Source organism: Solea senegalensis, linkage group LG16, assembly GCF_019176455.1.
Source record: "Solea senegalensis isolate Sse05_10M linkage group LG16, IFAPA_SoseM_1, whole genome shotgun sequence".
In the NCBI taxonomy this organism is placed as follows: domain Eukaryota; kingdom Metazoa; phylum Chordata; class Actinopteri; order Pleuronectiformes; family Soleidae; genus Solea; species Solea senegalensis.
This window is the reverse complement of record NC_058036.1, coordinates 18063715-18199635: the sequence shown is the minus strand read 5'-3', so window position 1 is coordinate 18199635 and position 135921 is coordinate 18063715. Positions and strand designations below refer to the sequence as shown.

The following is a 135921-nucleotide window of genomic DNA, read 5'->3' as shown; positions in this document are numbered from 1 at the left end:
TAAATGCAATGACGACTGTTGAAGCTGTCCAACTTTATTTATAAAGCACTTTAAAACAACCACAGTAAACCAAAGTGACAACAAAAGGCATAATAGCTCACAAGAGCATCTAAAATGACTAAAATAAATTAAAAGACATAAAAAAGAGAAAAAACAGAATAAAATCAGACTTAAGTGAAAATAACGTCAACAACTTAAATTGTGTCAAGAGCCAATGAAAAGAGGCGAGTTTAAAGAAGAGCTTTAAAAAAAGAGGCAGGAAAAAAAAGGTAGGGCGGGGGAAAGGCCATTAAGGGATTTCAAAACAAATGTCTGAGTATGAGTCCCCCAAGGTTTCACTATTAACCTTTGCAACTCCCGCTCAGGCTCCTCCCATTTCTCCTGAAACTGCCGTCTGCGAACAATGAATGATCAGAATTGACATCTCGGGACAGATAAGTGGCAGACAGATGCAAATCAGCCGGGCAACATTTCTATTTGCACCATGAGATTTGAGATAATGAGATTTAGCAGGGAGCGGTATTTTTTTTTTATTTTTATTATGTGCACGGAATGAAGAATTTGTTTCAATCATAATTGAGGTCATTTTCGGTCATTATGGGCTGATGAATGGTGCTTAAGATAAAATGGTGACTTTATTATTTATCACCTGTTTCTGAATACACTGTAAAAGTAGGGATTTACTGGGCGTGTGTGTGTGTGTGTTTGAAATACCGCGGCTCTTACGTAACTTAATTCCTTGACCACATAAGCCCTCTCTCCAATTGTGATAAATAAACCCTAGGAGAATGCAGTTTCTCTTTGGTTTACAAATGGTTTTATTGGTTGTATTAAATTATAACCGTGACCAAAATAAAGTGTTTGTTGGAATGAATTTAAAACTCCCCATATTTTTTCGATCACTTAATTTGAGTTGTCGTAAAAAACGGAACTTTTATGAATCATTTAAGAAACCCTATTTAACCCTGTTACACCAAGCGTATCACTGACGACGCGTTGCACTTTGTATTAACGCGACGTTTTGTGCTATCAGAAAAAATCCCAATGTTCTCTGAACGCTCAGAAGTTGCACTTCAACACCAACGTGTGGTTATTACGGTGATTTCACTCGCGCTGTTCCAGGAAGCCGGAGAATCATGGTCTTTGTTGCCAGAGAGGAAAGAGTGGGAACAACACCTGTACATAGTTTCCATTCTTTGGCCTATTTTTTGCACATTGAGAGACAAAGAAACATTGAGAGACTCATTCATACTGTTCAAATTTCAAAAATGTACAATTTAACACGCAAAATCTGTGGTTCATGTACAACTGCAGTGTTTTTCTAAATAAACCTTTTGTTTTTCTTCATTTTAAATTGTTAAAGCATTACGTCAGCACGCAGTAAATTGTAAATAAATGCCAGATATTGGAAGTTATTCTGGAAAAAAATGACATTTTCTGGTCCTTTTTATGGTTAAAGTAATTGAGGGTTAGGTGTTAAAGGGTTAAACGCTGCCCTTTTGTTTTGTGGTGGCTCCAGTTGAGATAAGGTTCAGTAAGGCAGTCTGAAGAAATGCCGTCGAGAAGGAGTGACCTTTGGTTGCTATGCTAAGAATGCTGGGCTTTCCAAAAACCTCTGTACGGACATTTACCGGAGCTGGAGCTGACGCCTGTTAAATCACCGACTCCTTAAGCCCTTTATTGCTCTAACTGCAAGTCTGTCAGCACTGGTGAACTGAAACCACTGCAGCTCAACACAGACTCACCTCTCTTCTGTGTTTACCTCTGCAGCCATTTTACGGAAGTGAGCAGAGGTAGTAATAAGACACCTGTGCTGCCAAGCTCTGCAGGTCTCCTCCCAGGAAGGGAGGAACCTGGAGGGAGGCGTCCTCAGACTGGGTCGACCAGTGAGACATTTTTTGTCCCGACCTGGGGAGTTTGTGTTTTTTTCTCACAGTGGTTTCCCTGAGACATGTAAAAACAGTCCTATCCACACCAGAGGAGCAGTGCAGTCATGGAGACCACGTAGAAGAAGGATTTCATGGATTGCTGCTCTGCTTGTTCGGGACATTTGGAAATGCTTTTGTGAGACGCGAGTGAACTCTGTTCTCCTGCTCTCCCAGAGGGAGATTACAGGATGACATGCTTCCAGTCACTGAGCAGCTTGACCTCACTCGCGGCGTCATGGGAGTTGCGCTCACACTGGGGAGAGTGCACTGTACTACTGTCAACATGCAGTGTGTCGTAGTCTTTATGTGACACGAGAATCAAGAATTTACACTGCACCCACCTAAAGGAGGAAAGAGGAGCTTGGGAGCTTTGTCCATACAAAGGTCTTTTGTTCTCGGTCGACCCTACAGGTGGAATAGGAGCAGCTTGGACAACTGGAAGTGGGGAGATGAACCTTTTGTGACGTTTTTAACGGACACTTGGCTGGAGCAACTATCTGTTTTAGTTCTGCCTGACACTTGGAGCAAAATGGATAGTGAAAGTAATAATGTTGGGGAGCTGGGGAAGCAGCCTGCTAGTTCCTTACTCAACGTCTTTGGCAGTTTCTTCACCCGAGACAGACCTGCCACTTCAGCTGTGCTGACGTCTTTCAGAGAACTGTCAGAGAAACCTCCTCCTGAGGGCGACCCAGCCACTAATGGTGACAACACGCTAAAGGAGAAGCAGGATTTGCCTCAGGAGGATGTAGCGATTTCTTGTGACAAGGACAAGGACCCGGATCTGGTCCAGGTCACCAGGGTGGAAACGTATAGTGACACGGAAAATGAAGACGGAGAGACTTGTCATAGTGGCGCCACCCTGAGACAGATGCTCGCCAAGTCCAGGAAGCCCACCCGACCCAAAGAAGACAATGAAGGGAACCACGATGAAGGAGAAGCGCTGCGAAATAAAAATAAACTGCCTGTGTTCAGAACACACAAAATTCAGGAGCCATCCCCCATAGAGGCCATTCTCTACTCGGACAGGATTGTTAACAAAGCTAGCTCTAAAGGTCCAGGTACCAAACAAGGAGACGAGAGCACCACCACAACTTCTGAGGAGCCAGAAGACAGTAGAAAGAATGATGATGACGATGACTATGCTGGCATAGATTGCTCTCAGCCCGTTCCCTCCATCCTATCTGGAAGTCTTTCTGTGGAGCATGAAGGTCAGAGTGGTGCCACAGCTTCTCCATCGAGACAGACGGAGGATGTGCGTTGTACACTTCAGGAAAGGGGTGAGAAACCTCACTCCAGTCCTTCAAAGTCTCCTGAAGTGTCACATCAAGCATCCTTGAGTCCAGTGGAGAAATCAGATACTGCTGTGACTAAGAAACCCACGTCACCATTATCTGTATATAAAGACCCCCTGGGTGGCTATCGGCACAGTCCTTCAAAGCAAATAACGAATCTTAAGACACCTGAAAAAAACACACCACAGTCCTCTACCTCCTCTTCTTCCTCATCCCCCTCCAAGGACGCGACCCTCTCCTCACCCCCTTCCTTCCAGATGCCTGCTCTTTTCAGTGGGTTAAGGGTGCTGAAGAAGGGAGCGGTGGGTGAGGAAAGGGAGACGATGTCTGAGATCAAGCAGAGCGAGAAGGACGCTGACCTGGCCTTGCTCAACTTGAAGAAGACGGTAAACAAAGCCAAGGTGTTTCCTGATCAGAGGACGGTCTCTCCAACCAAAAAACATGCTGAGCCTAAACCTGCTTCAAATACAAGAAGCACTGTAATGGGGCAACTCAGTCACCTGCTTAAAACAGAGAGCCACAGTGAGGCCAAAAAGTCAGAGGGTGTGCAGGACGCTTCTCCTAAACCAGGCAAGAAAGATTCTGAGAAAGGTGAGGAGGATACGGGAGAGAAAACTCCTGGCCCAGAGACTCCTACATCCACACCTGACAAGAAGAAAACCTCAGACTTGGCTTATGAAACCTTCAGGAACATCTTTGGCCCTAAGACTGCCACAAAGGAGGAAGTAGATCTAGAGGCGGTGAAAAAGAAAATAAAGAACGACAAGGAAAATCTGAGGTCAATTTTCGAGCGAGCCTCCAAGTCTCCTGGCAACGAAGTCAAAAGTCCCACAGAGGAGAATGTATGTAAAGGCACTCCTTCTTTTGGAAACACAATTGAATTGTATTCATTTAACGAGTGGAGAAAATGACTGCATTTTGACAAAACTCCCAAATATTTGTGTCATATTGTCGCATATTGTGTTTTTCTGCCCACAGACCGAACTCACGTCTCCTACTGACAGTGAAGACCGCACTCCGGGGAGGCTGCAGGCCGTGTGGCCCCCGCCCAGATCTAAAGATGAGGAGGAGAAGGTGGGGCTCAAGTACACCGAGGCGGGTAAGTAGCTTCTGACAGTAGAGTTTAGACAACAGAACATCTAAGACCAGGAATGCTGACAAAGGATCATCACCATCCAGCCCACATAGTGACACACGTCCCACCGGTGGACGCCCTTGTCCTTTTGAGCATCGATATGATATTCTACAGTATGTAGTGACAGATGATGCATAGCTACATTATCCTTTTAGGATAACAAACACAGAGAATCTGCGTTTGTTCACTAAATGGAATCGAGTGCATTCTGGGCAGCGTGCCATATCTGGTCCATCTTGTACTCAAAAGGTGTAATGACACCAAAACACTAAAAGGTCAGGAGCACACATGCAGCAGTTGATTGAGTGATTGAGTTGCAGAGGATGAAAGCTTTCCACTCAGGTTCTGGGTGCATCTGTACTTTACGTCTTTGTTTCTGTTTCTGTGGCAACTGTCACATTGACTCCGATATTCTTCGTCACTTTTCACTCCAAAATAAAAGAATAGTTAGTCCAGATGAGCAAAAATGCGGATTATTGTGCGAGCGAAATTACCGTAATGACCACACATTTCAACGCCTCAACTTTCAGAAAACGTTGGACGGTTTCCCGCAGCGCAAACCGTCGCGTGAGTGCACTTGCGCGAACATGTCGTCTGTAAAACTGAAACAATTAATCGATTACTAAATGAATCGTCAACGATTTTGTTTTGTTTTTCATGATTAAAACAAGATTTCTGATCGTTTCAGCTTCTTAAATGTGAATATTTTCTGGTTTCTAGACATTCTAGACAACAAAGACATTCGAGAACATCATCATTTCCAGGTGTATTTCCAGCGACATCACTTAAGAAAACACTCGACAGTATCCTGGTGTCTTTTCGCCATCACTACTAATAACGTTGTTTTGATTTTATCAGCACCAACAGACAAACCTTTTTGTTTTTTTCTCCAGGCGGCAGCACAATTCAAACTGGTTGGTTTAGTGATAAATATAGAGACCCACCCTTCAATAGAATTTACCTGCTGAGGTCACGCGTTGTCGGGACGGCCCTTAAGCTTTTTTAGAATATTTAACATGTTAATATTTCATGTAGCGGGTTCACAACAAGAGGACATACCTGAAGCTCCTCTCTCTCTCTCTCGGTCTTTAATTGAGTTGCGATTATTGAGCTATGTTCACGCCACACATTTGTTTTCTCATGCATACGCTTCCTTGTTTCCTTGTTTCCTCGTTCCTCCACCTTTCAGAACACCAGGCCGCCCTCTTTCAGCTGAAGAGAGAGTGCAAGGAAGAGCTGGAGAAGATGCATGTGAGTAAATCACGTGTTCCAAGCACGGAGTGAAAAAACATGTCATGTCCTCTCTGGGGGGGGCCGGACTAGTTGAAGGGGGAAAAAAGGGTTCAATATCAATACAATATCAAAGTGAAGTCTGTGGACTCTAGTCTCATGTTGTTCTTTTATTTCTGGGGCACTCTTGAATATTTAGTCTCTCATTGCAGTTAACACAACTAAACACAAGATGGCGCCAAGTAAGCATGAAGTGTTCAGTTGCAGCAGCTGAGTGGATATTTTGGCACTGCATATTCTGCCTCTCCTATCTGTAAAACAAATAATCCTTGACTACTTTTGACTAATTCATCATAATTCATGTTAATGTTTCAAAATAAGACCATTGTGACACATTTTATTGCAGCAGCGTCATTGATTCTCCCGTCAGATTTACCATTAAAGAGGTCCGAACAGTCAAATGCTGTTATAATAAAAATGAATATAAAGGCTGTTCAAGCAGAAACAGCTGATGTTGTTGCCAGGCTAAAAGTGTTAGCGACTATTATGGGAATAATAAATTGAATATTGATTCAGGAATAGGAGTTAAGTTTTGTTATATATGTACACATGTGAGTTGAAATTTAAAAAATGAATTAGACTTATCAAACAGAAAAAATAGTGTAAACCATTAAAAACACATTTTAAGTGGTTTATGCAGCTCTCAAAAAAGTTGTGTAACTTGTGCCACTGATTCGTTTCTTCTCTGACCTCAGACTCTGTTTTTTTTTGTTTTTTTTTTACCGCCTGTTTTTATAAAGCCTTTAATTCAACGTTAAACTCTAAAGGACAAATGCTGAGTCAACCCGCAGGGGTAGGAACGTGCCTAATGCCGTTTCTAAACTGACATGTGTTAACACGGAACATGTGTATTGGGAAGGGATTTTTCTTTGTTTTAGTCAGGAGTTGTTTTTCCAAACTGCAGTTGGTAGATGTTCACTGTTAGAGTCAGATGTTACTCAATGAATAATCAGTGGACTGGTCCATAAAATGGTAAAAAATGTCAATCAGCGCTTTCCCAAACTTTGGAATTATGTAATCAGATGCCCACAAGCTGAAGATTTGTAGTTAACTGACAATATTTGCACTTATGGAGCTGATGGAGTTGTAGTTTTTTTTGAACATTGTGAAAATGACTTCTTTTTTTTTTTTTACCCTCTCTTGCTCCTCGCAGTCCGAATTTGAGCTTAAGGTCTTTCAGCTGCGCGGCGAGCACGCCGTCTCAGTGACACGCATGGAGGGAGTCATCGCCAACATGAAAAGAGACAAGTCGTACGGTCCAGGTCAGGAGCGGCACATCGAGGTCCGTGACGTCGCTGTGTCCACCGACGAGGACCTGGCGCCTAAGACCTGGCGCACCGTGAGCATCCAGACGGACAGGGAGACATTTATCAAAAGCCCCGAGGGCCACGTTCAAAGCCCCAACCAGAACATGCCTAAGAAACTCAACTTGGATTCTATCGGCCTAAATCCACCACCACCACCACCTCCTCCTCCACCACTCCCGCCAGGCCTTTCAGGACCACCACCACCGCCTCCTCCCTCCCTCCACCACCATCCTCCTCCTCCCTGGATGCGGCCCTCCTCCACCCACCTCCGCCTCCCCCTCCTGGCCTACCTGGTGCTGGTCCACCCCCTCCTCCCCCTCCTCCAGGCTGTGGCCCTCCACCTCCTCCCCCCATGGGGGGGTTCGGCTTCGCGAAGGCGGTGGAGAAGGTCCCACGGAAGCCTGCCATCGAGCCAGCCCTTCCCATGAAACCTCTGTACTGGAGCAGGATACAGATCCAGGACAAGAAGTACGTATGGCAGCTCGATTCCGTTGTCCTACCTTAATGGAAATGTTTTGTCTAATGTGATGTGAGGGCCCCGCTCGACAAAATAGATCTTGTAAATCTCCCAACTTCATCATTTTAATGCAGAAATGTGACATGTTACACCTTAAATCTGAGACGTTCTTCCCCCAGTGAACTTTGACCTGCCGAACATGTGGTTATTTGACATGTTCTACACGCTCAGTTTAGCTCAGTACGATACTGGCGTGTGATTGTGAAGGGCCCCCCGGGGGCCAAGACAGACGTATCAAACAGTCAGCGACGCAAAAGTGAAACCGCTGTTATCTCTAATGAAGTCGTAAAAAGGATCACCAAACCTGGTTTAATGGGGGGTCTTGGTCTAAATAGGTACAGTCGCTGCACTACGCTGCCACATCTGAAGGCTCTGCTGAGACACTCTGTAATTGCAAGTGGATTATCCAGCCCATTTGCAGTGGCTGTGGTTGTTGCCTCGTGGGTGCCAGGCTTCCAGCTTTATGGCCTTGTATTTCCATGGCTGGGTTACAGGGGGGAAGCTACGCTGCTGTGGTTCTTACTCGCTCTCACTGGTCCCCGGCCAGTACTGGGGGCCCAGAGTGACTGCGCTACAACAGTTTTCATGTCAGCTATAAATTGATCTGTAAAGGGCCAAGTTAAAGGGGAATGAAACGGGTCAGATGTTTAACTGTAGCAGGATTAGCGCGCAGGACAGACTTTTTTTTTTTGGGGGGTTAAAAAGTGGAACGTGAAGAGGGGATTTAAATTCAATTACAGTCATAATCTAGTCAATTATGAACGTTGTCTTGCACGGAAAGATTTCTTGGGGTTTGGATGCAGCTTTCTTTTCCAAGCGTAGGTTTCCTGCGCCGTCGGGTCCACAGTCTGATGGCTGCGTGCGCGCTGGGCTTATTTTTGTCTCAACTTCTCACAGCGAAGTGCAGGAATCGCGAGGAGGATTTCAGGACGGTATCATTATGTCTTCAGTGCAAAATCTCTTGGCTGCCCCCGGATAAATACTCTCACCACTTTCGACAGGAGGCCAGCTGCGCGCCGAAACACTTGGACTTGCTTGACCCCCGAGTCACTGGCAGTACAGTTGATTGTTCTGATATTCAAGCCTTGATGATCCTGCCAGCGCCTTTGTTCATGCGTTGGGTCCAGATTCTCTCTCTCACACTGTAAATGGGCCTTGACTTGTGGGAGATTGACTAGAGTAATATCATTAAATTATGGCCTGCATCGACAACTGCTGTGTGTGTGTGTGTGTGTGTGTGTGAAATGATAGTAGTTGGACATCTGCAGTTTATTGTCATCATACCACAGTCTGCTGTCTTTAGAATAGGTTTTTCTTGTTATTAGGCCGTTTACTGTGTCTGTGGATTAACAGACTTAGGGGAAGCAGAGACAGATGTGTTGAGCTTCAGGTTGGTAACAACACAGTGCTCCCCTCCTGAATATCCTCTTGACTTTAGACACCTCTTGTTCTTATTTCTGCCTTGTTGTTTGTTTCCCCTCTTGTTACTCGGCAACTTGGGAAACACGACGTCGCCGCCCCGCGTTCCCGTTTCCTTTTGCTGGAAATGTGTTCCTTTTTATTACAGAAACGAGCTCCTCGTCTGAATCTTTTGTTATTTTTATCGCCTCGCTCATAAACAGTGCTTCTTTTTTTTATTTAAAGCTGAGATTACGCGGCCATTTCTGCCAAGGGTTTGTCGGACAGTGAAATGGAAAATGGCAAACAGTGGGAAGGTTGCATAAACATCAAATAATATTCCACAAATAGAACACACATTGTGTTTAGCTCTGTGTAGCCTTGATGTCTTTACCCTGCCACATGAACCCCGTCTTTGTTTTTTTTATCTATGATTTAATCCTTTAGAGTGTTGAGCTATAATGAAATACAACACTGACTGAAAATCTCTGCTTCCTTTTACAGCAAAAACACACTGTGGGGGTCTCTGGAGGAGCCGAACATCGTCAACGCCAACGAGTTTGAGGATCTGTTCGCAAAGGCCGCGCAGCAGTCGAAGAAGAAACCCTTGTCGGACACCTATGAGAAGAAAACCAAAACTAAGAAGGTAGGTGCAGTCACTCCACTCTCTCCCTCTCAGTAAGACGTTTTTATTCATTGATCTGTGCCACAGGGGGGGGCCACATGGTCAGTGTAGTGGTTAGTGTGGGTTTTCTCCAGCTTCCTCCCACAGTCCAAAAACATGCAATATGGGGGATTAGGTAAATTGGACACTCTAAATTGACCGTAGGTGTGAGAGTGAATGGTTGTTTGTCTCTATGTGTGGCCCTGTGATGGACATTTGCAGCGTTACAGCAGCCACAAATCACATCAAGGTTGAAAATACAAGAAAATAGAAATAAGGTGAGGACATCAGAGTATTAAATATGTGCAAGAAAAACAAGATGAATGACTCTAGCTCTGCTGAAGATGAGATAATGAAAAAGAGAGAGGGGAGTGTTTGCCATTGCTGACTTGCATCTAAGCCATCCTTATTAGTAGTGAACGCACACACAAGCCGGGCACAGGATATACGAAATACACCGGGATTCAATTCAGGAATTCCCAGTGGAGATGATGTATCCGCCTCTCTGTCGAAACGAGTCGCTGTGATGACGGAATGTTATTGATCATGGCAGCAGGTTTGACATGGAGGTGAAATGGAAAGGAGAAAAAGTTCTTTATTTACCCTCGATAAACAGAATTTTAATTTTAATGCTCCCCTCCCTCGGCTTTGAGCCTGGTTCTGTCCTGTTAAGATTTCTTCCTGTTAAAAGGGAGGTAGAAGTACTTTTGTTAAGGAAAGTGCTTTTACAAATAATTACCAAACGTGCGCTCTCTGCTAGATTGATTCACAGCGCTCTCTTCCCCCCACTGAAGGCTCACTTGTTGACGTCTGGTCAAATGTTGCAACTCTGCACCTCCTCCTGCAGCCAGGGTCTGCGTCAGCATCCTGGCCGCCTCGTGGTCTTTCGCTGGGGGCGTCCAAGCAGTTAAAAAGTGGCCACTGTCCCCAGTCTGTCCCCACTAAATCCATACACAGACCCTATTCTGATCAATTTGCTCAGGCTCCACTCTGCTCCACAGGGCCACAGACTGTGTGTGTGTGTGTGTGTGTGTGTGTGTGTCCTTGATCTCCACCCGTACGTCCCTCCATTCGGTCTGGTCACTCTGTCACTGTCCCAACATTTGTGTCAGACAGCCAGACAGAGATCCTGCCCAAGTGTCTCCTGTCTGGGTCTTACACACACACACACACACGCACACACACACTAATGGAAACGTTGTTGAAACAAATGCATATCGTTCAAATGTGAAAGAAAGAGCTGCACGGTGCCCCGCCTGAAGTTTATATCTGAGATTAGTCAGAAGAGGGGAAGTGATTACGCGGAGGCTCAGCCGCTTCCAACTCGCTTAGAATTCCGACCCCGTGAGAAGGTCGTCAAAATAAAAGAGACGTGTTTACGTTGTCATTTTTTATCTCTTAAAGTTTATAGAAATCAGCTGAATCATCAGCTGATGATGGTTCAGCTGGATTAAAGGTTGGGGAAGAAGGAAGGGGGAGTGACGAGTAACAGATTTTTTTTAAATAAGCACAAGTCGAACGTGACGGTGAACGTGGAGAGGATGCGTCACTCAGACACTCGGGTTCATTTTTATAAGTTGTGAAATGTTGGTGTGACCCTAAACTTCAGGATAAAAGATGTTTGTTCCTCGTAGTTGGATGTCTGTTCATCCATTATGACTTCTGCTATGTTCTCCTTCTCCTTCTCATTTTTATTCCAGTCCATTAAACTTCTTTCATTCTCCTTAATTTATGGGTAGACTCATCACATCATTTAAATCTAGCACAGACCACAAATAAATACAAATTAACAGTATTAAAAGTTACAAATAGGGGCATTGCTTTAATTAATTTAATAATACTGCTATTGACTTTTCTCACTCTTGAAAGTCTTATGAAATTAGATTACAAAAATTAGATTATTCAAGGTTTTCGGGATGGTAAGCGGTCCGTCATTTGAGATCAGCTCTCGCACTTTCTGTCGCGTTTTAATAACGACCTTGTTTGTCGAATGGTGTTGGTGTCATTCCCGCAAGCGAGACAAATCGGTTCCCCCTGAAAAATGTGTGCAGACGTCGACCCGTGATCACACAAGATGCCCCGCCCCCTTCCTTCCTTCCTTCCTGTATCATCACACACACACACATCTGAACAGAATTCACTAACAGTGCATTTTTGCATGGATCAATGCGAGTGAGTGTGTTTCATTAGCTGTGTTTGTGTCTTGTTTCTGTGTGTGTGTGTGTGTGTGTGTGTGTGTGTGTGTGTGTGTTGACAGCCCATCCTCACGACTCATTATGCACTTGCTCTGAAAGTGTTGCCAGATCATACTAACACCACAGCCTCCGGGGGGCGGTGAGAGGAGATGAGTGGGGAGGTGGGGCGGGGGCAGTCGATGGAATGTGTGTGTACATTATGCATATGAGCCACTTCCCCCGACGACTCCTCACGCCAAAAAAGTTCCAACACGAGGGATGCAGCTGATGCGTACTTGAGTGAGTTAATCTTTATCATGTGTGCCATAGGGAGGAAAGAAAAAAAAAAAAAATCAAAGCCCTTGTTTACTCTGGAGCCCTTCTCTCTGCTGATTAGCATATCAAAGCGGAGGAGAGGACATGGAAGAGAGCGCTCCTGCCCCAGCAGACCAGAACTGAAAGGACCAGACAGGAGCAGGGGTATAATTGCAGGCATGTGGCTCCACTCCACTGGCTAGAGGAGGCAATGGATTCAGAGCATCTATAGTATTGTTGGGAGGAGGGAGGGAGGTAGGGAGGGAGGGGCGCTGGGGATGAAGAAGTCAATCAAGCCCAAATGTGCAGTTGAGGTCGCGTATGTATCTATCAGCAAACACACAAACACCCGCGTCATCTTAAACAAACACCAACTTTAAGCTGTTTACGGGAATGACTTACGAGCGAACGGCGCTGCGTTTATTGAAGACATATTTGGACGTGGACGTGTGGGGGCGTGCTTGCGAACGTTGCCGGGGCTGACGAGACTGGGGTTGACGAGTGTCTCGGAGGGTGGTTATTGATGGGAAGCCCTGATCCAGTTGTTATTGTAACATTTTTCGGCTCGACTTCAGACTGATAGTCAGACACAGGCTGTGGCTGTTTAAACTATCCACTCGGCCCTGATCAGCCTGCCCACGTCTTCTAACATCAGCCACCTGCTTCAGCTCAAAACGCTGACTCCCCCATGGCCCGCCTCCATCATTCTGTTTATTTTCTTAGGCTGCTCGCTTTCTCTCTCTCTCCTCTCCTCCTTCTCTTTCGTTTGACCTCTTATTCGAGTGTCCACAGCAGTATCCGATGATGTCCAGATCTCATTTTGTCCACAGGAGAGAGCCGCTAGCTTCAGACGATAATCTTACCGTCTCAGCGCCGGCGTCGTGCCACAGGCTCCAAATTGTTTGCGCCGCTGAACCCGAGCGTTCCAGCCTCAGTTGTCCTTTCACATTAACTTAACTGTTTAGGCTAATTGGTGAGTTCTGCAGCCACAGCGAGCGGGAAGGGTTCCTGGGCTGCTTTTAGTGTGACCCATCCAAAGTGGTTAATTAGAGGTGTTGGGGAAAGCCTGGTCCTCAGCCACCTCACGTCCTCAGAGTGGGAGATCCCGAGCGATCCAAGTAATAGAGCTGGAAGCAGCATGGCACCCACTAACGCCCTGTAATGCAATACCCACTTCTAAGACTTCTGCTCTCCGGCTTCCACTGGTCAGCCCAGTAGCCGGCAACGCCGTAATACCTAATGAAGAAGCCTGACACATTAACTTTTAGAGCAGGGTCTTACCTTGCCAAAACTCTCCCTGGCTTTGCGGCTAATTCAGTCATAAGTAATTGTGACCATGTGTAGGCAGAAATAAAAATCCCGTGAATTTATAGTTTGTTATAAAATCCCTGCTCTTCGAGACTGTCCTTTTATGGCGCCACTTTTGCCTTTGTACTTTCAGTGGTTTGCTCCCACGTTGATAAAACGTGAGTGTGTGAGTCCATGTTTCTCCATCCTGTGCGTCGAAATGAAAAGTCATGGCGAAGTTTGTTGATCAGTCTGGTCAACGTGGGTCGCGGTTGACATTTCACAGGTTACCGAGCCTCACGTTGCGTCAATTAACTTTTTTTAAGAATGCTAAATTAAAGTATTAAGAGTGATGGCATAAGAAATGGCCGACTTCCTGTTGAGTTTGTTGACTTCGTCTTGGTTTATAACATCTTCCCACCAAGTTTCAGGAAATTCCGTGCAACTCCATGTCCTGTTTCGTGGCGAATGGTCGAAAATCGTCAAAAGTTGCCGTGGCAACGCCGTTTTGAATCCACAAAACCTTTCGACAAATTTTCGCCTTTGATGTGTCTCGTACAAATTAGCGCGGTTTTTAATGTTGGTGCAACAAACGCGCTCGGGAGAGTTCGCGCATTTACGTAGGGTACAAATCGCCAAAATGGAAACCAACTTGATGTTGAGTTGAGGCCGTGGTTATAGTTGACTTTTTTGTTCAAGTTTTGGGAAATTCAGTGGAACCCAATTTTTTTTGGGGGGGGGGCACAGCGCTATTGAGCCCTTGAGCAATGCACAGGTCCGGGAACTATGTCAATATTGCATTTTTGCCAGACCTGACCTCCATGCCAAGTTTTTTTATCCACGTCAACCCCCTCAAAAATGGACAATTCACAATTCCTCGCACAAATTTGTGCCAGGAGCCATTAACTGTCTAAAAACTGTGTGTTTTCTGTTCTGCAGATAATCAAGCTGCTGGATGGGAAGCGTTCGCAAAACGTCGGCATCCTCATATCGAGCCTGCATCTGGAGATGAAGGACATCCAGCAAGGTGAGAACGGTTCTCTACGATCTCTGCGCGCGCACGAACGCCATGATGTCATGGCGTTCGGCCTTAAGAAGGCGCTCAGAAGGGGCTATTTAGATTTCTCAGCAATAAACTGAATTTACAGTCCCACTTAACAATAAATTGATGATGACTTCTGATGAAATGCAGACAGAGTTATTTTTAGAGGAGAGATAGTGTGGAAGCCCACAATAATTTCCTACGAGCTGACAGCTACAAATCTGCAGCCAGAGACACTTTTTTCTTTTCTTTTCTTTTCTTTTCTCTCTCTCTCTGTATTTGTGTGTCAAGTGGAAAGTGGATGATTTTTCCAGTTACCTCAGTGGGAAAGAAAAAATGCCTTTTAATTTGTCAAAATGTGAGTGGGATTAAAGCAAACTTTCACTATTCTCTGTCCGGCTGCTTGAAATCCCTCCGGCTGCTGCTTAGAATCAAATTGCCGTCTCTTCTATATGAAAAAAACCCCAGTATGGATTGGTTGCACGCGTGGTAGATGTGTGGAAAATGTGTGTGTATCTGTGTAAAGATATAATATGTGTGTTGGGGACAGCATGGATGGGCCAGGAACTGCTCCTGTCCTGGGACTGTGGCGGAGAGAGCGCATGCCTGCCGCCTGTTAGTCTGAGCATGCGGCCAGCAGATCTGTTTATTGTAGCCAGTGACGGTTTCCACAAGCCTAATGGGACTGACACCCCACTAATGATCTAAGCATGAACAAAACCACCTTCTGCAGCTTGCAGACACTGCCCTACCACATAAAACCACCCTCGAAATACAAGCCAAACAGTGCTCAGCACCAGGAAAGCCATTCTGTCTGTTTAAACCCCGTCTTTGTGTTACGTCCTTTTGCCATAATGGAAGGTGAATGTGAAACTTAGATTTGACGACGAAGGACAGCACCTTAATAAGCACTTCTAAGGGTCCTCGTCCCCCCCACCTCTCCTCTTTGCCTCCCCCTTTGTTGCCAAATTAAAAGGACATGGGACATGTAATGTAATTAGAGCTACAAGGGAGGGAGGGGAGAGAGACGGGGAGTAGAGAAGGCAACGCTGTGGTTACGGGCGCGACGGGGTCAACTGCACACGCCACACTGACTGGGGGACCTCAAGGGCCACCATGGTTCAAGGGCAACGAGAGGTTCTCCTCACCCCACACACACACACGGCCCTTCCACACCAAAGCCGATGAGTGAAAAGTGGAAGGAGAGGGTGTGAGGCGGTTGGCAGTCTGGCTTTGATCTGCCGGTGTGGAGAGATATCCGGCTCCCCTCGGATCAGAGTGCTCCTGTGCACAGCGGAGCAGGCCCCCCTTTGGTGTGTGATTGACGGCTGCATGGCTGAGGGACTGAATAATCCACTCTAATAAGATGTAGGAAGTGGACCTCCAGCGTTCCCTCACATCCAGACACTGGGAGACCGTTTGACAGCGTCCCTGCAAACGGGAACAGCTGGGGACCAGAATGCATAGGGTTACCTTGTTAGCCGAAGCGGCGAGACATAAGTGACCGGGGTCGCGTTAAAGCCGTTATTGTGCGATACGTGATGCCAAGAGCGGCACCCTGGAAGTTTGAAACATAATGATGATGATGAGGAATCCTTACTCATTTTGACAAGACACGCACGCCGATGTAAGGAAGAGCAATAACCCGTTCTTTACCTCCCAGATTAATAGTGTCATTCATTAGCAATAAATCTGCCCCCCGTCCTCAGGTGATTTATGACTCAGCAGCAGTCGCAGTGATTAATGTCACTGAGGCTGTAATTGTTACTGTTACACAACATTTCACCTTTTAAGCCTGTGATTTTTACTGTGGTTATGTTCCACTGTCACATTGAAGTATTTACAGGCGCATGTTACCATTATATGGTATTCATTTAAAAAAAAAAAAGTTAGATACCCAGGTTTGAAGTTTATTAGGCACGTCTTGTTACCGTGCAATCGAATACTGCAGCTCTGCAGTAAATCTGATCGTCATGCAGGTTATTATTGTTCTGCATGGGTTGAAACAGGCCACCGTCAGCTGATCCAGGAGCTGTGGAGCCGTCTCTCCTAAGCTGTAAACCAGTGACACCTCTCAGACACACAACAGGAGTCACTTTCTCTTTCTGAGTCTTCCTGTGCGTTCTGCCTTCCAGCCAAACAAACAGCCTGTACAGAGAGCCTGTGTTGCCTCCATGATTCTCTCTTTCTCCTGTCCCTTTTTAAATAATAATCACAATTGGCTGTGGTGGTCGGGAGAATATTAGTGCCACATGTAAAAAAAATTAAGATTTTTGAAATTCATAATTCTGAGATTAAAGTCAGAATTCTGAGAAAAAAATCTAAATGATGACTTTTTTATGTAAATAGAAAAAAGTCATAATTCTGAGGGGAAAAAAATCTGAATTCTGAGATTAAAGTCAGAATTTTTACTTTTTTCTCAATATTCTTAGAAAGAATCAAAGTTATGATTTTTTTATGTAAATATAGAAAAAAGTCATGAGATTAAAGTCAGAATTCTGAGATTAAAGTCAGAATTTTTACTTTTTTCTCAATATTCTGAGAAAGAATCAAAGTTATGATCTTTTTATGTAAATATAGAAAAAAGTCATGAGATTAAAGTCAGAATTCTGAGATTAAAGTCAGAATTTTTACTTTTTTCTCAATATTCTGAGAAAGAATCAAAGTTATGATTTTTTTATGTAAATATAGAAAAAGGTCATGAGATTAAAGTCAGAATTCTGAGATTAAAGTCAAATTTTTACTTTTTCTCAATATTCTGAGAAAGAATCAAAGTTATGATTTTTATGTAAATATAGAAAAAGTCATGAGATTAAAGTCAGAATTCTGAGATTAAAGTCAGAATTTTTACTTTTTTCTCAATATTCTGAGAAAGAATCAAAGTTATGATCTTTTTATGTAAATATAGAAAAAAGTCATGAGATTAAAGTCAGAATTCTGAGATTAAAGTCAGAATTTTTACTTTTTTCTCAATATTCTGAGAAAGAATCAAAGTTATGATTTTTTTAATGTAAATATAGAAAAAAGTCATGAGATTAAAAGTCAGAATTGCATGTAAAAAAAAGAATTCTAGAAGAAAGTCATACACCACATTTGGTGTATCTTTCATCTCCACGTTGCCAGAATATTAAGTCGTCGTGGTCGGTGTCGGGGCGTTGCAGTGTAAATGTGAGAAGGGACACATGAAGTAGCACTCTGGTTTTAGACACACATGGCTCTTGTTTTCCTGTTGGACCATTATTCATGTCTAATATCTCTTGCATTCATTTACCTGGAATTGAATGTTCTGTCAACAAAACTACAGGCCATGGTGATTATGAAGTTTACATCCCCAGTCAGGAAAACAGCTTTTATCCTTCAGGCTCTGGCAGCACTTAAGACGGCATGCTCTGGCTGAAATCATGTCCATTATTTAATGAGACTGACTTAGTGTTTATAATGAATATTCTAATTGTTCCAGCTGTTCTTACTGTGGACAACTCTGTGGTGGATTTGGAGACCATTGCAGCTTTGTATGAAAATGTAAGTACTGTATGGTGTGCAAGTTGTTTTACATTTAGCACAAATAAATGACCTGACCTTTGATTATGGACTGTGTGTCGTCGTCTCTCTCTTGACAGAGAGCCACCAGTGACGAGATGGAGAGGATAATGAAACATTATGAGACGGCGAAAGAAGATGAAGTCAAACTGTTGGACAAACCTGAACAGTAAGATAAAAAAAAGTCTCAACATTTTGTGTGTGTGTAGAATATCAGTCAAGAAATGAAGGTATTGCATCAATATTTAAGTATTAATTATAGTTTATGCTGTTAAAACTGGGCAGTAAGAAATATTGATCCACTGAAATGTTGTAATATTTTATAGTGTGACACCGTTTCAAACCTTTTAACCCTTTAACACCGAGCGTATCGCGGACGACACTTTAAATTGCACATTGAAGCCGACGTGTGGTGTATTACGGTAATCTCACTCGCGCTGGCAAATTACAAATGTTATTCTACTGTTCAAATTTCAAATTTAGCGCTCAGGTGTTTGTGTACAACTAAAGTGGGTTTTTTTTCTAAATAAAATTCAAATTGTTAATACACTATTTCAACATGCAGGAAATTGTAAAGAACTGCCAGATATTGGAAGTTATTCTGGAAAAAACAGTCAAAAACACATTTTTTCACCCTTATGTGGTTAAAATAAGTCTTTTGAGGGTTAGTTTTTAAAGCACTGTGTTGATATGGAAATATTCTTATCAGTGTTATTGTGTTGTATTTAGGCCTCTGACCACGAACAGCTGGATGGTTTATGCATTTAACATGGTTATATATACTAACACTGCTATTTTTACTTAAAATAGAAAAAAATGTACTATAGCCTCTCCCTCTCTGTTTATCTTCTTAATATAGTTCTTCTCCTTCTGTGCACATGAATTCTTTAATGAACACTGCTTCAGCAGTTCACCAGTTCCCGTCAGGGTCAAGTAGTTCGGGGCCGGTTAACGAGGCCCGGGCCCAGCAGTGGTGCCGCTCAGCCTGCCCTTCCCATTTCCATGTTTGACCAGGCTGTCACTGAGGTTGCCTGAGTCATCCCTACTCAGTGTCTGCCTCCATCGGCGGGCTCTAATCACACAGGATGTTACCTCTCCCCCTCCGACACGGCGCTGTTTACATAAGTCATCCTGCATCAGGACGGAGCCACCTTTGATCAGTCTCCGCTGCTTTTCCCCTCCACCCGACCCCGTGGACCTTTCGAACCCGGCCGAGCGGCACCGCTCATGAGGATCAGCTGCCTCCGCCTGTGTCTGTGGCTCAGCCTGCCAAGGCCCCCGAAATAGTTCTTTCCTGTTGGACGTTTTGTTTAATTCTGTCCTAACACATCACACACCCCCCCTCTCGTCCTCCTCCACTTCTGTTTTCCAGGTTCCTCTATGAGCTCTCCCAGGTTCCGGACTTTGCGGACCGTGCCCGCTGCATCATTTTCCAGTCGGTGTTCCTCGACACCATCTCCTCCGTCCGTCGTAAGGTGGATCTCATCTCCAATCTGTGCAAAGTAAGTGACGCCGACGTTCCACAAACGCCACGAGTCCCAGAATACGAACCCTGAACTGTTGCTGTGTGTCGTGTTCAGGAGCTGCTGCAGTGCAACAGTCTGAAGGATGTCATTGGTCTCGTTCTGGCGTTTGGGAACTATATGAATGGCGGGAACAGGACAAGAGGTCAGGCGGACGGCTTTGGACTGGAGATCCTCCCCAAACTAAAGGACGTCAAGAGCAGGGTAACGCGTCTTATATTTCACATCTGTGATAATTGCATCACTTTCTCTTCTTCCACTGAACCTCTCGACTTCTTCCACAGGACAATCGCATGAATTTGATAGATTACGTGGTTTTATACTACCTGCGCAACTTTGACGAGGTGAGACACAGTCGTGTCAAAACGTTTAGAAAGTTGTCAAAAAAACCCTCTCCTGACATTTGTTGTGTGTGTGTGTGTGTGTGTGTGTGTGTGTGGTTTCAGCACGCCGGTACAGACAAGAGTGTGTTCCCTCTACCGGAGCCTCAGGACTTCTTCCAGGCTGCTCAGGTGAAGTTTGAAGACCTCACCAAGGACATCAGGAAGCTGAAGAAAGAGCTAACTGGTGAGACATAAATACACCATCCTATCAGTACTTTAACGTGACTGAATTCCCTGTTGCATTTTTATGTCAGGATCAATTTAGTTTAAGTGCAAATCATTACAGTTTACATGTTTTTCAGACGTGATTTATATTCCTGTTTCCCCGAACGGAGCAGGCCGCGGGTTCTTTAAGCGAGACCTCGATTGGTTTGAGGCAGCTTTTCCGAGTTTCCAGACGTTGTATCACCCATGTCATCATAACACCGCAACCACCGCTGTTTCCAGCTGAAGCTGCGTCTCCGCTGCCTTGCTCGGAAAGCAAATTCCACCTCGCTGAGCCAAACGTCAGCGCGACAACGCCGGCTGATAAATGCACTTTTTTTTGTTGTGTGTGTGTGTGTGTGTGTGTGTCACGGGCGCCAAAGCCACTGAGTGACCCAACGAAGCCAGCCAGTCAGTCTTAGCCAGGGCCGCGTGGAGGTTAAAGGCGACGGCCCCCAGTGCCCCTGGTGTCTGTGGTTATTTAAATCAACCAATAATACGGCATATGAAAGCAATTAGATATGCTCCACAGCTCTCGCCGACATTTTTTAGATCGCTGTTAAAGCCCTCTCCTCTCTGACCCGGGGGAAAAATACAAAGAGTCTACAAAAGTACCCAGACCTACCTCAAGCTGTCACTCATTTATTAGGAAAAATGGAAGACCCGAAAACAATAAATGCAACATAAGGGCCCGTATATTTGATCTCCGCTGCAGCGCAGTCTGGCACAGTAGTCCTCGGGGGTATAAGCATCACAGGGCGAGCACTGGATTCTGGATCTTTGTGAGCTCCACCTATGACTCCCACCATTTTTATCCTCTCCAGCCGCCGGGAATAAATATTTAGGCCTGGCTATTATAAACCACCCTAAAGAAAGCAACTGTTCTTAATTATAACGCTAACACAGATCACCTCCATCTTCATTGTGTCTGACAACGGGAGAGGCCGACAATGAATTTCACCGAGGCGAGGAGAACTGTGTGCTCCTTTACCTGATCCAGAGGGGTTAAGGGTCAGACTTGGTGTTAGCAGTCAGAAATGAATCTCCCTTCTCGGACATAATTTATGTGGATTAGGGATGAGTATGAATATTTGATTCTTTCTTTTCTTTTTGTTTCATTATATAAAAAAAAAATAGGTTTTTGCAGAAGTGATGACATTTAAGAGGTATCTTGAATGCATCTTGTGTTGTGGACCATGCTCCTCACTGCTCCACACAACATGCTATGAACCCTGCATTACTTTCACTAGCTCTCATGCGCTGGAATGTCCCTCTGATAAAATGACATGTGATGTAGAAACATCATTTAAAGTCTACCATGTGGGTTTCGCTGGGGAACTAACGCATTGTTCCTCCCTCATAAAGACTGTGTTGAAGTTAGTTAGAAGTTGTATCAGAAATAGTCATCGTGGAATCAATTTCTGGACGTTTTTGGCCTGTATGTGCGGCACCGGAGCAGGATGTGGTGTGTTGTGGAGGGATAGTTCAATATTTAACAGATCATCTTAAGTTATTTATGCTTGAAATGTCCATGGATGCCTCTCAAGACTCAAATCGTGTGCCTTACAGTGACGTTTTTAGACGATATGACGCGTGTTTTCCCGCATGTTTGTGTGTATGTGCGGCGTCTAACCCCGGCTGCTCACTTGCCCTCTCCTTCACTGGCTTGTGCAGAAACATGATCCTCTTTTGATGGGGTTTCCTGTTTGGGGAGAGGGTGATGACCTCTCTCTGAGAGGGATGAGCGGGAGGCCACGGCGACCTAAACCTACTGTAGAAGTCTCCGATAGCTCCCATGAAGACAAACGATATTCCTGCTCTGTCTCAAATCAATCACGGCGCAGCTCTGGAACCCCCGGCACCCCAACTGCACATTGCATCCATCTTTAAAAGAGTGTAGAGCGCATGCTGCCGGTCATACTTGAAAGTCGCGTTCACGGATCAACACTTAACGACCGATGTGTATCTACATAAAGATCCTTTTTAACGGCTGCGTAATTGGACCCGACAGAGAGACGGGGACGCTACCGAGTGATATAGGATCAAATAAAAAGAAACAGTCAGAGCTCATTTGCCGCTCAGGGGAGTTTAGTGTTTCACAGAAGACCTGGCCCGGGTAAGGCATTCATCGCTGTGGCAAATCAGACAGTGTCTTGATTTTAAATGGCCTTTAATGTCAGGTTCAGGCAGGGCCTTTAGCCTGAGGTGCGTTTTATGGCGGGGGGGCCGCGCTCTAAGGGCCATGTGTGAAGTCGCTGACGCCGGAGTGCCTTCACCGTTCAACACATCTAGTAAAGGCTTTGCTACATTCTACAGCTGAGCAAAAATAAAATCATCCTCTGGAGTGATTGTGATGCTCGCTGCGTTGAATTTTAATCAAGGGGTTTTGGATTGTGATTTATGAGGAGAGAGGATCTTACCTTTCTCTTCTAAGCCGGTCTCTTGGCTGACCTCACAGTCATACTTCAGACTTCATCCCAATAGAAAGGAGAGCTGGACGTCTGACAGTCTGCTGGGAATCTGAATAATTAGAGATAAGTGAGAGGATTGGCTTTCCAGGTACTCGGAACCCGGACATGCCGCGGCCGGACCGCTTTTCTGGTTTAACCTCGGATGTCAAATATTTTCCACAAAACTTGATCAGGGAGGTTCGCCTCATATTCTATATTTATTTATTATATTTGTGCAATAAAGTCACTTGTTTGTCGGGAACATTCATCACGCCGATATTGTGGTTTTCCACAGGCATGTCCTCTTGAACACAGCTGTGTGTTGTGTTTGGTGTGTGTGTGTGTGTGTGTGTGTGTTTGCTTCATCAAAGTCGCCCGACGTCTCGCAAACCGCACTGGGGCGAGTCCCGGATCACGAGTCTGGCTCTCTTGTTTGTTTGTCTTCCCGTTTACTCCGCCGCCACAATCCCCCCCGTGTTACGCAAAAGGCTGTTTCCCAGTCAGCCGCGACGTGACGTAGACTTTTTCCTCTGGTTTCAATCGGTTCTGGTCCACCATGATTTAACAGGTGATGCACAACTCTATCTATATTTGAATAATAACCATTGCGATGACATCTCGACCCTCGGGTGCCCCGCTCCCAAAGATGCTGAGTCCACTTGCTCGTGATCTCATCCGTCTTTCCCCCCGTAGTAACACTGGAAGGCCATTAAAGATCGGAGCTCTGTCTCCCGTCATTACCCTGTCTGTCTGTGGTGGGAAACTCGTCCCCTGTGGCTACATGACTGGACAGAGTGTCTGACGGCAGGAACTGTGCCACAAGCAGCTGAGAGTCCAGACTTCGTAGTAGCTGCTGCTGCTGCTGCTGTAAAAACAACAGTCAACGCTTATGTTTCCAGGCATATCTCTGCCTCACTGGAGGAGCTACACTATAAGGAGCTGTAATAGTTGCTAAGTAGTGACACGACGCTATCGTTATTGCGTCCAAAATGACTTTAACTGTATGACGAGCTGAAAAAAAAGCAAATTTAGTTAGATATTCTTGTCCGAATCCAATTTTTATTATCAAATATTATGCTATTTATGTACCTTAAAATGTGTTTAAATATTATTTCAATTCATAATTCCATACGACACAAATGTGTGTTATTTAAGTCACTCTTTTATGTAAGAGTTATATGTTTGTTTGTTTTTTGTTTATTTAACCAGGAAAATCCCATTGAGATTAAGAACCTCTTCTTCAAAACACTCGACAGTTACACAATTAAAACACAACAAAAAACAAAATAAATAAAATGAATCCAATACTTTTATTTTGAATTACAGTCTTTATGGCTTTTGAAAGTTGCTCAACTCAGTGGATGAAAGCGGCTGTTTAGAGATCCACAAATCAGTCGTGACCGATTGATTCACATGTGCAGAAAATCTAATAATATCTCGCATTACATTGGATTAAAATAATCCAATGTTAGACAGGTTCGGTGCTCCAAAAGGAAGACACCAAGTAAAGAGATATTAATATTAATAATCGATGTATGTTACCCAAAAAATGCAGGTAAAAAAATATGTTAGGATACTTTAGAGTTAATCTCAGCTTTATTGTTTTTCATTTCTGGCAAAGAAAAAAGGAAAACTACCAAGGTTTTTTGTGTCTGACCTGATGCAAGAGAACTTTCTGACTAAATGAATCATCCCTCCAACACGATGTTTCAAATCAGAGCTTTTCTCTTTCTTTTTCTTTTCTTTTTTTTCCTTCCAGCTGCTGTGTTTTTGTGGGCTTTCTCCTCGCGGCCTTTGCTGTCTGGACCACATTTGGAAGAGAGCCGCCTCCAAATTGTAGTCTCGCTCTTTTAAACCAATGTTTTAATGGGTCCTTGTGAGTTGGGGGTGGTGGGGGTTCTGGTGAAGAAACACAGTTTGTCCCAATTGTCATATTTTGTATTTATTCTCTCGCTGTCTTTCGGTTCAGACGGGCCTCGCGTTCCCCGTCTGATTGAACTAAGACGTTCAGTAAATGAAAGATGTCATAGAAGCGGTTTCCCCGCGCCGCAGGTGCAGCAGCACCACATGTCTGACGCGTGAGAGCCAAAACCCGGATCAGAAAGAGGCGACGCAGTGAAGCGAGACGGCGGGCCAGACCTGTAAATGCTCTTGTTGTGTTGCAGAACAATTTAGCTATGCAGTCATAAGCAAATAAAGACATTTATTGCAGCCATTAATGACTTACAGGTTGGAAGAATGCGCCAAAGTTTGTTTTTTGTTTTCAAACGGCACGTATAGTAACTCGCGCCGGTGTGCGGTTGAGAGGAAATGGGGAACGTGCTCCGTCGCTCGTGTGATTTGCTCGTTTTTGACCTCGCGCAAACCTGGACAGACCATAATAATGCAGGGCGACATATGTAACTCTTTTTAATCTCAACTCAGATTTTCAAATACTTGAGGTGAACATTTAGATTTATAGTTATGCACGTTTTTAAACGAGACTTATTTGCACGATACTTTACTTTTTCGGTTAAGGAAAAAGATCCAACTGTTCCACTTTTTGCTCATTTTTCCCTCCCACATTTCTTCTGATCGTGTCCGTTTTCCTTTCCCTCTTCTGTTCTTTCCTGTAGTTTGTGAGAAGGACGTGCAGAAGGTGTGCGCTAACTCGTCAGAAGAGCACCGTCAGCCCTTCCAGGAGAAGATGGAGGGATTTGTCTCCTCTGGTAAGTGAAGCTTCTTTTCTTTTCAGTGGTGCACGGTGTAAACTATGCAGCATCACCCAAAGAAAAAGAAAAATCCAACTTTCCCACGACAGATACTGCAGAGATCTACAAATGTGTAACTCTGAGCTACTCGTTCACTCATCACAAAACATTTTCTACTTCTCCTTCCAACGTCGACTCACAGAGTGGAGACGCAGACTCACTGCAAAGATTGCGATGATGGATGCTGGCCCTCGATTCTGCTTGAAAGCTGAGCCGTACTTATGTAAAGCTGTGCAGAAAATTACAAGTGACTTCAAAGACGTAGAAAAAAAAAAAGTCCTGTTTTCACCCAAAACCCCACTGTATATTATGTGTTCACCAAGTCAGCTTAATGGCACAGGCTCTGTCTCTTGGAATCTCTCTGAATACAGCGTCGGGACAGGAGCCGACAGGCCCCGTAGAAGGGATCACGTTGCTCCCCAACATGGTTCTCATGTAGTCTCGGCTGCCATAAAGCTGGCAGGACATCTCTGGCTGTGGCCTTGTAAAGCCTGGCCAACCTCAGTGGATCAGGCCTGAGGACCACCGGGACGGGAGCACGGCCTCCCCGACACACTCTGTTCTCCTCACTGCTTGTCCCATTTTTGACTTGGCAAACAAGTCAAGTCCTAAATTTCTTTTCCCCCGCCCCACATATTATTAGGGTTTGAGCACAAGGTGCTATATAGGATTTATTCTCTTATTAATAGTAATTCATTAATCGCATTTTTGAACATACGCCAAAACTCACAGATTTTTGCGACCGCATCGATCCCGGTGTGACAAAGCGTTGAAAATTGGAAATGGGAGGGGCAAATAACTGCTCCACCCCCAAAAACTGGTTGTCCTGAGCATGCACGAAACTTGGCACACGCGTTTATTAGGTCGGGGCGGTCAAAAAAATCTAGCGAAAACCAACAGGAAAGCCGCCATTTTGGATTGAGCGTTCACTAATTATAGTTGTAGTCGCTGCCACTTTACTTCTTCTTAGTCCTTAAATAAACAATAATGCAAAGTTGTCTTTTTCCACGCTTTTTTTCATATTGCAAAAAGTGTATGGCAACAAACACACACACACACACACACACACACATAATTCCAAGATTACGCTAAGGCAAGGACATAATAATCCAATCCAATCCAACGTTATTTGTAATGCACTTTAAAACAACCACAGTGGCGTACAGAGGAATAAATAAATAAATAAAAGGCATAATAGCTCACAAGAGGTGATCAAAATGCATCTAAAACAACTCAAATGCATTAAAAGACATAAAAAATGTGGATAAAAACCATAATAAAGACGGATCAAATAAAATAAGGACGACCAAAAACAGACTTCAATGGAAATAACAACTTACATAGTGTCAAAAGAGAAGAGAAGAAGAGATTTAAAAACAGGCAGGGAAGATTAGGGTATGCCTGTCTGATGTGCATAATAACACTAACACTAATCTAGTCTTTTTCTGCAGTGACACACTGATGCTGTTACTAGGCAGAATCCACCTCCTGTCTCCGATGCGTTCCATTTCTAGCGCAGAAAAAGCCAGATCGTTGGAAGCAGCAGTTGCGTTTCCTCGCTGGGATCATGAGCCTTTGTGTCGCTGCGCATCCGCCTTGGATCTTCACCTTGTTCTCCAGCATTTCCTTTAACTCTGGTATCCAGTATCTGAGCGCTTATAAACCCCCAGGGTTCCCACTGGGCTGAGATATGGCATCGGTTTGCTGCAGCCCATCTTGGAACATAAACCGTCCAGTGGAATACTTGTAAACCTTTCTTTCATAAACAGAATTCCTCGAGCTGTTTGCCTCGCTTTGGGAGGAGCGGCAGTGTAATCATCATTCATGATGACTCCATGACTTCAAAAGGCAAAAACATGGCAGCGGCCGACGCTCTTAAACCCTGACTCATCGGCGAGCGCGGTGGATTTCTCGCTCAGGTGGAGGCTGAGGACGGCCGGCCCGCGCGGGATACATGTGTTTGGCACATGATTTTAAGTAATCTTAAGGATCTTAAGTAATTACAGATGATAATGGCATCGTTAGGTGCGGACAACGCATGTCTTTTCCCTTCCTTCACTGGGTTTATTGTCCGTTATCTATTGTCGTAAAACCTGAGCCCACATTATTTAAATAAAAATAAACAAAGTGCAGGTGAACTCGGCCGCCCCCCGTGCTCTGCCTCTTTAACTCCGATCTAACAGGGGAACACCTCGGAGATCCAGTGAACCCTGCTCTTGTTGAGCCCCCCCTACGTTTTCTTTGCATGTGATATTGTACACGTGTTTTCTTCAGCATAAATAATATCATGCGTTATCGTTGGGGCTCCACTGCATTTTGGTCTCGTGTAAAAGAAAAGAAAAGGAAGGGGATGGAGAAAAAAACTGTGGCAGTTCCAACATCTAATCAAGCACCTTTGCTGTTTCCCTTGTTAGTGGGAGCTCTTTGAAACCTCTGGGGATATTATCACGGGGCATAATTTGTACATTGAATACACGCCACGACTAATTGAAAACAAATCCCTTGCTTTTAGTCTCAGCAATGTTCCTCAGGTCTCGTTCCACGTCACATCCTTTTCTTTGTGTTGTTGTTGTTGTTCAGTGACTCACGAGCCAATAACCCCTGAAAATCCCAGGGAGCTGTGAGTTTCCTTTTTCTTTGGTGGAAATCCTCCGCGTCCCTTGCGTTATCTGCCCGCGCGGTAAAGCGGCGGTTTTGTAAGAAGTGTGTCTGAGGTGAGTTTTAAAGCCCTAATTTATTGTCGCTCTCAGCATGCGCGTCTCGTAACTTTCTAGTTAGCGACTACTGGTTTCATGTTTACGCGAGAGAGCGAAGGGAGAAGGAGAAACTTCACACATCCTCCCTCTCCTTCTCTCAGCCTTTCGGCTCCAGTGCCACCTCTGCACGGTCGCACCGGAGGGGTACCTCAGGCGCCAGCCTGACCCCCACTGAGTCTAACACCATTGGTCACGGCCCCCTCCTCACTTTATCCCAGACATGCCCTCCCTGTCATTAGGTTTACCTCAAATGTGGAAGGGGAAAAAAAAAAACCATGTACATGTTCAAGAAGTAAAAGGAGTGGTCGGTTGGAGGCTCATGCTCACCTTCTCCCAGAAGACCCCCAAACCTGCCTTTGAACCATTTTTTTGGAGACTTCCCCCTCTTAAATCTTCAAGTAGGAAAGGTCCCCCATCATTGTAAAAAGGATGAATCTGGAAAAATGCAATAAATCTGAGATCACAGGCACTCTCTGGCCCGAGATAAATTCTTGCACCTCGGCCTGGCCCGCCGCACACATCTGCCTTGCATTTAGACACTTTTACATGGCAGGAGTCCACAGAAGCCTCCAGTTCCCAAGCCTCACTCTCTCCCGCTCTCCCTCTCCGCTCAACCCCCTGTGCCCCTGTTTCAGCTCTTGCTCGGGAACATGCACACACACACACACACGTATGTCGGCAAAACTGACCCCCGCCCCCAGAGCTCGGGCGTCACAGGCTCTCGTTTCCTGCGTCAACACACAGAAGCACGTCAACGTTTACAATGTGCTTAAGTGTCACTTTGATAACACGCTCAGTGCGCCGGTGACATCTCAACCCCCTTCTTCTTCGTCCTATTTGACCCCTCTTAGAATGAACACAGCGCCCCCCTCTGGACTCCAGGGGTGACCTGGGATCAATTATCAGTCGATTATCGATATGCACCTGTCTGAATCTTCCGTTTTCTCTCATTTTACAGCTCAGAAGGATCAATCGGCCGAAGAGGACCGACTCAATTCAGCACAGAAAAGGTAGGGAAACCACGACTTAGACACTGAGATTATGAATGATAATCCCATAGAATTTTTAGTAAGAAACGATGGTTTTAAATGGAAGAAATGGAATTTATTTTAATAGCTCCACTCAATTGACGTCATGCATCTGTGTCATCGTCGAGACCTTTAGTGATTTGTCAAACGTCAACAGAAGAGAAACTGCAGTGAATACAAACACACGCGTGTGTATATGTAACTTGCAACAGCTGAACAACACGCCCGCCGCTCCATGTTCTGCGCAGAAGACTCCACGGAGTTCTCCGAGAGGCATCTGATTTACGGGCGTGAGACAACGCTGGCAGCAAAAAAACCCCCAAAAAAGAATCATATCTGGAACGTTTCATATTGGAAAAAGATGGCGGAGCAGACAAAACCAAGGGGAAATCGCCTGGTTTGCCTGGTTTGTTTGGATGGCGCGACCGTGCCACTTCCAGATTAAATCCTGCGAGCGTATCTGAAGAGGAGGAAACTGAGACACGCAGATCACGGGGAGAAGTGGATACCGCAAACGAGTGTGGACGTGGATTTGCTTTGGACGGCACGATAACTCAGGGAACGTTCTGTTTCATGTTGCCAAGAAGGTCACTGAGGGGCGACTGCATCCCTCACTCTCTGTCCTTCAGCCTCTCCTTATAGTGGTGTGTCTGTCTGGTGTGTGTGTGTGAACCCTAATTTGCATGAGTGACACCACTGTAATGAAGGCGTTGAACTTGGAGGGGGGGGAATATTGATCAAAAGGCACCCCCGCAGTTGACGGCACCCTTTAGCCTTTTTGATGAAGCTTTACTTTAATTTCATCTGAAGATGTCCGACTGGTGCTAGGTGGAGCAGGAGGGGAGTGTGTGTGTGTGTGTGGGGGGGGGGGATTCTGTCTCAGGTTCCCACAGAGCCGCCTCGTAAAAGTGACACGCCGTTGATGAATATGGGCGTCAGTAGGCTCACCGGGCCCTGGGTGGGCTCGCACATCTGCGCTGGATGAGGGGGATCCTCACATAATACACACACAACAACAACAGCAGCAGCAGTGATATGAGTCAGGATATGGACACAAAAATGATGTCAGGGTAGGGTATAGATAAGCATTTACTTGTTATTTTATTCTATATTTAAAGGGCTGAGGAAACCAATTTTTATGTTTTTGGATGTTAAATTCATAAACTCACCGCTGAGTTTAAATTGAATATTATCAGAAAAGCTCTCCATTACTTCTGTCTGTGGAGTGACTGATGAATACGTTCAGTTGCTTTGCCAAGTGTTAAAAGTTAGAATTAGGTGGGAGGTCACATTGCGTTTGAGCAAAAACAAAGAAAAGAAAAGAAAAAGTTGAAAAATGCTGAGTTATGAAGTTTTTTGTGCCGCTTTTTAACTATTTTAAGTTTTACTGAAGAAACGTTTCATTTAAGGCATTAAAAATCCATTGACGTGCCAGCGCACCACTGAAATAAAAAGGTTTCATCGCCAACTTAAATAAAGTTCAGTTGAAATGCATTCATTTGCAAAATAATGTGTGCAAAATACAAAAGCAAGCTAAATTAACATGTGGCAAACAATGAGGAGCACCAGCTTAAACAGGTCAGCGTTAGTTAGCCAATGCCTGATGAGCCCTGCGGCGTTCCCAACATGCAGTCTTGATTTGTCTGTTTCATGTTCGGGTTCCACTGAGGTTTTTCTGGTTCCGCCTCATTAAGTTCTCGTCTCCCTCATCACGCTCAATTTCACATGGCCGGCCGCCTCCTCCGCCGTCACCATGCCGTCACGCTCTCACAGTCGCTCGGTGGCGTATGTGGCGTTAATATGACGACGACTTATGGCACAAAAATGGACTCCGTGCCTCTTTGAACTCTTCCGACAACGCGCAGTTTACGCCTGTGATCTGTTTTTTTTTTTTCTTTCACTGGGGGAAACAAAGGAATGCGGAGTTGCCTGTCCAAATATTTCCCTGATTCTCATGGCCGCTCATGGTTTTGTAATGCGTCTTTCTTTATAGCTGTCAGTGAGGAATGCTGGCTGCGGGTGCCGCAGTAAACCCTCTCACGGCAGTGGCATCATAGCACGGATTACAGAAGTGTGTGTGTGTGTGTGTACACACGCGTGCATGCATGCTTTGATTTTTTTTTTTTTGTTTATTTCTTATGTTTAGCAGGCATGTGTGAGCGTGTTTGCATCTGTTTTGAGTGAAGCTCTTGCTGCATGTGCACAGGAGGCTAGAAGGAGAAGCTTGATTTGTGCACGCTTTGACGTGGTGACCCCAGGGTCAGAAGAGGAGCTGATGGAGAAGCTTGTACATCAAACCAGACCTGGCTGCAACACAGCTACCTGTGACATTTCCGCCCCGGTTGCTCAGTGTAAACGTCCGAGAAGCTGCTGGGTACCGGAGGATCCGGGAAAAAATGATGTTTCTCAGAACGTGTCTTCGATTAGCGTCGCAAAAAGAGCCACCTAGCATCTGGAGGTCAGAGCCCGATCGGTGTGTCAATTGGACAGCGAGCATCCCTTGAATCATAGCCTTTAATCAAGCCTTTGACAGGCAACGGCTAGAAAATGTCTTTCATGTTCAGGGGCGGGAACCTGAAGCGGCAGGGCTACTAGACTTGCGCCCGCGAGTTCAGGTTTGGTTACAATTGGGCCTGCAACAGCGCTGAAGGAAAAGAGCAATAACAGAATTTATTTTACACAAATGTCATATCTAAGTCGGTGTGCTCATGGAGCTCAAAAAACCGGGTCCTTCTCCAGTCCCAACAAGTATAGCTGTGCAAGTGTGTGTGTGTGTGTGAGAGTGTTGCTGTGTCTGAGGGAACAGCAGTCTGGTCTCGTCTTCCCCTGCAGGCAGCGGAGGTCAATAACATAATGGAGCCACTGCTACTGGCTCTCCCCCGTGGCCCAGCAGGGTGCACGTTCTCCTTCTGCCACCTCTGTCTGACTCTCCATCCGTAATGTTTCAGTGTGCGTTTTTCTTCAAGGATTGTCCAGTGAATATTCAGAAACACACACACACACACACACACACACACAATACAAGCCTTGTATGCAAAAACACAACATAGCACCTGACGAAGAAGTTCACTGCAGTCTCTGTGAGGGAGATAAAAAGCCTTCGCGCTCCACTCAAACCTATGCGTCGCATGAGAGCTAGTAAACCGCAACGCAGGGCTCACGTTGTGTCGAGCAAATGCATTTTTGAGTTTGTTCACATTCGATATGATGAGATGAAGCGTTTCCGTGTGGTGAAAACGACTCGTTCGTCCTTCCTCTACAGCTTCCAGGACATGGTGAGCTACTTTGGCGTGAAGCCGAAACCCGGGGACAAAGACGTGGCCCCCGCTTTCATTTTCATGCTCTGGTACGAGTTCTGCAACGACTTCAAGAACGCGTGGGTGCGGCAGAGCAAGAACGTCTCCAAGGAGAGGTGAGTGAGGTTCTCCGTCACCGTGGTTTATCTGAAACCTGGTTTGAGTGCGTGAAAATGGCTCATAATCATACTCTTTTTTTTTTTCTTTTTTTTTTTTTTAACGCCTCTGACGACCAAGTGAAATGAGCACTTCCTGTGTGACGGTGACGCTCAAATGCTGGGTTGTAATCAAAGAGGAGATCTCTGACCTGTGGTCTTGTGCGTGTGAGCGATGCGTTCTGTCGTTGTCATTTACTGATTCTGAGAGCTTACGCCGTGGATCCATGTGCTCTCTCTTAATTGTTTACTAGGTAATCACGTCCCACGACAGTGCTTACGTTCAGTTAACTTTATTTTAAATGCTCTTTGCGCACCCATAAAAGCCAATTGTTGTTTTTTTTTAAAGGTGGCCCTCATTATCTCATCAGCCCACTGTCATTCTCTCACTTACGGCGCTTTCACTCGACCGCAATCTCCTGAGAGCATGTGTGTGTGTGTGTGTGTGTGTCTCTTCAGGGCTGCATGACAGCGCGCCCCGGGGAGACACTTAAACGTCTCGCTCTTATAAACAACCTCACAAGGACGTGGCGATGAGAGGCTGTTGACTTTATGTTGTTTTCACAAGTTACTCAAGTGCTATTTTCCAGTGTGTATTTGTGGTTTTTAAAGAGCCTTTCAAATATCACGGCCCTGTGGATTCTTTTCTCCCCCATCCCCCACCCTTGTAGATTGAAGGAAGCTCAAGAAAACATCAAGAAGATCACAGCAGAGAAAAGAATTGAAACCAAGAAGATTAATGCCAACAGTCTGGTAAGAACAAGTCTCAAGTATACAGCAGAATGAGGTTTTTTTCTCGTGTCCACATTAAAATTGCTCCGTTGAATCTTTGTGCGAAACAGAAAGAGAGGCTGCGGCAGAAAGAAGCCGGCGTTCCCTCCAGCTGAGATGAGAAGGGACAAAGCAGCAGAAGAAGAAATGAAGCGTGGTGGAGATGTGGAGGAGGAGGAGCGCGCAGGCCTCATCCCGCCGGCGTTCTGCCACCTGCCTCGTCGACTGGACCGGCGCCTTTGCTCCGTATAAACTCACGATAAAACATTCTACTCCCGCTGTCGTATTTCTGTGCTACTTACAGCACTGGTCCCCGTCGCCCGCCCGCCCCCACCACCACCACCACCCCTCCTCCGGTCTCTCTGCTAAAAGAAAACTCCTGCACAGAGGATGCATGGCTGACAGAGCCAAAGTGATGAGAGTCTCAGAGGCTAAAGGTTGACCTCATTCATCCAGTGAGGCGTGCCCTCTGAGAGCCCGGCCTGTGAAAGGTCTCAGTGGGTCAGTGGAATTCACAACAGTGCCAGCTGACACGTGATTCTTTCTGGATTGGAGAATCCAGATTTTTTTTTTTGTTAGAACATAATCTGAGGGAGGGGAAATCTCTCCATCTTTCTCCCGCTGCAGTGGACGTAGCCGCTCGTCCACCGTGGCTCATTACGCCTATTGTAAATATGTCATGTTATAGAAGTGGCGGGGACTGTGCAGCTTTCAGAAGTGTGATAAATGATCCGCGAGTGGGCTGCAAGTGCAGATAAAGACGTGTTGTGTTTGAACGCGAGTGAGACTTGTGTGTGTGTCTGTTGCACTAGACCAAAAGAGAGTAGAACAATCGGGTTTCTTATGATTAGAAGAGATTAGATTTTTGCCCAATAACTAATATCGTACGTACTTAACACTAAATACCTTTAATCCCTCATCGAGTGCTGTATGTCAGATTGTGCCCGGCACAAGTTTAAGCACTTTCCTGCTTGTAGTAGCTGCCACACACTCCCATGTTATGCTAACGGCGTGTCTTGCACTTTTTTTTGCACCTCTTTTCCTATGCAAAGTTATGGTTTCCTCGTTAAAAAAAGAAAAATTCACAAATTGTATTGTTTAATGATAAAAATCCATCCTTTTTTTTTTTTTTTCAATATTTAAACGTCAGACGTCACCTGTGCGATTAGAGAAAGACTATATTTATGTAAGCGAAGATTTATTTTATGCCAGACAGAAAAAGGAAAAAGAGTTGTAATTGGACTGAGTTGCCGCTCGATGGACGATATATTTTCACGTGCGGGATTTTTGGAAAGACGATAATTGTATTTTGGAAAGAAAACATTGACGCGTGTCGCCCGGAGCCATGCGAGTTGCTATACCTCAGACAAACTTCCACTAGCGTGATATCCTTGAATTCCTTCCTCTTTATTTTTTACCCTCCAAAGTCTTTCACGTGTGCCATTTATTTTGTATAAAAGAGATATTGAGATCGTAACCTTATCCAGCTATGTTTGACTTAAGAGAGTTTGAAGAACAAATATGTGTGAGCTGATACTGAACAAGGACTCACTGTTTTTTTATGTTGGCTCCCACGGCCTTCAGTAGCTCTTGTGTGGACGCTCTCTACATTTTATGGAATTGTTTTAAATTTCAAGAATAAACTCATGGATGCGGAAGACTTTGGTTCTTTGAAATGCTGCGTGTGTTCAACGGATCACTCACAACTCTTCCATCGGGCCTAAATGTGCCATTTATGTCAAGTAATTCAATGATTCACCCGTTCAGGCCGTTTGATAAACACTGACTTAGAATGAGTCACTCATTCACACTTCATGTTTAGACCATAAGTCACTTCCTTTCGTACATTTAAAAAAAAATAATGTTTTGCACATAAAGTAAGTTTTTTTTTTAATGATTGGAACCTGTTTATTGAACTTATTGGTCAGGTTTGGGCAGAAAAATGACTCCTCTTTTGTCACATAACCAGTTATGAAAATGATATGCACACTATCCCAGCATCCATTTATTTTATGTTTCCATGGATCATTTCATCAAATGAATGAATGAACAAACAAACCGGGTTACATCAGAGTTGATTTTTACATTCCACAACTATTTAATCTCAATATTGTATAAACCACTGTACATAGTCCAGAAAGAAGAAGCCTAGTGTCTACATTTGAGTAGGCAGGATGAAAGATCTTCACTGGTGGACTCTTAAAGCAATAGCGGAATAAAAATCACATTTTTCCATTTACAAATAATCGCCACTCGTCCATCAAATTCCACACAGTGGAAACAACCAGTTAAACAAAGAAATATAAACGCATCATTAAGAAAAAAAAACAAAAAAAAAACGGTACAGGGATGTGTTCCTGTCCAAACGAGTGTTTAGAGCAGTGACTTGTTAAATAAACCGGGGCCTGTGTGTGTATAAGAAGTCTCACTGGGGGAGAGGAAGCCGTGCGTAAAACCTGCCCATTCCAAGTCCGCGTTCCCGTGCAGTGATGCAGTGATGCAGTGATATTTTCAAACTTGGCAACGAGAAAAAAAAAAAAAAAGTTCATCACGAGTTGCATGTCCATGTGTTATTCACGCGCTGTGCAAGAAGACGATCACAGTCGATGTAAGCAGCCTAAAAAGTCATCCTACTTCCCCAAGGTGGAGACCCTAAGATAAGACACGTGTTGTCTTGGCGCGCGCAACACAACACGACACAGCTGTGTGTGTGTGTGTGTGTGTGTGTGTGTTTTAGTCCAGGTCTATGGATATACAGCGGCACTGTTTGACGCGCTGGATGCGCTTCTTCTTGGTGGGCGGCTGCTGGTCCGGACAGCTCAAAGTGAAAGTCATGGTGGTGAAACGCTTGGGCTTGCAAAACGAGCAGGACTGGAAGGCGCCCTCCTCCCTGCGGATGTGCCTGGGGATGTAGAAGGAGTTGCACTGTCCGTAGCAGAAGCGGTTGATGATGGTGCGGCTGACGCAGCCTTCCTCGTGGATGGTCTGCTTGAGCGGCTGCGTCTTGCACCAGTCCCGTTTCAAATACTGCCGCTCCGTGACATGCAAAGCTTCCTGGCTGGACTCCAGCACCTCGTCGGCCGGCGAGGACGACCCCTGCCTCTGCCGGGACCCGGAGCCCGCCTGTGGAGGCTGCGGTTGCTGCTCCGATTCGTTTGGGTTGCTTTTGTCAGGATGAGGAATGGCGCCTTGTGAACCCCGGTTTCTTTTTGAGTCCACGGGAGAGGAAAGCAGCCCCATGATGAGAACCATTCCGCAGAAGATACGCGCCGAGTTGGCCATCCTTGGGGAGAAGAAGAAAAGAATTCATCATCTACGCCGTTTCAACTCTGGACGGGTTACGCACAGCTGTCAAAGCTTTTACGCTGCGTAAAAACGCACGGATAGAGTTCACTTTCCCCCCACTTTTTTTTTTTTTTTTGGAAACGCATGAAAAAAATCACATGACTTGTGTCCAAATACCTTAGTGAAAAAGATAAATGCATGATTTCAATCATGCTTAAACATTTTAGAACCAAAGCGTTACCCATTACGCAAAGAATGGTGCCATTCTTGCACGTGAGTGGGTTTTTTTGAGAATAAATAAAGTGAATTTACTCACGCGTTCGAATGCAACAAGCACCGTGATGTGATCCTGTCAGTCCTCGGAGGCACCTTCCTTAGGTGATGGGCACCTACTGCCGTCGACTGTACACTGGCGGGACTGTGGATGGGTGGGAGACTAACCGCTCCATAGACAGGGGCCGGGTGGGGGGGTTGGTTGGAGGGGTGTAATACAAATTGCTTCAGCGCCGGACTGTCTCCCTTTTAAATGTCTGCCAGCTGAGATGTGCACAACAGTTCCCCTCGACATTATTGGCTCGACGCGATGTAGAGAAAATCAAAACTATCCGCCCCCTCAACACTTCCCTGAACCCACTTCAAGAAAACACACAACCGAGGAACAGAGAGGGCAGGCAGGCAGGGAATAAGAGGAGGAGGAGGGGGGAGAGAGGGCCTGACGTTTGTGCGCACATGGAAAAAGTAAAACAGCTTTTTTTATCACAAGTCTGATGATGATGATGATGATAAAAAATCGAAAAAATGGAAATGTAATCTTGGATACAATGACATGACAGCGCACACCTGCGAATCCTCAGCGCGGACAGCATTTTAAAAGTCAGAGTCAACTCATTATAGACAAGTGCGAGTGCCAGAGACGAGGCTGAGCCAACGCGCGTCAAGTCAATGAGTCACGAGTGATTTCTCTCCCCGGAAAGCTGCGTTTTCGTCTTATTGTTTAAATGATACATGCACATGCACCTTTTTTTTTTTTATCAGCCCTTTTTTTAAACGTAATAAAGACAAACATTGACTCTTAGATGAAGTGGATTGCTTGCTAAATTGTAACCTGTAAGACCTGCTGATAAGTAAGCGTGCATCAATGATTTACAAATCAGTTTAATCCATCTATCAAGAGTCACCTTTTGGGTTGCCAAATAGTGTTAAAAGATGTGAAAAGTCCCTGCAGATGATGCTTAAATTAAAGTGTTGGCAAAGTTAAATATGGTCCAGATACACTGCAGATGTTTATTGTTCCTCAAGTGGCTTCTTATAGACCAAATAGCAATGATCTCTTCTATTATATCTTTAGAATAATACAGTAGAATGAAGCTAAAGGGGATTTTCACAACCTGGCAACTCAAAACAATGACATTTAAAACATTATGAGTTAATAATCATATGTAAAGCTGTCAGTAATGCTCCATAAAACCATTATAAAATGATGTTTCAGGAACAAAAAAAGATAAAAAACCTTTCAAGCCATAAACTAACCAGAATCTGTAATAAACCAATGACTGAACATAGAGTTAAATCTCAAACAGTGATATTAAGGAGCTGTAACGACAGAAAAGACTCTAATTTGACATTAATTCTCCACGCAGTCTAATCCTGTTTCATATTTTCACTGGTAACTGTGTTCATGTTCCACCGAGGCTGAAAAATCGGCTTAAAGTAAATAAATTAAACTGATTATATTTAAAACAAGTCAGTGGCCAGATGATTCAGCCTCAGTTTAAAAAGAAAAACAATTCCCAAACACTTACAAGTGTCAGAAGTAATTGCAGGACTCCCCCTTGTGGCTCCAAAGAGTACCAGCACACACAGTTACATGTAGTCCGATTTTATTGATCTGAAGCAGTTTCACAAGGCAAAATCTTACAGTTTGATGGTTGTGAAATCAATGGACTGCAATAGAGACAGATGATTTCATCAATACTGCTTGGGTTTTTTTTTTTTCCTTTCAAGAAATCCAACAAAAAGGTGCAATTTTTTTTCTTCTCCGCTCACGAGAAAAACTGTAAGACAATAAACGTCCGACATAAAGACAACCTCAGACTTCGGTAAACATCTAACTAAGGATAAGATATAAAATGCATAAATAAAAAGCATACGTCTCGATCAAAGTGTTTCCAGTCATACCCTCAGTCACATCACGTCATTTGGCCTGTAAATGAATCGCTATTTGAAACTACGGAGCATAATAATCTTGTTGGCTGGTGTGAAGAAGACAAACTTAATTTTTTTTTTTAAGTAAAAACAAATAAGGCATATTAACATCTCCCAATAAAGGCCCCTTAACACAACACAAACAGCACCTACTGTAGCTAAAAAAATAAATTAAAACCCTGAAAATCTGGACAATAGAAGCTGGAATGTTTATTGTCAATCAGTTTGACCAGAGACCTGCATAGTGAGGAACCAAAAAAAAGTAAAAAAATAAAAAGTTCTATAAATCTACAGGCTTGGTAGCAGACATCAGGCGTGCCTGGTTCAGAGGGTATCTGGGTGAACCTCGATAATGGTTCATTTCTTTTTCTGCCACCTGCTGCACTGGAGGCTTCTTAGCTTCTGTCGACTCTGGGACAGAAGAGTCCACTTTGGTCTTTGGTTGGACTTTGTTGGTCACGTCGCCTAAAGCGCAGGACGTGGGCTTGCGGGCCAAGGTGCTCTGCTTCTTTGGTGGCACGGGAGGCGGTTTCCTTTTGTGACGCATGCTGTTGGCCCGCACCAGGGGTGGCTCTTCCTCGCCGAAAGGACGCAGCTGTGGATGTGGGGAGAGGCCGCTCTCCAGGCTCACCGCCTTCACGACCTGACTGATCTGTTTGGTGGTGGAAACCCTCCCGGGTCTCTTGCCGTCTCCCACAAGAGAGTTGATCCTGCGGACCGTCTGACGCACGGGCGTGCGCTGGAACTTGAGCGGTGAGCGGATGTGTTTGATCTTGGAGCCTCTGGGAGAGTGAAGGGTGAGTTTGTTGAAGTGTTGAATGTGGTCGGCCACTCGCCGCTTCTCGGCCTCGAGGCTGTGCGGCGACAGCGGCGGCAGGGGTGGGGCTTTGGTGCCGATCTCCGGGGAGAACTCGTCTTTGTCATGTACCGTGCCGACTGTGGTACCGTCTCTGGGCGGCGTACCGAGCTCATGTCTGAAGTCGAGTTCCAGCTTGAACGGAGTGGACTGCAGCCCAGAGGCGACGTCCTGTCTGAAGTGCGCAGGGCTCTGGATGTCCAGGGCGTCAATCAACCTGCTGCAGTTGATCTGCTCCATCTCATTTTCATCATCTCCCACCATGGAGCTATGAGGACTACGGAGAGGAGCTGCACCTGGAGAACCTTTATCGGCCGCTTTTAACACTGGACTAGAATACACACTGGATTCAAGCAGGACGCTATCAATATGCAACGGAGACAAAGCAGCGATCTCAAACTGACCAAAGGTAATGTTCTGTTCATGAGCCAGAAAGCTCTGCTTAGTCTGACAACTGAAGGCCTCGGTGTCTACGGACAGAACTGTGGCCACAGGCGTCCCTGGCGGAAGGACTGTGGTGCCACCTGGTGCTTTTGCTACAGCGGGGCTGCAGAAGTCCTGTACGGCAGCCTGGAGGTCACGTCCCGACTCTGTGAAGACCTTCTTGATCTTCAGCAGGGCGGGACCCTGGTTTCGGGGCTCAGTGATGGAGCTTTCGCTGTCGAGGCTCTCGGAGCTGGAAGCACAGCACAGCTTCTTGGGGAGGCTGGTTAAAGCCGGGGACTTTGAGGCGACGATGGCGGGCTCGGACACGCAGGTGTTCTTAAGGCACATGCTCATGGGTGTATCTGTGAACGACGCGGTGCAGAAAGCTTTGGCTCCTACGGGAGTCTCCCCGCTCCAGGAAATCTGGTGGACACTTGAGTCGCACTGGGGAGTCAGGAGGTTGTCCTCAGACTTACTGATGTACTTGGCGTCTATGAAAAGAAGATAAATATGAATTATTATATGAAGTTTTAAAAGTAAAACCTCTACCATGTACTTATAGGGACGTGTTTAACGGATACTCACTCTTGCATTCCGTTTTCCTCGGAGCAGCTGAAGGACTGAAGTCTGTCTCTTTGGTGAAATGAAAACCGGTGGTGCTCTCCTGCTTGGCAAGACGCCAGCCAATGGACCCAGAACCCTTTATCACCAGCATGGAATGAGAAATGAAAGAAACTTAAAAAGGAGGATTAGGCTTTAAAATTGTGTTAAAAAAGGATCCCACAGATGTCAAACGACCCAAAGTTACCCACGTTAATTACATGCATATTGGGGTTAGTTCTTCAGAGGGTGATGAAAATCACTCAGAAGAAACAAGATACTGGATTTGTTTTTGTTTTTTTATTAAGCCAAGAATATACACTTCAAAGCAAAAAAATAAATGGCATGCACCTTTACCAGTTCACCCCAATGAACCTAAAACCGGTCACAGTGTTTGTTTTTGTAAGTACTTAAGTAATTAACATTCAGTCACGCGAGTGCTCAAAATGTGTATGGGAAATATCCCCTGAATTAGTACCATACAAGTATGAACACAACTTTCTAGTATTAATCTAACAATTAAATTGTTGTAAAAACCATGCATACATTAGATTTAAGGTAAATTAAGTGCATAAGACAATACCAAAGTGCTCCTGTGCACCAGTTAACCCAAACATCCCACCCCATGTGCAAACATCGGATTTTTAATGAAAAATGATTGCCGAAAATACCCCGAATATTCACGTTAATATGGAGTCTGTCAGACGACCACACTTACAGCATCTTTGCTGCTCTTCCCCAGGCTAAAGCGCAAGCGCAGAGACTTGCGTGGAGCTTCTTTTTTGCCGACTTTGGGAGAAAAGCAGCCGGTTCTTCCAGATTCCACTCTGAAAAGGACGTGCATTCAAATATCAGTCACAAAAAGTCAAGCGGGACCATTTGTTTTGTTGGAGTTAATTACAAGTCCCAGTTTGACAAAAAGCGCGTACCTGTTGACAGCATGTCTGCTACTAAGTCGTCGGCTCTTCCTCCTCACAGAGGTCGCTGAATGTCTTCTTGACCTCCCCGCAGAGGACGGGGCATTTTGTGAAGATTCCAAGACCCCGGAGGCACTGGAAACTATAAGAACACAAGAAGGACGAAGAACCATGTAAACTCAACCACGAAGCAGACCGCTAAATAAACGGGTTAGTGATCGCTTTCATCAATACCTGAATCAGGAGTGGACGCTCCGTGGAACAGCATATTAGGAAGTAAATCCATGCCCAGGTTCTTTTTGACAGATCTGCGTTTCTTGTTTGAGAATCCAAACGAGTGACCCGACTCCAAAGGAAGCTTGCGCTTGGATGTGGGCGTTCCAATCACAGGAGTTGCAGAAGAAAAGACTTGACGAGAAAACAAACGAAAATCACAAAATGAATGAATTCACAATCTTCAAATTATGTTGGATTTATACACTTGAACAGATTCCAGAGATGATTCTGAGCCAAAAGCGCCGAGAGAAACGAGCAGGTTCATGCAGATGTCAGAGGCGGGCCAAGACAAGCCTATAGAATGCGGGCGTGATTTCACATGAATTAAATAACACTTAACTCGCCATTTGTGCAGCGCCAGTGTTCTGCTTTCTAGAGGATTCATTGTGTTTGATTATGTTTGAATGGCAAGAAGCGTATTGCAAGTGTAGTTCAATCATCATGCCACATGACAAGCGGCATCGGACCACGGTACATACCAAAACTGTCTGACTGGGTGACATTTGTGGGTGTTCTATTAGTTTTTATCTTATTCAGAGCACAACTGACCATATCTGAAATGTGAGACAAACCAGAATTTACCATTATTATTTAATGTGAAGCTCTTTCAAAACTTAAATAATGTTAAAATTCTACCATACAGAGCTCCAAACATCCATATAGAGCTGTTTTGAATGGATTGAGGCTTAAGCTCAGAGGAAAGATGTTGAAATTCATTCTCTAATAACGGTCTAGACTTACCTCCGAAGCTGCGTCTGCTTTTCCTTTTCATCCCTGAGTTTAAGTCCAGCTCCCTGAGTTCGTTGTGAGTGGGTGACAGAATATCCGCTTCACAGCCCATCATAGCTGGAACCTTTGTCACGAGGAACTGCGGTAACACACCTGACACAAAAAATACAACAAACACCTGAGTACTTCAACGCAAAAGTGTAGACGGACACTAAAAAGAAGAAGAACAGGCGAGATTCTTCACATCTTACCAAAGTTTGGGGCATTCTCTATGAAGCACTGAACTACAGCTGCCTGGAGCTTTAGGCGTTTTTCGGTGTTGGCGTTCATCTTCTCTGTGCCATCTCCAGAGTGAAGGAGGTTGGGGGCTAATATTAAAGACAAGTTATTGCTGTCCATCTTATTCTCTTCACTCCTGTGGTTGATCAAGATAAAACAAGTAAAGATTGATGAGAAAATAGTAGGCAGATGGCATGTGAGTAAGCTAATTTAAATAAATGGGTTTATGTTACCTCTTAGACACGTTATAGAGGAAGTCAAAAAAGTGATGCAGGACACCGAGATTTCTATCAGGCAGTACACAGGACATCAGCATGGTGGCAGAGGTCCTGTCCTCTTCGGTGGGGAGTTGCTGGGCCTTGAGGAAAGCCTCCTGCAGCTCTGTGGGGAGCACAGGGTCTGGCAGCTCCCTGAAGAACTGCTTGACCAGGCCGGCTACATCACATGGAAGGGCAGTGGACAGACACTCCTCACCCGCATCCAGTCTGGCCTGGACAGACAGAACACACGGCTCAGTTGTGTTAAAAACGGTTCCACAGGGTCATGGTCTGACAATGACAGCAAGGTCAACTTCAGCCATCACTCACCCTGAGTGCTTTCAGGCGAATGACGGAGCCCGATTTTCTGAACAGCCCCTCTGTGTCAACATGTGCCAGCAGCACCATACACGCATCAACCAGAAAGCTAGAAAGACAAAGAAGAATTTATGTCAGAATAATAATCAACCTCCCAACTGAAGTATAAGTAATCTGGCATTGAAACTAACCTTGGCACACTTCCACTTTCCATATTATAGTAAGGTAAGCTCTCCAGAGATACTCCGAATACCTTTGTCTGGGGAAGAAATCAAACAACGAAAATAGGATCAGTTACGCTCAATCATAATTAGATTTGCATTGATAACAATTCTGCAACACAAATTCATAGTTTTTTGTGGTTTGTGGGAATTCAGTTTGAAAAACACCAAGCATTTTCTGTGGCAGGACCGGAATTTCACTGTTTAAGTTTCCTCTGTGACGGCTGGCTGCCAAACATTCCTATGCTTAGGAGAAGAATGAAGAAAAGCTTCAACGGCCACTTTATGTTCCTTCTTGACCTCCACAATTCACCCAGTCATTTTCACCAAAGCAAAATAACCCCATTTGGATTTTGAATTAGTTTTCTAATAACAGACCAAAGTTGGTGGCAGTTTTTTTTTTGTTCCTAACTTGCTAATCCAGCAAATGCATATGTTTGACGTTGCTTTGAAATGCCACAGACTGCTGCAACAAACCTTGTGACTCTTGTGAACCAATTACAGGTAGAGTACACATGAAGAAAGAAGGCTTTCAGTAGTTCGTTTCCATATTAACTGCCAGATGTTTGAACCGCGCTGCTGCCTGAATAACAAGTTTCCATTGCAGAAATGTGACACAAGAGATTTAGGAGGAAAACATCCACCAGCTATCGAAAGTGTTGGACTTCGCTTTCTATTGTTGATAAAGAAGTTTATGGTGCGAATAGTAACGAGCGCAGCCAAACAAAGCGACGGCACTGACTGACATGGGTGCGAACAGCATGTGAACAAATGGGCCTCATCAGTGGGGACAAGCTTTCACTTGTATGCTAATTTAATTCAACAGACTGAACAACACTGTCAAAGGCTGGCTCTATTGTTGATCCGTGCTCTGCCATCAAATGACACATTTTCAGAGTCACAACTAATCATATTCTGCTAAATACACGTTATGTTGATGCTCTTAAACTCACCGAGTTGTTGTTGCTGGCTGTCGACTTGCAGCTGGCTGCTTTGTTTTTGTTCCAGTTCTTTGTCTTGATACCGTAGGCTGCGCGAAGATGCTGCACGGCCACTAAACGCATCACATTTTTCTCCATGACTTTCATGATTCACTCCCGTCTCGTTCTTTCAAAACTCCCCTCTGTCGGAACTAGACTACGCCAACATCCGCATGTGGCTCCGTCGTGACACGAGCCTCTCGATTTGTATTACTATTTTTTTTTAAACCTTCGACGCTTAAGTCATCCTTCCATGAAGCTGCTCACAATGCGTTCGATCAAAGTCTACCAGCTAAAACCTCAACAGAGTAAAGTAAAGTAACTCACACGTCGCTTGTTAACGACCTGCGCAGCGTTACATTACAGCTAACTTCTTCTGCAATGCAGTTAGCTAGCTATTAGCGAGACAGTTTAAAGAGTCACGTTAGCCCAATAACGAATAACAAAAACTATATCGGGATTTTTCTTCGCGTCACCGCACGACTTTGAATAGTTGTTTATGTCTTCGTAGACGTGGAAATGCGCGCAATAAATCGCATTTACTATCTCAGCTAGCTAACTGCATTGTGCTGTGTGTACCTCTCTCGTCATATCGGTTAGTTTGCCTGGCAGCTTCCGCACAGCATTCAAACAGCGGCGCTCCCTGCGCTCGGCGCTCTGATTGGCTGGAAGTGAATAACATTCCCGAGGGCGTGTGTTTTATGAACCAGCGCTGCCCCACAAGGCGGGGGTGGTTTCTACCGGAGCAGATGAATGGTGAGGTGGACGCTTTTTGTCAACCGGATTTTTCTGTAATGGGAATGATTCGCACCTTTAAATTAGTAAACCCAGACAAACAATTAAGTGATTTTATTGCGTGTATGAATGCTTACCAGGGCCGCCCCTATGCATGTTGGTGCCCTAAATGAGATTAGTATTATAATTATATATAATTTGGTGCCGCCCTCCCGTCTCCTCCGTCCACTGTCATCCAACACACAAAGCTAGTTTTCTATGAAAATGTGAACTATGTATAAGAATGTCAGACATTCCTGCTGACGACAATAGGACTAACACATTAATGAGCAAGTAATAAAACAATATATGGTTGTCAACAGTGAAGTTTAGAAGTATGGAAACTGCAAGCAAAATTAATAGTAATAAATAATTGTAAATGGCAATAATAATAATAATAGATATAGAAAATACTCAAATAAACAAAACACTCTCTGTTTCTTTGTATTATTAGGTATGTTCATTTGTTAAGCGAAGTAAGGCACCCATGGCTGGATTTTTATTCATATTTATAATTTCTTTGTGGTCGTGACTGCCTATATGGCCTTAGCCTAGAGGTTGTTGTTATTCAAATCACACACAAACAGTACAGGTGATACTCTCACATGGGCTTATCTTTATTACAATAAAACTTACACATATATGTACAGGAGACAAACAACGTACAAATGCATGGACAAAAGGAGGTTGGTTGTGTGTTTAGAAGCATTTCCTGTGGACAATGGAGGGGCCCGCCTCGTCGTACTCCTGCTTGCTGATCCACATCTGCTGGAAGGTGGACAAGGAAGCCAGGATGGAGCCACCGATCCAGACAGAGTACTTCCTCTCAGGTGGAGCAATGATCTAGACAGGTAATAAACCGCCATGTCAATTTATATATTTTTTTATTCACTTATTGAATTAACCTCATTACATTTGGTGTTGTTTCCTCACCTTGATCTTCATTGTGCTTGGGGCCAGGGCTGTAATCTCCTTCTGCATACGGTCAGCAATACCAGGGTACATGGTGGTGCCACCAGACAGCACGTTGTTGGCGTACAGGTCCTTGCGGATGTCAATGTCACACTTCATGATGCTGTTGTAGGCGGTCTCATGGATACCAGCGGACTCCATACCTGGTAGTGGTGAGGCCAAATACAGATTAGCGTTGTCACAGACGAAAAAATGCTGCATGTCTGAGAGCAGTAAAAACTTTTGTTTGGTTTACGATGACTCACCGATGAAGGAAGGCTGGAAGAGGGTCTCTGGGCAACGGAAACGCTCATTACCAATGGTGATGACCTGACCGTCGGGCAGCTCATAGCTCTTTTCCAGGGAGGAAGAGGAGGCAGCAGTGGCCATCTCATTCTCAAAGTCAAGAGCCACGTAGCACAGCTTCTCCTTGATGTCACGCACGATCTCACGCTCAGCTAAGGAGCAGAACATTCACATATTGAGAAAAAGAACACCTCTCATATACATAGTAAAATAAATAATTCTGATAGTATAGACCTACCAGTTGTGACAAAAGAGTAGCCACGCTCAGTCAGGATCTTCATCAGGTAGTCGGTCAGGTCACGACCGGCCAGATCCAGACGCATGATGGCGTGTGGCAGAGCATAACCCTCATAGATGGGGACGTTGTGGGTCACACCATCACCAGAGTCCAGCACAATACCTTTAGTAAGCGGGAATTAAATCTGTCAGTCAGATGCGTGTCGGGTTTTAACACAAACTTAATTGTTTTATTTTATTTGAGCATAACTGGACATGGATAAACGTGTACACGAGAAAAAGCTGCAGTTTACTGACCTGTGGTACGACCAGAGGCATACAGGGACAGCACAGCCTGGATGGCCACATACATGGCAGGAACGTTGAAGGTCTCAAACATGATCTGCAAGAAAGTGCAAGCAGAATGTCTAATGTTTGTCTTAACATGAGAACAAACGTGCGAAAACAGAGCAAATCGTAGAGTGATTTTTATTATACCTGAGTCATCTTCTCCCTGTTGGCTTTGGGGTTGAGGGGGGCCTCAGTGAGCAGGGTGGGATGCTCCTCAGGGGCCACACGCAGCTCATTGTAAAAGGTGTGGTGCCAGATCTGACAAAAGCAACAGCTGCCGTCACTGATAGTCTCAACAACAACTAGGCTGTTAAATGAAGTGTAGGAACTAAAAATAGAGCAGCCTTTGTGATGGTAGCTGTGAATACTCGAGAATGTGGTAGTTCAGCTGCCACGAAAGTTGTAAATTAATCTCACACACACACCTTCTCCATGTCATCCCAGTTGGTGATGATGCCATGCTCGATGGGGTATTTCAGAGTCAGGATACCCCTCTTGCTCTGGGCCTCATCACCTACATAGCTGTCCTTCTGACCCATACCCACCATCACACCCTGAAGGAGGAAGCACAAAAGCGACATAAGACAAACTTCATTTTAAGAGTCTTAACCAATAATAAGATTCTAAGGGCTCTGAAGGGGGACACGTTTAAGCGTACCTGGTGGCGGGGCCTTCCAACAATGGAAGGGAAGACAGCACGGGGAGCGTCATCCCCGGCGAATCCAGCCTTGACCAAGCCAGAGCCATTGTCGCACACGAGGGCGGTAGTCTCATCGTCGTCACACATGATTAGGCTTTACTGGGGTGGTCTAAAATGTGAGGGGCAGGTAGTTGGAAACACAAGGCCAGAGGGTTTAGGAAAGGTGTCAGGGACAGCAGCAGCTGTGTAAACCGTCGTAGAACACATAGCAGGGAAAGCCTGTGATAAATTAGCAGTCACAGTTTGTCACTACATGATGTGATGATGTGACTATGCCTGCTGTAGCTGGAAAAAAGTGAGTGACATAATCAACCCATCGCTCACGATTAGAAGAAGTATTTGCCATAATCCACTGTGCCTGTGAAGGCCTGCCAGCATCATCTCTCAAGATTATCACTCGCAAACGCTAACACGGCCCACCACAGCGGGCGTTATCTTTACAGAATTAATTAGACATGCATTTGGATGCTATTTTGGTCCTAACCCTGTTGAACCACTACTGATAGCATATCTCCACAGGCAGATTTTTTCTTCCCCAGGACAGCTCATAGCTGCTGAAGTAGCACCAAAAAGGGGAATAACAGAGAGAGAGAGAGAGATCTGTGATCTATTTTCAGCACTGCAACTTCACTGCGCTTAAAAGGGTGAAACAACTGACACATGGATCTTCTGCTATTTCAGGTCTGAGAGAGGCTGTCAGTGAGCCAGGGCAGCATCCGTCTGTCGGTGCACGGTGACGCGGTTGTTTTACTACGCGGCTCATGTGCCTCAGCTGTCCATTAACCTCATTCATCGGAGCAGCTTCTCTCCTGCTTCTAAGCACTGTTGATGATATATTTCAGACATGTGTGGCTCTGTCTATGCATTTGCACAGGAACGTCACATATCATGGACTATATTTTATATCATTTAATTACTACAGTTTTAACCTCAAAGTCACCAAGAGAAGCAAACCAGCATTAACAGTAACTCCTGTTCTAACTGCGCTCAACTGAGGATACATCGTCCATTCATTCATTCATTCATTCATTCATTCATCATAGAGGAACAAACGGACTCCATGAAACCGATCACACAAACGACAAAAGACGAAGACAGTGAAACAAGCCGTGAGATGTACTCACCAAGGTGCACTGGTAGACGGATGCTTCCACTGGGACAAAGCCTGAGAGTGAGGAGAGCCCCCTTAAATAAGACCCAGACTGGGTCTGGGGACCAGGGGCGGGGCCAAGGGTCCATACAAGTCCAAATAAGTGCTGCCAGCAAAAATCAACAGGCAAAAGTATTCTGTGTTTTGCATACATGGATGGGAGACCTCTTCACAAGGAAGTCACTTGACTAACTAAGGGGAAAATAAATCAGAAAATAATGTGATTATTTCAAGGTGTTGACAAATAGAGAGGGGTCTTATCATACAGGTATCTTTCTTCATTCTGATTTTTTAATCTTGTAACACAAAATTAACTTTCATACTGTTACACATCAGCAAGTTTAAGGATTAAAGTCCATTATTTTGTGAAGTGTGTGTAACATTGTGCCTTGAAACATGTACTGCAGTTGCCTTTTTCTTTAGAATCGTTACAGTCAGGATGTAGTGGCACTACTATGAAATAATTGTGTGTCTGTTATGACTGTGCAGGGACACATGCAGTATGTCATACCTCTTTAAGCGCTTTTACTACACTCATAAGCACCTACAAGGCCCACAGTGAAGACCCACAGTCAGGACAGCATCACTTGTGTCTTGTTAAGGAGATGAAAACATATTTTATGTCTGTGAACTATGCTGCTGGTATGCGAGCGGAGCCTCTTAACCGCGTGGGACAGCTGATGGTGATGCCAGCGGGGGTCTGTGTGTGTGATCTGGCCGTCTGAGTGGTCTCGTCGCTGTCAGTGCGTCGTTCCTGATTGGCCCAGCTGTCTCCTTGTAGGGCTATGGTGAGCAGCGGAGTCATTAATGTGCAGCCACTGGGCTGCACGAGCTGTGAGTTTGCAGAGAGGAACTCCATATTTGTGCCACCCACTTAAGTGTATAGTTTGCTAGATGTACACTGTACCTTATGAGGTTATGCTCTTCTCTGTGCAGAGATGATACAAGTGTTTGACATTGTATTTGCTCATGCAACATAATGCCCAATGAAAGCATCATGTTTGAGCTCATCTCAGGGAATACTGACTGTCTTTTTACAATGATAAAATGAATGTGTCGATTCCGGCCCCCAGGTAAGGAGGAATGACTCAGCTGTAGACTAGCAACACATGAAATGTGAGGTTATATCATAGCTGAAGTTATGTGGGAACATACTCCTCTTCTTCAGACCACCACCAGATACCGGCACCTCCTATTTATAGCTATATTTCCTTCCTATCTCCACTGATAGAAGCTGAATGCAGCAAAAGTAGCTATCACAGTTATGTGCTTTACAGATAAGACATTAATAGACTGGCTTCATGCTGTTAAAAAAAGGATGTGCGACTCACAAGCAGGCTTTTCTACTGAGCAACGATGAGGGACTATGGCATCATCGTATGTAAAGGCACCATTGAAAGGGTCTTGTGTATTTCTGGATAGGTTTTGTCACGTCTGACACAATAACCCTCATTGCATCGTCAGGATTTAGGTTTGAAGACTATGATTTTATAGAAAGTCTAATCGCCGTGTCTCTTTTAGTACATCGAGGAACATGACTGCACTGAGGGGAATGGGGACGACACTAAGGGCTGCAGATAAAAAAACAACAACAACATTTTATTCTTACAGTATCTGTCTACTCAGATAGCAGCAGCAATGATGGTATGCATTCTGAGGTCCCAGACTTAATAGAGAACATTATTAAATTGTTGCAGCTGTATTTGTTGTGTGGAAATTGTTGGTTCTAAACCCATACTTGTTATAAAACAATCTGATTCTGCATGGTCTAATGCCTTAAATTACCAACATACACTTTTGAAGCACTCTATAAGTACCTTCAAGTATAGTTAAGTAACGCAAAGGCCAAGTGAACTTCCTGACATGATATTAATAAAGACTTAGTAATGGCTTTCTTCCTCAGACACAGCTCCACTCTGTTTGCACAACCTGTTCAGCTCAATGGAGCCTTTGTAGGACGTTGTATTTTTCCAAGATTAGTTTTTTCCGCTTTCATTAGAGGGAAGCAAGTGTGACTAACCCTCAGTTGCTCTTTTAAGTTATTTTCTACAGAGGTCATGAAAATGTATCCGTGTAGCCCTTACTGGTCATTTAGTACACGCTACTTACTACGCATTCTACCCAAAGTATTACAAAATACCCTCAATACTTCCTCTTTGGCAGTGTACTTCCTGTAGTGCTTGCAACAAAACATTGCATTTTAGGTGTTGTCTTTAACTCCGTTTAATGTCATTTTTACTTTCGTTTTAATTTTGAATTTTCAACAGTGAACTTTGACCCTTTTACTCATAGGGAATAGATATTTTTTTTCTCTCTCCCACATCAATCCTGCACATTTCTAATTTCAATTTTACGCCATATATTTTACGATATCATTTTTATATTATTTATTTATTTATTTATATATAAAAGAAACATATTCAGAAATTGACAATCGCATAAACCAAGCAGCAACCAAATACACACATATTCTTTGTTATGGGAAATGTTTTTAATTAAAATGTATGCAAGTGTAAGTCACAGGTGCACAGCTGTTTGGAATAAACATAGTAATTATATATAATAAAGAATGTCTTCTCGTTCATTGCAATTATTTTTCGTTTATAACATGATTATATATGATCATAGTGATTATTCACTGGTTATTAGTTTATTTCAATGTCATCCGTTTATTTTAGTGTTGTGTGTAATGATCAGGGCCTGAGTTTTGTTGAATTTTTAATGTTTCTTGTAAACATCTGCAATTTGGAAAGCTCAGATGTAGTCCAAAAAAGAACGCCCTCTCGCGGCCATCCTTGAGAACGCAATGTGATGACGTTTCTCCTGCGACACAGGACGCTGGCTTCAGCCGACAGCCACGCGCCACCAGCAGCCACCACCACAGCAGTGGACCTTGTTATGACCACTTGTGCTGTAAAGGAGCGTTTACCGAGTGTTTTTGAAAGCGAGTTGCTCAAAGCCCGCTAAAGACTGAGTTTAGAGGGACACGTAGGGGCAGAGGAGAGAGCGGGAACCTTTTCCTGTTTCTGTGTGAAGGCTGTGGGTGTGTGTGTGTGTGTGAGAGAGAGAAAGTGTATGTGTGTCAGGTCCACAGGAGCACTGCCATGTAGCTGGGGCTGAAGAATGAGCGGCCAGCACACAACAGCAGATTCGACAGAAGACCACACGGTCCAGCAGGAGAATGAACTAGAAGCCCTCGCCTCTATCTTTGGAGATGACTTCAAGGATCTGCGGAACAAGGACCCGTGGAAGGTAGCTAGAGCTGTTAGCATCGCTTTGGAGTTAGCTAGTGATGTGTAGAAGTTTGACAACAAACAAGTATATTACCATACATATTAACGGCATCCAAACGGCTGCCTTTCAGGTCAAAAGGCCGCCGGAGGTGCACCTCTGTCTGAGGCCCAACGGACTAAACAATGGACAGGAATGCTACGCGACCGTGGACTTGCAGGTCAAATGTCCCCCCACGTACCCAGACGTGTGAGTACAGACCCTCTGATTACAGTTTCTGCACCTTCACAGCGTGGCCTCCATGCTCATAGTGGACAGCTGCTCTCTGAAAACTGAGCTGTTTATTTCACTGTAATAAAAGTACAAAATCTGCAGATGCTCATGTCAGAGAAGACTGCAGCATATGTCATTAAATGCCTTAGTAAGCAACAGGTGACAGACTGTTAAGGGAAGTGCACATGTCTGCCAAACGTTTTTGGTTCGTGCATCTGCACACTTGTGTTATTCACAACTTGGTTGTCAAAAATGGTAGGTATATATAGGTATTAATTATATTGATATCATGTCATACCCATTCTTAATAAGATCGTTCTCACAGCAGTGACAATAATGTCAGATTATGCTTTGTACGTATAGACAGGAGGTTGATTGGAATATTATGTTAACATCATAATCAAAGCAATGTCATATTTAATAAATTTTTAATGTTTATTTGGATGGGACATTTCACATTAATGCCCATCGGTATGGTATAACTGCACCGCAGTCTCTTGGTACAATACAAAAAAAATAAACAACAATACGTACAACAGTACAATCTGAGATGAGAAAAAATACTGTATAGTCGCAATAAATATTGTATAAAGTGTACATTTTAAAGTGCTGTTATTATGTATAAAATGTAGAGTATGATACAAACAAGAAAACAATCAATCACTCTAGTGACAAGTAGACAAGCAAAGTACTGTACGTGTATGTGTACATATGTATAAGCATGGCACAGTAACAATGAATTAGAGATGAGAACAGAACAAAAAGCCAGGCAGTTTAACTTATACAGAATAAGTCATATTTTTGGTGTCCATGTACAATAATACTAGAGCTGCCATTAAGAGTTATTTTCATAACCTATTAATCTCTCTCGATTAATTGAATACTTTTTTGGTCCATAAAATGTCAGTGAATGTCGATCTGTGTTTATTCAGTTTTGAATAATTAATTTAGTCAGCTCTCATTGCTGACCAAGTGCAACATCTGTCAAATCATTTACAGATCAGATCAGTTGTTTATATTTTTTATTTATTTCCTAAGTAAATATTAAGTTATATTTTATTGTACCTGTTGTTACCCTACATGCCTGTTGGTAATCCACTAGTATAGATTCAGTGTGGAGCTCTAAAAGTCATTTAAGTGTTTAGAGATGATCTAGTCTTGCATCTGTATAACGTAACGTAATATCTTGGGACACCAACAGGCCTCCGGAGCTGGAGCTGAAGAATGCCAAAGGCCTCTCAAATGAAAATCTCCAGAACCTGAAGAGTGAACTCTCAAAGCTGGCAGCGGTGCGATGTGGAGAGGTGAGGAGAAGCACTTACCCACTCACAAACAGACACAGTATGTGCTGTAAGTAAGACTGTTCGTCCTCTGTACCTCTCTGTCCAGGTGATGATTTACGAGCTCGCGGATCATATCCAGGGTTTCCTGAGTGAGCACAACAAGCCTCCACCAAGCTCCTTCCATGAGGAGATGCTGAAGAACCAACGGAAGCAGCAGGAGAAACAAGCGATGGAGGAGCAGCGGAAGATAGACCAGCAACGCAGACAGGAGGAGGAGATGGTGAGGAATTGTTTTGTTATGCGTTCATTTGGTTTGTCAGGCTTATTCACACAGAATCTAGCATTTACTTAACTTAAACCACATTATTGAAACTGTCACTCTGAATCAGAAGCACAGTACATGAGCTAATTTGTTAAACAAAGTAAATGTACTGTGAAATATTAATATTGCAGAATAATATATTTATAATTCCCATTTAATACTAAAATTAACTAAAAGTTAATTGCTCTCTTACTGATCTCCTGAATTTGTTAAATCCCCACAGCTGATAAAAGTGATGAGGTACAGGATGTTAACTGTGGCATTTTTTTTTTATCCTTCAAAGGAGAAAGAGATTATGGCTGTAATCCAAAGAAGAGAGGAAGAGAAGCGAGAAGAAAAGAGAAGAAAGGAAATAGCAAAACAGGTAACTGAGCCACGCAATTTCCCCCATTAAAGGAGCAGTAAAACTCAGTGTTTTTGTTATAATGTCCCCTCTCTGTGGTGTTAATGTTCATAGGAGCGACTTGAGACCATGGAGCAGCCACTCGCTGCTAACAGTTCTCTGTTAGGGAAGAGCCCGCCAAGCCCAGGGGCAGCGCCATTTGAAGGGAGTGAAGCTAGAAAAGGAGTTGGTAACCGCCGTCGGACTACCTCGAGCACACGCCACAGGTTCACAGCTATGACTGAGCACATTCCACATACAAGGCAAAACGTCTCATGGCCAATGAAGCCTTATAATAACAAACAAGAGTTGAACTTTGAGTTGAATTTGTTTCACCAGACGTGACACGTTTAATGAAGACAACCATCGCTCTCAAGAGGTCCTTCACTTCAACAGCAGCACTTTTGGAGAGCTTGCTGTTCACAGGGGGAAAAGTTTAGGTGAGTGCTGTTTTAGGTGATGCACTTCTAATTAGTGCAAAATGGCTTTTATTACCCCATTAAGCTGTTGGGTACATTTGTGTCTGTGTTAATGTCCCTGTCAGGTGAAAGCGAGAGGCTTGGCCGTAGCACTTATTATGGATTTGAGGCAAACTCTGGAGACTTTGCAGTGATCTATGAGTGGTCGCTGTGCTGGAACAAGAAGATGGGCAAGTTTTTCACCAGCCAAGAGAGAGGAAAGATTGACAATTGTAAAAAACAGGCAAGTGATAAACACAGCAAAACCATATGTATTGTATTTGACTGAAACTAACACACATAACTATAACTTAAATTCCTGTGTAGATCCATGGGGCTGAAAATGAGTTTAACTCCCTCCTGAGACTGGATCACCCAAACTTGGTGCGCTACATGGCGCTGAGCTATGCCGAGAGGGAAGACTGCCTTGTGATTGATCTACTGGTGGAGCATATTCCTGGGGTCAACTTGAACCAAAACCTGATCGGCAACAACCCGGTCCCTCTGGATAAACTCCGCCATTACACATCCCAGCTGTTGGCCGTACTTGACTACCTTCACTCCAACTCTGTAGTGCACAAGCAGCTTGGCGCTTCCAGTGTGCTGTTGGACTCTGGGGACAACGTTCGGCTAACCGATTACAGCTTGTCGAAGAGATTCGCTGATATCTGCAAAGAGGACATTTTTGAGCAAGCCCATGTTCGCTTCACAGAGGGTACCGTGATGCCGACAAAGATGGGCAAGAAAGGCGACGTGTGGAACCTTGGGCTGATGCTGCTCGCACTGAGTCAAGGGAAAGAAGTGAAGGACTATCCAGTGACGGTGCCCGCCTCACTGCCTGCTGATTTCCAGGACTTCCTCCACAAGTATGTACAGGCAGACAACTTAACTACTTTAGCAGAGTTTATTTACTGTAAATCATCTGCTGTGTGTTTGATGTGTGCTGAAGACTTTCCCAGAACTTAGTGTTGCTTGTTTTTCATGTAGCCCATTCCAGAGTTGTGAATATGTATTTTTAAATGTTTATGAAAGTCTCAACACAATTTCAGTTGGATGAAGCTAGTAATTATTCACTTGATTAACCAGTTGAGCTAGTAATTATATACAATTATGTGTTGTAGTATACTATAGCCCTCAAAATGTCTATGTCTGCATTTTCATTACAAATTATTGTCTGGATTAACTGAACAGGTTGGTGTAAAATAGTGTTTCCCAAATCTCAAAATAATGACGTCCCCAAATATTTAGTTTTGTCCAGATTAGAACCCAATTTAGATTACTGTCATAGAGGAGCAAATAAACTAGGAGATGTTCTCATTGATATTCAATGAACCACAATAACTGACACAAAAGAACATAAAACATGCACATGTTTGGGACTTAATTAAAGGACAATTATAAATAAATGAGTCCTTTATCAGTCCCAATTTGTACATTTTTGAAAACTGTTGATTGTTTTAATAATAGTTGCAGCTACAGACTCTGATACTCTCTGCAGAGGACAGTACCTCAGCAGAGACAGTGAGTAACTATAATTTACAAGTTTGCTTCCTTACATTTTCTGCCTGCATGCTAACATTTCTGGCATTTCTTAAGCTCATGACAAGAGGCTTTGTTGTTCAACAAACTAACGTTTTGGATTCATGCAGTTCATCAGGTGTTTTACTTGTTTTATATTGCCTGCAGCAACAAGCAACACGTGATTACATAAGAACAGACTGTACTTTTCCAGCTTAGTGCCAGAGCTCCCAGTTAACGTCGTTTGTACTATTTGTGTCGCTATGCTATAGGTGTGTGTGTATCAATGATGCTGAGCGCTGGACGCCCCTGCAGCTCTTGGACCACTCCTTCCTCAAGCCTCCATCACCCAAAAACCTGCCACAGTCCAACGATGCCAGCCCAGAAGGTGAACCACACACCTGCATTCACAATAGAAATACCTTTGAAATTGGGTCCTGCCTTGAGGCAACAAGCAAGCAGAGCAATATTCGTCTGCAATCAGGATTAGTAGTTGAGTTGACTCCATTTACAAATGAAGCATTTGTAAAGATAATTTGACAAAAGCAATAGGCCAGTGATAAAGATGTTGTATGCATGTTTGTTTAAAAAAAACCCTAATAGTTGGCTTTACCCTTCAGATCTTGCTGAGGACTTTGCCTCATCGGTCATCCCACGAAGTCACATCCTCAATGCTCCATTTATATCTGGCGTGCAGAGGCAGTTTTCACGCTACTTTAGTGAGTTTGAGGAGCTGCAGCTTCTGGGAAAAGGAGCCTTTGGTGCGGTGATAAAGGTACCTCCCACTGTGTCCTACAGTAGCTTTATTGTGACACGACGTGTCACCCAGTGTCCACATTGTTAAGCTCTCTCTCTGTTGCTTCTCAGGTTCAGAACAACCTGGACGGCTGTAACTACGCTGTGAAGCAGATCCAGGTCAACCCAGCCTGCAAGCAGTTCAGACGGATCAAAGGCGAGGTGACGCTGCTCTCGCGTCTCAACCATGAGAACATCGTCCGCTATTACAACGCATGGATCGAGCGCCACGAGAAGCCCTCCACAGGTCTGCTGAGCAGCACCGACAGCTCCGAGCCTCCGAGTACAGATGACAACATTCCTCGAGGCAGAGGTCATCCACCGAAGCGTCGGAATGAGCTCGGCTTCCTCGACAACGTGGAGGACAACGCGCCGCCTCCAGCGCTGTCGAGCTCTGTAGAGTGGTCCACCTCCATTGAGAAGTCCTCCAGTGCCATGTGTAGTAGACACCAATCAAGCGATGATGAGGATGATGATGAAGAAGATGTGTTTGGGGCCTCTTTTTTGTAAGTTTTCTTTGGTCAGTGGCAAAGCTTTTCTCCTGCTCAGTGGACTACTTATTTTTTTTTTCTTCTTCATTTAGACCATCGGATAGTGACTCGGGAAGTGATATCATCTTTGATAACGGTGATGAAAGCATAGACGAGATGTCACAGGTTTGAACAATGACGCTTTATTATTATTTTTCATCCTCTGTTTTGCCTTTGGTAGAATTTGCATTTGACATTTTGTCTCTTTCCAGCTTGACCCGAGCAAAAGAACAGCGACTGACACAACAGAGAGCTCAGACTTGGATCAACCCCCCCGCATAGCGCATTACTTGTACATACAAGTAAGCTTCACCTCCATGAGCCGTTATTTTTTTTATTTTTTTTACCACTGGAGGTCCCTATTTCTACAGGAAACTCTTGTTCTCTCTTCCCCTTAGATGGAATACTGTGAAAAAAGCACTTTAAGAGACACCATAGATCATGGCCTGTATCAGGACCAGAATCGGTTATGGAGGCTGTTTAGGGAAATCCTGGATGGCCTCGCATACATCCATGAGCAGGTACAGTATATACGAGTTACATACATTTATCAAGGGAAGAAGCGCCCTTTTAATGACTCACTTCTTTCCACAAAGGGGATGATTCACAGGGATTTGAAGCCTGTCAACATCTTCCTCGACTCGCAGGACCATGTGAAAATTGGAGATTTTGGCCTGGCGACAGATCATCCTGCTAATGTGGTATGCACTGACTCATGGTGTAGAGTTAATGTGAAGGAGTTTATACAAAGTATTTGCTGCTTTATAAAAGACACATAAAGCCAGTGATTTAAGATTTTATGAACCCATGAAGAAACTGTGTTTGTCTCTCAGGCTGCAGGTAAAATTGAAGTCGAGGAGATTGGGTCTGCAGTGATGCCCAAACTGGACCCAACAGGTACACAGTTTGAACATATTCACACAACAGCGACCACTGATGACTGGTGTCTCATATTCAACACTTGGTGTTTCTTTCTTGTCACTGTCTCCAGGTAACATGACCGGCATGGTTGGCACTGCGCTCTACGTCAGTCCGGAGGTTCAAGGAAATACTAAAGCTACCTACAATCAAGTGAGAATTTGACTTTTTTTGCTCTGTTTCAAACTATAACCACAGAGTTGTCTGGCTAAATACTGAAGAATTTTACAGTGTACATTTATCTGGCTCTTGGATGAGAGGCTGACTCAGTTTGTTTTGACATGGTGTACCTTTGTGTTTGTGCAATTTGTGTTTTTCCTTGTTGGCTCACCACACCACCTTAAGTTTATAATGATTGTTTTGTCCTCAGAAAGTTGACCTGTTCAGCTTGGGAATCATCCTCTTTGAGATGACCTACAGGCCGATGGTCACTGGGGCTGAGCGCATCTCTGTCCTGAGCCAGCTGCGTGTTGTATGTCCATATTCACATCTGGCACTTATTTATGATGTTTGGGGCTTTGAAACTTGCCTAATCTCTTTTTTGCTCTGCAGGAGCCAATCGTCTTCCCTGAGGACTATACAGCGTATGAGCAAGGAACACAGGTGACAATGGCTGGAGCACACAGCTGATATGCATCTTGTATTTCAGTCTAATAGCTCTTTTTTTGTGTCTGTCAGAGGAAAGTGATACAGTGGCTGTTAACCCATGATCCAGCTCTGCGGCCCACCACCCAGGAGCTGCTCAAGAGTGAACTGCTGCCTCCGTCTCAGATGCAGGAGTCGGAGCTGCACGAGGTGCTGCAGCACACCATGGCCAACATCAACGGCAAGGCCTACCGCACCATGGTGGGCCAGCTGTTCACTCAGAATACCACACCGGTCATGGATTACACCTACGACATAGACCTGCATAAGGTATGGCTGTGTTTTGTGTTCACCATGCCTTCGATAGTGGATTTAGTTTTTGTAGCTTTTTTTTCAACCTTTACTGCACATTTTAAGTGTTATTATTGGGATTTCTCAACAGTTGGGTAAAAATCAGAATCAGAATCTGTTTTATTGCTAAAGCTGCAATGTGTAACTTTCAGATTTCTTTTGTGTGTGTGTGTGTGGGAAAATTTCTGGGCAGCAAATTTCAATAAAGATGAAAGCTTATTAAATTTAGAAAAGCGATTACAGAATGAGCAAAAAGAGACAATGCAATATAATATATATACATATATAGTGGAACTACAGTATATACAATATGACCATCTGTGTAGGACATGTACAGTATAGGTGTTGCAGAATAGTACAGATGTACAAGGGGTGTGGATGTGTAATGCGGCTAAAGCAGAGGGGAAGAAGCTCTGCCTATGGATTATGACATAGAGTGAAGTGTGTCACAGGAATATTTCCAATGCTGCTTGTGTTTGTGTTTATGGATGGGCAACTGTAGAACATAACAGGGTACCAATCTGAGATGATTACATCCCAACGTTTCCCTTTTCTGCCTTTAGATGTCACTGCAGACACATGAATGGTTGCTCCAGCGAGTCCTAGCTCCTTCTTTCATGCGGTCTGTACAGAGCAGACCAGGAGAAGGCCTGTTTGTGCTTAATCAAAGTCTTCTGATCCCTTACAGAGGTTGTTTGTTTGGTTTCCCTCCAGGGTAGCTTCAGCTTCAGTGGTGCCAAATTGCAGCAGCATGTGTATGAAACAATCACCAGGATCTTCAAGAAGCATGGTGAGTACACTATGCTTGTTTAGTGTGAACGTGAGCTTTTGTCGACTCTCCCGTGCAAACCACTTGGACTCCTGACCCGCTCTAAGCCAGTTTTTCAGGACCCCAACATCTGCTATAGTGAGTGGCAGCTGAACAATACACACACTGTTGGGGTGGTTTAGATTCTGTGCAGGTGTGCGTGCTATCTGTGTGCACTCTGATGACGTCCAGCTGTACTTATGTATTTAGGATCGCTTGGTATCTGCTCACACGCATCAGTTCTTTTCAGTGTTACGTTATCGTATGCATATGTTGCAGTGATGCGCAGTGTTTATCATCAGGTGCAGTCCGTCTCCAGACACCGCTGCTCCTCCCCAGGAACAGGAAGTTGTATGATGGCAGTGAGCCGGCCTGCTTCATGGACCACAGCGGAATGCTGGTTACGCTGCCCTATGACCTTCGCGTGAGCAACGCGCACACACACACACACACACACGGGTGTGCGTGTCTACACTTGCACACAAACACTAATTATCCCAACTATTTGCATCAGCAAAAGCAAACGCACCCATAGTGTGAGGCTGCAATCAGCAGCCACCTTGAGATCCTGCTACCTCAGGAAACCCAGAGGACTTAATGGCTGTTTCCACACTGTGATTGATTACAGGCTGGTATGCGCTGACTTCACTGTCATTATACAAGCATACCCAGCGTCTCGATTCTCTTTTCACCTTAGATGCCGTTTGCCAGATTCATCGCCCGCAACAATGTAACTCACCTGAAAAGGTAAACTTCTGTGATTCAACACCTACTTGTGCAAACGATGCTTTATTTAGTTCATTTGTAAAATAGTTCATTTGTCATTTAGCTCTTTTCTTTCTCTGAAAACAAGTTAAGAAAACAGTTTATTTTCATGCTATTCACTTATTGGTAGCTTGTAATTGCTATGTGTATCTTTAATTGGGTTGAGTAGGATAGTATAATATATATTAAGAATTAAGAATATTAAGTGCTATGTTCATTGAATACATTTAAAATTGTTTATCTTAATCTTCATCACCTGTAGGGCTGGTGCACTGTTAATTTGATTAACTATGGCATACCCATAGTGCTGTTTTTTGACTAGCATGTACAAAATCTCAAAAAAAGTAAATAAACTCTAGTTGTGAGTGTGTTTTGAGTCGAGTAAATACCCAGATCAAAATCCCTCCAACGGAAGTGATCCATGTTCCATGTTTCTTGGAAAACCTGACTCAACTCGCATGTAACTTAAATATTTGTGTGTTTCTCTTCGTCTTGCTCTAGGTATAGCATCGAGCGTGTGTTCCGCCCCAGGAAGCTGGATCGCGCGCACCCGAGGGAGCTTCTGGAGTGTGCCTTTGACATCATCACACCCGTCACCAACAGCTTGCTCCCTGATGCCGAGATCATTTACACCATCTCTGAAATAGTTCAGGAATTCCCTGCACTCCAGGTTACACACATATGTGAACTGTCTGTTTTTTTGTTACACGATGCAGTGAGCTGAGACGGTGTGCTTATGTGGAGTCACAGAACAGTGTATTTATGAGCTGGATGCATCGCTGTTATTTCCCACAGATGCCATTATTGTAACCTGTGCCGCTGTTGTTTTTTCCTCTCTTGGCTTCCCACTCACATTCCTCACATACCAAAGCATGTGTAACCCTGACAGATTTACACTGAGTGAATCTGTTATGTGCAGCTCTGTTCACTTCCTTCCTGCCCTTCCAGTACAATCCATTTCCTGTCCACACATTCTAATGCTGCGTCAGTCTCCAGATGCAGAATTCCTGTGCATGTCGCATTGAACCCAGTCAACCTTGAGTCTGTTCTGTACTTCATCCGTCAAAGATCCTCTCTCCGCCACCCAGCTCTTTGTGTGAAAGCTTTTAAGAATATGGGAGTCAGACAGAATGAGAGGGCAGCCGGACACGGCCGTCATTATTCACTGAGACACTCATTGTACAGTAGTGCTTTCAGTTCCGACAGTAATTGCAGCCGAGAGGGTCAAAGGTGTGTTTGTGTGTGTTTTGTGCCCACAGGAGAGAAACTATAACATTTACCTGAACCACACCAGTCTGTTGAAGGCCATCCTGCTCCACAGTGGAGTCCCTGAAGACAAACTGAGCCAGGCCTCTAGCATTCTGTGTGACGCTATGGTCAGTGCAGGTCACATGTGGATCACAGATGTTATTTGCATTGCATGTTTACATATACAGTGGTGTTTTTCCCAAATATGGTTGTGAAACATTTCTACTGCCGTATTTTCTTCAGAGTGAAAAGCTGACCAGACGTGAGGTGGAGGCAAAGTTCTGCAACTTATCATTGTCAACCAACAGCGTATGTGAGAGCAATCGGTCCCACAGCAATCCACTTACGTTCTCGATCAATAATCATTGACCTCTCCCCCCTCCTCTGTTTTGTCCAGTTGCAGATACTGTACAAGTACATAGAACTGAAGGGAAACCTGCAGGACCTGGTGCCACTTCTGACACCGCTCACCAAGCACAAGATGGCTGTCACCCAGCTGGCCAAGCAGGGCCTCAAGGACCTGGAGGAGCTCACTGTGCTCCTGTGTAAACTGGGAGTAAAACTGCAGGTGATTAAAACATTTCCTTGATTAGAGGTTAAAAAGCGGAGCCAATATTTGAATTTTCTTTCTTCTTTTTTTTTTTAAAGTTATTGTTTGCCCTCTGTAGGTGGTGGTCAATTTGGGTTTAGTATACAAGGTGCAGCACCACAGTGGAGTCATCTTCCAGTTTGTGGCTTTTATAAGGAAACGCAAACGAACTGTACCAGATATTGTGGCGGCCGGAGGACGTTACGACCACTTGGTAGGTGTATTTGCATTACACATGCTATCACTAATACATAAACTGAATTTAAGTCCTGTAGACAGAAATCAGCAGATATCATTCTGTGTATTATTTTCCTTCCAGATGTGCATGCACTGTATGTGAACCATGTTTTCCTTTTTCTTTTCTTTTTAACAAACAATAGCTGTGATGTATTATTACTATTATTTTGTTTACAATACTGCTACATGATGTAGTATCGGTGATTCAGTGTCCATGGTATGTTTATGTGGTTAGATCGTGGAGTTTCGAGGGCCAGCCTCCACAGTGCCAGTCCCCTCTGCAGTAGGGGCCAGTGTGGCTCTTGACAAAATCTGTGCTGCTATAGCCAACATGGAAGAACAAGTGAGACACGCACACTCACTCACTCACTCACTCACTCTGATTATTGTAATGAAGGAGCAGCAGACATGAGTTTCATATTTAATGATGCCTTATTATCTGCTGCCACACAGCCACTTTTAGAAATAACTATGTTCAGTCTGACTCTTGATGCCATGGCAGCTTCAGAATGTGAAATGATGGATACAAGTATAGACAAATGTGCTAAAATTATTTACAATTAATGCAAATATTTTTTATTTTAAAGTACAATTCACTAATCTTTCACAGTTTTAAGAGTTTTATTATGATTATTTTTTCTATTCTTAAGATGTCAGTGAGCTCCTGTGATGCCCTTGTGGTCCCAGTTGGACATTCGTCGATGTCCAGAGCCATCAGCGTTGTCCAGAAGCTATGGAGCACCGGTCTCTCCGCAGACATCACCTATGATGTCTCACAGGTTAGTGGGTTTCCATCTGGTTTCACATGTCCATCCATCTCCTACCACTTTATCCTCCACCTGAGGGTTGTGGGGGGGCACTGACATAGGGCGAAAGGCAGGGTACACCCTGGACAGATCGCCAATCCATCACAGGGCCACATATAGAGACAAACACCATTCACTCTCACACCTATAGTCATTGTGGAGTGTCCAATTTACCTAATCCCCAAATCTGCATGTTTTTGGACCATGGGAGTAAACTCATCCACACACGGGGAGAACAAATTCCATGCAGAAAGGGCCTTGTTCTGAACCCGGGTCTTCTTGCTGCTAACCACTAACCACTACACCAACCCTCCCCAGGGAATAGAAATAATTAAATCTAATTGGCTTAAAGATGGTGCTACAATTGTGATGGAGGAAGCGTAACTGAAAATATCACACCAGTTGAAATAGAAGGAATAATACAGCAGAAATATGTGACTACTGAAAATTGACCCAAGCCTAAAAATACTTGAGCTAAAGAAAGCAATCCGCCACCACATGGTGTTTCTCTCAGACCTGTGAAAGGGTTTAAAGGGGATGTATGCAGAGCTGCACGCCGCATTAAATCGTTTCAACAGAAGGATTTTACTGAGTTTGTCCACGACAGATTATGTAACTGTGCCCGTGTGTTTATTGCTATTCTAAACTCAGTCCCATTTGCTGAAAAAGTGGGAGTCGATGAATGTAACATGTGATTTCATGGGTGCCCCATTACCCCTCCCACACCCACGCACGGCAGCATTATGTCAGCACTATGATGAAAGTGTCAGAAAAGTGTAATATCCCAGTGAAGGTACTGCAGTTGCGTATGATATGAGCTGTGCTGTGATCTATTAGACACACTTCTATTAAAGTCGTTTGATGAGGTCATGTTTGCCTTAAATCCTTCTATAATGGGAGATCAACCAAGCTGACATCAGCCCCTTCAAAGAAAAAGTTAGTATTCACCGGTCCAGAACTCCAGATACCAAGCTCTTGTCACATTCTTCAAGTTTATGTGACAAACCGATGTCAGACTTGTTTGTGTGAAACACCCTCCCTGGCATACGCAACCCTCCGTCTGCATTTTAATACCCCCCCCCCACCCCACCCCCCTTACTCTTTATAACCTTTTGTTGTTTTTACTTTCCACTTCTGTTCTGCGCGTCAGTCGTTGCTTTAATAGTCTTCATTGTCTTTTGTTCTGGCACAGGACAGAATGTGATTGGCTGCCTTCCTTTACCTTAAATCCTGAGAAGCAATTAGGAAGGGTTTGGTTTGGCTGAAAACAAGCAGTATTAACTTCTAGAGTTTAGAGACGTGTGTGTGTGTGTGTGTGTGTGTGTGTGTGTGTGTGTGTGTGTGTTTTAGTTTAGGCAGACCAGTGGCAAGTTGTGGGAACGCCTTGTTTGAACCTCCTCATTAGACTTTTTGTTAACACCTTTCACATGCTGGCCTCTTAAAAAGACCAAATCTGCAGCTTTATTTCATCCTCGGGAGACGGTTCCACTCTTTTAGCATTTATTAGCCAAATATGGCAAAAGCTCTACCACATGTGGTCGGCACCACTGGGCTTACAGCCCCAGAGCTGCCTGTTGCCCTACAGGCAGTGACTTCCCTTTCCCTTTGACTAAGTTGTTCTGTCAATGAGAAAAAAGAAGCCAAAAGAACTCACACTAGCACACATACTTGTGGTACGCGGCACAGTTTGCATTAGCGGAGTTGGGCAAAGTAAAAGTAACAAGAATTTGTCTGCAGTAATCAGAGCAGTCACAATCTGAAATGTCCAGATTGGTCTTCAAATTTGATCTTTTTAATCATTACTGTAAGAAATGGTCTGCAAAACTTGGAGTCAGTTCATGAGTTCTCAAAAGTCCAATCCTGAAACTATGGGCAACATTTAACAATCATCCAGACAGGCACATTTGTTTGTTTGTCACTGCTTTGAATCTTTTAAACCCAGTCTGTGTGCGAGTAATTCATCCTTTTGCTGTTTTGTGTGTTCAGTCTCAGGAGGTGTTGCTGGACCACTGCAAAGTGGCAGGCATCACCTGCATGGCCCTGGTGTCTGACAAGGAGGGAAGCTATGTGAAGGTAAGCAGCGGAGTGTTGCTCAGTCTCATCTAGAAATGATTTAACATTTTAAGCTTAAGAGGCCTACAGTAGGACAAACGGAAAACAAATGAACAGCTGTCCTCAATCATAGCATTGCACATTACTGTCATATGCAAAAGGATTTGTGTGACGACGCTTATGTCAAAGTACTTTCATATTTTCAGGTAAAATCCTTTGAGAGGGACAGACAGTCAGAGAAACGGATTCCGGAGTCGGATTTGGTGGACCACATCATTCAGAAATGTCGGACCAAATTCTTTGACGAAAGAAACATAAGGTAAATAAAATGTGGTTTTGTGCTCCGATGTCTGAGAGTGACATAAAAAGGGTTGTTCTTCTCGTAAATGCTGTCGTTGTGCTCCTGCAGAGAAATCCCTGAAAGCATGTCTCTTCAGAACCCCAAAGGATCGCTGCTCAACACCACAGGTACTGTATTCAGCCCCGTCGCCTGTTTAGCAGCTTTGACGGTTTACAGTCGGCTCCTGTGTACTGTAGCAGAAACACAGTCACACCTCTGTTTGCATACAGTTGTGCTGTGACGCCACTGAAGTGCTGCATGTCGTTAAATTATGAGTAATGAATGGGCTATCTAAAAAGTATGACTGATTCGAGTGTTGCATTTATTCGTCTTGCATTTAACTCATTTCTAGTGTGGCAAACAAATGGTAGAGTAAGCTCAAGTGTTATAGTTAACCCCTTTCTGGCGCAGACACTCGGGTAGCCAACGTCTTCAGCAGTCAATGAGGATAGTTTTCAGGCTACGTGCACATTACTATGCTTGCTGTCCTCATTACCCTGGTGTTACAGATTCCAGAAAACAGAAGTTTGAAAACGCTGCTGGCTCCGTTTTTGTGTTTGAAAAATCTTGAGGCTGCATTTTAGTCTGGCTGAGTAGAAACAGAGGTCTTCGGAAACACTGACACTGCTACCCAGATTTGCTTCCTGGTTCTTATTTGCCACGTCTTGGCGATCAGCTTTGAAGGGAAAAGTTAACTTAAAACTTACTTTCAGTTTCACATTATTGCTGTTGTCATGACAGAAGTCCTTTTGTTGGCTTGGGTGTAGATTACTCTTGATGAGGAGCTGTAATGCTGGAAAACTTTCAAAGGGATAGAATATTGAAATGCTCATTTTTGTCTCTCTAGGGTCTTCAGAGCAGCATGGAAGCAGCAGCACCATGAACCTGAATGTGAACATCATCAGTCCTGAGAAAGTTTCCTCCAGTGCTAAACGACGCTATGAGACTCAGGTTGAGACACACACACACACGCTCACACAGAGATTGAAAACATTCAGGTCTTTTTGTGTAACCCGCTCACCATTTTTTAATCTTAATCATACCTAGGTTTTACTTTAAAGAGCATTTGTAATAGACTACATTATATGCACTGTAACTTTGTCTCTTCTTTCCATATCTCTGCATCCGTCTTAACCATTTGAGCATGTATCATTAAAAATAAGGTTGCCTGTAAGTCGGCGCTAGACCAACTGTGTGCTTAGAGTTGCACAGAAATGTTATCATGTTGCTGTTTTCAGTTTGATCATGGCACTTTTCCTATGTTTTTACTTAAACCTTGTTCTCTCTCTCTCTCTCCCAGGTCCATACCAGATTACAGAATCTTGGTAGCACTTTGCAGAACAAGAGCAACGACATCGAGGTCCTGGCGGTAAGTCATTGTGTTTGTTTACTACCCAGTCCCAGCTCGGCTGTTTCTCTTAGCTCTCTCCCAACTTTATCACATCAATTCATGTGTGAAATCACAGCGTGAGGAAAGGCCGTTTGAAAGCTTAAACATCTGAGCAACATCCGCAGCAACCCTGACATAGTTGACTTGCGCTAGAGTCCCCCACCAGAGGTAAGACGACAAAACAATGAGCAGTTAACACGAGGCAGCCCAGTGTGTCTAAAGGAAACGGCTGCTGCATTATGATTATTTGTATTTGTGTTGTAGATTTATGGCAAGATATTCTCAAAGTAAATAATCCCTGCTTGTCCTGTTTTGTTTTTTTACCATTACTGCCACATATTCAGAATTCATTGGTCGTCCATGGTGGGGTTTGGATTGCATCAGAATAGTCACCTTGATCCAGTCAGCGGGTACACATGCTTGTAACGTACTAGAGCACGATAGCATTTCTGTCTTCCAACAATAAACCCAGAACCCCATTACTGGAAATGAGACACGGGAGTACTTTCAGGCTTGCTGAAGATATTGTGAAACTGGAATTATTACAAGTTATGTTCTGATGTTCTGCACTGGCCTGGATAAAGAATTACACAACTTGTTGGACAAGCACGTACAGCATTTGATAGTTGAAGTTGCACAGGGGGAGCGACTATTCCAATGTAAACTGCCTTTTCCTATCAAAATGTGTAATGTGTTTTGTTCTGCGCGGTGGAATTGTCGAGCTGCTCCATTGTGTGTTGATGGAACCCTGCTTGTTTTTGTCACAGGTGGACCTGCAAAAGGAAACGCTGATCAACTTCCTGTCTCTGGAGGTCAGTCCCTCACATGCCTTCATCAAGGACATTTGCAGAGTTAATAAAAGGCTGTATTATAATAAAGGGTTTGAGAGGAGGGGGGTGGCATGGAAAGAATAGCCAATAAAGGTCAGGATCTGAGACAGGAAGAGGGGATCCCGTCTCCTTCCTTACAGTCCCGTCTGACGAGGAGTGCAGTGAGGGAACAGCCTCGCCTGTTATAAGGTTTAACGTTTACTCTGTTAAAATGATTCACGTATGTGTGACGCAGTATGGTTAACAAAATGCACACTAAAGAGGTGTTAATATTCACATTCCAAATTCCTGACTTCACTCATAAAAAAACCCCAGATTCCCTTCAACGTAGGTTAAAAAAAGAACACTAATTGTGGTGAGAAACGCTGAAAAATGCTCTTAACACTGCTGTTATATCATCAAAAGCCTTCACTTTTCAAACGAATGGGTCACATATATCGTCAGCACCCCATAGCAAGTGTCAAAGAAAAAACATTTAGTCAATAAAACACTTGACAATACCTAGAGTATGCAGCCAGGCATGCAGGAGAGGTCTGTTTTGAATATGGTGAAAAAGAAAATGACCCCAAGTCACACAAGCAGCCAAAAATATCAAGAAACCGACTGTAGCTTTGTAGCTTCACTGCTCTGTTACACTTGACATGCAAGGGTTGCAAATGAAAACCTCTATTCATTCCTACAAAATTACAAAGTCTGCTGTTTGACTCTGATGTCAGACTGTGAAAGAAATCACAGCTTGTGTCCATCGGTGAGTTTTTGCACCGAGTAACCGTTCGTGCTCGCGCTCACTGTCGCTTTGACCTCTGCTCTGTTTCCAGTTTGACAACGAAGAGCTGTTCAACAGCAGCGTGAAGACTCTGCTGTCTCGTCTCCCGAAACAGCGCTACCTAAAGTCCATCTGTGACGAGATCCACCATTACAAAGTTATAAAAAGGTGACACATCCTTACCATCCATCCGTCCTTTTTGTTTTTTCACCCACACTCCAGTCTGTCTTGACGTATAACAAGCGACATTAGGTCTCGAGCTGTTGGGCTTTAAACACATTGTGCATAATAGTTTGACAATGTTTTGAATGTAACCAACAGTTGTTCATATTTAATAGTTATGCCACTAGAGTTTTAAATTCCACTTAAACACAAGAGCGAAGAGAAACCTCTTGTTAAAGGCAGCAGCCACTCCAGTGCTCACACTTCAGGTGTAACAGTGACTGTTGTTCAAAGAGGTAGAGGTAGAGCTGTTAGATGGATAACTACTGCCTTGCAAAACATTAAATCCTCCACTGATCTCCTTTCTCGAGGTGAAGGCTTATTGACACTGAGATTTCAGCACAGCAAAGGCAACTCTCTTGGTACAATGATTGTGGATGGAGCCATTAATATTCGTAAGATACTACAACTACTGCAATGTGTTTTATTTTTTTAATCCAAGACTGCGTTGGAGCTTCTGGTGTTGTGATGTTTGTGGATGCAGAATAGAGAGCAGCCCTGTGAGCATGAATGAGATAGTAAAAGAAAAAAAATCCAAGCCTCTCTGGGTTCCCATCTGCTTCTTTGGAGCAGTTGGTTTTAATTTCCTGTCTCTGCTGTGTATTTGATTTGCCATTTAGGGGGGGAAAAAAAAGGTTTTGCTGATAAATGAGCGTCATAGAGGCAACAATGGATATATTCAGCATGTGTTTTTATATGTTTGTTTAGTTGTTTTCATTGAATGTGGGGCACAGGCAATTGAGGCCAGATGAGCGAGCTAAAAAGCTCCATGCAGTCACCTGGCTGCAGAAAGACCATAAACTAGACCGATCCCAGCGGCTTCGCAGTCAGTGAGCTTTCCTGTCAGCCAAAACCACGGTGGGCAAAGCCTGCGTGTGTAACGTGACGACACCAGCACAGGCTGCCGCCTGTCTGGTCACCGACTCCAACACTGTTTTTAACAACACTCGTGAGTCATGAAGTCACGCTGGCTTTAGCCGTGTTCACATCATGTTCGATTTATGGTAGACTTGAGAAATATTGTTACTGACTCATCACGGTTGGTTGTTTGGTTACAAAGTTTGTTGTGTGAGGATTCAAATTCTGAGAACTTTGACAATGGGACACTATTCGATGCGCAGCTGCCATATTTGTTTCTTCTCCCAGTTTCCTGTTTATGACTCGGATTGTGAAATCAAAGCTATTTACAAGTCGAAAAACTCAAAATAAAAAAGAATTGTGACCCTCTTCAGGAGTTACAACACTAAGCCCAAAGCACAGCTTAGGATGATGGATATCCAGTTTGCAGCTCTTTGGTTATCAAACCCATTTTTGGACAACTACATTTTTGACTTTTTCAGTTGTTGGGGTAAGTTTTTTTATTTATCAGCTGAGACGCGGTGTTGTGTTATGTGTTATGTGTTATGTGTTATTTCAGCAGGACCGACCTAACCTACAGAAATACAATATTTTGAAAATCCTCACAGCTGGAATTTTATTGTTGTAATCCTTTTGAAGCCCTTAAAATGATGGATGTTGTCCTCTTGCAGGATGGCTGTGGTCATCTTATACAGCTACAAGGAGGATTACTTCAAGATCCTTCTATGAGAAACTAAGGTGTTCTCCTCCAACGAGAGACTAGAACTTCCCCCCCCCTCAAGGCTCTGTGGACATCCACCGGCTGATTTCGTCATTGAACCCACAGTATCTACTTGAAAACTGGCCGATTTGTACCTCCTCCCTTTGGAAAGTGTGAGCCCAAGAGACATGTTTTTGTTTTTTTTTATATATATTTAACCAAAAGTCTATAACTTTCCCAGAAGAGTCTCCAATGACCTGTGGTCTCATGGAGACCAAAGAACTTGGCCTTAATAGAAATATAGTATTTGAGAAAGGGCTTTTTTACTGAAGAGTACATGTCATAAATACAACATTTCTACATTTCTAATGGGGAGCAATATGTTAGTAGGAATAAATTGCCTTTTCCAACATGCTTTGATTTGATGTTTTTTTTTTTTGGTTTTACATGTAAGTATATTATTATTATTTTCTATAGCACCCTGAAAGTCTATATTTATGGACCTGTGTTTTACATCCTCAAGGTGTGGGAAACTGACCCTGCAGTTTGCTTTGTTCATCCTTCTAGAGAAGATTCCTCACCTATTATTCCATGAGCAAGCTTTGATGGACAAGTCAAAACAACAGCACCTGAGGATGATCCAGGTTTCCACCTCTGGCCTGCAGGTGTTTGTCTTTTCTTAGCCCACTGGATAAATGAGAGGGTCTACGTGCTTTTTGCTTGCTTTCTGATCTCATCAAACACACAACCGAGCAAAGCTGGACACATCTGCTTTTGCTCCCAAGATAAGGAAAACCACTGTGGTAAGGAAGAGAAAATGAGTCAAATGACCTAAAAGTGCTCCAGTTCCAGTTCGTAGCAGTTAAGTCCAGGTGTGTGCAGTTCTGTAAATGAACTAAAGAACGACTAAGAACAGATATCACTGCACGTCAGACTCGATTGCTTCTCAAACCCAGTCAAAAAAACACGATCATCACGCGCCACTTTGGTTCACACATTTATTTTTCAAAATAAGTGTAAATGTTACAGTTCGTCGTCTAGAAAACATATTTACAAGGTCTGCAACAGTGAAATAAATAAGGCTGTGTAGAATATAACAGATACAAATGGTAAATGGTCTACGACGTATAGCAGCTTTAGCTACCAAACGTTCATTTTTCAAAGAGGGGAGAAAAACAAAAAAAAATCTCAAACTATAGTTTAGTATTAATAAATAAAGCTATGTGAAAAAATAAATAAGGTACTCTTCTGTCCTGCTAATTTAGACTACAGTTTTTTTTTCTTTTACACATAGAAGAACAAAGAATTTGCGTAAGCTTTTACAGTCACCTCTTCATTTTAAAGCACATGGTCACGGTTCACACAGATAGATCAACCGTCACTGAAACACTTCACACTTAATTGGTCTCCAACCAAATTTGGCATCAAGAGTTTTCTTTGTATCGAGCAAATTGGCAACGGATCGAGAACTCTTTTTCCAAACAGATTTTTTTTGTTCCTATGAAACCTAAGCCCGTTCTCGTAATGTGTCTCAGATTCCATCCTCTTTCTCCTGTAGTGATCAGATTGGTGCGGAGCCTCTAGCTTCAAAACAGCGTGTTCACTTGAGTGGTTTACACAGTGTGCTTAGGCCTATCAAATCCCCGATTCGGGGCCTTTATCCCTCTAGGAATCCTGCAGTGGGCTTCCTTTAAAAAAACAAAAACAACAAAAAAACACTGGCTCCAAAGAAAAGTGCTATGCTGTAATGTGTACCATCCTGCACAGGTACAAACGGGCTCCCCTTGAGCTCTCGTGAAGAGCTGTACACCACAAACTGTTCATCTTGATAAGGGCAGAATAAATTACTTTAACTTTTAATATGCGCTAAACATGAAATGCATTAAGGCTATAGAATTAAGGCGGTAAAAGGAATCCTTCCGAACGTCACGGACATACAGTGAACAGTAGCTCCACACACACACACACACACACACACTTACAGTCATGCAGAGCTGTGAATGAAGTTGCGCTGCGAGGCAGGATATCAAAGTCGGTCCTCACAGGTCCACATGAGGCATCTGGTACAATTTTGTCTGCTCTGCAGTTAATAAACACAACATTCTTCCTGGATGAGTATCACTTAGACTTAAACTACTGTGATTTCTGACAACTAAGTACAAGTGATGGGCCGATGCCATCCTGAGGAGACTGAGTGGAAATATTTATATTAAGGGCTATTGTGTTGCAGATTAGAGCTCACATTCCCATATTCCTCATATTCCTCATTGTACAGTTGTGGTTTGTTGTTGGGTTTTTTTTCTGAATGGAATGAATGACTTTGTTCATTTGACATGAGAAACAACATTTTTATATGGGAAGCATGTCCTCCTTGAACCTGGTGTGGGGGGGAATGTTTAGATGGGTATTTATATCATGTTTTAATCTGGCCCCATGATAAAAATGAAAGGTGGCCAAGAATAGCATTAGAACTAGTACAATACTGTAGAAATATACAAAAACTAGGATGAAAACCACACATTCTAAAGCAGGGGTTTGGATCTGGGATCTATAAAGCCTGTTGATTTGATTTGGCTGCTGGACTCAATTTGGTCCAAATGGATTATCAGTTCCTTTGGCCTCCCTGCTGATGATAATGATTACATCCACGGAACACTGCAGCACTCAGGTGGAGTGTCCCCTTTACACTACAGCTCAAACCCCCATGCTAAAGCTTTTTTGTGCTCCTCTTACTGCCTCAAAGTTCCAGTTTCCAAGGAGGCAAAGATAAGAAACAATATTACAATGTTCACAGTCAAAGTCTCACTGGCTGCCCTGTTCTCTGTTTAAAAGCAGATCACAGAGCGGCTGTGTCCTTTACACGTCCACACGTCTGACCACTTCCCAGCATCTCACTCCGCCCAAATGTCCAAACACAGAAAACTATGGGCACATGATTTTAAAAAAAGAAACCTAAGGTCACTTGCTTTGTCTCTTGAAGTGCATCCTTGCTTTTACTGTTGCACAGGAAAAAAAAGGGGGGGTGGAAATATGGTGGCGCCTGAGGTGTGCACAGTTAACGTTAATCGCCTTCTTGGATACAGCAGTAAGAGAGAGGGAGTAGCCGGACATGCTCTGATCCGCAGAGTCTGAGTGGTGCGTGCTTTAGCGCGACGTCCAGTTGTTACCCACGCTCAGTTTGGCCCTGGGGATGGTCATCTTGTCCGCACAGGGGGAGCCCATTTCTGGAGAGAAGTGAATGATGCCGCAGTCGTTCCTCACATTCTGAAATTTGTTCTCTTTGGAAGGCTCCATGTAGACCACGGAGTTCTTGTTCACATGCTTCTGTAGGATAACTGTCTAAGAAGGAAAAACACAAACGGGAAGGATTAGTAATGGGCCCTTTGCACAGCAGCCATTTTGACTTATGGGAGGAGACACGTGTGTGTAAATTGTCATATTAACATAGCTGACTTCTATCTAGCTTCGAGCTACTGTTGATCCGTGATCAGGGCTTTACAATACAGTACAATAACAACATGGTAAAGTCGTTGTAATGTAATGACTGATTTTATGACCTTGTTCCAGCTGAAAGTACAGAGCAAAGAAGAAAAACTACCTTAATCCTAATGTCCTGACAGGCCTAGCGCGCCTCCCGACCTCTTCACTTACCAACTTTGAACTCGCCGTGTAATTTAGCACCTTCCTAATCCAGCTCTTCAACAAAGGAGGCTGATTTATGTGATTTACTAAGAGCTTTTTTTTTTACCTTCTTTGGTGCGCTGTAGCAGGACATCTGCACCCACTTCTTTTTCTTGTTGATGAGTAACGCCACGATGAGGAAGATGATGACGGCGAGTAGGAGACCGGCCAGGATCCATGCAGCAGACTGATAGATGAGGGCCAATTCTGTTCGGCTGGGGTAATTCTCACCCAAAGCTGGTTCATCTGTAAGGTGCAGAAAAACGTTATTTCAATGCATATTACCATAGGGAGCTTTTCCCATTTCCTCTATTGTTATTGTCATATACCAAAAGTTTTTGCTTTAAAGGTATGGCGTGTAATACTTTGAGGGTTTATTGGTAGAATCAAATAAGCTAACCACAAGTTGTCCTATATACTTTTATATAAAATAATTTGCTTTTTGGAGCCTTGGAATGAGCCCTTATGTTGACTTCAGGCATCACAGAGAATGACGTGCTTTTTAGGATGCAAAGGCTACTGTAGTTCCCTGACATGCTTGGGAAAGGGACCGAGTGAGCAGAGGAGTCCTAAACGGCTGCAACTAACGATTATTTTCATAATTTATTATTTTCTGGATTCATCGAGTAATCGTTTGTTCCATAAAATGTCAGAAAATGCCGATCGGTGTGTCTCAAACCTAAAATGGATGATGTTGTCAAATGTTTTGTCCCCAAACCAAAAACTATTCTGTTTTAATGCTTTCTTAGTTACATGGAGCAAGGAAACCAGAAATATTCACATTTAACAAGTTGAAAAATCAGAAAACTTGTTCTAATTCCTTAAAAAACACTCAAACCAATAACCGATTGTCAAAATAGTTCAGCCCTAGAGTCCCCATTTGTTACAGTCTGCAGTCTCGCTATTAGACTTCACTAATTCTTACACACTGGGCCTTTCACATTTGGCAAATATCCCAGCTCGGTGGAGGTTTCAAGAGCGATAAAGTCGCGCCACTCATTCATCGTTATTGTTTTAGTTGGCTTATGTTTCCCTGCCAATCAAAATGTTCCAAACACCCTGCATTTTAGGGAGACTGTAGTTCAATGAAGACATCCGCTGAGTATCTGATTAAATGTTGATTTAATTAGCATTTTACCTGTATCGGCGATGATGTGCGGTACAGAGACGGTGGTGATCGACGCCGCACTCTCCGTCGTAGCAGCAACCGTTGCTTTGCGCACACTAGTGGACACCATCACTGGCACTGACGTTGTAATTTCTGTAAAAAACAGGATTATGAGTCAGACATAAGCACATTGCACCGTGAATACGTGTATGATTCCCCTTGTTACGGTGATAAGGGGTGTTGATAGGAAATGTCCTCTCAACTCCCACTGTACCACTCTGTGAAGGCAAAAGCCCTTGTTTTCCACTGGAAACACAAAAGACTGGGTGAAATGGCTACATATCAGCGTGAACAATGGGAGCCCATGCTGACATTTTCCTCTATAGGAAAAGCTGATACGCAGCTTTGCCTTCCTGTGCCGCCACAGAGAGCGTGTTGCGGGGCCGATCCAGCCGGCGACAGGAAACACGTGTGAATGTGCGGATGCTCGAGGAATGTTTTCGCTCTGTGAGTGGACCATGTGTGCATGTCACATGGAATGTTGTTGCAAATGATTGTGTTTGCCCATGTAGCGCCAGAGTGGCTAGGCCTAATGAAGAAACACACACACACACATTCAGTCTGGCAACGGGCATTTGCAGAGTGACTCCCACTTTCTCACATGCAGCGTTATGAATTATAACTTTCTCCAATAACAGGCCCTGCCTCGCTGCAGTGGTCCCACTTGTTGCATAAAGAATTGTGGTTTTTGCACAACTCTGATGGTTTTTGAAGCGATGCATGAATCATATTTTATATGCTGAACATTTTTATTGTTTTTTTTCCCCCAATTAAAAAAATATAATTACTCCGAAGGCACAAGGCGGAACACTCACCGAGACAGTGTGGGCAGCACTGGCCCTTGCGTAAGACGGGCACCCTGCAGTTGGCGGCCGGACAGCGCTGTGAGAAACACTGAATGGTTCCGTTGTTGCAGGTGCAGCTGGTGCAGGCGTTCGCCTTCCAGGAATCTCCAGCCAGCAGCACGTCTCCATCACTGGTTATGCAGTACTCCTGCTGGCTGTTGTTGACTGGCAGCAACGGGCTCAGCGTCTCATCTGTGGTTGCACACAGGTATGTAAGGCTTAATCACGACAGCACATGACACGTTTGAGCCTCTTTTGTAATTTCTCAGCACTAAAGACAAACATGAGTGACTCCATATGATAGATGTCGGCTCAGTCTCGCGCCGTATCTCCCTCTCATCAGCAGGCCTGAGATCTCTGGCCTTCCCGTGACCAAAGACTCAGTTAACATGCAAACACCGTTCTGCCCGACTGTAACCATACATCGTGTGGCCTGCTGTCACTGTGATGTCTCTGATTCCCCACATTCCTGGTGACCAGGCCCATACATATATCAAAGGCTGCCCTCTGACAATCTGCTTTTGTGAGGGGAGATGCAGCGATAAGGCGGGCCGGCATTCTCGAGGAGCGGCTCTCAGGCGCAGTCATGCATTGCTGATTTGTGGGCCTCATGCTTGGAAGTGCCTGGGATATGTTGTTTCTAAGTGTGAGAGAGACTCGAGTGTTTGGGTGCAGCTGTAAATAAAATAGGCGTGTGGTTTATGTGTTTGCCCCGACATTTGTCTCCGAGTGGATTCCCATAACTGTCTGTACGAACAGTGCAGATTCAGAGAGATTAGCCACATTCTTCACTTTCCAGCAGTGGGAGAACTGGATGAACCTCTGGTGTGAGCCGCTGGGGTGAAAAAGCAGTCCACATGTGCTGGTGCCTGCCTCGAGGATCTCTATGTAAACCCAACCGGTCTTGGCTGGTTTCTTTATGAGTGTCTGACATAAAATGGACCAACAAAGTGCAACATGCGAGACCTTTCAAACCCACATGTTGAAAGCACATGTAAAGCTGCCTTTATACCTAGCTACAAGGGTGGGTGCACGATATTGGACCTTTTGCCAATATCCTATATATATGGGAGTGCTTGGGGCCGATACTGATATATACGTCTTTCCTTTTGCCCAACTGCAGAGGTCATTTAGTCTCTTCTGTGGTAAAAATTAATATAATCGTTTTCATACTCATGTAGCAGCAAATGTAGATATTATTGTGTAAAATAAATAAGCTTCAAGGGAGCCTACTATTTTAGTCATTAGTCAATATCTTCCTCTGAAATGTCGTCAAATCATGTACTTACTAGTTCATTCAGAGTCAAATAAATCGTACTGTATGTTATATTACGTGATTTTCGCATTAAAACTCATTAAAACCACTTGAAGCTCGGCTTTAACGGCTTGTTCTGTATGGGACGGCACAGAATCGGTTCGAGCTCCACGGTGATTGGACAAATGTGGCAAAAACGCCACTTCCAGGGAAGCCGGGCTTCCACGACAGTGGATAGGGAACTGTCTGTACGGCGGAAGCAGTTTTTGATTGACAATGTTGCAGAAACACACATGAGAGCGGAGCCTTTTCTGCCTCAGTCCTGTGTGGATTTTGTGAGTCTGTGAGACAGATAGCTACTCATTGTGTGTTATTTGCTTGGCGATGTAGCCCATTTTCATTTGTACATCCAGAAATCCATTTTCTACCGCTTTATCCTCCTGTGCTGTGCAATAGGGCCAGTCCATCACAGGGCCACATATAGAGACAAACAACCATTCAACCATCCACTCTCACGGTCAATTTAGGGTGTCCAATTTATGTAATCCCCATATTGCATGGAGGATGGACTGTAGAAGAAAATGTAAGAAACTCCTTGTTCTAGTTGCTCATTTGCATAATTTATGCATAAATAATGAGCTTCAAAAAACAGCAACTGCCACTGATCCCCAGCACCTACTATCTCAAGGCTTTTGTGGCATAATATGTTTTAATATTTCCTAAAGAGTCAAACCCTGTGTTTGTCTCTTACCTGGGCATACGTGGCAACAGGTGTCCTTGATCCTGGTAGGCGTCTGGCAGAGGGCCGGGGGACACACTTCTGTGTCGCACAAGACACGGCCCTTCCTGCAGGTGCAGCGTGTGCACTCGTCCAGGTTCCAGGTCTCCCCCTCCACATAAAACTCCCCCCCGGGTGCTCTGCACACCACCATGTCCATCCCCTCTGGCTGACCGCTGCCTGACTCATCTACAGTGAAAGAGGAGAGAGAGAGAGGGCGAAAAATCAGTTAGACGGTCACGTGTGGATCATATTTACATTCTGATCTGCTCTCAGTGCCAACTCTTCATTCATTTCACTCTTGAGATTAAACAAGTGTTACACTATGAAGGCAAACAAAGATGTTGCGCGAGTAAACGGGGTCAAAGGTTACTAGAATATGGATGTAATGGGAGACTACGCTCCAGTAAAAGCCGCAGGCAGCGCGGTGTCATGTCAAAGTTGTGTTTTGACACTTGGAAAAAATCTCTCCGTCCAGCAGAGTAGCAGACATCTGCTAAGACTTAGCCCGTTGTCCCCTTACTGCAGAGTGTGTGAATCTCCCCGAACGTTGTAGACATTCTTTCACTCCTAAATGTTTGAACAGCCAGCTGAGTCACTCCTCCATAAATACTCGGCATGAGTCGGAGGGTTGTGGATAAAAAAGTGTGGGCGTGGATCGGAGTGACTTCCATTTTTAGAGAGAAACAGACAGAGACTGTGTGTCTGTGAATTTAGTGGCGGAGCAAGGCGAAAGGCCTAAACGCGATAATGATCCAACGTTCTTGGCTGAATGAGCCGTGAGGAGACGTGCCGTGCCAGATGTGCGACTGCTACTGACATCTGCTGATCTTAAACCAGTGGTAGAGTTAATTTCTCATTAGCACAGCATACGTGAGCAGCAGCACGTACAGTATATGATGAGGAGGGGAACAGCGAGGCATGGTGTGTCGTTTGTGGTGAATGTTTTACTGAATGGATTGAGGAGTAAACTGTAACATTTCTCTTTTTAATACGTAAGAATAATCTGGAGAACGTGTTGATTCTTTTGCCCCGTCAGACTTCGTTTGAGCTTTGTCGATATACTGACGGAATGAACCGGTGAGAATAGTTTATTATTACGGAAAGCAATGAAGAAAACTAAAGAATATTATAATTTATATTAAAAAGCCAGGAATTAGCCTTGCTTTTACAGTTTTGACTGTACAATTTGAATTTTACTAAATTAAAATGTAGGAAAGCTAATTGGCTTCGATGCAAAGTTATCCCCAGCAGGAGAACCCCCTCTTTTCTCCATTATCAACAACCTTTTGGATTTTACTTTGAGTTAAGAGTTTTCACAAAGGGCACAAAATCGAGGCTCCATTCCTACAATCCTTTAACACCCGATATGAACTAACCTGAATGCGACACTTACCCTCACAGGTGGGACAGCACTGGTCGGGCTTGACGACCGGATGAGAACAGCCGGGAACAGGACAGGAAATGAGGACGCACATCTCCCGTCCGGAGTGACAGTAGCAGTCGCGGCAGCCGTCGTGCCAGCTGTCGCCCTCGTCGTAGCGGTGCCCGTTGGAGGTGAGGCAGTAGTTGGGCAAAGGTGCTGAGGCAGTTGTGCTTGGGATTTGGCCGCTTTCTAAAGATGCACACGTGACAACATGAACGTTACTGAGTGGGGAAACGGTCACGTGGAACAGCTGAGGAAATGATTCCAACAGCCACACAACCAGCTATGCAAGAAAGGCCTTGTGAAGTTACGGGAAATGAGATTTACAGGGAAAAAGGGTCAGTCTTGTCGCTCTGGGTCAAGTTTCATCACAGGCTAAAGAACGTTCAGTGGTTTTGGTTTTATACAGAGGTGTATTCATCCGTCTATTTTTTTGATTGTGTATCTACTCTATTTACTACTTTCCTATAATCATTTCAATAAAAACACACGGTGGCGTACATTTCTAAGATAAACACGCTTCCAAAAACAACATCCCTATGATCGAGGAGTTTCAACGTCGGGTAAACAGTGGTTTATTTGCAGTCGGTAGAATTGGACTGAGTGTGTCGCTTTGTTTGGAGCCAGCTACACTGATCTGAAAACTAGTTATATTTGAGTTGGAAATATTTATAATGAAGCTTAACTGGCAAAATAAACATGCCACATAAAACGTGGCCGGGCATAAATATGGCATCTGCATACTTGCTTTAAACCTAAAGGGGGCTGCTGGTGGAATCTAATTAGAGCTGCACAAACACCAACAAGGACCAAAACAAGCAGACAGAGCAAGCCTCCACAGCAGAGCAGTGAAAGGTCACAGAAAATCAAAGCTGCGGCTCAGTGGCACAAATTCAAACTGCTAACAGAGCTCTCCTATCTCCTGCCATCCTCTAGCCTTTCCACTGCCAACATGCTGTGTATTGTGATAAGATTTATCCTTCGGGGAGCATGGTTGGTAAATGTCACTACCATCTATAAATGTGTTGTTATGGTCTGGTAACGGATGAAAGGTCAGTGAGCCCAACAACAATAAGCGAGCCTCGTGAAAAACAAAGAAAAATAATCAGGTCCTTTTTCACCTTAGGGAGCGAAAACAAATAAAGAGAATTCTAAGAAAATCAAAATAAGAAGAATAAGTTTCCCATGTCTGAATGTGCATCGTAAAATATATGTTGTGTAAAGTAGTAATTGTGTCCTGGTGAAGTCCTTAAAATTATTTCAATAGCGCAGTGGCTTGCTGCAGGAATTCATTGTCTTGCGAGTTTGACAAATGCAACTCATTAGTATGAGCTACGTCTCAAAGCCCGCACGACAGTGAACTGAATCAGTTTTGCATCGAACAACAGAGCCCCCGCTTACCTTTACACATGCAGATGGAGCAGCCCTTCCGGTTCTGTCGATAGCCGTCACTGCAGTGCTTGTCACAGGTAAACGGAGGACACTTGACACATCGGCACATCTCACAGCCGTGCTTGTTCCTCCTATAGAGAGCGACAAACGCACACACGGTTAAGCACACATTTCAATAATACCATGAATAACAATTGCTTCTCATCGCAGATGTCACCACGTAAGATTAGCCTTCCACGGATCAACGTGGTGTCCGGATACAGTCATCCAGATGCTCAAGTAGGGCATAATCAACATCTGGACCCGTTTTGCCCTCCCTATATTTGCTGTCTTTGAAGAAGGCCAAATAAAAGGCCAACATGTGAGATCCCTGTGGTTTGGACATCATCACCAACCCCGAAAGACGCAATCTAAAGCCAATTCAGATGCTTTCAATTCACCCGGTTGCCGTCCTTACTGCTCCAAAAGCCTTTGGCGCTCACGTAAGAGCAAGGCGGAGATAAGAACTCATGTAAACATGTTGATTGGAGAGCAGAGAAAGCGCTTTCTTCTTTGGGGAATATTCCTCACACGTGAAGAGGGCAGAGCAGTATGAAGGGCAAATGCTGGAGAAGCTGGAAATAGATCAGTTGGATCCACTGGATAGGATGGATGAGCCGCAGGTTGATAATCTGTCAAACCTTGGATAAAAGAATGACCTGTATCTAATTCCTCTCACCTCACCTCCCTTTCATTTATCCTCTCTCCACCTTATTGCCTCTCTCTCTGCCTCTCCCATGAGGTAAGTGATGATACCTATTTCATATTGCAATGGCCTCATTTGGCCTCAGTAATGACGCCATTAATCTCTATCTTCCAGGGCGACATAAATAAAAGACGCCCTCAATCCCAAGAGCCGTGCCGTGCCGTGTCCCATGAAGGGGACAGACTCAACCAACAGAGGACCCCCACAACCCCCACCCCCATCTATGCTGAAGCAGCAATAACAGCTTCTGAAACAACACGGTGAGAGCTCGGCCAGTGCCTCACTGTACAAATACAGAGACAGAGAGCGTTGTGACCTTACAGCAAGGCTTTGTTTAAAGACGGCGTGTGGAATGCCAAGCAGTGCTTTGGGCTCCAGGGGGATACAGGGGGAGGGGTGGGGGCTTGGGGAGGCCCCCGGGGCCCTGGGACTGCAGCCTCAGCACAATTTCCACTGTGCCGCAGCGGTGATGGCTACAGGAGTACCACTCGAGACATGTGTAGGCACAGTGATGATTTTGAGACAGGAAGGATGGAAAACAGACCGAGGGTCTGTACCAAAACCACGAGAGAAATCACGCTATATATATATACGGTTTACCTTCATCCTGATTCACGGCCCTGAGCCTTTAGCTTTAATGCATTAGAATAATCAGAGTGTCATCAGTACAACACAATGATCCTTTTCAATTTTTGCTTCTTTGTGGTGACTGCACGCTGGGTTCCTGTGTGAGGAGACGGATCTGTGTTGTGAGGCTGGCAAGGTCTCTGAGGGTTTTAGACTTCTGAGGCTTGACTTAAACTGCTACTTATGAAGGATAAAGCCTGGACTTCCTGCTTGTCGCGATGTGTTTTCGATTGTTGTTTTTGCAACACGACAGTGATTTATGAAATGAACGTATGTAATGGTGCCTGGGGACCAAATGTCCCGGCAGAGAGCAACTCCAGATGTTTGATTGGGTTAAATGGGATTAGGGGGGAGAGTAGAGAAATTGTGAGGGGGGGGGGCTGAGAGGCCAGAGAGGATCTTAGAGTCACACACAGATTTAAAATCCTGGGATACACCACCAAGGTGGACCCTTTGATCTTGGATGCCAAAGTTGTGTCTGTTGTGCTTCCTTTTTAAACGTGACCAAACAGGCACTGGCCTGTGTTGAGCTTGTTTCATGCACCATTTAGAACTCTTCACTTTATTACTGACCAGGTTATATTTTGGGCCCAAGGACTTTAGAATGTATTTGACACTTAATGGAATTTACACCTTACCCTAAATCCACCCGTACATTGGCGGAACCTTCATCCTCATCATGGTCCACAGTGAAAACGGATCATTTCAAAACATAATTTCCAAAGAAACCCACGGTGACTGGGAACACTTACACGTATCCATAGGGGCAGGTCTTTGTGCAGGTCAGAGGTTTACACCTCGGCATAGGGATGCTGCACTCGCACACCTCGCAGCCAAAATCATCCCTCTCATATCCCATCGGGCATTGCAGGGAGCAGTATTTCCCCAGTTCAGGGCAGGAGTCATCTGAAAGAGTTAAGGTAAAGGTCATCCGATCGCGGGCAACACCAATCCATCAAAGGCACAGGGGTGAGTTGCTATGGAACATTCCTGTAGCCATGGATGTGTGAGTGTATGTCTGTGTGTGTGTGTGTGTGGCGACGATTGTAAACACGTCTCTGTGGTCGTCGAAGCCAAAGTGCTTGACAAATTTGTTTGACATCAGCGTGTGTGTGTGTGTGTGTGCTAAAAGGTAAATGTCATGTTGTTTGTCCACCACAAGAAGAGGCATGTCAAAGGAAGTGAATTTCCTGCTTCTGCGAGTCAAAACTTTAACCCTTAAGGTTCTGTGCACGTGTGAGGACAGTGGACTTACTGCTGAGACACTGGCAGAGGAGACATCCATTTTTGTCTTGCTCAAAGCCGTACGGGCACTCATTCCCTGACAGGGAGCAGTTCTCCAGAGGCGGACACAGCATGGGGCTAACGGTTTCATAAGAAGGCTCTGGGTAACAAAGGAAAAGATGGGGGGGTGAGGTTTTTTCACATGTTAGCAACAGTTCGAAAAAAAATGAAAAGAAAAATCAATGAATGCTTTCTAGTTTTAAATATGTGTGCTAGGATCGCCTCAGGTGTAATACCTCATTTATGCTGTTTTGTGCCAACTTTAATAGCTACCTATTTACACTGCTATTATTTTGGGTAAACAATAATTACAGATAACTGTAGAGCAATTACAGCTGGGTGGGTCGCACAGTGGGGGAATTATACCTCTATGTCGTACAGTGTGGAACTGTCTCCTATTAATACGTTGATACATGTAATGTTTTTAGCGCTAAGACTACCGGGGAACCATAATAGGGGGTGTTTCCGGGACTGAAGTCAGACTCTGGCACTGCCCAGACTGACCAGATTTATTGAGAAGCCACAACAACTGAAGACCGCTTGGATTAACACACGCACACACACACACTGTGGAGCTATTGTCTGTACGACACTGCACTGGCTTCCGTTCATTTGGACGACCTTAATAATAAAGAGTTTACCTAAGCTTAACCATAACCGGTTAATGCCTAACCTAATCACAATTCAAATCTTAGCCCTAAATTTAATCAGTTCCTCAGAGATGAGGTTCTGCCTCATTAGGACCAGGTTTTGTTGTCACACATACACACACACACAGTCATACATTAAATGCACTATAGCTATTCCCCAAAACGACTCTCGCCACGTTCAGTGGGAGGAGCAGCCCAATGAGCTGTAACAAATTATGCTCACAAAAAAAGAGGATCCACTTCACTGATGGAGCCTCCTGTGTTAAAAGCATGCTGAAGCCACACACACACACACACACAGGTGGGTCTTATTTTGGCAGGCAAGACTAATAAAGGAACACAAAGAACCCCGCAGCTTGAAGAATGCTCTGTGGCCTCCCCCTTTAATGAGCCCACAGCGACACGGCCTCTGTAGCAAAGCTGTGGGGCCACAGGAGCCTCCTCTATGTGGTATGTGGTCTGATGTGTGCTTTACGTTGATACGAGGTTCATATTAGAGATAACACATACAAAAGATAAAGTCTCTCTATACCTTCACAGAAAGGGCAGCACTCCCCTGGGATCTTGACAGGGTTCTGGCAGCTCTGTTTGCAGGCCATGGCCGTGCAGTGCGGATCTCCATCCACACACTGGCAGAAGGTGCAGTCGTCCTCTTTCCACTGCTCCTCGTGTGCTCGCAGCTTGTTATTCACCCAGCAACTGGCCTTTGTGCTGTCCATCGACAGTAACTCCACATCTGAGAGACAGATACACATTGCGGGTTAGGGGAGGACAGACTTTGATCTGACTCTTAACTGAGTCACATGTCACATTTTGCGGTTTGGCAACCACGATAGGATTTGAAACTCAAAACTACAGTCCAGTGCGCCACATGCTTCCTCCTCTACTGTAAGTGAATTAACAGGAGACGGAGTGAGAGCACAGCTGAGGGAAGTAGGATACTCCACGAGGGAGCAAATTATATTGAAACTGGCTTGTCATAGCCCGCTATGGAGGGACCACCTTTGAATTCCGATGACTTATTTACATTTTAAGTACTGAGAGGCCCTTGGTTTTGCAACAACACACTGCACTTAGGGACCTTAGTTGCAATGAGACAGATGAGGTTTGGAGTAATGCTGTGTTGTCCGGAGAGAGAGGGATGTAATAACTGGAAACAGAACAAAGATGATGACATCCACAACTGTTGCTCCCCACAGTGTCTCCTCATAGCTGGGCCAAAAGCTTGAACTCATCCATGTCACTTTTTGAACGTGGCCCCCCAGGTCAAAGGCTAGGTCGGCGTTTTATACCATAAATCTCAGTCCAGAGCGAAGAAAATTTCAGATCTGTAGCCATTAGTAAGAACCATAAAACGTGACAGCTTAAAAGCCAATATGCGCAGCCCTTCAGCTCAGCTTGAGATGATGCATCACGCCTCAGCCTGGTTGTGGAAGCCCCCCTTGTTTCCACTGTCTATAAACAACTTTAATTGTGTGGTTTTTTTTTTTTTTGCTTATTAACAACAGAGATTAGACGGTGACCTCAGCAGTTTCTGTGTGTGAAACAAAGGAAGGTGTGTACATAATTCGGTGTGTTTACTCATTCTCCGCAGCTTACTGAGAGCGTGTCGGAGGGAGAAAAGATGCTGTGTGTGTACTTCACGTAAGAGTCCTAATTGCCCCATTTGATCCCAGCCGAGTTTAAGCTGCTGAAGCGTCATCCATGTGGCTGTGATTAACCTGAACAGGATCTCCTTCTCTCCCCTTAATCACCCTCTCGCTAACTGTGTCCACCTCAAGTATACGTAAGTACTGTATACCTTCAAATATTCAGCATTTTAAAGCTTTAGTATCTCTCAGCTGCTACAGCCCACATCTTTAAAGTCCAAAACCAAATCATTTAGTGTTCACATCAACAAGTGTATAAATTCACTGCTGGGATTTTCATTTTGTCCCACGATTCTTCTGAAATAGTTGGCCAAAACATATTGATTTGTAAAGGTACGGCACGCTTTGCATTCTGGGTCAAACAAGAGCCTTTCTGTTTGCATGTTCTTCTCCGCGTTTGTGTGTATTTTCCCGCAGTCTTCCGGGCTCCTCCCACAGTCCAAAGACACGCAGGTTCAGGTTAGGATAACTTGAGACTCGTGTGAATGCTGCTATGTTGTTTGTCTCTTGTTGTAATAGATGAGTGACCAGTCCCGGGTGAACAAGATGAAATCAGATGGGATTGGCGGTCGAAAATGAATGAATGAACGCTGGTAACTTGATGAGTCTTTGTAAAGCTTTGTTTCAGGAGGTTGGAATATCTCAACTTTTTCTGCAGTTTAGTGTAATTTTTAATGAGCGCCCACAAGTCTTCCACCTTCACGAAAAGTCGTCTCTTAATCCAGATTTAAAGCATCGCTGTCTTTGTTCTCTGCAGTGAGCCGTGCACTAAGCATGAGCAGCTTTCTATAGAAGAAAAGAAGAAGAAGAAGAAGGAAAAGATGAAAGCATTCCATACTATCTAAATGCCTGCACATTCCAGGTGTAACTCCCAACACTGACCTAACGTGAGCTCCTCTGCAATCCAGCGTCTTCTCATGCTTCTGTCTAACTGTAGCCACGCAGGCAGAGGCCAAAGCTGGCTACCATCTCCATCCACACGCTTCTGGCAGACTGTAATGTGGTTGCCATATGCAGCTCATTTTTTTAAACAGTCCCAAGTGCACATATCCATGCTCCCGACCTGACGTGGAGCACATGTGTTTTTGTGAGCGGGTCCCGGCTAGATATCAAAAAGCCTTTGTCAAACACTCCAAAAAGGAGTTTAGAAATTCTTATGTCTCCCAAGTGGAAATGAATTACTTGGCGGTCTCTTTAGTGTGACTCTTTAGTTTATGTTCAACAACAAATGTGGAAGCTGGCTATATAAGTGAGGGTCAGTGGAGGTAAGTGTCATTCAAGGCAGGTTTCGATATAACCTCTGAGATTTCAACTTTAGCCACTAATCCCACAAAATACTAAATTAAGCTGGCACTTTTACCTATGCAGACGGGGCAACACTCTCCCTCGGGAACGTAGAAGTTTTCGCAGTCCAGCTCGGCGCACTCCGCTTTGGAGCAGAAGGAGATTCCTCCTCGGCACTGACACAGCCAGCAGGGGTCCATGCGGTACACCTCTCCCTCTGAGAACTCCTTCCCGTTGTGGATGCACTTGGGAGAGACTGAAGAGAAGAAGAAGAATATTCATATTTAATATATACACAATATTAATTATAGTACTTTTGTGGCCGGTCGAAGGAAAGTCAGTATTATAACATCTTGAATAAACACGTCGTAACTTCCCATCAAGCGCGCTCAAACGCAAGGGAAAGTGTGGTTATGTAATAAAGTCTCCAGACTTACAGTATGGAGGAGGAGCCACACTTCTTGAATGAGTAAATGTAAAGCGCAGCTGCAAGCAGATGTGGAGCCAGTGGTTTTTTCGATAAATGAGAGTGAAGGTTACGGCGGCATCTGTGTGCCATAGCTCTGAGTGCAGACTCAAAGTGTCTGCACCAGTGACCCCGTGGCTCCTGACAACCAGTGCTGTGCTCTAATACAAAGCAGGTGGACCAACTGAGTTGAAAGTGGAGTAGAGATTTGTTCTTTTTTCTTTTTCTTCCCTTATTTGCCTGCTTTCTGTCTTATTCTTTTTTTTTCTCCCCCCCTTTTGCTTTTTTCGCGTGTAACAAAACAAAGCAGAGAAAATGCAATAAGTCAAAACACCCAGGCAGCAACATTTTTTTTGTCACATGAGGCGATGCTTGCATGTCATTTCCACAGCATTTGGTGCTGCCCCCGAAAACAACTGTGTCTAAATTCCAGTCGTGCTTTGTGATCTTCCCTAACTGAAAGGTGAAAAATGGTTTTGAAGACGAATGAACCGTTAAACACACTGACCCCCAGCCTGTCTGCATAATTCATAATGTCTGTCACACTGGCGTGTTCAGTGGTTAACAGGCAAATGAAGTAAAACCGCAGAGGGAAATGACTTAGCCAACAGAGGAATCATGATGGGATTTATTAAAATAAACTCTAGCGTGGTACTCGATCAGCTCAGAATATCAGTTGACAATGTGACAATAAGAGTTTACCTCATGTCACTAACACCACCACTCAGATGCTTGGCTGTATACAACAAACCCAGGCCGAGCTCCCAAAGAGAGATTTATGTGGTGATCTCAGCCTAATTGCTCAACACCAAGCATAAACCTCGGAAGAACGTGTGCAGTCCCGAATCAACCCTGCGCTCGGCTCTGACTACAGGGGGATATATTCAGTTTATGTGTGACCTAATGCGCTGATCCACAGAAAACTGCGGGCTAAACAAGATCCACTGGAGCCATCTGTGCACACGCGGCGACATATCCAGATACAGTCTCAGCTCTCGAGCCAACAGTGGAAAGAGTCGATCGTCGATGGAGGCCAAAATACACAGGTGGAGGCTTATTGTCACTACACGCACACTGACCTTGGCTGAATATGAGCCTGTCGCCGAGTGGGCAATGGAAACAGGCCTTACCCTTGGGGACAATGGCCGTGTAAAAAGTGTATTCCATTGCACGATAGATCTGGTATTTATAACTAACTCTGTATGTCTTCGTTATAAAGGGGGCCTGTGAAGGACTAGGAAGGTTACCAGGGAGTCCAGTGTGTGTCCTTGTCCATGTCACTGTCTGAGGAGCTCTGTGGACACAGCGCGCAGTCATGTAGGCCTAACAGACAGTGAGGGCAGCACAAAAGGCATCAACCCCCACGCCCAAAGAGCAGCGGACATTTGCTATCAAAACACTGATCCCATGGCCCCCGCAGCTGCCATTCAGCACCCGCTGGCCTGCCGGACTTGATTACCCTCCCTACTGGCAGACTGGAGCACATAAAAAGCATTCCCATCAATGAACTGTTGAACCTTTTCTCTTTGGACGTGTGACCAGACAGGAACCCATTGACACTGCACTTCTGTTGAGCAAATTCATAGCCTAAGCACTTTTCTGGTCACTGGGCTTGTTTACTCGGACACGGCGCTCATTTATACATGAGGAGAGGCTAGAATGGGAATTTGTTCTGTTGGTAGAACAGTGAATATTTTGTTGGGAGCGCAGAGTAAACAGACCCATGCCACAGCTCCCCTCACTTGCCTTCCTGACTCTCCTAGTTGTCTCTGGGCCACGACAGAGAGAGCTGAAGTTTCCCTGTGTGTGGGATCAATGTCTGCTCCCTCTCTTTTCCTGTTTTTCTTGTGTCTCTTTCTCACCTACTGAGAAGATGGTGCACACACAAACACGCGTCACAGAGAATCAAGCCACTTTCAAGAATCCTCATTATACTTAATATCCCTGAAGCAATAACAAATATTACAACCTTCTCTTGGAACCCTGCCACCCCACGAGGCATCGACCAAGTCTGATAAAAAGCCCAACGGTAATTATCCAATCATCAACTTTCCTTTTCATCTATGGACATTTGGTCAGCAGGGAGGGATTTCTTGCTCTGAGGAAAGTAATTGCCTCCTCTAAGGTTATGAATCTCACACCAACTGTGCTATTGCTAACCTCAGTGGGAGACCAATCAAATCAGAGACTGCATAGTGTGCAGCTCAGTGCAGTGCAGTCACCTTTCTGGCACTCAAAGGTGTCACAGCAGTCTCCTGGCTGACCGCTCGCCTGGGTGAGCAGCACGGCTCGCTGTCCGCTCGGGCACTGGGGCTTGAGGCAGGCGTGGAGGTCGCAGGTGCACTGGGGAGGTATGGAAGGGCAGCAACCAGCAGGGGGCGTGTAACTCTTGGTCAGCACTGAGCCGTGAGGGCAGGAGGGCACCTCCACAGCAGGACACGTCACAGTGGCGCACCTCAGCTCCTCTGAAAAGAAACAAGATAGGGACGCACGTTCACTTTAAGACAGGGGCGGGTGCGCAGCAAACAGAATGTGCAAACCAAACACAGCTTTGGTCTTGTTTTGTTTCTTCATCCTGTGTAGGACACCACCCTAAACTGCTCTAGACTGTGACAGTGCCCTCTATGTTCCTCCAGGAAAAAACGGTTGACATGTGCGTGTGTGTGTGTGAGGGCTGGGTCCTCACACACTCTTAAGAGTTCACACAGTCACCCGGCACAAACTCTGTGCACGGTCATCAGATCTCCCCACACCTCAGCCTGTGAGAGCTTTACAGCATCCTGTCAGATAAATGAGAGCGGCGCTCTAGACACGACAACACTCTGCACATCCTGTCTTCTCTCCTCTGATCCCAACTCAGCCCAGCTCGACTGGCCCACAACCCAAACAGCCCCCCCGCGCTCTAAAACCACTCATTAATACCTGCCAACTTTTAACAGAGTCTTTCTTCTTGGCAGTCTGGAATCTCTTTTACTTAGCGCGTTTGTCTATTCATTTGCCAGAGCCAACATAATAGCTCTGATACCCCTTGTTAGGCAGACGGAGACATGCAGGGGTACTGGAAATGGGCAAGGGGCTCGCGAGTGTATTTTGGAGCCAGTTCAGGAAAAGAAAAGTGGAGCGCCCCTCTATACAGACATTGTTTGAGAACAGTAGCTACCTTACAAAGATTAGATTACCCAAATGTGTTTATTTTGCTCTCAATGTCACTGTAAAGTATACAGTGCAGGCAGAAGAGAAGGATTGTGGAGTTCGCTCCGATAATTGTCGATCACTAAGTACATTCCCAGCTGAAAGCACAGTCTTTACTGCCACTGTAGCCCCTCGACGGCCAAAAAGGAGAGTGGATACCCAACATTAATTAGCAGAGGATGGCGAAAATTTCAAGCTTAAATCATCGCTGACATTTAAAGGAGGGAAAAATGTCAACAAATTACTGCCTCATAAGAAAGTTAAATCAAGTGGAGAATGATTTAGTTGTGAGGAATCCTTGACAGTCTTTGCATACATATGGTTTTTGAGGTGAGGGGAATAACACAGACTGGGGTTGCATAACTAGAAGCGGAGTTGTATTGATGTTCTTCCCAGAGTGATTCTGGCTCCATTGCGCAACACAACTCTCTGAGAGGATGTGCCTCGACCATGACATTTGAAGGCCTGTAAGTGGATCCCTATTGGTTTTGCCATCAGATGGGGAACCTGAACCAGTGAGGACTTTGGGATTCAGACCTCGGATCCCCTGATAATAGTTCTGCTTTGCCAGTTCTCCACTCCGGAGCAGTTCCTCTAAATTTTACTGTATAGGCTCATTCATCCCCAGCTTCATGAGATGGTCTGACCTGATGCTCTGCTGGCACTTAAGCTAAATCATTTGATGTGTTCCCAACCTAAAAAAAACATATCCAACAGATGAAATGGAGGATAAGGGAAACATTGATTTTTTTTTTCCTGGTTCCAGATAAACAGAACAGGAGTGTGAAGTATGGAGTTTATCAATGAGAGCTTTGTAGAGGTCCACACTGTTCCTAGGCTGCTTGAGTAAACAATACATTACAGATACTTAAATAGTGTCACAGAAAATGGGTGCAAACCCCCCGAATTAAGGGAGGCTACAACCATTTAAACGGTTTTTGGCCTAATTCCTACAGTGGAGTTAAATAAACCTTACTCGGAGGTGCTGATTGGCGAATGTTTTTTCTTCCAACGGAGTAACGAGGTCTGCTGCCGCTCAGCTCAAGACTTGTTTTACATATGAAAAACCCTCACACTTTTCAAAGCCATAGAAAATGCCTCGGGACGATCTTGCACAACGTTGTGCACTGAAAAACACTTTCTGTGTATTGTGTGTGTCCCAGAGTAGGCTGATTGCTCTTTCAGTAGTGATAATGGCCGGGGTTAGAGTGCGCTGGGAAAGGCAGCTGGCAGACATGCCATTGTCATTCAAATGACCAGAATTGAATCCATCTGTGAAAATGGTCCAACCCTTGCAGGTCCAATTAATATAATTGTCTCGAAAGGCACATTAGACGAAACACAATAGACAACCAGCGAGGGCGGAAAACGTCAGCAGCAAATGAATTTTATCCAACGCCGTTTGGGTTGTATTCGCGGCGCATAAATAGCGGTAATTAGTGAGTCAGCAATGACAGAACCAATCTTCATATCACAGCAGTGGCCGTGCTCCAGTTTGCACAAACACAAAAGACCTCATTTAATGTCGCTGACAAACTGTCTTTGCCGATTAGGAAGCATGTGCTCATGCAAAACAGAAAGATCGGAAAGAATGGAAAACCTTTGGCCTCGACGTACAACCTGCAAACCTCGCCATCTCCCGACCACCAGGCACACACTCAGGTACACACACCTGACGCCGGTCTGGAAGAGGTGGGATAAGGAAATGGCTTCATTACCACAGATTAGTCTCCTTTGTAAATAATGCATATTTCTGGCAGCTTGGGCAGCTCATTGAAGAAAGAAAAACACCTCCTTTCTAAATGGGTTTTTTCTTCCCTTCATGCTCGGATACAAGGAGTACAGTCTTTCTCCGAACCAGAGCGGCTCAGCCAGGCAGAGGACGCTGTGTTGACAGCCTGAGTTTACTCATGGAAAAAGTGCACAATGTGAGTTCTGTTCACAGACCGACTTTGGAAGCAAGTCAGAGGAGAACAAAGCTGTCTCAGTCCAGCTGCCCTACGTGGGTTTCTGGTCTGTCCTCAGGTTTTATAAAGTTGCTACGCAAAGGGACACATCAGGGCCGTCTCTCGCGTAAAGCTGTGGGGGTCTGGCCCGGTGCCCGCCAGCGGTTACTACTGAGAAAGTAAGCATTGTTCACAGTTTGTGTCAGCGTGTGTCAGTGTATATATACGAAGACTGTAGGAGTGTGGAGTAAGTCTGTGAGAGCATCCGGGTCAAAAGGTGCAGCCCTAGGGTCGTCTAAAAGAAAGACTCGGTAGGAGCTTCACATCGCGGTCAGAAGCTCGAGGCAGGCTGGCTGGCTCTCGCACTCTTTGACTAAATATTTGCAGAAGAAAAACGTGATCTCAGCGTCCTAAGAATCACCGCTACAGCTGATGAATGAGTGTGTTTGAGTGAGGTCATGGGAACATCCACGTGTAAGTGCACACGCGCGTCTGCGTAGTCTTCGTGTGTTTGTCTTTGCGTGCGTTCATTGTTAGTGTATATATGTGTGTGTGTGTATCTGTGCATTCCACTGAAACACACCCTTTCCTTGCCGTTAGATGGCCAACAAGATTAGGTCAATGAGCATGAAGGTTCTCTCTCAGACAGAGAGCTATCACTGTTTCCCATTATTATCCATTATATTTGACATAAAACACAGTTGTCACATGTGTCCGATCAAAAGCAAAATGTAGAAACCACTCCACTGAAGACCTGAGATGTAGACAGCGGGTGAATAAATTGTGGAAGTTCGAGTTATGAGTTATGGATTTTAGCCACAGGTCTGTTCCATTTTAGGGGATAAAGGGAAAAGAATATCTGATGGTGAGGAGCGCAACAGGATTTCGGTCAATATGCTGAGGTTTTAGGTCTAGATTTAGAGAATGGGGTGAAGATCAAAGTTTGGACATGCAGGAATGTTTAATGTCTCGCTGCCTCAGTACGAGCTGGGTTGGTTCCCAGCAGAACATGAGGAGTGAGTGGGCTGACACCAATCCCAAAATGGCTTTAAGGGAAGTTCTTTGTCCTGACTGTCACACAAGAGTTTGTTTCCCCCTTTGAAATCACTACCCACACACAGACGAACACACACACACAGTGGGAAAAGAGCAGCTTGCAGAGTACAACAGGGGCCACAGCTTCCGCAGACGGCGCACAAACACATGCCACTGAGACGTCTCATGCCCCTGCCAACCAGTGGTGGTCTGGCCTGGCTCAGACCTTTAATAGCCCTGCCACAAACAAGCTGCAGAGCGGCACAACTAACAGCCCTTTCACTGGGCCGCAGACAGAGGTGGCACAGGTGGGCACGCAGATGTGTGGGTTGGCATCATGACACTGGAGCGAGCGCCATCTCCTCGTCTGCTGAAGGCTGCAGTTGCTTGTTCCCGTCAGTGAGCAACAAAACAGGAATTCCTCTGAAATAGCAGTTAGTGACCTTATCATGAATGAAATATGTAAACTATCCTGGAGTGTAAACCTCCAAACACCACCCGAGCAAGACTCTGGGGCTTGTCTTTGACACAAATACCTCAACAAAACGGTTGGCCTCAGTTGTGATTTCCTGTCTTCCGGCGTTTGCCTTCCCCCCCCCTTCTCCTTCTCCTTCACTTATCACATCCTCTTTAGCTCCCTGACATGTGGGTGTTGCGTCTGGCGCGCCATGTTTCATACGACTAAACATTTGCAGCCGTATTACATCAGTGTCTCGTGCACCAGCAGAGAGCGATATCCCACAAACACTACAACACGCATAGTTGGGGGATCAGGCAACCAACAGTGACGGAGCGGAAAAAGATGTTGAGCTTTAACAGATCACAGTGAGTCACAGCAACAGTGGAGTGAACCCGACAAGACCACTGAGTGAGTCAGAGAGAAAGGGAGAGGCCAAACTGACTCCATGTGTGACCACCCTTTTCAGATGAAAACCCACTTTCTGGCTGCTTCAAGTGCCGGGACACAGGCTCTGCTTTAACGCACGTGGAGACAAGTGCAGTCAGCTGGGGCTTTCATGCCCCGAGAGCAGGTTGACATTTACTTTCACACTTTTGGCACACTCTTGACTTGTGTGTATCCAAAGACAGCGAAGGGTTGATGAACACTGTCATCGTGGACACCAACAGGACTAAAAGAGCCACAGAGTCTCGGCCCTGGACACAGTGGAAGCTCCGGCTGATGACAGACAAAGGAAAACCTCTGTCGAGACATCGAGACAAACAAGATAATTATCACACATGGGCAGACACAGACGTTGACGCGACACTACTTACACACAGTCCACTCCGTCATTACACAAACTTGATGATATACGCACACACACACACACACACACACATGCACGTGGGTGCATCGTTCCACATGCACTTGCATACTTGCAGACATAACACACACACACACACACACACGTATCCCGGTCCCTTGCTTAATGAGGGGCCATCAGAAAGGGGGTGGGCGTGTGTGCGCTGTGGTGAGAACTCATAAGCTGCTGAAAAATGTTGTTTACAGTTTTCACTGGTGCAAGTTTACACTGTCACCCGTCGCGCTCCGACTCTGAGACGAGGCGGGTCACAAAACTCAGGCGACCAACGGCGCATCAAACATTATACGTCTAAACAGCATAGTGTTTGATGATCACACATCCTGTTGTGCACTGTAAATGTTATCTGTGTTATCTGCAGACTAAATAATGTCCAAATGTCTTCACGGGACACTGGGAGCAGTACAGTATTACTATTTTTAAATCAGTGAGCGCACTTGTCGTTCCTATTTAGCACATGTCATTTAGGAGGAAGCCGACACCTGGCTAACCTGATGCCTCACAATCCAAATGAGGAAGGGAAACTCGCTCACTGTGCCAGTTACACATGTCAACCACGGAGTCTGCTATGAGGCACATTCTTCTTATACATCTAAAAGATTCTTAAGCTTTCCTCAGACTCATCTCACACCTTAGACACAGGATTTCCAGCACTCCACCAGTCCATCATCTCCTTCACATGGAGGGAGTCTCTCTTTTTGCTGCTGTCAGATTCACACCTTCTCTCCTTTCCCTCTCCACACATGTCTCTCGTGTTTTCTCTTTATGACAACAAGGGCTCTGGATCTGTTTCTCTTCGCTCTCCTCCTCCACTCCCATTTCCCACCCTCCACATAACATGTTAATGGGATATAAGGAACCCTGGTCAGTGTACACAGCGAATTAGCAGTGTTCTGTATAGAATAATAAGCACCGAAAATGTGAAAGCAACACCTATTTCCGAGAGTTACAGGCTGGCTGCTGTGTGGTTGTCACTTCTGGTTGCAGGTCATTCGGAGGTTACCTGCGGCTTCCTGGCACTGGCTGCGGTTGATGTAGGCGAAGTGGTGATGGCAGCTCTGAGACTCGCACACACAGCCCTCGGTGGTCAGGTTACAGCCTGAAAACATGCAGGCTGGGTTGGACGGTCCCACATACTTCTCCCTGTGTTTCTCCCGGTGCTCGTGCCGCCGACCCTCTGAAACACAGACCGACAGTCACCGGTGAGTCACACACAATGGCACCATACAAGTATGAGCAGGGTGCCACTAGACAAGCCCTCAGCATGTGTGTCATCACTGTGATATGTATGTAGCATTAGGCACCTCAGAGCCACATCTGCTATGGATTAGCCCCTCAATGGACAGCATTATATCCCCTGACTCATATTCTGTGCATGTGTGGGTGTCACACAATGTGTGTAATGGAAGACAAGGGCTCACCTGACTTGATGGCTTTCGTGCAGGTTTCTTGGTCCGCGTAAGTGAAAGAGCCCAGACAGGAGTGACGGGCGTCACACACACACTCCTCTCCGGCTCTGTCGCAGCCTGTCATCAGGGGACAGCGCTCATCCTCGAGGCCTGCCTCCGGATGGCCGGGGAGCACTGCGGAGGCGGGGGACATCGATGAAAACATGAAGACTGGGTGAGGACATGAACTGCTTACGTGGACCTATTCGTCTTTTTTTTGTCATCGTGGCTGTGATCGAATTGGACATAATTGCAGGTAATCACGAGGCAAAATGTGCCAGAAATCTAGTCCCTTGTTTCCCGAAAGTGCTGAAGGAGGTTGGCCGGCTTACAGCGCTCATTGCGACATGTGAATATCCTGTCACAACTGTTACTTCACTGACCAGTGTATTTCTGTGCTGCTATCTGTGCTGCTATCCCTCCATCCTCGTCATGCTGTGCTACTTGCGCCATTTTCTTTTTTGCTTTAGTTCCTCAGCATGGGGCCCCCCCAGGGCTTTCTATCTGCTGTTGCTGGGACACCACTTCTGTACAAATGCCACTTGCTTCACACCCACTTATTGTTTCTTGCCCCTGTGTGTGTCACCCCCCCCCCACCCGAGATGGCACATCAAGACTGGGCTCAACTTGCATGAAACTTTCAACAGGAAGGAATGCATGAGGGTACGATGTGTCACGCTGGTGCCATGTGAGCTGAAACCCCCGGGATTAAAGGGCCCCAACATACACTCCGTTCAAAGTCTTCCTTTCCCATGCGCGCATAAACAAACACACATATACCCCCCGAATCTCCATCGTAGCTGTTCAAGAGCAGTGTGAGCGGCAGCAGAGTAAACAGGATGAGACCAACTGAAACACAAGAGCGACCCCTTCCCAAGCGTTTAGCTCCCAGGCCTCGAAATCAAGAGTGTGGAAGCGTGATTGGAGCTTATCATAATACTCTGGCTTTCTTCTCCAAACAGCAATACACCAGAACAATGCACAAGAGGAAACGGTTTAACTGGCCAAGATAAACACGGAGGGTCGTACGGTGTATTTACCTGACTACTGTTGTGATCCTACCTGAAATAAAGCTTCATATGAAGCAAGGCGCCATTAGGGGTCAAGGAAAAGGTAATGGGATGACTTAAAGTGACCGGAAAAACAGTGGAATTCCATGGCTTTGCTTTTTCACTGCTGTAAACTCATAATAAAATGCATATGTCGGTCCATTTGAATTTGAAACAGATATTCCACCATGGGGGAAAAACCCATTTTACAAATAGATTTTTACATGATTTAAGTGAGTCAATGTGAGTGCAGAAGCATTGTATCCTTTGAAAGTCTTTTTTGTGATAAAGTGGACGACGATGATGCAGGATGCTCAACGGTGTTATGGGCGACAGTAGCCGCCGGTGAAAGAAGTGAAGGGAACACTGAGCCAGCCTGTGCTCATAATAGCTCTCCCAGACAAAATGCACAAAATGCCACACCAAAACTTTCCTGTGATTTCCTCTCACCTTAAAATGATCCTCACTTCCACGTTTTTCCATCCTGAGGGTACCTGTCACTAGTCTGTGTGGAATGCTTAATGTGGTACATTGGCCCCGTTCATACCTGGTATTAACATCCAATCATCCATCCGATCGCACCTGAGACAGCCTTTTAAGTACGACTGACGACACCTGCACACCGGCATTAAAACGTGGATCTTGGATATGTCCAATATGACCACACGTGTAATCAGATCTGGCATCCCCACTCTTTATTTAACTCTACGCTGACGTCATGACTGTTTGCAAGGAAAGTAAGACGGTGATATGGTGCAGTGGCTAACATTGTTGCCTCACAGCAAGAAGGTCATAGATTTGGTTCCTGGTCTGACTTCTGTGTAGACTCTGCATGTATTGTTGCCCGGTGTTACCTTTACCCCAGAGAGCCCACTTTGTTCTAAGTTGGTCTGTATCAGCCTTGAACCCTTTGGCCTAACCCTAACCTGATCTGGTCCAGCCTGTTATCTGGCCTGGCATGACTCTCGCAAGGCCTCATGGCTTCATCCCAGGGGGATTTCTCTCTCAGCCACTGAGACTGCTTGTCTTGGCATCCAGAGCCAGGATGGAAACGTTGACCTCTGGAGGCCCTTTAGCTGATAGCATGCTAAAAAGGAAGTCTTTGAAACATTAGATAATACCAGAGGAAGGGAGAAGGAGAAGGCATACGAAGGCGCGCGGTGGACATTACGTCTCTGTAAGACACACACTCTGTTACGTGGTATGTTAAGTGCCTTTGGAGCTTGGGGGGAAATTCTGTGGGATGACATACACAGAAATGCAATGAAATCATTCGGCTGCAAAGACTTGATGATTTCACTTGACTGATGGTCTAATCATTGAAGGTGAAAAGTCAGAATTTCTCACGGAATGAAAACAGGCACTCGGACGCTCTTGCGACAGCAGCAAAAAGGAAACTGACATCATTTGCGTCCTGAAGCTGCTACGTTTCGTTAAACTCTGTCCGCTCACAGGTTTTAATACAGATCTGCTGGTGGTTTGTTCAATTATTTGTTCACAATTAGAAATAATGAAATTACTGGAAAGAAAACAATGGATTAAAAACTTAGTTACAAAAACAGGATTAACAATTTATGTCCAGTTCATTTTTGATATTGGATGTGTCGTCTTGTGTAACATTTTCTTTGGAGTTGGGAAAACGCAGCTTCCCCCCTGGAGCCGTTTAAGTTGTTGTTTCCATTAAGCAATTTAAGTTTGTCAGGCACGTAAACAATGACTGCTGACGCACTAGCAAGGTTTTACTCCTGTATAAATGTCACCTGTGTTTAGCGGTAGCTCCTAACAGATTCTGACCACCCAGAAAATCAAAACTGTGAAGAGCGAGGCACGGGATCAGAAAGCGGAAACATTCACCCCCTGTTCCTGATTGCGAGTCTAATCACTATAAGACTCTTGCCGCTTGAGGAGGGAAATCTGGGATCAGCCTCCAGCAGTCTGCCTACTGTGGCCCCTGAAAACACACTGGGAGGTGTTGATTTACCCCCACCTAGACCCTCTGGGATAGTGAGGTTGCACGTGTATGTGTCTAATTTAGGGGTCACCAGCATGCTTCCAGGTCCCCGGGGCCAAAGGACCAGAGGCACAACTCAATCAGAGGAGACATTCAGCCTCCCACTCAGTCCAAAGCTGTTAATTTGCAGAGATGTCCTCCAGGCGCCAGCGTAACCTGCACACGGGGCCACAATCAGCGACGGCGTCTCCTGAGATGGCCGGGGGCCAGAGAACCCTAGAAAACAGTTGTGGAGCCCTGACCGGGACCACCCCTCTGATGCATGATGGGAGGGCAGGCTCAAACCATGAGAGCTGCTTACTCTCTCCTATAGTCCTGTCAATCCTCTTCAATCATCCCAAAACAGACTGGACAGAGTGCAGGTGGAGGGCTCCTCCCACTGGGAGTTCATTCCTTAGGGGAAGGCCTTTGCTACTTGTTTCATTCAAAGCGCAGAACCCGACACTCAGCGCGCCGCTTTGAAGTTCACAGAGTCGCTCAAATGGTGCATAACATGAGCACATCCACAGTGTAACAGCCCAGCTCTGCTTGCCAGGGAACAAAACAGTGCCCCACTGTGGGTTTACAGGATTGCGAATGAAAATCTGCAGGGGGGGGGGAACTTTTGTAACCATGCTGTCAAACAATGACACACACACAAACAACATAAGCCAGAAAAGGGCAGTTTGGGGATTAAATTACAGTGTGTTTCCCAGAGTGAACATACAATCATCATTGTTTGTCACACCACAAGTTACCACAATTCTTAACCTCCCACGGATTCAACCCCTCAATTTTTAGTCTCATCTCAATTCACTGCCGTCTAATAAATGTCTCTTTGAGCTGCAGAACCAAAAAGGAGCACATGGGACCTCGTAGAGCTGCGACCACGGTGCCAGATAACTGCTGCCAAATGTATTGTCGGGCTTCTGAGCTGAGAGTGAATGAAGCTTTGAGGAGAAGAAAGAGCGGTTGAACATGACTCCTCTCCTGGCAGACGAGAGCCACTCAGAGACCTGGGGAGCTGCTGCTGCTGCAGGCAGAGACAAGGTAAACACTGACACAGTCTCTGCAGTCAGGACCTAGACTGATGTCTGAATAGTGGTGTTCTCAAGAAGGGGACGGTTTTGCACACTCAACAAACACTACAAAACAGTTTTTTCCCTCTCTTTGAATCACAACAATGGAGATTGTGTTTCTGCTGGTTTGTTGAAAAGTTGAGATGTTCTTGGATGAGATTGTCTGGGTCATGGACCAAGGAAGTGTGGTCGTCCAGCTTGAGAAGTGTGGGCTCTTCTATTCATTCATCATTTGGCTCACCAATCAGAAAAGGTCACACTTCAGTCCTGTAATGGTGCTTTTTTGTGTGTTTGGAGGTTTGCGCACAGCAACGTTAAAACCCAGGCTTACAACACACTCAAAAGTAAAAATGAAGCTTAAATGACACACTTCGACTCACCTTTGCATACTCCAATCTCAGGAATTGTGGCAGCTCCGGTCTTGTTGACGGAGGCACACGTCAGCCCCAGGGCGCAGTAGCCGTGAGTCCAGTCCTGTCCGCCGCAGGTCTCCCATTCCAGGCGGGCGCAGCGGTCACAGCATCCGCACGGATCCTTCGCCAGGGTCCGGCCACCCTCGCAGCCGTGCGCGCCTTTGACCGGGCAAGAGCGCAGATTGCACGGCGTGCACTCGTGCGCCGAGAGCGCCCGCACCAGAAAGAGGACATTCAATAAGACAACGGAGCACTTGCTGAACATGGTTGTCTTCTCCTCGTGTGATCACTTTCCCCAGAGAAATGGCTGGAAACTGTAAAATCGCAAGCAAAAGCGTGAAGTCACTGGGATGTAGCCAGAGCTGAAAGTCTTCAAAGTTCAGTGATGAGTCTTCCCCTCAGGTCTGGAGTTCAGTTTATTACACAACAGCTCGCTTCTTTCTTCAAAAAAAAAGGTAAAAAAATAAATAAATAAAATACAACACAAGTCCGAAGTAAAGTGGCAGCAATATCCAGTTCAGTAGAAACAGGTAGAAGCGCGCGTCCCGGGCGATATACACGCAGGAATCCTGGACAGAGGCTGAGGATGAAGCTGCTGCTGCTGCTGCTGCTGACAGCCACACACGAGAAGGCAATGGGAGCTTTAATTTGACACACAGGAATATAGGAATTAGCGGTGCTCCCCTCCTCCTGACTGACGCAGCAGCCGACCAGTCACAGGGAGCGAAAGGAGGGAGGATTTGAACCGATTCATATTATGCGCCCGAGACTCGTCTGTGGCGGAGTTGCGCAATCATGCAACTTTACATGTCCCGAATTAACGTCTCCCCCCTTTTTTCTGCCTCGTTTACTGTAAACAGACATTCTGTAAAGCCATTTCTGACTTTCCAACAGTCTTCATTTAAAAAAAATAAAAAGTCTTTGCAGCTGAAGTTAGGAATACTCCAGTACAGAGGATTTCAAACTAACTAGTTATTTACAATTCACTTCACACATGGACACCAGATAATTGACATATTTGTGTCTGTCTCAATGTGCAAAAACAGGCCAAAACTATGCAAACGAAATTACCGTAATAACCACAAATAAGCTACTGAATTGATCACTAAATTAAATATAATCAAGAAATAAATACATCAGTTATTTGAATTGTATGATTGAACGATGTATTATATGAGCAAATATGTAGGTGAATAGGATAGTTGACTCATTTACAACTAAAAAGAAATCATTAAAATCGATTCACTGATTAATCTTAATCAAAAACTCACATTGCAGTATCTCAATCTCCTGGGATTTTCACATACTATCTCATGTTAATAAATATTTATGTCACAGTCGGGATTTACAGGAAGACTCTTGTCACCACTTTTCGAATTGTTCTCTACTTCTGCTCAACAATACGGCAATAAAGTCTGTCAGAGCCTCATAATAAAACATATCAGGCCTTATCGCGGCCATTTATCTCTCCACAGCTTTACCTTTTGTGTGTGTGCACGCTTGTGTTTGTAGGTGTCGGGCTGTGTGTGCAGGTGGCTTTGGGAGGCTAATAGGTTATCTCATGTTTGCTGAAGTAGTGTTTGTGTGCGTTTGTAGGCAGATGGGCGGTGGTGGCGTATGATGTGAGGGCAGTGGGCACAGCTGGTGCAACAGGCACTATCCATCCATCCATCCACTTTCTACCGCTTTATCCTCCACAGGAGGGTCACCACGGGGGGTGCTGTGCCAATCTCAGCTGACTTAGGACGATAGACGGGGGTCACACCCTGGACAGTTTGCCAGTCCATCGCAGGGTCACATAGAGACAAACAACCATTCACTACGGTCAATTTAGAGTGTCCAATTTACCTAATTCCCATAAGCCGGAGAAGCCGGAGAAAACCCAATCATACATGGGGAGAACATGCAAACTCCATGCAGAAAGCCCCTTGTTCCACCCGGGGGCTTGAACCTGGGTCTTCTTGCTGCAAAGGCAAGAGTGCTCACCAGAGAGCACAAAATTCCGCCAAGACAGCGATCACTACCAAAATAATTTACTTTATTCCTTTAGTCATAACCTACATTGCCAGAAATTATCAGCAAAATAGAGTGTCGGGAATCCGCCCAGAGAACACAATCTTCCACCAATCCTGAATCTGCGCTGTATCCATATCTAGATTACCACCGAAATCTAATCATTTCTTCCTTGGAATATTGGACTGCTACATCACAGAAACCGGAACATTTAATCAGAATACATTCACACAAATAGCTTTTCCAGTTATTCTGCTCTCAGACTGGACGTAGTCTTCTGGTTTGCCAGGTGAAGCCAATCAGGAAATAATATTTTGCCTCTGCAAGATGAAAGTCTGTGGGAAAATGAACCGACTTCTGGAGTTAATGTCTCAATTGTTTGTTTCAGGACTTCCTCAACAGCACACGACGTCACGGCCCATACGAGTGGACACTGCTGTGATTGACAGCTGGTATCATCCAATAGGAGCCTGGTGGCAAGTGAGTTCTTGAACGAGGGCGTTAAGAAGCAAATCTTGTCCCCCCTTTTCCTGTTACATAAATGACCAAAAACAGACAGAGAGAGAACCAGTGCTACAATGTGCTGTTATTTCTAAACAACTTCCGATTTAGAAATGTGATCAAAAATAAAAACACCACAAAGTCACTGTTCATGTCAGAATTGTGAGGATATAAATCCCCACTTCTGGGGGATTTTCTCTTCGCTCTCATTGGAACGATTTCCCCCCCCAAACACCAATCAGATGTCATCTGGGAGGGATGATTTCCCCCACAATGTCAACACACAACAGCACCTCCTTCATTTGCAACATCTGCCTGGAGCCACTCGCTCCAACACAAACACAACATCCAGGAAACCATCCCCGCAGCACGCATAATCAGCCCTTGCAACACAACTCGGCTCTTGTCCTCCCGTTCTCCCCCCACCGCCCTCCCTCGCGCCATCCACTCCTTAAAGCTCTTGTCAAAGGGGCTGACCGTCGACCGCTGACTGGACGCTCACTGCTGGTTGACAGATCACACAAGGACCTTGAAGAGGCTGGTTTTCCATTCATTTTTTAAAAGATTAGAGGCTCCTCACAGACCGAGGGTTTGGTTTTGACCAATTGTGGAGGAAATTGACCATAGGTGTGAGAGTGAATGGTTGTTTGTTTCTATACGTGGCCCTGTGATGGACTGGCAAACTGTGTACCCCGCCTATCGCTCTATGTCAGCTGAGACAGCACCTCCGAGACCCTGGATGGATGTATGGTTCTCATTCATCCAGGTCAGGCTAACAACTGAAGACTTCCTATATTTTCTTTCTGTCTAATAACTAGATGTGTGAAAGTGCATCATAATGGGTGCCTCTCCATTAACGATAAACGGTAAAGTGACTGGAATTACATCAGAATCCACCCTCATTAGACTCACACTTGGCACACGCCTTGAGTCGAATGGTGCATGAACGTGGTGCTTTGAAAATGTCATTATAATTATGTCCGGCGTCACACACCACAGGCAGATTATCCATCACGTTAGCGTTGGTAGATTCCAAATGAAGTCCAATCAAAGTGTTGTTGACTTAAACGTGAATATAAAAGTCCATTACGTTGAAACCAATGAGTTCACACAGCTCTCTCTCTCTCTGTTTGTCAGTGTAGTGGTGTTTGGATCTTTTATCGCCTAATGACATGTCTGTGCCGCACACAGGAAGGGATCTGTTTTATGTTAAGACAGACGGAGACAACGACGACATTGTACTCAAGAAGTGAGACCGCAGCAAACAGGTTGCACCATGGCTGCAAACACAAAGAAGAAGCACCCTCGGAAAAAAAACACCCTGATTTCACTGATTTCAGCTGTGTGATGGGATAAATGCTTCTTGCCGCTGCCTGTTCCTGTGCTGCCGCTGTATACACATAAATGCTCCCTAGGTCTGACCGTAAAAATGTCCAAACAGAGGCAGACAACGCTTTCTCACTGCAGCTTCAAAACCCCCCGAGCACAATCTTCTACACTATGTGCCAGGGCGTTGGTAATTTGCGTCTCTGTGCGAAGCAAACAGAAGGAAAAGGTGGGGCAGCGAAAAGCTTTCTGCAGGACCATAATAACTGCTCTGTGTGTTTGCTAATGATGCTCTGAGACACAGACCATTGGGGGAAAATGCAGCAAAAAGGGGCGCCGGAGTCACTCTCTCCTACACCGAAGCCCGTGGTGTGATGATTGCTATCCCGCTGTCATTTACCCACCAGATTAGATAACCTCTATCTGTCACCCAGTTCCTTCTATCAGTGCAGCGGAGGCAGCTGATTTACACCCGGCTGCTGTGGAGGTGTCAGGCTGCTGGCGATGATGTGTTTTCTGTACTGTAGATGGGTGTGAGCGATGGTTCCGAGAGTGCACTAATACAAAGGATGACGACGGGGGGCTGAAAGTAGAGTGTCATTCAAGGAGCTGAGTGCACATGGAGTGGACGGCGGGTGGCACACCTGATTAATCTGCAAGGATGAGCTCAGGGGTTGGTTTTTTCCCCCCCCCTCCAAGTGCACTGTTATCATCTTTGCTTATAGCTTATCTGCGAGCACAAGGTGTTGGACTGCTCCACACTTTTCAGACTGAGGCCAAGTGATGGGGACTCCAGAGTTGGTGCCTGGCAAAGAGCCAGAGGGAGTGAGTTCCAGAGGGTTGGAGCAAAAGCCAAAGTTTTGCCTGCAGCTGTGGGGGGTGGAGAGGAGGACCATGGAGGAGAAGCTTGAAGATGATCCGGAACTTAACGGGGAGCCAGTCCAATTGTTTCAGCGTGCGGGTGATGTGTTGCCAAGGGAAATATGGAGCATTTAGCACGGAGACTAAGCAACACACACGCTAATGAATGGCCTGTTTCAAACTCGGAGCAGATGAAGACATTGTTTTCTTTCTTTTACACAACTATCCAAAATAGTATCCAAAAGAGGTGTGAACAAATCAAAACATTTCCGAAAATTAGTCAAAACCACAAACAGATGCAACACAATGATTTGAAGACACTGTACAGCAGCCTGAAGAAATACGCGGCCGTGATGACTCTTTTCCAATGACTGCCGTCCATCTGGACTCACTGTTTTTGTTTCTCACTTTGAGCCCTTTAATTGTTTGGAGCGCCGTAGAAAGTTTGGAAATAGTCGGAGGAAGCATCCAGGAAGTGTAAGTTCTCATGTAGCAGATTAAAGCAGATTCACAGGCGTAGCTTTTGTCTATATTCATGTCCTCCTCTCTTTGTATGGCCTCTGTTTTCTGTCCTTTTCCTCTCTGTTTTCCCTTTCCCTCTGTGAGGTCTGGTGCAGTTGCTGTTGTCCTTGCAAGGGACTATAATAATGTGTTCTGACACCACCAGGTCTCCTGCAGTCATCTTCTTTCTGTTTTGCAGAACCCACAGAGTCGTCACAGCAGCAGAGTAGCAACACATTGCTTCACGAGTCCCCCTCCTTTTTCTTCCTCTGGCTAAATATCCTGGTCCTGGTTGAACCTTTAAGGGTTCAGTGAGTTCAAACAACCCCAAGGGTGAGGTATGCCACTTTGGCTTTGTAGTGTGTAAATTGTTGTTTTCTATTGAGTAATGGGGAGAGGATGTAAATCTAAGCAGATGTCTGGTCAGTGAGTGAGTGACTGAGATGTATATGTGTGCTGTCTGAGGTCATTTTCATGTTTTCTCACACGTGTTTTCATGGGAAGTGCACGACAGATGAGATTTGATAGGATTAGTGTGAGATGGAGCCCTTTGCCTGTGACAAATTATTGCATTTATGAACTTAAAACCTATGGTCACGGACCATACGCTGTCATCATAGAACAGACAGAGAACACGGCCTCTCATCATTCATGGTTCCCAGAGGATCCTTAATACTTTGGGGTTCACCTTATCATGAGATTGACATAAAATATGACAGTATTTAATCTTTAACATCACTTCTCACTAATCTTAAACTTCACAACTTAAACCTGAACAGTAATCTAATGTCCTCACTGAAATGATTTATGTTTTTGAGAAATTTAGTGAGTAGCATCGTATATCGTATTTGATATATATTCCCTGCGTCCAGACTTGTACCGCCACCCGATGGTGAAGTGGTACGTTACACACTGAAGCTTTAGGGCAACTGGGAGCCGTGCAGTTATTAAATATTAAATGAATGTGTATAAGTAGACTGTATTATATAAAACAATAATAAAATTGACTTCAAATGGCAATTGTTAATACATATGGCACAAATTACAATACCACTTTTCCGTGTCCAATACCGATGTATTACAATGTCGTAAAAACTGTACCGCACACATAGTGTTGACATAATAACATTAGCTTAGTATTAGACACGTGAGGTTTCCGGGTTCCACTGGCACACGGACTCATTATGACTTCAATCCTTTGGCTGCAGATTACGCTGCGCCGCACTCTCTCCCTCTCCATGAGATCCCATGACCTTGTCCACTCGCTTGTTTGACAAGAATAAGTGGCACACTTACTCACCCCTGCTGCGCTCCATCCAGCACGACATGAAGTGGACCGCTGAGAAGTCTGGAGTCTATACAAATCTGTGCAATTGGAACCCGAAAGAAACTCTTTCAGTGCCATTCCCCCAACACTTCCCTAGTGTATCTTTCCTTTCATACATGAGATAATTGAGACTCACACTGGCCGGTCTACAGTTACCATACATGAGTAGAGGGAGAGGCTGTAACCCAGATTTTCTGTCCGGCCATAAAGTGCTTCGAGTGGGTGTAGCCGGAGGCATTCGTCAAGTAGATTAACTAAAGAACTGTCTTGTACGTATGTGACAATGTATATGTGGACCTCACTGGGCTTGGCCTTCTCACAGGCAAAGGGTTCAGATTTACTGGCAGATTACTCGATGTGGATCGTGGTGTCAGACAGGAACAATACCTCATCTGCTCTCTGGTTATGCAACCGCGGTGATTTACTTCATATGAACACAATCATGTTGAAGTTTAATTTGTTGGAAACACATCACTGTCATCATTTTGTCTCCTTGTTAGCAAACGACTGAGTCCAACTGACCGGCGTACGTCGTCTGCGCGTCTTCCTGGCCCAAAATGTAAGTCATAATAAACGTTTAAAGTAATAATTGTCTAAGAGTTTGTCATAAAGCTAATTCATGAATGTCATCATTCATGTGTTTTTCATTTAGGTTGCAGCTTAAACGGCAAAACACATTCAGGGAATTTAAGACTTTGTTTTGTTCTTGTACAGAACCAATTTGACCTCTTTTTTTATTAGGGTTCACTTTTCATCGCATGTCATTGTATTTCTTTATGTAATCTAAATTAGTCTGGAGTCACTTTCCCTCTTGGGGTGGCGTCGCAAACGATCACTCTCTTCTTGAAAGTGGACGGAAGAAGGAGGCAAAAAACGATAGGTTTTCTTTGAGTCGCCATCCAAATTTTCTGTCTTATTGTGTAATGAAACACTCATTTGCCTTGGAATATTCAATTTTACATGTCAAACTGGATCATTTCACCCTGAATTGCCTGAAGGAAATTAGCAAACGTCTTAATCTGCAAATTCATGTACTCCAGCACTTAAAAACATACACCTGTGGGTGCAAAATAGACGTTTCTAGTGCTCTCAGTGGGTTTCGCTGCAGGCACCCTGAGGGAAAAAAGGTGCCACATTTACAAATAGACCTCCAGCTGTAAGAGGAATGTCACAACCTGTGTTTCAGCTGTAAATTCTGACATAATTACAGTGCCACTAACTCAGACACTGAGGTGAAACAACCACCTTCGCCAGGGGAAAATGATCAGTGCTTAACGTTACTGTCTGGGCCACAGATTTACTTCTGCCTTTAGTGGAGGAAAGGATGGGCCGTAAGAGCAGGAATGTGAGAAATGCACGCGTCCTCTGACCTTTACGAAGGTGAAGCAATGAGCTGACATCATTACCATAGCTGGCGTGTGCGTACTCGCAGACACATGGGCCAAAGGAAAGTAGACTCAGGTCAAATTAGGGGGAGAGTCGGTTCTGTGCCGTATAAATACTTATGTTACTGTGACACACGTCAGTGATGATGACTGTTATATATGATAATGAAAAAGGATGCACTGTACAGAGATATAGAGGTAGAAACGTGGATTTGTAACTCTCGTCCTTGCCGGCAGCCCATTTCCTATTTAGCATTAAAGCAGGAGCATCTGGCTCTGTTCAACTCCATTTACAAGCATCTTCAAAGCTCACTGACTCGAAGTCACCTTGAAGTTTCCAAGCAACCAGGAGGCACTCTGGAACAGGTGATCACATCCTGCGTGGAATTAAATCTACGACATTGTTCCTCGTTTTCTTTTCAGACCAAACAAATATAACCTGATGAGAGGTTAACTTTAGATGCTGGTTGATCAGATCAATAATGGACATATGTTTACCTACATATGTCTATATTGAGACAGTGGATACACATATTTCCTAAGATGTGAAACTCAACCATTTTGTCCGTCACTCTGACGACACTGTTTGCTGCCTTCGTTACCCTAAAGCATCAAACTTTCCCCCAGACATCTGGGATTACTCGGAAATAAGTTGCAAAGCCTCTGCGTCCCGTTTTCACAACACTGCGTTAAATAAGCCAATAAAGTCAATAAATAAATTGCCTCATAAACTCAATCAATTGAGTTTAGTCAGAGACAAGAGTGTATGAATGAATGAATGGACGGGGAATGACATTTTTTTTTTACAATGTGGTGCTGCCACCATGTGAAATAATAAAAGCGGTGCAGCACAGTGGGACACATTATCTTTATATTGGGGTTCACTTTAACGTAAACCTGTCACTAAATCTGTCAGCGTGCCACGGCTGCTCGTGTGAGATGAAACATCTAAAGGCAGGAAGTCTTTATTCCTCCTGGGGCATTCTTTTTTTTTCTCAGTCTTTGTCACACTGTATCCTGTTTTTCTTCTACAACTAACCACCAGCTAACAATACAAGGAAGGGGGTCTGCGCTCTGTCTAGACGATGGTCTGTCGGCTGTGGTGGATCAGATTTGGTGTGGAACCAAACAACAACAGCTGTGACCACCTGACCCATCTGACTGAGGTTAAATGAGTGTCCCACTCGTCTGGTTGGTCCTGCTCTTTGTGAGTTATCTTCTCGAGCATCATTCCACCTGTTTACAGTTTAGTTTCTGCCTCTTTTCACTCTGAAAGCTGAAGATGAGAGACTAAAAAACACATTTTGTACAACAAGCAGTGGCATATTTAAATCAATAGAGGGCACAATAACACAACTATCCACATCTATGGTTTTTTTGAGGTCACTGTCAGAAGAGTCTTTAGTTCATGGCACAACAAGACGATTATTGAAGAGCCAGAAAAGTAGAACAAACTTTGCAGAAAAGGCATAAAAGAAGAATAGTTTCTCCACATGTGTGAGGGCTCAAATGTGTGCATGATCTCCGGTGTGATCTCAACCACCTTCCTTCATGAATCCTTTTGTTACCTCGCTATTATCCTCTGTATGTCTGCAGACGAGGGCAGAAGAATTGAGCCCCTGGAGCCCTGACGTGTGTTGATCATTTGAAACCATACGTGTTAAGTGTGGCCGGACAGATGATAGCAACACCTAGCTGTCTTTGAAGACTCGCACTAATTTGATATTTGACATGACTGCTCTTTCATACAGGCTGCAGGAGGAAGAAGAAGATGAAAAAAGAAAATGTGCAGCCAGTGTCAAAGTAGGTATAGGGGCAGACTTTCTGGAGCCGGCTCCCTCATACCCTCTGACTACCTGTCACTGGTCAGAGGAACTTTGTCTCTCTGAGCAGATGATGTGATAGAGAAAGGCAGAGTGAGAGTGAGACATAATTAAACACAGAGCCAACAGAGAGAAGGGGCGATGAGGGTTGAAGGCAAGAATTGAGAATAAAGAACAAGGGGAAAGCAGGAATAACGTGTGAGTAAGTAAGGTAAAAAGAAAGAGACAAAGGAGCGAGAGACCAGGAAAAGGGAGGGATGAGAGAGAGCGAGAAAGTGAGAGAGAGGCAGAGAGTCTTGCCCTGAGGCGTTGTTTCTCTGTCTGTGCTCTGTGTGTGTGTGTGTGTGTGTACGCCAGCAGCAGTGTCATACACAGCTGAAGACAATCTCCGTCCGCCAAGAAGAAGCACATCTGGATTTCTCATAATGAAATCCAGTAGGCTGCAAAGTTTAACTGTGCAAAAAGAAAAAAAAAAATACAGTAGAGAGAGAGAGCGTTCACCGAAAATGACAAATTCATGTGAAACTTTATGTACATGTGCACGCGCGATTAAATGCATACGAGCAGAATATAGACGGCGTCCGTCCTGGCTGAGGCTGACAGACGGAGAAATTACCTTCTAACTCTGGGTAAGTGAAAACAGTGTGCAACGTGTAAAACCAGTGACCTCCTGCATTGGTGTCTGCCACAGGGTTAGGAATCTGTTATTTCATGGTGCTCAGATTCTACACACACACACACACACACACACACACTGCCAAGCTGTCCAATCCTCTGCATGTGCCTCATATCCTCCACTTTACCCCCTCTTTCAACATCCTGCACAGAGGAGCTCCACCAGGTTACATGTTCAGGTTGGACCTCTGATTGCTCCCCGGGCTGAGTGGAGGGAGAGAGGGAGAGAGAGGGAGATGATGGAAGGAAGGGCCACAATAACAGTCTGTTTCCTTGCATGTTGGGGCCTGCAGCCTAACCTACTGCACCTGTTGTGGAGGCTCACAGTGACATGTGGGGAGTAGGGTGGAAAGGGCTTAGGGGTTGTGTGGGGTGTGGGGTGTTGGGTGTGGAGGGGCACCTGTATCATGGCCCAAAGCCAGCTGGGAAAGAGTCTGGACAAACCTCAATGCACTTTGTCAGTATCCACTCACACTGTCTGTGCACTTGACAACCCCTGTAGCCACGCCTGCGTGTGTGTGTGTGTGTGTGTGTGTGTGTGTGTGTGCCACTCGGTAATTGGGTAAGTGTGTAATAATGTTGGTCATGGGTATCTGCGACCCGGCCCGGCTGGGTAAACCGTGACCCAGGCAGAACCTCTGTGCGGAGAATAGATGAGGATCTGTGTATGATTTTTGGGAGTGAGTGACTGTGGGGGAGGAAGGGAGGATGTGAGCAGTCACATTTCAGTTTGGTTTAAGCTACAGTATTATGTATGAATCACTCACACCCCCCTGTTTTATTGGTTTCGGTGTAAACGCACGTTGTAGTAGCGGTTTCTTCTTATTATTTATTTATCAGCTGCTGTGCAACATTTAATTGTTTTGTTTTTTTAACCCTTAGATGCCCATGGGTTGTTATTCTTCAAAATCTTTGAAATGAAAAGTTTTTATATTTTCATATTCTAGGTAGTCCTCATAAAACATGTTTGTGACATGAGGCCATTTGCATTTTAAAAATCTTTTGTCATCAATTTTAAGGAATTGCAGTTTTTGTATCATTACCCCCGCTTTTCCATAAGCGGGGTCAAAAATGACCCCAAGCATTTCCGATGGAATCTCCTAAGACCCTTAGATTCTTATCTTATCTCTGGCTGTCATTATAAAGGGTTACCCTAAGTCTAAATCACTCTTTTGTTGGCCATAATGTAATAAAAATCATCATCTTTAACCAAAATTAAAGACATTTCTTAAGTTTATTGCAAAAACACACTGATTCTATTCTCATGGAAGAGTGTAGGTATTGGTAGGTCGTGCATCCAAGGGTGAATTTTGGTTAAAGATGATGATTTTCATTATATTTTGGTCAACAAAGGAGTGATTTATACTTTAGATAAGAATCAAGGGTTCTTAGGAGATTCCATAGGAAATGCTTGGGGTCAAATTTTGAAAAATAACAACCCATGGGGTCACTTATGCATCTAATTGTTTTTTTTTTTAAAGTGAAATATAAAGAGTATGGCTTTTACGGGATGTAGACTTTGGTGACTGACATACACGCTCTCATCTCTCCTCATCAGCCCATCACAGTTGTCTAACAACCCCACGGCCAGAAATGTGATCTTTCCAAGTTTCTTGCCAACATTCCTCGAGGGGATTGACGCGTTTGACTGTACATCTGACTGACTGTCTGTGCCACACTATACCACACCAGAGGGGCGGGTTCACTCTCGCTGTCACTTCAGACAAGATGATGAGCAATCTCCTCTCGCATTGCCGTCCCATTCCGTGCTCCCGATGACATGTTTTCAACACAGTCTTCAAGGAGCACTCTCCGGGGGGAACTCTCTGCATCCTGCATCCGTCACGTCATCACAGACGAGGGGGAACAGCCCTCTGTCGCGCCCTTTCCCTCTGACGCTGCTCTGATTGCCACATTAGTGGAGCTGTGTGACCACATCATCAAGAGCAGTGAGCGCAGCGCGGGGCTTATTATCTCTCATTGCCTCCTCCAGGAACAGGAAATGAACTGAGCAAGTCCAGGGCCCGTTCCAGGGAATTAAATCTCCGAGGGTTTAAGGACTGGAGTGACTTTTTTTTTTTTTATACCAACTAACCAAAACACAATTATCCAATTCCCCTAAACGACGTATTACATTTGCATTAGAGTTGTTTTGGACATGGGGACACACGGAAAGGAACGGCGATGTTTGGAAGATCATTGTGCTTCCATCGTTACCTGGAAGTCCCTCAGAATCGGATGATTGACGGATCCTGATAGTGACTAAAGTGTTGGTGTTGCCTGTCAAGTCTGCCGTATATAAACAAGTCTGCATGCTGCTCCGTCTCAGTCTGTCAGTGCTGTCATGGGGCATTACCGCTCAATGCAACCTCCCTTTACTTCTCTTTCGTGACTCTCCCTCCGCCATGTCACTTTCCATTAAATGCTGCCTCTTTTCACTTCATCCATTTACTTTACATCTCTACCTCCTCCTCCTCCTCCTCCTCCTCCTTCTTCTGTTTGACCAAGTCCGTAGTCATTGTCGGACAAGGCAGCCTCTGTCTGAGCACTTAGCTTGTGTGAATACATGCATCTGTGTGTGCGTCTATGTGTGCTTGAAACTGTTGATACCAGTGTGTGTGTGTGTGTGTGTGTGTGTTTAAGCACGCCTGGGCTGAGCCTTGAGGGCAGTCCTCCTTTGTCCTCCCAACCATCTCCCAGAGATGGATGTGTCTCTAGGGAATTGGCCCCAGAAGAAAAGCACCTCCAGCTCTCTCTCATATTAAATTCTGCTGAGCAAATACAATCTACCAGCCTGGTTTTTTTTTTTTCTTCTCTCCTCTTTCTTTTTTCCCCCTCCCGTGTTTTTGAGAGGAACTCATTTAATGTGTATGTGCACGAGAGTGTGTGTGTGAGCGAGTGTTGATACATATCAAGAATCTTTGTACGTTATGTTTCACAACATTTTTTGTTTGTGGCGAGTCATCCCCCCCGACACTGTTTGGAAAAGCATTTATCGTGCAGTGGGCGAGCATATGTCATGGATCGGATATGTTTTACAATAATGCTTCAGTTCCTTTTGTTGACACATTTGGATGTCATGCTTTTCCCCCTCTAGCCTTTTCCATTACAGGCCTTGGCACGCTGCTGGCTTCCTTGCCCTGTTTGGGGCCAGTGACTGTTAGAAACCCATAAAAATGTGTGCTGGACCTCATTTGCCCATCCTCACAGGAGAATAACAGACTATGAAAGAAGAGTCAGAAAAAAGCTCCCCCTGCCCCCCCTCGTCCGTCCTCCTCTACTCTCTCCAACTGCATCCACTTGCCTCTCCCTGATTTTTTTTGTCCGCTCCTCCCCCAGGCTCAAGGCACGGCACCTGTGGGCCCTCCCTCTCCCTCCCCCCCTCCCTTCCCCTTAACTTTTTCACTCCCCCTCACTCTGGCAGCGTGCCTGTTGCACTGACACAATCACGGCTCTTTGCGTGAGAGGGAGTGCCTGTCTTTCCATGCCTCGCTGATTTGTGTGTGCAGAGATACGCGTGCATTTGTGTATGAAATTGAGGGGAGCAATTACACACACACACACACATCTCTGCGGCAACACAACAAGTCTGACAAAGAAGTCAGATAAGTGTGTGAACTCGGGGTGATTCAACTCTCGCGGCACTGACCTCCAGCCCTCAGGGACCACTCCTCCACTCCTCCACTCCTCCCTCCTCATCGTCACTTGCTACTGCCCTGCTTTGACTCCGTATTTGTCATCACGCAGAGCGGCTGTGGAGCTCATTCCAACGTGATTTTACTAGTAAAGGGAGATTTTATATAGCCCTGCACCTGCTCTCTAGTAAATGGCACTATAAAACAGCTGTGGATGTAAAACTTAATTTCCACATCCCCATGACCAAAGCTTGCCAGGTTACCCCCCCCATGCATCTCTGCTCCTCAAGCCTCGATTCTTTGTCACTACTTTCCCTGATTGAAACTGATGAGTACAAGCAGTTTTGCAAAATCATTCTGCCTTCCCTCCTTCCTGGCACCTGGGGCTGCATGGCATCACCCCAAACACATGCTTTTAATTTCCCTTCTGTGCTCGCTCTCTCTTTTTTTTTTTCTTCATCCACTTGTGTTGTGTTTCTGTTTCAGCGCACGTAAAATGTAAATTCACACTCGGTAACCCCATATGGAGACATTTCTTAACAGAAACATAACTTTAAGACTATCTTGTCACAGCGGTTTGATGGATTCCCGCTCTGCATGCTTTCGCTCCCACCACCATGTGGCATTGATTGGACTGTTGTGATCTCACTGTCAGCCAGGCTGTCCCTCAAGGTTAGGCAATAATGTATCACTCACGGCCTCAGGCTCATCCACTGTTTCCACTGCACATCTTCTCCGCTGACTAGAGGAGCTGTGCATGCTTTTCATCAGTGCAAATGCTGCCAAAGAACAATCACTCTCGCAGGTTTCCGTGGCATTGACTAGTGCTCTACAGTATATGGATTAACTGCATCTGTTTCCCCTGCAGGATCGGAGTTACAGCGTGGACCCAGAAAAGAAATCCAAACTCCAGAGGGGAATTATTCCACGTTCAATATCTGCACATATATATGTGATTAGAGCCAGCGTGAGCTTCCTGAATACACGCTTTAATAAATATAAATACCGCCTCTTGCATCAGACAGTGTAACGACTCAGTGAGCTGAATCTGACGGGAGAAAGTGCTTTTGTTAGCGTGCGCGCTTTTTTTGTGATCAGCGCTTCAGAAGCCCGTGTGATCTTCAAACAACCAACCGTGACCACAAGTGGCGGCTAATCCCCGCCATGTGACCATTGAGCAATTTGAGAGAAACACAAGTGAAGACCAGTAATTAAAGTAGCGAATCTCCTTCATCAAAAGGAGCCAGTATGCGACGGCTGCTCTTGAGTCACGCCGACTGCTTTAATCTAACTCTCTAATTAGGCACCAGACGAGAAAACGGTCACACACACACACACACACACATAAACAAAAAAAGCCAGAGATGCTTTGTTTCCTGAAAAGACTTGAACACGGAGATTCATCCTCGTCTGGCTGCAATACTGTAGAAAATGATGTCTGACATGAACGACAATTACACTGTGAGTTTTCTCTCTCGCTCTCTTACTGAAGACGGTTTTTACACAAAGACTCAACAGGTACGACCAAATGCTGTCAGCTGGCTAGTTTCCAATAAGAAAACTCGGCAAGTCAGATTCACACACCAACACAGAAAATTGCACCAACTGCCTTCCTATTATGTATCACCTGGATGCCGGGCAGTGGCCAACAAAAGCCCCCTGCTTGGACAAAGGATTACGTTTTTTTTTAAAACCCCTACGGCCAAAAACCTTCTAATGGGACAGTGATTATAAACTAGTACAAAAGGCCGTCGACCGTGTGTGCCTGCATGTGTTTTTGCGTGCATGAGGACGCTCGGTTAAGTGTATGCACTAATCCATAGCTAAAACCTTTTCCTACTGCTGCCATTAGTCAAACAGTGTATTAAAATAAGGAAGGATTAGGCCCAACTAATAGACTAGCACATGCCATATGAACTCTCGCTCTGCAATTAGTGATTAGTTTGTGAACATATTGTAATATTTATCCGCTAAAGAGCCTGATTTTCTTCTTTCTGTGAACTTTTCTGATGTAATAGATGAATTACCCAAGCACATGTTAATTACTGTTTTTCAGAACTGATCACTACGAGCCTGTATTCTCTTGAAATCCATTAACACGCGACTACAGGGGTAGCAAAACGATTTGTAAGTAAGTATGACGACGTTTAAAGTAAAAATAGATGGTAAAACAAGGCAATACACCTCTCGCATTGTCCACAGCTCTCGATTTAAACGTGGTCTCATTTTCTTCCACAGAATCGAGACGGCGCTCATCAAACTGCAAATGGAAGGATTCAAACTAGTAATTTACAAACCAGCTGGTGAGGAGCTACGGTTGTGGCCATATGTTCCAAAGACCAAAAAAACATAAGGTTTTTGCTAATTCATCCAGTAGATGGTAAGTCCTCTTATCATCTATCTATAACATCTATCTTTGGTCCACCATTTGTTGACCATTGCCACCTGAAGAAAGTCCTTACTTCCATCAAAGGTCATCAGAGGTCATGTGTTTAAGCAGGTTTGTTTGTTGGTTTGACTAGGAAAGATTTTTGATGAAGAATTCTGGAGATTCAGTGTATGGATGGTGATCTGGACACAGATCTGGACGCACAGGATGGTCTACTGACACTGTGGAAAACTGAGTGGCCTTAGGGGGAGGTTTACGCTCAACGAGTGCCTTCTCTAGGTAGTGGTGTGATTAAGCCATATCTAAATGTCGTGGCACTGAACTGCAGAAGAATGCTTGACGTCTGATGAGAGGATTTGCTTCCAGTTAGACTTTCTAATCTCTGGCAGCAGCAGTGGTCTGACCACTGGTGCCAGCTGTGAACAGAAGTCCCTCATTAGCACCATTTTCATGTGACCAGGCTGCATGCCCCGCAAGCAACACACACACACACACACACACGCACACACACACACACACAAGAAAAAGGTTTGCACAGCTATTCTTCTTAGGACACTGCACTGATTTCCATTCATTTAGACAGTCCAAACAAAGCTGAACCATAACCTAGAACTAACCTAAACCCAACTACAATTCAAATCTTAGCTCTAAATAAAACAAATTCTACATTTGGAGGACTATTGGTCCCGACAAGGCCAGAAAAGGTCTTAAATAGGTAACAAGTACAAGTCAACACACACACACACACACACGAACACACAAACCACACGACACCACATGACCAGATGAAGAGGAACCATTGTTCGACATCACAGGACATTTAACCACAGACACACACAATCCTTCCTCTGCATTGCCATTTGTGAGGAACCAACCAGAGTTGCCCTTGTGCTAATATTCGGTAGCTTACATGCTTTCTCCACATGCTTTCACTGCCCGTAAACATACAAATCCCTCTGTGTTCACGGCTGAATCTATGGGCGCCTGTGTTCATCTGGGCTTCTAGCATGACAGAAATCAGTGTAGTGTCACACAAATGCCGAGATCTGAACCACCACCACCACCACCACCCCCCCTCTTCTGCCTGCCCCCTTGGCCCGACTCAAGTTTGTTCAGTCTTCATAGAGCTGTCAGACTGTGGCAGGCAGTGACAGTGGCAGGCCATTAGCCTATCGAGCTAAAGTGAGCGAGGTCAAATCTCTGACCCCGCGAGTCTGCGGTCTGAAGGGGACCCAGGGATCAGGGGTGAAGAGGTCGCGGGGGTGGAGACATTTGACCAGCTATAACCTATGTCCTTCTTTCTTTGGAGACCAGTAACAAGACAAACATTTTCAGCTATGATTTATGAGCTAAAGGGACCTTTTTTGTTCACACACGACGTGATGGTGAACATTTATGGCTTAAACTGAGTTACGAGTCGACGAGTAAATGTAATAATTCTCTACGCAACTAAATCAAAACCATCATTTTTGGCATAGCTGCTGCTGAAGTGATGATGTCTTTAGTGGAACAGCCATCTGAATGCTACATGTAAAGCACTTTCCAGTCTAGAGGTCCTTTGTTAGAGCACTTTGGTCAACTCTGTTGTTTTTAAATGTGCTATAGAAATACATTTGGATTGAATTGGATATATTAGATTTGATTGTGTCAGTGTGTCTCCCTGGAACTGGATGCAGTGACCCGCGACACTGATGTGGAGGATAAAGCAGTAGACGATGGAATCTTCCACCAAATATACCCCTCAAATATTCTTAGCTAAAGTTTTTGTCCTTGACTGTGATCACAGACTTTCTAAATAACTAATGGAGAGTAATGTCCATGTATTATGAATCGACTGCATCAAGGCTGCTCTGCATAAATGTAGCTGATTTGTCTTGTTATCATTTTGACTCCTTAGACTTCAATCAGCTCCGTCAAGCAATACTATCAGACCTGACTGAGGGTTGTCTGTGTGTATACTGTGTATACCTGTCTGACTGCTGAACGGCTTTCTGTGAACACTTCCTCTTCTGTCGTGCTCCCTTTACTAGCGCAATGTTGCCATTGCCTCCGTCTGTCTTTGAATAAAATAAATCATTTCCTCTGTACAAAGCAGGAAAGTTGCCTGGCTGGGAGGGTTGTGTGTGGCTAATCGGCATTGTGTGCACTCATTTGAGAATGTTTGAATGTAACGGACATTTGTTTTTTTATTTAAAAGTTGTACCATGTAGCCATTAATTCCAATACCTCTATGCAAAAGCAAGTTGTGCCTCGCCTATCCTTTCTAGAAAGTGAGCACACTGTTCTTACTGAAACTCCGACAGGTGTTGTGTCTTTGTTACACAGTAAGAAACACACAGCTGTGCGGCTGGAGTGTTAAACCACAGACACTCTAGGGAAATGCACCTGTGACAGAGCGAGATTATGAGCCCTCCCCATGTTGAGGCCTGACCTGACAACCACATCCCCTCCTCATGCACAAACACCCAAACATCACACTGTATCTGCCTCATACTTGCCGCCGTTTCTTTTTTTGTTTTTTTGGGGGGGTTTTACTTAAGGTGTCTGGGGTGCTTCTGCATTCAAAGAACGAAGACGGAGAGCAAGTCGAGGACAAGACTGACCACTTGTTGTTTTTGAAAAGATAACACCTATTGCGGTCGACAATCTTTGGGGACATCATTACGGTTCCTGTTTTTCGCCGAGGTGCACAGCCGTGTGTCACAATATCGCCTCATTCCTTATAAAAACAAGCAAGTGCCACACTGTCACTTCCCCTCTTGCACCATGAACCCCTGCTGGCATCCTGTGTCAGTGATAAGCAATCCCCTGATACCTCGCAGCCCCTCGCAGAACAAAAGAAGCACAGGAAGAGGTCAGGCACTTGCCACATAAGCCTGCCAAGAAATCATAGTGCTCCATATGTTTCACGTTGAGGCTAACTCATAACAAATCCCCTGACTGCACTGTGCAGTCGTATACAATTATGGGAAATACAACTTACTTATAGATGGGCCAGTGTTGTTTGGCTTAGGTAATGATGATATACCTGCGCCCTGTCAAATAGTGTCAGTCTGATCATCATTCACCAGCGCTCTTACTGACCTACTAATCACAGTGTTTGTTGTGACTGTGCACATGAGCAGGTTGTCCATGCTTTGCACTTTAGAATGCGTCAGCTGCCTCACCTCAGAGAAAGCCGTTGTCCATCAATGCTGCGAGACTGATGTTCTGCTTCATGGGTTTGTAGTAGAGTTACGAATGCTGTTTAAATAAAGTCAGAGGGTACGAGTCTAATGCTCGCCAGGGTCAACCAGGGCCAGGTCGTTATTCGCTTAACTCTCGGGAGTCTAGGTTAAGTAAGGTCCGGTAGTAAAGAGGTAAAAAAAAAGAGAAAAGAAAGACTCATACTTCTTCGCCAGCTGCCTTGTCACAAACAATCTCCTCTTCAAAACAATCGCATCATCTGCTTGGGTCACATTTATTTATTTTTGTCCCACTGCATAAAAGGATTATGCACAGTCACACAAGGAATAAACCAAACCAGAGAAGTATAAATAGTGATGGTTTTTATCACCTGGTCCTCCCACTCAACCTCATGAATGCACCAAACACCACTTAACAGAGACGCGGGGCAGGGGGACGAAGGAGAAGTGGGGCGGTGCCACATTTGAAAAGCCATCTTCCCTTTAGCCAAACAACTGCCTGTTGAACATTAAGCCGACTCAGTGCAAAGGCAAACACCCCCAGCTGGGTCTGCAGTCTATGTAATCCCTCCTTGTTCAGTCCAACGCAAGACTGTTTCTGTATCATAAATCACCAGGGTGAACCGAGAGCTGATTAATAAAACTCAGGAGGGCAACACAAAACAGCTGTTTTCTCCCCATGAAACCCATCAGTGATGGCTTATGAATCCCCGAGAAGCCAGTTTCTTTTTTTGGTTTGGGTATTAAATCTGAAACTGAACCCCTTCCAAGGCAGCCCAGTGCCAGAGTCTTTCCACAACAGAAATAAGACAGATGTTGGATTGAGTTTGCACACTGGCAGATCAGCTGCGATCCGATCCAAACGGAGGCTTTGAGATATTAAGGTCTGCGCTCATCGGAGCGGTGGAAGGAAAGGAGTGTGTTGCATTTTGAACTCATTGGTTACCTCAAGGTCACCACGGTCACTGCTGAACACTCACAGCCGTGAAATACAACCCCCAAAATTCGAGTCCGGCAATAAACCTTGGAGCGAAATTTAAACTCAGCCTTGGAAACTGCAGTTGACAACAAATATGCACCTCGGTGTCCAGTTAGTAGTTTTATGGGGGCTTTCAATCTTTTTCACATGATCTTGCAGTATGCCATACTGTCCAAAAATATCAGCGAGAAGACGTGTTGTTGAGAAACGGACGACCAATCGCCAGCTCGACGCGACGGTGACCGTCCTTGATGTTTCCTTCCACATCCCTCTGTTTACTGTTGCGTGTCTCACGGGCTCGTGATTTTCCTACAAAGCGGCGGCGTACTATTTCTGACCTGTGAAAATGTCGGTAACTTCGCCAGAGTCTGGATGAATCACAGACAAAAGAAACGGGGATGAGATGAAAGGCTAAATTGCGTTGGAGATCCCTCTTTAGAACATCAAACGGCGAGCGTTTCTCACTGCAGTCAGCGGGGCTCCAGGGGGACGCAGTTGTAATTTCCTGGCAGAGAAAGGGGGCTGGACATGAGGGCAAAACCGACATCAAAGACGGCACATCCCGAGAACACTGAGCGCTTACACACTCTCTCTGTCTGTGACATCTCTGTCTTATTTGTCTCTTTATGGTCCAATTTTCCTCCTTCCTCCTCTATATCTTGCTAACATATATAGTTAAAATGCAGGTTAAAGCTGCTGTGAGTAAAGAGCTGACATAGACCCCCATTCCCACCGGCCATAAGTCTTAAATCCTGGGTTTAAAAAGGTGGGAATGTGTTTATTCGGTATTCACTCCCATGTCAAATGACCCTGCGTTGCACACGTTGCGATTTTTATTGGCTTTGGCTCTGATTGGCAGTCGTGGGAACACAAGACCCGAGTGAACGGGCTAGTTTCCCTCTTTATCTGCTTCATTTTTTGGCAGCGGCGCCAATTCCCGCGTCATTTTTGGGTGAATTCATCTTGCGGCTGTTCGCACGTCTCATAAGCTATTTATTTTCTGTTTTCTTTTTCCTCTGACTAACTTTCTTTCTGGTGCATTTGTGACATCACATTTCACGCGCGGGTGACGCAGGGGCAAATGAAATGAAACACACCACAGGGAGAGCACTGGCAACAGGACTATTTAGTGTGAAATAGTGAGTATGAGAAATGCTTTCAAATGTGTGAAGTTTTCACTTTCAATCACGCTAGCTCATAAGTGACCGTCTACATAGTTGAGCGTTTGCTCTTTTACCTTTTTTGCTTAATATATAATTCACTTTTTGGTCTTTGGTTATATGATATAGGGACACCTGTGTGTTCCTGGTGTAGCCTAAGTAAAGATCAAAGTATGCAACATACGAGTCTTAATTACAAAATGAATTTTCCATTTTTAGTGGATATTTCAACCAGTGATAGATGTGCGACTGGAAACAAAAGTGAAGCAGGTCAAAGATCTCTCTCTGTAATGTTTATTTTATTTACTAGTTTAGACGCTGAGCTGCGGAGTTTGTGGGTGGAGACAGCCTCATGTCAATCCCATACATGTTACTGTACTGCTCACAGCCATATTACGGGATAATGATAGTAGAACGTTGTGTTTGGAGGACAGGACGTGCAGGGCAACTGTCGCTGATGATGTGGAACAATGTGTTCTTACAAAAGTGGACAACAAAAAAAAAAACTCTCTGTGTGTTTTCCTGTGTCTGTCGGTGCTTGTACTTTGTGTTTGTGTGTAAAGCAACGAGTTGGCCACTGCATTTGTACACACACTTGGCCTGAGGCACTGTACGAACCGAGCAAGCCTATAATTTAGTGCAGCGGGCTGGGAAGGAGGCAGCCTCTTGGCCTGACTTGCCTCAGGTAACGGCTAAGCCCATAGATCTGAGTCAGGCTGCTCCGACTGCAGAGGACGGCCAATTTGCTCCGAGCTCAGGCTCTGTGAGAAGGCTTGAGCTGTGGGAGCAGCCGGGCTTGTCAACAGATTCATGCATCAACCTGAATGACAGGTCAGGACCCACCCATCCCCCCACCCCCCCGTCAGCTCACCCGACTTCTCAGTGCACTCTCTGTTCACTCAGAGTCCTGCATCTTTTCTGACTTCCTCATCATTCCTCTGGGACATCTTTTCCCACCACTTCCCCTCCTCCTCCTGCGTCAAAATGCCACGCTGAGCCAGGTGGCAGTATTATTGTGGTCTGGCTATGGGGCTCGCTGTTTTTGGTTGAGGTTAGAAATTTTCCACCGTCACACACACAGCACGTCTCCACACTGCTGCTCGCCTATCGGAGCCGTGCGTGTCAGCAGCTCTCTTAATGCTGCCCAGATGAGGCGAGGAGAGACTGATGAAAGGGGGGAGGGTGAGAAGAGAGCTGCAATATTTCTTTTTATATCATATTTTCTTTTATTTATCCTGCAATAATAACTTTTTTCTGTATTCACCAGAACACCAGAGTGAATTGTACGTACGGTATTAAAAAAAAATACAGACACACGGGAACATGATCCTGTGGAGTTTGAAGGAAATTGCACCGCTGCAGGTGCGTGAGAGGAGGGAAAATACAGTCGCATCCCCCCCCTCCCTCCCTCCCTCCCTCCCCCATCACCGCTCTCTCTCCACACAGTGGTGAGACAGGTGACCGTACAGACTCACTGCTTTCAGTGGTGCTTGTTTCAGGAAACTCAGCTCCAGTCATTGTGGTCAGACCCTGTTTCTCTCACCGACCGACGGTCTTTGATGTGTCCGTCTTCAAGAAATGTAAAAATCAGTGTGTGTGTGTGTGGGTTGGTTCAAGGTGCAGAGCCATGGGTCAAATCCTCTTGTTTGAAGATTGTTTGTGTCCGAGCCAAGGACACGACATAAACGTAAGGGCCATATTGAGTTGAAGGAACAGGGACTTACAGTTCTGTTAGGTGTGCTTACAAACTCGTCATTTTGTGCTTTCGAGCTCTGCCACAGTCGTCTTCGCCTCTCCAGCTGTTCTTGCTCTCACCGTGTCATTTTGCAGTCAGTGCAAACAATGTACAGACAGTCTGTGTCTGATGTGGAGGGAAACGAAACAAAGAACATTTCTCGATAGATAGTGCACACGTTACCTACTGTGTGACAATTATACATGCAACTATCACAGTTTACTCATGGCACACTGTGTGCGGTAACAAAAGGAAAATGTACGGTGTTACTATGTCGTGATTCAGATTTAATCTGTGTTTGTAATTCCAACAAAATCTGACTCCTCTCCCTATCTGTGCGGGGATTTAACTGTTGTAAATTATAATGATATGAATCACTGCAGTGGCACATGCACGCCTAGTCTCTGCCAAGTGCAAAAACGCACACTGTGTGCAGCTCGAATCGATACCAGTGAGCATAGAAACCAAACAAGGACAAACAGCAACCTTACGAGACACATCTCCATGCATTAATTCAGCACCAACCTCCCCGCTATCTTCGTACACACACAAACACACAGACACTGCCGCCGAATGTTGCCAGCGTCTGCCGTGTGGATGCTGTGCTTTGTTCTGAGCGCTCTGACAGTGAGTGGCGGTCTCAGGAGGCAAACACTGAAGTTGAAAGCTCAACAAGCTCTCTGAAGTGGCTGGCTTTCATGCTGCGCATTGTGTTGGAGTTGCCTACGCGAGTCCAGCAGACAAACTTATTTCAAGTGTACAGTGTACGGCGTGAATCAGGCAACACACAAACTCCACACAAGTCACGTCGGTATGTGACCTTATTAAAAAAAGCGGAGGGGTTTTTATTTTGTTATTTCTAAAGTCGCACTCAAGTAATTGCCGGCAGCAGCAGGTTGTAGCTAATGTAGCATGTCAGAGTTGCGACTTATTAAAGTGTGAATTCATGCCTCGGGCTACCTCGCTCTCTGCTGAGGCTGGGATTCGTGTCAGGACATGAATCGAGCTACAGGACTGCACACTGCACTGAGCTGGGAGATTTAATTACTGTGTGTGTCTGTGTGTGTGTGTGTGTGTGTACTTGCACTTGTATTTGTTACCTTTTCTGGCATAAACACTGACCCTGTCAGGACCAGTCGTCCTCATAGACCCTGCTCCTAATGAGGCAGAACCATGAGGAACTGGTTTAGTCTAGGGCTAAGACGTGACCTGTGGTAAGGTTAAGTTCAGGGTTAGACCGACTTTGTTTAAGCTCATCAAGTGAATGGAAGTCAACGCAGTGTCTATGAAGAATAGCTGTTCAAACCTGTACGTGAACCTGCATTTACATCTCTGTGACACAGAGTGAAGGAGACTTTGCACTGTCCTTATGTTGGCCAGGACTTGGTTGTAGGTTTAAGGGTATACACGTAAGGTTAAGTGTAAAATTAGGGGCAATAAGGGAACACATTATGTCAAAAAATGTCCTCACAAGTACCAGTTTGTGTGTGTTTGTGTTCCGTCTGTGTATGCTGAGTCATTTGTGGTTACCACCTCTGCCATTTAACAGCCCCTCTGTAATAACCCTCAGCATTAGGTGCTTATTATGGTAATTGAGCTCCGTCGGTGACAGGCTGTTATAAGCCGAGCGTATTTATCTGATGAAATGTCACAGCAGCGGGATCAGAACGAGAAGTACAGTAATATGACATAAATATTGGAGCCCACGTTGCCTAAATATAGCGATAATACCACGCTCTGAAGTTATGTGCGGCTTACTTGGTTTCATTTTAAATCCAACAAACTGTTAATCTGCTGTTAGGTAAGGATTTAGGATTGTATTTCCAGCGCACTGTGATGTCAACATGTCTCTTTGCTTCAGTTTGGTTTTACAAATGAGATTAAATAGGAAAAAAAAAAAACTTGACTGAAGTTAAATTTCCCAGGTCTGGAGCGTGAACTTTGTAACGTTTCCTGAACGTTGTCTGGTGGAACTGATGTCGGACTCTACGCAGTTGTAAAACGTGTGGGAAGGAAAGACAGGAAGTGCCGCTTTTATAACGCAGCTCATTAGGATCTTAAAGCCTCCTCTGAGATTCGCCTGAACGACAGAGTCATCTCCTGTTACTATTCCGATGGCTTTAGGCACTGGAGAGATGCCAGGAGGAAGACGGGCAGACGAGACAGAGAAAGAGTTGTGTTTTGTATATGAGGCAGCGGTGGCCTGGGGGCTATAAAAACAACGTTGAGACCACAGGCTCTAGTGTCACTCCCCTCACTCCTCAACTTCAGCAGTTCAGCCTCCAACTTCTCCAGCGATCAACGCAGCAGAGGCTACAGTGAGTCTCACCCACGGTAGTATCTACATACAGTACTTCAATAGCTGTCTCTTTTTTTTTTAGGCCACTAGGGGCAGCAGATCTGTCAACACAGCACTCATGACAGTTTGACATGCGGAGGATTTCCCCCAGCACATCACCAGGTTGTCATTCCCTTAGCCCTGTCACCTAGCAACAGTCACCTGATCGGGTGGCGTGTTGAGAGCGGTGACGGTCAATCCAAACTGGGCCTAAATTAAATCAAATTCTTTTGTTGCTGTAGCTTTTCTGTATTTCTTTCTATCTCTATCTGACGTGCACCTCTTCACAACACTAAAAACAAACTAAAGTGCGTGGCTTTGCAGACGGCGGCGCCAGCATGAGATGACATAAAAGTAGCTTTTAATTTAAATGATGTCTGAATTGTAAGTGTATACAGTAAGTGGAGGTTAACTTGACTTATGTGCTTCATTCAAGGCCTGAAGTAGCTCTGACGTCGTGAATCGGGTGTTCTGTTGCCCGTGTAATCAAAGCGGACGTCGATGAAAACAACTAATTCATCGCGTGTACTTTCATTTATGAGAGTGAGCCTGAACCAAACACACAACAGAAGGACTGGGAACGGCAAAGCCCTCGATGATTCACTCTTTAGATGTCCGAGTGTTATCTGAAATATGGCTGGGATTTAGAATACAGTCAAAGAGTCTGTGGTGTTTTATTAGCAGCACAATGTAAAGGGGCCCCATCCAGATAAGAGGTTCTTTATGGTGTTTCCTCAGGAGTGGAGACCTCAGGGCCAGCCAGGAGATATTAGGTGACTGGGGCCTGGAGCCTGGAGTCTTCAGCACAGCTGTTCACACAAAAACCTCCACACACGGCACAGTCGGCCAATAAGGGCACACATGGGCAATGAAGTCGGGTCAGGTGCAGGCGACATGCCAGCACTATGACTTCAGTGTGTGGTGCATGAATGCATGTTTACATTGAGCTAACCAAGCTGATCTCCTCGCTCTGTCATGCAGACTTGTCTCGTATATACAGTATACACCTCTTTTTGGCTTATTGCAAAATCACAATTAACTAATATCTGCAATCAACTCATTGTGACTGTGTGTGTGGTTTATTTCTGCTGACCACAGGAACACACACACACACACCCACACAAGCTTGCACATGATTCATAATTGAGACATATTAAATTCCTGTACTTCAGACATGACATGGTCACTAACCTTTTCCTGTCCTTAAACACCCACTGTCAGCGATTATTGGCAGACATTGATGAAAGAAATACTACACTCAGTGTTTGTGTTAGTTCATAATTGCACCAAAGTGTGCGTCACATTATCCCTGGTATACCCCTGTCAGGGTCCCGTAGCATCTCACTTCACCATCGGGTGGCGGTTGAGGTCTGGACGCAGGGAATAGGACGCATTCCTACAAAAAGAAGAAGAGAGCGACGCTCCAGCTCCCTCGGACACGTCTGGTTCGAGCAGCTCACATCTGAAAGGCCCCTTTGGCGCCGACTTCCTCTGTTGTCAAAATGTTTTTTTCTGCCTGGTGAGCGAGGCTTAATACTCCACCTACTACTACTATTACTATTCAGCACGGTTCCAAAACCTTTGCTGCACGTATGTCTGCAGTTTTAACTTTCTTTCTGGTCTGGGAAGGCCATCGCAGTTCCCTGACCCGCTTTGGAAAGGTCACATCATTAGATGTCACTAATTATTGCACACTGGACCTTTAAAGAAAGTGCTCCAGTGCGTCGCCACCACTGCACGCACTCTCCCCTTCTCGAGAGGTCTGCACAGTTCCTGCTGCCTCAAAGGAGCCAAGGACACAGGACCCCAGACACTTCACTTTCGACTGATTGATAAAACGTAATCGTCAGACAGTTAAGTCTGAAACGTGTCTCACAACACAGCCGCTCCATTTGAACGATGACAAAGACACAGACGAACGATTACAGCAGATGACAGAAAAGCAAACATCACAGCCGCGTGAAAACAAAGTACAGTTTACAGTACACTTGATCTGGGATTTAGCTCCGTGTTTAATGTTAGGATTGACTGACACACACACACACACGAGTGCGTCGGTCTGATCCTATTAAATCGTGGACCCATTGATCTCAGATTCGATGATAACAGTTTATATTCTCTGCTAAGTACGCGATTAAAGTGGGCGATGTTATTGTTAGCTCGCCTTAATGTAACACAAAGTAGGATTTGCACTCAGGTTCCCTCCGCAGTTGGTAGACGGCATTGTTCGTTACAGCCTGTCGTTAAATAGATGCTGCGGTAATTTGTTGACAAGCCAATGATCTAACCAATCACTCTCCTCTCTTTGGTATTTCACCTGTGTGACTTTGTTGCTGCGTTTACTTCCTCGTTTTGAGCGTCAAAACAAATTTAGAGGTGCGTGGCTTTAAACCAGGCTTTATGCATGAAAGTACGGTCATGAAAACACGTGTAAATATGAAGCAGACACAGAATGCAGAAAGTATGATCTGGCCCTAAGAGGATAGAGAAAGAAAGAAAGAAAGAAAGAGGTAATAAGAGGATAAAAGCGTCTGCTAAATGACATGTAAGAGAATGAGGTTTCATAATACTCAATTTCTCCTCCCCAGATCATTCAGATAAGAGGAGGGCATGGCAGGATATCCTGACCAGGCCACGACATCCAGCCACATGTTGTCACTTTTTCCCTGTTGTGTGTTGCAGATAATAAAGCTTTTAATTAAATCAATAATGTAAAATAGAAATAAGAATCCCTTCAATGATCGCAGTAAAGAAAGAGGGGCAGTAACAAAGTGTGGCCAAAAACAGCCACGAGTTGAGTTTGTGTACTGTCCCTTTAAGACATAAAGTGGATGAGCCCCCTCGGGGGCCAAGACTGGGGCTTTGTTTAAAAACCGCATGCTCCAATCTGCTGCAAGATGCTGACATCAGCAGAAACACGGCTGGGGGTCAACTGGGGTCGAGGCTGCCACTCACCCGCAGCCAAATCACAACAGCCAGAGCAGACGCTACAGGATCCGCGGGAAGAAAGACCGAAGAGAAAGAAGAGGAGAAGAAAAGGAGGACGAGAGAAGAGAGAAAACCCAACCTGCAACTAAACCACACTTGCTTTGTTGAGAGTGGATAATGACATGTTGTTTTCCCTCTGCCTTCAGACCAGAGATGTTGACTCTTTAAAAAAAATCATATTACTGTTAATTCAATCAAATGTAGTTTGTAGACCCTGCGTAATCTCTTTGACCTTTCTAATCCCATTAGAGCGACGTTTTTTTATTCTTATTGTGACATCGCTGTGATGCGATGCTTAAAGTGCATAAATAAATGAGCCCACATTTTCCCTCGGAGTCCTCAGTCAACAGGAAGTGCTCCTGCTTTGGAGACAAATCCTCTCCGCGGCTGCAGACCTTACTGGAACACTGTGACCTGACATTCATGTAATAATCAGGACCAGGCCACAAATGTTGCACAGGAAAGGTCTGATTTGTTCCTAATTAGAATAAGATGTGAGGATTCAGTTGTTTTTTTTTCATGTGTGTGTGTGTGTGTGTGTGTGTGTTTGGTTTTTTTCTTCTCTCTATTTCTTCTCTGCAGGGTGTGTATGTCGCAGAGGGTGCGGCTGACATTATTCTACAGGAGCTGACGAGGCACAACTGCTGGTCGTCGCTGCACCACCTCCGACGGATCATTCCATCAAGTCCAGTAGTGCTGCATGATGCTCTTATGTATTTATACTAATTCCTTTGGCAGTTTTCTGCTCTTTGGTGGCCACTTTGTGCATAGTATTGCCTCAGCTTGCTTGGAACCTCGTCAGAGCAGGTACTAAAAAGTGGAAACGCAACTCAACCGTGCCGCACCGTGCCGAGGCGAGCCAGTGGATACACGCCATATGGTGCAGTCAGAAACCATTGTTTCCAGTCTCTACACTGAGGTCCTCACATCATGGTCTCGCCCCGCAGTATCTGTCCGACCTGCTTCGTACGCCCCCTCACACTCTCTCAGGTTGCCAGATCAGTTGTCCCTAAACTGCTCCGAAACTGTGGAACGACTCACTTCCTGTCATAAGTCCTCTCTTGAAACACTTTTTTCTCTTTTGAGATGTTGGCTTTTACTATTTTACTGGGTTTTTTTTTACAGCCCTTTGGCCAACTGTGCTTTATAAATAAAGTTGCACACACTGATGCACTTCCTGTAGCACTACACTTTCCAGTCCAGTTGGTGGCACACTCTTGTTTTTAATCAAAAGAGACAACAAAGAAGAAGATAACCATCAACACCCTCGCTTCAGGTTATGCAACGAAGTCTGCTGATACTCACAGATGTAAAAACTCACCTCTCAAAGAATACAAGGATGTGTGTGTGTGTGTGTGTGTGTGTGTGTGTGTCTTAAAGTCATCCTCAGGTCAGTGGATCAGCGGTGTAAAAGGCGGAGCAATAATGAAAGGCACGAACCGCCGCAGACATTACCCTCTCATCACAGAGCCTGCAGTCGCACACAGACGAGTCTTTCTATGTGTCTGATGCAGGTGGATGCAAGTTAATGTGCACGCACACAAGCAGGAACCACTATGGCCGCACAACACAACCGAGCTGTGAACTTTTCAACCCTGACATCCACACAAACATCCCAGCGCTTCTCCGCTTCCCTCTCAACGCGATGACTGTCGGGATTTTTATGCTTCAGTGAAAAACAATCACAGCAAAATGCTTAATGTTGCTTTAAGAAAACCTGTTTGTTCAATGAAAATGTAGAAGATGTTTATCTACAACGTCACTTCTCCTTTCAGCCCAACGCAGATCTCTAGGTGAGACCTGTGGACTTAATTGCATTTACAGGGAGTCCACTTCAGGCCGAAGGAGTGACAGTTCAGAATGTCAGAACAAAAGGCTGGACCCCGTCCAGTGAATACTGGGCTTAACAACATGCCGGCACGCTGCTGAAAGACCGCCTTTCCCCACTTCCAGCTGCTAACAGACAGGCATTTGGGAACAAGACGTGTTGAGTCTGCTGATTTCAGTGTACAAAAAAGCTGTCTTGTGTAACTACTTGGGCAATATCCCCCACAAACCATCAGCTCAAAGTGCTTTAGATGTCAGTTTTTTCCAAGTTTGAACAGTAGCTGAACACTAAATGACACATAAGTACCACTGTGTGTGTGTGTGTGTGTGTGGCTGTCCGATGGCTCCAGGTGTGCATTTATGGGGCATTTTACAGCCGCTTTGAATGTGACTCACCGAATCAGAAATGAAGACCGGGAAGTAGTATATAATAGTATTTTTTACAGTTGGTGTACATACGTGAGACCGTGGAAACTCGCTGATGATGTTTTGGCACAAGGTGGCTAATAAAGATAAGAGAGAGAGATGGAAAGAACATAAAAGAAGAAGAAGAAGAAGAAACTGGGCAGTCATAAACAAAGTCCATGACATATGAACACACACACACACACACTGTGATTCATGCAGACGGGCTGAGTCTCTAGCAGGGATCTGTCCTCACCAGAGGGCCTCAGGGGAAACCAGACAGAATATTTAAGACAGGTCTCTTTAATCCCTTTAGTTAGACTGAGATCACACACACACACACCTTCACACACTCACACACACCAACACACAAGGGAACGCACAAAAGAAAACAGGATATCCCTGAATTTGTTTGTTCGCTTACATCTGTGTTTGTTTTCTTGGTGGCAAATTGTTCTTTTTTTCCCCCTCTCATAATGCTTTTTTTTTTTTCCACTTAAGAAGGACGTTTAAGAGATAACTAAACGGTAGCAGGTCTCAGTTCTGAAACATCTTCATTAAAGCAAGGTTGGAATACAACGTCATTTTGCAGTTCTCTCTCTTTCTCTCTGCATGTGTGGAGGAGGAGGGTGAGAGAGAGAGAGAGAGAGAGAATGGTGCCTCCTGTTGTAACTTACATTGTTTGACCGTTTGTGTGTGTGTGTGCGTGCATGTGTGTGTGTGTGTTAACAGGTATTACTTATACTGTTATTGTCCCCATAGCGACATGTCATATGATTAGCATGAAGTTAGGGTTTGGCCACGAGTAGTTCTGGTAAAGGTTAGAGTAAAAAAAGGTCTCCAGGAAACGAGTGTAAGTCAACGTGATGTCCTCGGAAGTCATGGAAACCAGATTGTGTGTTTGTGTGTACCTGGTATTCCTCATGTCGTGGGGACCTGAATCTGTTCACACATTATGGGGATGGGTCTTCCTTATGGGGACAAAAATCATGTAAATGACGACATGTTTAGGGGGAAGAGATTTTTTAAAGTTAGGCTGAGGTCAAGGGTCGGTTTAGTAGTGATAGTAAAGTCTCAGTCAACGTAATGTCCTCCCAAGTCATGGAAACCAGATTGTGTGTGTGTGTGTGTGTGTGTGTGATAGAACAAAAGGTCATGAGGCTGCTTTTGTGGTTGCACATGAGTCCCTTCGACATTTCAATCCCCCAAGTGAGAATTCACTGAAAACTCTCAGAGCCACCTACACAACACAAAAGCTAGACACTTAACTCCCCCTCGCTGCTCCCTCTCTCTCTCCCTCTCTTGCACTCTCTTTCTCCCTCGGTTGATGAGAGAGATGTTATTATTGGCCGAGAGCCTTCTCCTAACTCCCAATAGAAGCCAGATGATTGTTTTTGCTGCCTGGAGTCCAGAGCCTACCTCTCCAGATCCTGTTACTGGCTCTGTGGACCTTTCCACAGGGTTCCCCGCCAACTGTTGGACACAGAGAAGGATGAGGATTGTACGACTTCAGAACTTTTATTTTACGAGTTGTCAACTTATTTGTTAAGCGACAGGAATATTGGTGTGGATGAAAATATGAACAGCTGAGTTTCCATAAAGACTTGACCAGTTAAGGCCTCTCCTTACTTTCCATATATGTCCATATTCATACTAAAACTGTTGTTTCGCACTCGTATGCATGCGTACCATTCCATTCTAACGTTATCAAAAACCCAAACTATTTGTATTTTAAACATTAATCAACAATATATTGCCAGCTAGCACTCTTGAGGCTTTTTCAAGCCTTTCCAAGTGTAGCTCACAGGCTAGTAGAGTCGTTGATGATGAAGTTGGAATCCTCGTTGAAATTGGAGTTGAAATTCTTGTTGAAATTCTCGTTGAAATGACGCGGACGGACGAGCGCAACGCAATTTTTAGTTGGAGTTTGGTTTTTGGTTTTTGGAAGTTTGGTTTTGTTTTGAGGGTTTTTAGTTCAGTTTAGTTGTTTTTGAAAGACCCAGACAGACACACACATATGTGTAGACACATACCTTGAGTGGGATTCGAACCCACGGTGTTGTGAGTAGTGATGCGACGTCCTTGACCACTGGACCATCTTCAGCGCTGATGTTGCTCCTGACAGGGACAGACCGTCACATGAAATAAGTTAAAGTTATTAAGTACATTAAACTAAAATCAATGAATTTGGTGGCTCAGTCCACCTGAAGATGTCTTGTATCTCTGAGGTTGTAAGTAAAATAGCTTCTGCTGTAAGAATAAAACTTTTATGACTTTTATGTTGTGAATTCAAATCCTATGATGAAGTGAGTTTTTTTTAAGTTCAAGATTTAATGTCAACAGTCAAAAGAAGAACTGTCAGAGCAGGTAGCTCAGTCCCCAAGAACACTGCTGAGAAATCCTGAAGTCTTGCGTTTGGCTGAGTGGTTTATGTGGGGTGATTTTGGGCACCAGCCTCTGGGTGACACTGGTTCAAATCCCACTCTAATAAAAACTTTGTGTGACATACTACACTATGACTTTTTTAGGCTATTTTGGACGACATACTATACTATGACTTTTTTGACCGATTTTGCACAACATACTATACTATTAGCCCTGCGATGGACTGGCGAACTGTCCAGGGTGTACCCCGCCTATCGCCCGATGTAGCTGAGATTGGCACAGCACCCCCCGCGACCCTCTGGTGGAGGATAAAGCGGTTAGATGATGACTGACTGACTGACTGACTATACTATTAATTTTTTAGGTGATTTTGGATGAGATACTATACTATGACTTTTTTGACCAGTTTTAGACGAAATACTACACTATGATTTTTTTGACCAATTTTGGACAACATACTATACTATGACTTTTTTACCTTTTTTGGACGACATGCTATA

At 44.8% G+C, this 135921-nt stretch overlaps 6 protein-coding genes and 2 long non-coding RNA genes across 13 annotated transcripts; 4 read left to right on the top strand and 4 right to left on the bottom strand.

Moving 5' to 3' along the window:
• The first annotated feature begins 1467 nt into the window (after nucleotides 1-1467).
• Nucleotides 1468-33777, top strand: LOC122782722 (formin-like). The gene is given in 18 exon segments (XM_044047198.1): nucleotides 1468-4062; nucleotides 4199-4319; nucleotides 5545-5606; nucleotides 6799-7165; nucleotides 7168-7420; nucleotides 9372-9513; nucleotides 14247-14334; nucleotides 17810-17871; nucleotides 17970-18058; nucleotides 19262-19391; nucleotides 19470-19616; nucleotides 19697-19756; nucleotides 19859-19979; nucleotides 25065-25157; nucleotides 28914-28965; nucleotides 32246-32395; nucleotides 33106-33187; nucleotides 33277-33777. Coding segments are annotated over 18 exon segments (3669 nt in total). The 5' UTR covers nucleotides 1468-2457; the 3' UTR covers nucleotides 33322-33777.
• A 1506-nt stretch (nucleotides 33778-35283) lies between these two features.
• grem1b (gremlin 1b) lies at nucleotides 35284-37434 on the bottom strand. Its single transcript, XM_044047199.1, has 2 exons — nucleotides 36807-37434; nucleotides 35284-36488 (listed from the first exon to the last, which is right to left on the bottom strand). The coding sequence occupies exon 2, from the start codon at nucleotides 36485-36487 to the stop codon at nucleotides 35939-35941; it is 549 nt and encodes a 182-aa protein (XP_043903134.1). The 5' UTR covers nucleotide 36488; nucleotides 36807-37434; the 3' UTR covers nucleotides 35284-35938.
• A 919-nt stretch (nucleotides 37435-38353) lies between these two features.
• On the bottom strand, nucleotides 38354-45167 carry arhgap11a (Rho GTPase activating protein 11A). 2 transcript variants are annotated; one of them, XM_044048146.1, is made up of 12 exons: nucleotides 44528-45167; nucleotides 43545-43612; nucleotides 43366-43462; nucleotides 43012-43268; nucleotides 42751-42914; nucleotides 42512-42652; nucleotides 42250-42324; nucleotides 41729-41902; nucleotides 41507-41636; nucleotides 41296-41404; nucleotides 40563-40677; nucleotides 38354-40468 (listed from the first exon to the last, which is right to left on the bottom strand). In XM_044048146.1, the coding sequence occupies exons 1-12, from the start codon at nucleotides 44660-44662 to the stop codon at nucleotides 38976-38978; spliced, it is 2958 nt and encodes a 985-aa protein (XP_043904081.1). In that variant the 5' UTR covers nucleotides 44663-45167; the 3' UTR covers nucleotides 38354-38975. The 2 variants fall into 2 exon arrangements, with proteins under 2 accessions (XP_043904081.1, XP_043904082.1); XM_044048147.1 differs by lacking the exon at nucleotides 42250-42324.
• Nucleotides 45168-45924: 757 nt separating this feature from the next.
• Nucleotides 45925-49031, bottom strand: LOC122782779 (actin, alpha cardiac muscle). The gene is made up of 9 exons (XM_044047292.1): nucleotides 48977-49031; nucleotides 47811-47961; nucleotides 47578-47706; nucleotides 47300-47410; nucleotides 47120-47204; nucleotides 46824-46985; nucleotides 46546-46737; nucleotides 46262-46443; nucleotides 45925-46171 (listed from the first exon to the last, which is right to left on the bottom strand). The coding sequence occupies exons 2-9, from the start codon at nucleotides 47937-47939 to the stop codon at nucleotides 46028-46030; spliced, it is 1134 nt and encodes a 377-aa protein (XP_043903227.1). The 5' UTR covers nucleotides 47940-47961; nucleotides 48977-49031; the 3' UTR covers nucleotides 45925-46027.
• Nucleotides 49032-52038: 3007 nt separating this feature from the next.
• eif2ak4 (eukaryotic translation initiation factor 2 alpha kinase 4) lies at nucleotides 52039-71671 on the top strand. 2 transcript variants are annotated; one of them, XM_044047288.1, is made up of 39 exons: nucleotides 52039-52254; nucleotides 52367-52482; nucleotides 53708-53810; nucleotides 53896-54069; nucleotides 54395-54475; nucleotides 54569-54720; nucleotides 54833-54933; nucleotides 55038-55195; nucleotides 55279-55817; nucleotides 56742-56857; nucleotides 57090-57244; nucleotides 57337-57770; nucleotides 57848-57920; nucleotides 58007-58096; nucleotides 58193-58315; nucleotides 58391-58495; nucleotides 58628-58691; nucleotides 58786-58865; nucleotides 59083-59184; nucleotides 59265-59315; nucleotides 59391-59627; nucleotides 60363-60438; nucleotides 60759-60880; nucleotides 61154-61203; nucleotides 61723-61891; nucleotides 62481-62597; nucleotides 62713-62778; nucleotides 62867-63037; nucleotides 63138-63272; nucleotides 63531-63638; nucleotides 63946-64074; nucleotides 66088-66174; nucleotides 66360-66472; nucleotides 66563-66621; nucleotides 67341-67444; nucleotides 67794-67862; nucleotides 68651-68695; nucleotides 69532-69647; nucleotides 71231-71671. In XM_044047288.1, the coding sequence occupies exons 1-39, from the start codon at nucleotides 52126-52128 to the stop codon at nucleotides 71286-71288; spliced, it is 4977 nt and encodes a 1658-aa protein (XP_043903223.1). In that variant the 5' UTR covers nucleotides 52039-52125; the 3' UTR covers nucleotides 71289-71671. The 2 variants fall into 2 exon arrangements, with proteins under 2 accessions (XP_043903223.1, XP_043903224.1); XM_044047289.1 differs by lacking the exons at nucleotides 63531-63638; nucleotides 63946-64074; nucleotides 66088-66174; ... (5 more) ...; nucleotides 69532-69647; nucleotides 71231-71671 and having other exon boundaries at nucleotides 63118-63234.
• Nucleotides 71672-72243: 572 nt separating this feature from the next.
• Nucleotides 72244-102600, bottom strand: crim1 (cysteine rich transmembrane BMP regulator 1 (chordin-like)). 2 transcript variants are annotated; one of them, XM_044047290.1, is made up of 15 exons: nucleotides 101951-102600; nucleotides 97426-97587; nucleotides 97008-97181; nucleotides 90732-90974; nucleotides 88120-88299; nucleotides 85643-85846; nucleotides 84432-84560; nucleotides 83929-84082; nucleotides 81814-81935; nucleotides 80383-80601; nucleotides 78960-79175; nucleotides 76924-77145; nucleotides 76079-76201; nucleotides 75008-75186; nucleotides 72244-74598 (listed from the first exon to the last, which is right to left on the bottom strand). In XM_044047290.1, exons 1-15 carry the CDS (start codon nucleotides 102246-102248, stop codon nucleotides 74404-74406), a joined length of 2820 nt encoding a protein of 939 aa, XP_043903225.1. In that variant the 5' UTR covers nucleotides 102249-102600; the 3' UTR covers nucleotides 72244-74403. The 2 variants fall into 2 exon arrangements, with proteins under 2 accessions (XP_043903225.1, XP_043903226.1); XM_044047291.1 differs by lacking the exon at nucleotides 76924-77145.
• LOC122782780 lies at nucleotides 97139-101521 on the top strand. Its single transcript, XR_006361973.1, has 3 exons — nucleotides 97139-97206; nucleotides 97449-97627; nucleotides 101341-101521. It is a non-coding gene; the product is annotated as an uncharacterized LOC122782780 (long non-coding RNA).
• Nucleotides 102601-104392: 1792 nt separating the features above from the next.
• Nucleotides 104393-115175, top strand: LOC122782781. Of its 3 annotated transcripts, none has more exons than XR_006361974.1 (5): nucleotides 104393-104476; nucleotides 107385-107518; nucleotides 109013-109071; nucleotides 110943-111104; nucleotides 113954-115175. It is a non-coding gene; the product is annotated as an uncharacterized LOC122782781 (long non-coding RNA). The 3 variants fall into 3 exon arrangements; XR_006361975.1 differs by having other exon boundaries at nucleotides 107385-107523; XR_006361976.1 differs by lacking the exon at nucleotides 113954-115175 and adding an exon at nucleotides 111649-111669.
• Nucleotides 115176-135921: the final 20746 nt, after the last annotated feature.

Coding starts and splice junctions, on each gene's coding strand:
- grem1b (XM_044047199.1), bottom strand. CDS start 36,487: ATGGCCAACTCGGCGCGTATCTTCTGCGGAATGGTTCTCATCATGGGG.
- arhgap11a (XM_044048146.1), bottom strand. CDS start 44,662: ATGAAAGTCATGGAGAAAAATGTGATGCGTTTAGTGGCCGTGCAGCAT. Junction 43,613..44,527: donor CAGCCAGCAACAACAACTCG/GTGAGTTTAAGA, acceptor TTTCTTCCCCAG/ACAAAGGTATTCGGAGTATC. Junction 41,405..41,506: donor AGCAGACATGCTGTCAACAG/GTACGCGCTTTT, acceptor CGTCCTTTTCAG/AGTGGAATCTGGAAGAACCG.
- LOC122782779 (XM_044047292.1), bottom strand. CDS start 47,939: ATGTGTGACGACGATGAGACTACCGCCCTCGTGTGCGACAATGGCTCT. Junction 47,707..47,810: donor TTGGAAGGCCCCGCCACCAG/GTACGCTTAAAC, acceptor TTCCTCCTTCAG/GGTGTGATGGTGGGTATGGG. Junction 46,444..46,545: donor CTTCCAGCCTTCCTTCATCG/GTGAGTCATCGT, acceptor CACCACTACCAG/GTATGGAGTCCGCTGGTATC.
- eif2ak4 (XM_044047288.1), top strand. CDS start 52,126: ATGAGCGGCCAGCACACAACAGCAGATTCGACAGAAGACCACACGGTC. Junction 63,038..63,137: donor AACTGGGAGTAAAACTGCAG/GTGATTAAAACA, acceptor TGCCCTCTGTAG/GTGGTGGTCAATTTGGGTTT. Junction 66,622..67,340: donor ATCGCTGCTCAACACCACAG/GTACTGTATTCA, acceptor TTGTCTCTCTAG/GGTCTTCAGAGCAGCATGGA.
- crim1 (XM_044047290.1), bottom strand. CDS start 102,248: ATGTTCAGCAAGTGCTCCGTTGTCTTATTGAATGTCCTCTTTCTGGTG. Junction 85,847..88,119: donor GTGTTGCCCCGTCTGCATAG/GTAAAAGTGCCA, acceptor TCTGTCTCTCAG/ATGTGGAGTTACTGTCGATG. Junction 75,187..76,078: donor GCACATCATCGCCGATACAG/GTAAAATGCTAA, acceptor TGCACCTTACAG/ATGAACCAGCTTTGGGTGAG.